At 41.2% G+C, this 118,226-nt stretch overlaps 5 protein-coding genes across 5 annotated transcripts; 2 read left to right on the top strand and 3 right to left on the bottom strand.

Annotated features, from left to right (window-relative positions):
- The first annotated feature begins 4,165 nt into the window (after window positions 1-4,165).
- LOC118369794 (early growth response protein 2b-like) lies at window positions 4,166-7,099 on the top strand. The gene is made up of 2 exons (XM_035754496.2): window positions 4,166-4,507; window positions 4,892-7,099. Exons 1-2 carry the CDS (start codon window positions 4,330-4,332, stop codon window positions 5,875-5,877), a joined length of 1,164 nt encoding a protein of 387 aa, XP_035610389.1. The 5' UTR covers window positions 4,166-4,329; the 3' UTR covers window positions 5,878-7,099.
- Window positions 7,100-7,231: 132 nt separating this feature from the next.
- On the bottom strand, window positions 7,232-8,643 carry LOC118369795 (2-aminoethanethiol dioxygenase-like). The gene has a single exon (XM_035754498.2). It carries the CDS (start codon window positions 8,324-8,326, stop codon window positions 7,577-7,579), a length of 750 nt encoding a protein of 249 aa, XP_035610391.1. The 5' UTR covers window positions 8,327-8,643; the 3' UTR covers window positions 7,232-7,576.
- Window positions 8,644-24,314: 15,671 nt separating this feature from the next.
- LOC118369793 (protein ZNF365-like) lies at window positions 24,315-34,686 on the bottom strand. The gene is made up of 5 exons (XM_035754495.2): window positions 34,201-34,686; window positions 28,237-29,024; window positions 27,813-27,984; window positions 27,283-27,326; window positions 24,315-26,952 (listed from the first exon to the last, which is right to left on the bottom strand). Exons 2-5 carry the CDS (start codon window positions 29,010-29,012, stop codon window positions 26,796-26,798), a joined length of 1,149 nt encoding a protein of 382 aa, XP_035610388.1. The 5' UTR covers window positions 29,013-29,024; window positions 34,201-34,686; the 3' UTR covers window positions 24,315-26,795.
- A 403-nt stretch (window positions 34,687-35,089) lies between these two features.
- Window positions 35,090-42,085, top strand: rtkn2 (rhotekin 2). Its single transcript, XM_035754494.2, has 12 exons — window positions 35,090-35,260; window positions 37,377-37,570; window positions 37,669-37,727; window positions 37,902-37,955; window positions 38,154-38,271; window positions 38,595-38,795; window positions 39,009-39,103; window positions 39,224-39,330; window positions 39,532-39,663; window positions 39,770-39,935; window positions 40,053-40,160; window positions 40,493-42,085. Exons 1-12 carry the CDS (start codon window positions 35,126-35,128, stop codon window positions 41,059-41,061), a joined length of 1,938 nt encoding a protein of 645 aa, XP_035610387.1. The 5' UTR covers window positions 35,090-35,125; the 3' UTR covers window positions 41,062-42,085.
- A 1,764-nt stretch (window positions 42,086-43,849) lies between these two features.
- Window positions 43,850-106,619, bottom strand: LOC118369791 (AT-rich interactive domain-containing protein 5B-like). The gene is made up of 10 exons (XM_035754492.2): window positions 106,551-106,619; window positions 105,985-106,239; window positions 99,221-99,455; window positions 87,519-87,749; window positions 65,754-65,884; window positions 65,103-65,454; window positions 62,661-62,713; window positions 61,728-61,825; window positions 48,556-48,769; window positions 43,850-48,132 (listed from the first exon to the last, which is right to left on the bottom strand). Exons 1-10 carry the CDS (start codon window positions 106,569-106,571, stop codon window positions 46,195-46,197), a joined length of 3,528 nt encoding a protein of 1,175 aa, XP_035610385.2. The 5' UTR covers window positions 106,572-106,619; the 3' UTR covers window positions 43,850-46,194.
- Between the last annotated feature and the right edge of the window lie 11,607 nt (window positions 106,620-118,226).

Genomic DNA, 118,226 nt, shown 5'->3' with positions numbered 1-118,226 from the left:
TCCTGGAGTTTCATCGTCATGAGAGCAGCTGTCACCCAGGCCACGCCCCAGGCATGGGGTTTGAGTGACCCAAACACCTCAGATTCCTCCGATCAAAGAGAGCTTTTCTATTCCAATCTGCTGGGTCTCACAAATCCACTTCATTATCATAACAATTTTAACTGTGAGGGTGGAAGCAAAGTGAAGTGGGAACAATCCTATTGTTTCTTTTTCCATCAGTCGCTCAGAAAAAGAAACATTATATGACCCACTCCATTGGAGGAGTAAGAATCTAGCGGGTAACTGTGGTTGCTCAGATGTTAGGGGACTGCCACCGCAGAAGCATTTGTCTCTATCTGAGGCCCTGCTATCACTGCCTCTGGGCCTGAACGAGGAGACATACCAGTATCTTTGTTATATTACAGGTAAGCAATCCAGGGGCTGTTTCATGTGTGTGTGTGTGTGTGTGTGTGTGTGTGTGTGTGTGTTTTCTTTGTCCCCTGCAGTTTTCTTGAACATGCAGAAATCTTAGGGCCCGTTTCCCCAAACACAGCATACTTTTAAGTCTAAGACTAGGCTCATTCTGTGTCCGGGAAACCGGACCAAAGTTACAGTGTTGTTGTTTTAAGCTTGTAAAAAATATGTAGAATAGATCACTTTCTAAATACACATGTTAACAATATATACCCAATATGTTAACTGTTAGGTATGAAATGATTAAAACCTTTACAATATATACCCAATATGTTAACTGTTAGGTATGAAATGATTTAAACCTTTACAATATATACCCAATATGTTAACTGTTAGGTATGAAATGATTTAAACCTTTACAATATATACCCAATATGTTAACTGTTAGGTATGAAATGATTGAAACCTTTACAATATATACCCAATATGTTAACTGTTAGGTATGAAATGATTGAAACCTTTACAATATATACCCAATATGTTAACTGTTAGGTATGAAATGAAGGTAGTGTAATCAATGTATTTTTGGAAATAGAAGAGTAGGATCCATTACAAATACAACTCACTCTTGATGAAGTACAGTATGTCACTGTATACACACACACTACTTCTAAGGAGTGCCACTGTGTATTGGTAGGCTGCTACTAGGCTATCATTTGGACATTGTATCTTATTGCTGCTCAAAATACTAGACAAGCAAGCAGGCCTCAATTTCACAATAGAGGGTTTTGAAAGTAAGCACAAAAGAAAGTGATGTACAATAGTGTACTATTAATTATTGATGCTGTAGTGTAAAGTCCTTCTAAAAACTGTTTTTTTGTGATTTCAAAGATGTCGAAGATTCAAGTCAGGGGTGATTTAAACACATCTAGACATACGTTCATTCGATTTGCGATACGTGCATTTATGAATGGATATTCTCTGGTCAGTTTTTAATGTATAAGATAGCTTAATTGCAAACCTCAAACATGATATATTTGTATTAACTATTGTATGTATTAACTATTTGACAAAAAAAAACACAACACAATAACAAAGCAAATTCTCCTATATCAGCCTAGTGATAGAAAACAAAGATCCATATTAACAAAAACCACACATGACACTTGATTAATCGTCATGCGGGGCTCTCCAGACCCCTAGGTGACACTGAGACATAGGCAACACAAAATGCCCCCTCCTCTAAATCCCGCTCAATGTGGCGGAGCGTGGGCGAGGGGTGCAAGGAGGGCACCATTCCCCACAGAGGCACGCTGTGCAGCCTATCGGCCGGACACTGGACCTGGAAAAAACCCATCTGCCTGAGGAAGGCGGCGTTCACACAATACACTAACATTTTTGGAACTGTGGGCGTTAAAAAGAGTACTTAAAAAGGGATCCCTTTTCCCCCCAACAAGGGGAGAGGGGATTGGGAGGGAACACCGTTCCTAAACTTCTCACTAGTCATTCCTCTCTCTCTCTCTTCTCTCTTTCTTCTCTCTATCTTCTATCTCCTCTCTCTCTTCTCTCCTCTATATCTGCTCTCTCTCTCCTTTCTTCTCTTTCTCTCTCTTCTCTATTTATTCTCTCTCTTCTCTCCTCTCTCTGTTCTCTCTATTCTGTCTCTCCTTTCACTCTCCTCTCTCTCTTCTCTCTTTCTTCTGTCTCTCTTCTCTCTCTCCTCTCTCTCTCTTCTCTCTCTCCTATTATCTCTCCTCTATCTTCTATCTCCTCTCTCTCTTCCATCTCATCTCTCTCTCTCTCTTCTGCCTCTCCTCTCTCTTCTCTGCCTCTCCTCTCTCTTGTCTGTCTCTTCTCTTCTCTCTCATCTCTCCCTTCTCTTTTTCTCTCTTTCTCTGTCTCTCCTCTCTTCTCTCCCCCTCTCCCCTCTCTCTTTCTCTTCTCTTCTCTCTCTCTTCTCTCTCCTCTCTCTCTCTTCTCTCCTCTCTCTTCTCTCCTCTCTCCTCATCTTATTTAAGTAGGTCTATCATGTTCAATTCCACTTTCTCTCCTCTCTCTCCTCCCTCTTGTCTGTCTCTTCTCTCTTTTCTCTCCTCTCTCTTTATCTCCTCTCTTTCTTCTCTCTTTCTCTCTTCTCTGTCTCTCCTCTCTTCTCTCGTCTGCTCTCCCACCCCCCCCTCTCTCTCTCTCTCTCTCCTCTCTCCTCTCTTTTCTCTCTCTTCTCTCCTCTCTCTTCTCTCTTCTCGTCTTATTTAAGTAGGTCTATCATGTTCATTTGGACAAGTGTTAAAGTTGTTGCTGGTGTTATAGACAACATAAAAAAGCCTATGGACATTTTTTTTGTGTTTCCTACATTGTCATATTGGGTATAGAAAATGACATACATTAGCCTACAGTGGCATATGTGGAAAGTTTCAGTCTTTTAAGGATTCCTACCTTTGGAAACAAATATGCCAACAACTCCTAGGGAGTATGATGTCATTAGGAACATGTCAGACACATTTTGCATATTTAGACCAAAGATCATCTCCATTATCAGGAGACAGTGTCCCCTGTGACAGAATAGCAATTAGCTCTACTTGCGTGAGGAGCAGTCTCATTACCTGAGTGTCATAGTGGACATGCAGGGCTTGAGACAGTGTTTAAAGGGCTTCCCCTTGCTTTATCACTATCTACCACAGCCCTTGGATCAACAACCCTGTCACATGTAAGCCTACAGACATCAGCCAGGTGTCATTTACACCAACGGAGGGCAGCTTGCTGAGAAGAGAGGAAGGGGTTGCTGTCCCAAGATGATCCCTTCAATATAGTGGGGTCTTGAGTAGGTGGAGAGATATGTCATACATATTTTCAGTCTATACATGTGGGCAACCCATAACTCACGATTCACAAATGATTAATAGCTCATCTTATGAACTTCCTTTACACAGGCTACAAACAGGCCAACTCTAAATGGCCAACTCTAAATGGACAACTCTAAATGGACAACTCATGGCACTACATATATAGTGCACAAATAATTTCTACACAGTTATGCTACATAAAGGGTGCTATAGGCTAAGGAATATTCCTTCTAAAGCATCCTGAAGCACATGCCTAATTTAGGGTTTATGAAGGATTCATAAATGTGCTGTTTACCTATACAGATTTTTCAACAAAAAAAAAAATATGTACGTAGATATAGCACTTCGATCAATTCAAGTTTCCATTTTTGCAAAATGTTAACCCAGACTATAAAAGGATATAGAAAGACAAAATTAATACACTTAATTTAACCAACTGATCCAACTTTCCTAATGAACGCTCCACTCTAAAGCACAGTGCGAGAAGTCGTCTTCTCGTATGCTTCTGTGTGGGCTTCTTCCTTGGCACGACCCGATATTTCATGAAGACCAATTTAGCGGATGTTTTCCATATAAGTAAAAAGAGGGTGTCGTCTATTAAACCGGATAAATCCATTTTTGGTGAAGTGTTACCGGAATTCCTGCAGGCTTTTGGCAGCATGCCGATTATTATATTGATAATAAAATAGGCCATACATGTGTTAATATTTACTCAACTTAAACAGGCTAACAACAACGATGCAAAAATAAAAGTAATTTTGGTTATGTATTTTTTAAATTCATTGACAAGTGTTCATTGATGTCGTCATCAAGCCTGAGACCCAACCCTAGCCCAACCTTTTCCTTTTTTAACCACCAAGTCCTTGTATGGTCAGTGACGCTCCGGGACATTCAGAGACTCCCTTTAAATGCATATTACAATATTGCATCCCCATAATATAACGAGATGAGATGATATTTCCCATGCGTAGGGAACACTATATGATATGGCAGAGAATACTGCATTGGAGAGTTTTTACCATGACAGCTGAAGGTTATATATTGTGTGCGTAAAGGCGCGTAAAGGCTTGAAGCGCACCGTCTTGTCAAAAAAATGACAGCTAAAACTATTGACAAAGTTTGGGTACCCACCAGTAGTTTTATACAAGATATTCAAGAGGTAATCTATTCAATGGAAGAGGAAATATCCGCATCATTGCCAGAGACGGGAACTGGGTTAAAAGTTGAGTCATATTGGAAACAGCACGGCCAATTGGGTGAAACCAAGGGGGGTAAGAATTAATTTCATATATTCTTGTTAAATATTAATTTCTATTTAGCTGTTATGGCCAAAAGAAGCCATATGTCCTCATCAACTTTACAAACATTTGAGGATTAAAATGCATTATTAGTCATATTTGAGATTATCCTAAATTGACGATAATCCATATTATTGGTCAATATTAATCAAGTAGATGGTCTGCTATGGTAAGTCAATGTATTTGTTCTTCATCGTTATGTGACTTGAAACCTCCTACATACCCATTACAAAACCACAAAGTGGTGCGCAACCGCGCGAAAAACAAAACGCGTTAAAGTAAAAACCCTTGCGTAAAAGCAATAATCAACGTTTTTTTGGAGACATAACTAACATTTATTTTTTCTTTGCTTCGCAGGTGATTGTTTTAGTGAAGAAAGGGGCACCCTCGAGTTTATTTACCACGGCAACTTTACGCAGCCACCGCGCACTCAGGCTGTGGCATACACCGGGAAGGTCTCGATCAATTCTAGAGGTGTAGAATACTGGAATCCCGGGGGTGCCATTAACGTAGCTAGTGCTGACATAAGGGTGGCAGCTTCGTCCCCGGTGTCTACCTCGCCCTCGCCTGAACCACCAAACCTTTACGCAGGAACTGTGAGCTGCACCATGGCGCAGAGTCAACACGATATAAACCACATGTATGCTACGCCGTCTTACTCTTGTACCGGGGAAATGTACCAGGATCAATCAACCTACCTGGCAACGCCGACCTGCCCCATGTCTTATCCACAGCCGTCGTACTCATCCTATACATCACCAAAGTCGACAGTGGACAGCGCACTCTTAAACATCATGCCTGACTACAGCGGGTTCTTCCAGCCAAACTGCCAACGAGACATCCAGGCATTTCCTGACAGGAAAGCGTTACCATATTCACTGGACTCTCTGAGGGTTCCACCACCTCTGACACCTCTGAACACAATAAGGAATTTTACGCTTGGGGGACCTGCGATAGAGGGCTCTTGTCCACCAAACCCCTACAACACTTCGAACTTACCCCTGAGGCCAATATTGAGACCGAGAAAGTATCCAAACCTCCCAAGCAAAACGCCTGTCCATGAGCGACCATACCCTTGCCCAGCAGAGAGCTGCGATAGGAGGTTCTCGCGGTCGGACGAGCTGAGCAGACACGTTAGGATCCACACAGGGCACAAACCCTTCCAGTGTCGGATCTGCATGCGCAGTTTCAGTCGCAGCGACCACCTCACTACGCACATCCGGACACACACTGGAGAAAAACCCTTCTCCTGCGACCACTGTGGAAGAAAGTTTGCCAGGAGTGATGAAAGAAGGAGACACACGAAAATCCACTTAAGACAGAAAGAGAAAAAGTCATCATAATGACCCAGGCAGAATGGTTTTAAACATTAAGATAAATTATGTTTCCCTGCAGCACCAATTCATTAAATAATATCCAAATCAAACATTCACACTGAATTTAGCAGACTAGGGTTAATTAAGGTTGACTAATGCATTTGGATATATGGTGCTGAAAGAATAACAACATAAACGGACAGAGCTATCACATTTATATTAGGTATAGAATACATTTTTTCATAGCTTAACTGTAAATGTGCACAAACACAAGTGCTCAGTATAGAACGTTTTTCAATAGAGTAGGTGGGGAAATAGTCAGGTATGCTGAATAGCAAGCAAGGAGCAAGACTCAGCTAAAACACTGAGTGGTATATCAGCCAGCAAGTAGCCTCACTTTTGCCAGTGTTGAGAGACTTCCCACAATAGATGAGACCATGATGGGTATTCCTGCATTATAGCTGGGAAAGGAGTGCTATGACCAATATCACAGAGCTGAGTGGTCTGGCCAGGGGCATGTAGTTCCTGTATATTATCCTCACATCCAGTTTTGAGAGTGGGGGGTTAGAGTCCCATTTGTGTAAAAACTGGAAGCGCTGTACTGTCAAGAGAGACAATTAAGAACTGAATTGCTCAAGTTTAAAAAAATGTTTTATCTCCTGTTACTTGTTGGATGAAGATGAAAGTAAAATCTGTGTAAGATCATTACAGAAAGTAACTAAGGAGAAATACGTTTATTTGACATGTTTTTACACACTGAGCATTGTTCTTTAACTGACTTGATGCTTCTTGCAATAAATGTAGAATATGTTGTCGTTGGTGACATAGATAACTGCTTGTTTGTGTGTTTGTTCATTGTTTCACTAATGTATTCTTAAAACTCATCCAAATTAAATAACTGGACAAAGGACATGGTTTATTATTTAAACAACAATGAAATCCACTTTGTGTTGTAGAATGTTTTTTCTTTTTTGGTCTTATTTTGGTCATTTGAAAGTAGACTATAGGCTACTTACTGTATAGGTCAAGGTTTATGCTGTAAAAACTCCAATAGTACAGTGAGCAACTAGTCACATTGTCCTTCTGAGGTAATACCCAGTATGTCCACAAGAGGCCCCTAGGTCACAAGCAATGAATTCAATAGTGCTCTCCTAAAAGCACAGCACATTGAGCCAAGCTCCCAAGATGAAGCAAGCAAGGTTATTATGGGATTTAAGTTTAATTAGGGAAGCTCAATTAATGAAGCAATTTATAAAATGGTCATTCAGTAATCCATGTCCCATGGGATTAACTCAAATAATGGAGTTTGACCCAATCAAAACATGCTGAGCAAATCATGGATTTCGACATTTTAAAGTGCTTTAACACCACCAATTAGCCATTTAGTTTTAATACACCTTTATGTTTTTATTTTGAGTAATGTGTATGGTTTCAGTTCATTTCAAGACATGAAATGCTTATCAAAAATTCAGATACATTAAGAGCTGATGTGCAAAGATCACAATTTATCAACTGCTTAAGTACTTTCATTACAGGCTAAATGCATAGTCCAATTTAGGATAAGTGCTTTTAGTTCACAAGACATGTTTTCCCATTACACAGCACTGTGACACATCCCATTCCATAATTGTAGGAATCATGATCGTCATACATTTACATATTGTTTTGACATGTTCCTGAGAATCAATTGTTCACAAATCAATTCAGCGTTCATAGCTTGTGCGCTTCAGATCTTCACTTCAGGGCCGGGGTATGGTTCACCACCACACCAGAATTCAGAAGGTTGGGATACTTCCATCAGCCAAACTTCTTTTTGACCGTCAGCCTTTTTGTCCTCAGAATCCGGGACAGACTGCAGAACTTTATAATAATGACAGTCTCTCCCGTCGTCTGGATCATATGGAGGTGCCAAAATATCGAGGAAAGCGGTGGGCCCATCGACTGCATCGATTTGGTGAAGGTTGTTTCGGTCAGGGGTCAAGATACACGGCCCGCTTTCTTCTGTAAACTCCCCGACCGACCCGAGTATCGACCTCCTCAGCGCACCTCTCTGAAAAGGTAGCAGTGGAGGGCTGAATTGCGTGTCACTGGCCACGCTAGTTGATTTGTCCAACCTGTCAAAACAGGTGATCCTGACCTTGCCATACATAACTTTCAACATTCCGTACATTCCCGGGTGGTCGTGCAAGGGGATGGAAGCACCGCTTTTTAGCAGAAACACCCCCATGCTGAATTCGTCTGTCTCGCATATGTGCATGTATGTGACCGGGGGGTTGTGTGGCAAAGGCGTAGAAGCGCTGTCAACTTTCCTTGGAGCGATCTTCAGATCCGCAGCTCTGATTTCGGTCATGAGGCTTTGGAGTTTACATTGATTACCCAAAAACGCTTTATCACCAAATGAAGATGGGTTTCTAAAAGTTACAAGCGCCTGTCTAGCAATTTTCTGTACGATGGAGGTCATGTTGTCTCGAAGCATGATCGCTAACTAGCCCGTGAAGCGCTGTCCTGTAATTCTACACAAGTCTCGCGCTTGCTAGCTTTAGCAGCAGGCTAGGGCTCCAAGCACAGCTGCCGATGATTCTGCCTGCCTCTCTCTCCTTGATAATGATTGATTAAACCCAGTGAAATATATATTCCAACTTCACATTCAAATAAAACATAAATAAAGCAGAAGATCTAATACAATTTTAAGTGAGGGGTACACTGCCTGGCACAACCGCAAATGTATCTCCCATCACACCATTCATGGATATCTTTCACACACGTCCGCAAAGAAAACGCTTCGTACGTAACGCGGGGCATCATGGGAAATGTGATTTAATAATGAACTGTATTTATCAATTCAATTCAATTCAATTCAAGGGCTTTATTGGCATGGGAAACATGTGTTAACATTGCCAAAGCAAGTGAGGTAGACAACATACAAAGTGAATATATAAAGTGAAAAACAACAAAAATTAACAGTAAACGTTACACATACAACAGTTTCAAAACAGTAAAGACATTACAAATGTCATATTATATATATATATATATATATATACACAACGTACAAATAATTAAAGGACACAAGATAAAATAAATAAGCATAAATATGGGTTGTATTTACAATGGTGTTTGTTCTTCACTGGTTGCCCTTTTCTCGTGGCAACAGGTCAGAAATCTTGCTGCTGTGATGGCACACTGTGGAATTTCACCCAGTAGGTATGGGAGTTTTTCAAAATTGGATATGTTTTCGAATTCTTTGTGGATCTGTGTGATCTGGGGAAATATGTCTCTCTAATATGGTCATACATTGGGCAGGAGGTTAGGAAGTGCAGCTCAGTTTCCACCTCATTTTGTGGGCAGTGAGCACATAGCCTGTCTTCTCTTGAGAGCCATGTCTGCCTACGGCGGCCTTTCTCAATAGCAAGGCTATGCTCACTGAGTCTGTACATAGTCAAAGCTTTCCTTAATTTTGGGTCAGTCACAGTGGTCAGGTATTCTGCCGCTGTGTACTCTCTGTGTAGGGCCAAATAGCATTCTAGTTTGCTCTGTTTTTTTGTTAATTCTTTCCAATGTGTTAAGTAATTATCTTTTTGTTTTCTCATGATTTGGTTGGGTCTAATTGTGCTGTTGTCCTGGGGCTCTGTAGGGTGTGTTTGTGTTTGTGAACAGAGCCCCAGGACCAGTTTGCTTAGGGGACTCTTCTCCAGGTTCATCTCTCTGTTTGTGATGGCTTTGTTATGGAAGGTTTGTGAATCGCTTCCTTTTAGGTGGTTGTAGAATTTAATGGCTCTTTTCTGGATTTTGATAATTAGTGGGTATCGGCCTAATTCTGCTCTGCATGCATTATTTGGTGTTTTACGTTGTACACGGAGGATGTTTTTGCAGAATTCTGCGTGCAGAGTCTCAATTTGGTGTTTGTCCCATTTTGTGAAGTCTTGGTTGGTGAGCGGACCCCAGACCTCACAACCATAAAGGGCAATGGGCTCTATGACTGATTCAAGTATTTTTAGCCAAATCCTAATTGGTATGTTGAAATTTATGTTTCTTTTGATGGCATAGAATGCCCTTCTTGCCTTGTCTCTCAGATCGTTCACAGCTTTGTGGAAGTTACCTGTGGCGCTGATGTTTAGGCCAAGGTATGTATAGTTTTTGTGTGCTCTAGGGCAACAGTGTCGAGATGGAATTTGTATTTGTGGTCCTGGTGACTCGACCTTTTTGGAACACCATTATTTTGGTCTTACTGAGATTTACTGTCAGGGCCCAGGTCTGACAGAATCTGTGCATAAGGTCTAGGTGCTGCTGTAGGCCCTCCTTGGTTGGTGACAGAAGCACCAGATCATCAGCAAACAGCAGACATTTGACTTCGGATTCTAGCAGGGGAGGCCGGGTGCTGCAGACTTTTCTAGTGCCCGCGCCAGTTCGTTGATATATATGTTGAAGAGGGTGGGGCTTAAGCTGCATCCCTGTCTAACCCACGACCCTGTGTGAAGAAATGTGTGTGTTTTTTGCCAATTTTAACCGCACACTTGTTGTTTGTGTACATGGATTTTATAATGTCATATGTTTTACCCCCAACACCACTTTCCATCAGTTTGTATAGCAGACCCTCATGCCAAATTGAGTCGAAGGCTTTTTGAAATCAACAAAGCATGAGAAGACTTTGCCTTTGTTTTGGTTTGTTTGGTTGTCAATTAAGGTGTGCAGGGTGAATACATGGTCTGTTGTACGGTAATTTGGTAAAAAGCCAATTTGACATTTGCTCAGTACATTGTTTTCATTGAGGAAATGTACGAGTCTGCTGTTAATAATAATGCAGAGGATTTTCCCAAGGTTACTGTTGACACATATTCCACGGTAGTTATTGGGGTCAAATTTGTCTCCACTTTTGTGGATTGGGGTGATCAGTCCTTGGTTCCAAATATTGGGGAAGATGCCAGAGCTAAGTATGATGTTAAAGAGTTTTAGTATAGCCAGTTGGAATTTGTTGTCTGTATATTTGATCATTTCATTGAGGATACCATCGACACCACAGGCCTTTTTGGGTTGGAGGGTTTTTATTTTGTCCTGTAACTCATTCAATGTAATTGGAGAATCCAGTGGGTTCTGGTAGTCTTTAATAGTTGATTCTAAGATCTGTAGTTGATCATGTATATGTTTTTGCTCTTTGTTCTTTGTTATAGAACCAAAAGATTGGAGAAGTGGTTTACCCAGACATCTCCATTTTGGATAGATAATTCTTCGTGTTGTTGTTTGTTTAGTGTTTTCCAATTTTCCCAGAAGTGGTTAGAGTCTATGGATTCTTCAATTGCATTGAGCTGATTTCTGACATGCTGTTCCTTCTTTTTCCGTAGTGTGTTTCTGTATTGTTTTAGTGATTATCTCCCCTAAAACACATCATTATTAGATAAAAAAATAATGCATATGAAATGTGTATGCTATTTTTTATGATACTCTTTTCAATTACACGTCTTAAATAATACACATTTGTGAGAGATAATACTATTACTTAATTATGTACTACAATAACCAAAATACCATTCCTCACCTCATTAAAGGGGAACAGCTGTGAGGTTGTTGACCTTTCTACATGAGTTGACTGATTCTGGACCATACAGAGAGCAGCAGTGCCAGCAGTTTAGTATGAGTATGCCTACCATATAAGACTAAACTAATTTATTATTCTATCAATGGAAAAAGCTGAGCAGCATTAGACATTGAAAGAATGGTAGAATTTCCTCTGGAAAATAAGAGAGTCTATTAATCTCACCCAGCAGCAAGCCCAATGTAGGTTACAAAAACCAAATAGCCTTTTAACAATTTGGCCACCCAAATGTATTTTATGAATCATGTGTGACCTGTCATGGAAGCTATTTTGCATGTTATCTAAAAAGAGTGACAGATGGTGGCACATTTGGTAATCGTTCCTCATCGGGTTGTTTTTTGTTCTTTTCCCTCCAGAATTCTCAATATTCAGAGCACGCACACACATGCACCCATGACAGTCAACATTAAAATCTAAAAATAGGATACACTCATGTGTAGGAAATGTAACAAACGCCCACGTCCATTCCCTTGTTCCTCTTCTTCTTGGCTCCCAGATCCGCATATTGCAGCAACAGATCATTTTATGCATAGCCTAACCACATTATAAATGGGTTTTGCACTCTTGATTGAATAGGTTGATACCCTATTTGGGGTTCGTGTGAGGTATCAACTCGATGGAAGCAGGTGGAAACTCTGGAGAGCTAAATTTAAAGCAAAGCTTAGCAAGAAGCATAGCTAAAGCAAGAGGACTCTGTCATGCCTCCTTGCTTCCATTGTGGTGTTTCTGTCCAAACAAAACAAGCACGATTTATATCTGCAAGAAGCTGTTTATTTGTGGACTTGTTTTGCCAGCAAACCCCATACGCCACTTGTATATTTATCACTGTGTCTTAGAAATTCTGCGAGACCAGCAGTAGCATCTTTGAAAACAACATCAAGGTTGTGGAGGACTCCACTTGGCTTGATTTGTTGTGAAACAGCAGTATGGTAATAGGGAATTGTTGCAGTTAAATTACATAGGGCTATTTGGGGTTTAATCTTAAACAGATATCCACTGTGCTTTGGCAAGACAAGTCTATTTCCCCAAAAATTCCTCACATCGAATGCTACACTTGGGCAATAAACAGGATTTATGTTTTCCAGAATCACTCTCAAGGTCATGATGGATATAATGTGCTTAGAGCTGTTGGGTCTCTCAAACCCGAGTCAATGTGTGCGCTCCCGACACTCCACTGGGTATTTGCAGGAAGCAGGGCTGTTGGACAGTCTCCACACATGCTATCTTATCCCTAAGGATGAATAAGGAGTGGCTAACTGCTAACTGACACAGTCTTATAAACAACTTCTACTTCTACCCCAATCTTTGTTAGTGAACAGTTGGTCCCAACTAGAGCAAAAAAAAAAGATTTAACCTTTATTTTTGCCTATGCAAGTCAGTTAAGAACAAATTCTTATTTTACAATGACGGCCTACGCCGGCCAAACTCTTCCCTAACCCAGACGACGCTGGGCCAATTGTGCGCCACCCTATGGAACTCCCGATCATGGCCGGTTGTGAAACAGCCTGGGATCGAACCAGGGTCTGTAGTGACGCCTCTAGCACTGAGATGTAGTGCCTTAGACCGCTGCGACAATCGGGAGCCACTTGTCACGACTTCCGCCGAAGTCGGTCCCTCTCCTTGTTCGGGCGGCGTTTGGCGGTCGACGTCACAGGCCTTCTAGCCATCGCCTATCCACTTTTCATTTTCCATTTGTTTTGTCTTTGTTTTACATACCTGGTTTCAAATCTCATATTACATGTTCATTATTTAACCCTCTGTTTTCCCCATGGTTTTTGTGCGTGATTGTTTTATGTATGTTCGGTCCGTTATTGTGGGCTCGGTATTACGACACGTTATTGGAATATTTGAGTAAAGTTACTTGTGTTACTTATCTCTGCTGTCCTGCGCCTGACTCCTCTGCACCAGCTACACCCAGACCATTACAGAATCACACACCCAAAAAATGGAGACAGCAGGAGAAGCGTCCAGCAGCATGTGACTATGTTGCACCGTCTTAGCACCGCCATGGATCGCATGCTGCAGACGATGGACCGATGAGAGAGGAGGAGTTCTTCCAGCATCTCCACCGGCACCACTACAACAGGCACCACTGTTCACCCCTCCTTCACCCGGTCCCAGTGGGATTCGGCTCACGCTCTCGAGGGAGTATGATGGGACGGCTGCCGGATGCCAGGGGTTCCTACTCCAGCTGGAACTCTACTTGGTGACTGTCCACCCGGCTCCTTCGGGGACGTGAGAGCGTGTCCGCCCTCGTCTCCTGTCTCTCAGGGAAAGCCCTGGAGTGGGCCAACGCCGTATGGGGAGAAGGAGAAGTGGACCATTATGCAGAGTTCACCCAAAAGTAGTTTTCGACCACCCGTCTGAGGGTAGAGCGGCGGGTGAAAGTCTGCTCCACCTTAGGCAGGGGACGAGGAGCGCACAGGAGTTCGCCTTGGACTTCTGGACCCTGGCCGCCAGCGCGGGATGGAACGACAGGGCCCTGATTGATCACTACCGATGCAGTCTGCAGGAGCCGATGCAGCCACAGGAGTCGCTGGTGCGCGATGAGACAAGGACATCCCTACCGACCAAGCCCTCCCTAACCCGGAAGACGCTAGGCCAATTGTGCGTCGCCCCATGGACCTCCCGGTCCCGGCCGGTTAATACAGAGCCTGGGCGCGAACCCAGAGTCTCTGATGGCACAGCTGGCGCTGCAGTACAGCGCCCTGAGCCACTGCGCCACCCGGGAGGCCCATTTGCCCATAGTTTAGGGATCCCCATTGTTCCTGTGGATATGCCCTTCCCTGTGCATGCCCTAGAATAGTCGACCATTAGGGTCAGGGCTAATTAGGGAGGCCACCGCTCCACTGGGCATGGTTACGCAGGGAGAGAATCCGTCTTTTCCTTATTGATTCTCCTGCGTTTCCCGTGGTGCTGGACCTACCCTGGTTGGCAAGTCATAACTCCACTATTTCGTGGCAACAGAGGGCTCTCAAGGGGTGGTGTTTAGGGGTTTCTGTGCGCATCCCCTCTGAATATGCCGATTTGGCTCTCGCCTTCTGTAAGAAGAGGGCGACTCAATTACCACCCCATCGACGGGGGGATTGTGCGATAAATCTCCTGATAGACGCAGCACTTCCCAGGAGTCACGTGTATCCCCTGTCACAGGAGGAGACGGCGGCTATGGAAACCTATGTCTCCGAATCCCTGGGGCAGGGGTACATTCGGCCCTCCACTTCACCTGCCTCCTCAAGTTTATTTTTTGTGAAGAAGAAGGATGGAGGTCTGCGCCCGTGTATTGACTATCGAGGTATCAACCAAATCACTGTGAGGTACAGCTACCCGCTGCCTCTCATAGCCAGTGCGATAGAGTCAATGCACGGGGCGCGCTTCTTCACAAAATTGGATGTCAGGAGCGCTTACAACCTGGTGCGTATCCGGGAGAGGGACGAGTGGAAGACGGCATTTAGTACCACCTCAGGGCACTATGAGTACATCATCATGCCGTACGGGTTGATGAATGCTCCATCAGTCTTCCAGGCCTTTGTAGACAAGATTTTCCGGGACCTGCACGAGCAGGGTGTAGTGGTGTATATCGACGCATTTTGATATACTCCGCTACATGCGCCGAGCATGTGTCCCTGGTGCGCAGGGTGCTTGGTCGACTGTTGGAGCATGACCTGTACATCAAGGCTGAGAAATGTCTGTTCTTACAACAGTGTCTACTTCCTAGGGTACCGGATTTCCACTTCAGGGGTGGAAATTGAGAGTGACCGCATTTCAGCCGTGTGTAATTGGCCAACTCCCACCACGGTAAAGGAAGTACAGCGGTTTCTAGGGTTTGCCAACTACTACCCGGTACGACTGCAGTGGTCAGCTGAGGTGGACTGGGCTTTTGGTCACCTGAGGGCTCTGTTTACCTCTGCTCCTGTGTTGGCTCATCCGGATCCCTCTTTGGTGTTCATAGTGGAGGTGGACGAGTCCGAGGCTGGGATAGGAGCCGTGCTCTCTCAGCGATCAGGTACGCCACCAAAGCTCCCGGCGGAGCGAAACTATGATGTGGGTGACCGGGAGCTGTTGGCTGTTGTCAAGGCTCTGAAGGCGTGGAGACAGTGGCTTGAGGGGGTTAAACACCCTTTTCTCATCTGGACTGACCACCGCATTCTGGAGTACATCCGGGCGGCGAGGAGACTGAACCCTCGTTAGGCAAGGTGGGCCATGTTCTTTACCCGTTTTGTTTTCACCCTGTCCTACAGACCAGGTTCCCAGAACGCTAAGGCAGACGCACTGTCACGGATGTATGACACAGAGGAGCGGTCCATAGATCACACTCCCATACTTCCGGCCTCTTGTCTGGTGGCACCGGTGGTGTGGGAGCTGGATGTGGACATCGATCGGGCGTTACGTACAGAGCCCACTCCCCTCCAGTGTCCAGCTGGGCGTCTGTATGTTCCGTCTGCTGTCCGCGACCGTTTGATCTATTGGGCCCACACGTCATCCTCCTCTGGTCATCCTGGCATCGGTCGGACAGTCCTCTGCCTTAGTGGGAAGTACTGGTGGTCCATCTTGGCCAAGGACGTGAGGATTTATGTTTACTCCTGCTCAGTGTGCGCCCAGTGCAAGGCCCCTAGGAACCTGCCCAGAGGGAAGTTACAGCCCTTACCCATTCCACAACGGCCGTGGTCACACCTATCGGTGGACTTCCTCACGGATCTTCCTCCCTCACAGGGTAACATCACGATCCTGGCCGTTGTGGATCGGTTCTCTAAGTCCTGCCGTCTCCTTCCTTTGCCCGGTCTCCCTACTGCCCTACAGACTGCGGAGGCCCTGTTTACACACATCTTCCGGCACTACGGGGTGCCTGAGGCTATAGTGTCTGATTGAGGTCCCCAGTTCACGTCAAGGGTCTGGAGGGCATTCATGGAACATCTGGGGGTCTCGGTCAGCCTTACCTCGGGTTTTCACCCCGAGAGTAACAGGCAGGTGGAAAGAGTAAACCAGGATGTGGGTATATTTCTGCGGTCTTATTGCCAGGACCGGCCGGGGGAGTGGGCGGCGTTCATCCCCTGGGCAGAGATGGCCCAAAACTCGCTCCACCACTCCTCCACTAACCTCTCCCCCTTCCAGTACATACTGGGGTATCAGACGGTTCTGGCACCTTGGCATCAGTGCCAGATCGAGGCTCCTGCGGTGCACCTGCAATGGGCCGTGAGGCATCGAAACCTGCCCCTCCGCCTGCCCTGCCGGGCCCGCGGTTTGTGGGGCCATGCAAAGTCCTGAGTAGACTGAACGAGGTTTGCTTCAAGTTACAGCTCCCCCCGATTACCGTATTAACCCCTCGTTCCATGTGTTTCTCCTCAGGCTGGTGGTGGCTGGTCCACTCCAGGAGTCTGAGGTGCATGAGATTCTTCCGCCCCCTCTGGACATCGAGGGGGCCCCGGCGTATGCTGTTCGAGCCATACTGGACTTGAGGCGTCGGGCGAGGGGCCTTCAGTACCTTGTGGAGTGGGAAGGGTACAGTCCGGAGGAGAGATGCTGGGTGCCGGTGGAGGACCTTTTGGACCCTTTGTTGCTGCGGGAGTTCCACCGTCTCCATCCGGATTGCCCTGCGCCTCGTCCTCAGGGTCGTCCCCGAAGTCGGTGTCGACGCGCTGCTGGAGCCGCGAGTCAAGGGGGGGGGGGGGTACTGTCATGACTTCCGCCGAAGTCGGTCCCTCTCCTTGTTCGGGCGGCGTTCGGCGGTCGATGTCACCGGCCTTCTAGCCATCGCCGATCCACTTTTCATTTCCATTTGTTTTGTCTTTGTTTTACACACCTGGTTTCAATTCCCCAATTACATGTTCATTATTTAACCCTCCGTTTTCCCCATGGTTTTTGTGCGTGATTGTTTTATGTATGTTCGGTCCGTTATTGTGGGCTTGGTACGACAACATGTTATTGGAATATTTGAGTACAGCTACAACAAGACCACTACACCACTATAAGGTAGAGGGCTTGAGAGGACCGATCAGTTATTATTACACTGACATGGTATTATTACACTGACATTGTATTTTTACACTGACATGGTATTATTACACTGATACTCGGGGCAACATCAGTTGACAACATTGGTTTTCTGTCTCCTTCTGTTACCACACTTTATATGGAACATATCAATTTGTAGATGCAATGCCTCCGGAAAGTATTCAGACCCCTTGACTTTTTACACATTTTGTTATGTTATAGCCTTATTCTAATATTTATTAAATAAACAAAACATCTGAGCAATCTTTACACAATACCCCATAATGAAAAAGGGAAAACACGTTTTTGGAAAAAACAAGAATACCTTATTTCCATAAGTATTCAGACCCTTTGCAATGAGACTCAAAATTGATCTCAGGTGCATCCTGTTTCCATTGAATATCCTTGAGATGTTTCTACAACTTGATTGGAGTCCACCTGGGGTAAATTCAATTGATTGGACATGATTTGGAAAGGCACACACCTGTCTATATAAGGTCCCACAGATGACAGTGCATGTCAGAGCAAAAACCAAGCCATGAGGTCGATGGAATTGTCCGTAGAGCTCCGAAACAGGATTGTGTCGGGGCCCAGATCTGGGGAAGGGTACCAAAAAATGCTGCAGCATTGAAGATCCCTAAGAACACAGTGGCCTCCATCATTCTTAAATGGAAGACGTTAGGAACCACCAAGACTCTTCCTAGAGCTGGCCGCCCAGCAAAACTGAGCAATCGGGGGAGAAGGGCCTTGGTCAGGGAGGTGACCAAGAACCCCATGGTCACTGACAGGTCTCTAGATTCCTCTGCGGAGATGGGAAAACCTTCCAGAAGGACAATCATCTCTACAGGACTCCACCAATCCGGCCCTTATGGTAGAGTGGCCAGACAGAACCCACTCCTCAGTAAAAGGCACATAACAGCCCGCTTGGAGTTTGCCAAAAGGCACCTAAAGACTCTCAGACCATGAGAAACAATATTATCTGGTCTGATGAAACCAAGATTGAACTCTTTGGCCTGAATGCCAAGCATCACGTCTGGAGGAAACCTGCCACCATCCCTATGGTGAAGCATTGTGGTGGCAGCATCATGCTGTGGGGATGTTTTTCAGCGGCAGGGACTGGGAGACTAGTCAGGATCGAGGCAAAGATGAATGGAGCAAAGTACAGAGAGATCCTTGATGAAAACCTGCTCCAGAGCGCTCAGGACCTGAGACTGGGGCGAAGGTTCACCTTCCAAAAGGACAACAACCCTAAGCACACAGCCAAGATAACACAGGAGTGGCTTTGGGACAAGTCTTTGAATGTCCTTGACTGGCCCAGCTAGAGCCCAGACTTGAAACCGATCAAACATCTCTGGAGAGACCTGAAAATAGCTGTGCAGAGAAGAATGGGATTAACTCCCCAAATACAGATGTGCCAAGTTTATAGAGTCATACCCAAAAAGACTATACTGTAATCGCTGCCAAAGGTGCTTCAACAAAGTACTGAGTAAAGGGTCTGAATACTTATGGAAACGTGATATTTCATTTTAGATTTTTTTTCTAAATTAGTAAAACATTTCTAAAAACCTGTTTTTGTTTGTCATTATGGGGTATTGTGTGTACTATAGATTGATGAGGGAAAAAACTATTTAATACATTTTAGAATACGGCTGTAATGTAAAAAAATCTGGAAAAAGTCAAGGTGTCTGAATACTTTCAGAAGGCACTGTAAATCAGATAAAAACAACAACTCATTGACGACAAAGTATTCTAGGGTGAAGGGGGGCAAAATCTAGCATGCACTACATTCTGTCAACAGAGAAACATTTGAAAAACGCTATTGACTGCAAAAAAAAGTCATATTTGTCATCACTGATTGTTTTTCTGACCTTGTTTCATGCTTAAGAATCCAGCCCACTGGTTTCATAAAGCCCCTTAATGTGTTTACACAGCTTCCAATGAAAACAAAGGTTCTGGCCTGAGCCTTAGATCCAAGCTGGCCTTTCAGGGAGAAAAGGAGGAAGAGGGATAGAGAGAGGGAGGCAGAGAGAAGATTGAGCTTAAGATTTGGTTTGCAAGTGCAGGGCCTCCTGGCTCCAATCCACTAACAGCTCATTCTCTCTGCTTGTTTCCTCTCGACATAGGGTCCCTGCACTGTGACCAAGGGACTCCGAGGACTTGGGGTCTGTTACTAATGGGTCTTGTTTCCCATTTGAGAGGTTTATTATCTCTGGCAGAGGAATAATCAAACATTCTCGCTGGCCAGGCCCACTGACTTCATATGCTCGATTTCATATTGTCCATTTGAGTTTGTGTTACAGGGTGAAAAGTTATGATTAAGCAGACATTTAGACTTAACCAAGGTGGCTTTATGAATCCAAGGTGACATGTAAATAAAATGATAAATACAGAGCCAACGAGATACTGATATACACTATACACTATATTACCAAAAGTGTGTAGACACCTGCTCATATACCATGTCATTAAAAAATCATAGGAGTTCATATGAAGTTGGTCCCCTTTGCCTCTGGATTAACTCCCCAAATACTGGAACCAAGGGGCCTAGCCCGTACTATGACAGGTATTCCATTTTCATGTACCACCATGTTCTATTTTATAATAATCAATCCACTAAGCATTGGCTTTCATCTCTGTTCAATTTATACTGAACAAAAATATAAAAGCAACATGCAACAATTTCACATATTTATTAGGCCTCGCTCGCAGTTGGAACGCTCGCAGGCGTTCCAATTCATCCCAAAGGTGTTCGATGAGGTTGAGGTCAGGGATCTGTGCAGGGCAGTCAAGTTCTTCTACACCGATCTCAGCAAACTATTTATGTTTTGACCTCACTTTGTGCACAGTGACATTTTTATGCTGGAACGGGAAAGGGCTTTCCCAAACTGTTGTCACAAAGTTGGAATAGAATGTAATTGTATGCTGTAGCGTTAAGATTTCCCTTCACTGGAACGAAGGGGCCTAGCCCGTACTATGATAAACAGCCCCAGACCATTATTCCTCCTCCACCAAACTGCCTGATGCACTATGCATCAGGCAGCATACTCCTGGCATCCACCAAACCCAGATTTGACCGTCATACTGCCAGATGGTGAAGCGTGATTCATCACTCCAGAGAATGCGTTTCCACTGCTCCAGAATCCTCCCGCCGATGTTTGGCATTGCACATGGTGATCTTAGGCTTGTGTGATCTTAGGCTTGGCCATGTAAACCCGATTCATGAAGCTCCCGACAAACAGTTATTGTACTGACGTTGCTTCCAGAGGCAGTTTGGTAGTCGGTAGCGAGTGTTGCAACCGAGGACTGACGATTTTTACACGCTAGGGGCTTCAGCACTCGGTGGTTCAGTTCTGTGAGCTTGTGTGGCCTACCACTTCACGGCTGAACCGTTGCTGCTCCTAGACGTTTCAACTTCACAATAACAGCACTTACAGTTGACCAGGGCAGCTCTAGCAGGGCAGAAATTTGACGAACTGACTTGTTGGAAAGGTGGCATCCTATGACAGACAGTGACACGTTGAAAGTCATTGAGCTCTTCAGTAAGGCCATTCAACTGCCAATGTTTGTCTATGGAGATTGTATGGCTGTGTGCTTGATTTTATACACCTGTCAGCAACGGGTGTGGCTGAAATAGCCAAATCCACTTATTTGAAGGGGTGACCACATACTTTTGTATATATAATGTATGTTTAGAATGTCACTTCCAAATGGACTACATGAGTTTCAGTGCACACAACTCAAGTCCCTGTTAAATGTATGAAGCAGAGTTGAGATGATAATGTCAACGGCTGGCATATGGTAAAGGTCCAGTGAATAATGGTTGCACCACACAATCAACTTACCGTTGCCAAGAAATGTGTAGAAACACAACCTATTTACATCCCATTTCTGTCAATCAACATGATTTGTCATCAGGAATGGTATTATTAGTTACAGTTAGCCAATGTGTTGGTACATAATTTGTGTGTGTCATCTGTGCGTGTGTGAAGGGAGAAGACAGGATTAAAAATAAGTGTTTGATGAGTAATCAGCTAAATGTACCTCATCCGAGCCACACATGACTCTTGGATAGAATGCTGAACATGGTCAGTTCCTTTTTCACATTGGAAAGCAGCAGCGGTATCACTAATACTCCTCAAAATAACAAGTTATGTAAATTGTCTGACAGGTATTCCATTTTCATGTACCACCATGTTCTATTTTCTAATAATCAATCCACTAAGCATTGGCTTTCATTTCTGTTCAATTTATACTGAACAAAAATATAAAAGCAACATGCCACAATTTCAAATATTTATTAGGCCCTAATCTACGGATTTCACATGACTGCAAATACAGATGTGCATCTGTTGGTCACAAATACCTTAAAAAACAAATGGGCGTTAACAGTATCTCTGTGCTTTCAAATTGCCATCGATAAAATTGAATTGTGTTTGTTTTCCGTAGCTTATCCCTGCCCATACCATAACCCCACCATGGGGCACTCTGTTCACAATGTTGACATCAGCAAACCGCTCGCCCACACGACGCCATACAAGTGGTCTGCGGTTGTGAGGCCGGTTGGATGTACTGCCAAAGTCTCTAAAACAACATTGGAGGCAGCTTATGGTAGAGGTTAACATTAAATTAACAGCTCTGGTGGACATTCCTGCAGTCAGCATGCCAATTTCACACTCCCTCAAAACTTGAGACATCTGTGGCATTGTGTAGTGTGACAAAACTGCACCTTTTAGAGCCTTATATTGTCCCTGGCACAAGGTGCACCTGTGTAATGATCATGCTATTTAATCAGCTTCTTGATATGCCACACCTGTCAGGTGAATGGATTATCTTGGCAAGGAGAAATTATCACTAACAGGGACTTAAAGACATTTGTGCATAACATTTTAGAGAAATAAGCTTTTTGTGTGTATGAAGAATTTTGTGGATCTTTTATTTCAGCTCATGAAACATGGGACCAACACTTGTCCAGTGTAGTTTGAAAGGTCAACCTGATTCATAGAGGTTGACATCAGCAAAGAATCCACTGCATCCATGATGCAACAATTAACAAAATGTCAACATCGTTTTAAAGATGACAACACAAAATGTAAGTATTGCTCATCTCTACCATATCAGTGTTGTGTATTGTGTTGAGAACAAGCCAGTTATGAGCTGTCATTTTCCAAACACTAGTTTTCGATGAGAGATAGTGTGTAAGTCTAGGAGGATCATATCATTCATTCATTCTGCACCAGGCCTACAGCCATCCCCACAGATTTTAAAGATCTCACCCTGACCTGTGAACTTCCTGCCTGGACAATTGCAAAGTTTTTTTCTTTCTCTTTTCTATGATCCATCCACAACACTTTCATTCATTATGAGATTTTGAACTTGTCAACCTTTTCATGGGAACTGAGAGAAAGGAGAAGGGACTGTCTCACCAATTGCCCCCAAAGGGACAAAGCAGCCCCTCATAAGAATCTCATTCAAAATGCAGTTTTGTGAATGGATCAACAATTATAGGGCATTCAAAGGTTCGTTTGGAAACAGTGTAGAGTAGACAGACATGAATCAAATAGAAAAAGTCTACAAAGGACTTGCCTACCATGAATCCTGTCTTATTATGTTCTCGCAATGTTGACAGTATTGCAATTACAATGTAGCAACTACAGAGCATACTATATGATTTTATGGGCAAAACTCTCTTACTCAAAGTTCTGTCACTCAAAGAAGGGGGATGGATATATATTTTTATGTAACATTTTGGATATTTAATTTCAAGTTTTCACAATCTACCAAAAATCTTTGTTATACTCGTACCCATACCCTACTAAGAATCTTCGCTAGTCAGGTACATTATTATAACTGTAGCAGGGGAGACACTCAGTGGGCACCAGTGAGTATTGCATGTTTATGTGGCACTTCCAAAAACAGGCATTTGTGTGTGTTACAGGCCAAGGCTTCCCAAACTCGGTCCTGGGTCTCCCAAACTCGGTCCTGGGTCTCCCAAACTCGGTCCTTGGTCTCCCAAACTTGTTCCTGGGTCACCCAAACTATTTGTTTGCCCTATACACAGCTGATTCAAATAATCAAATCTCAATGATGAGTTTGAATCAGCTGTGTAGTGTAGGGAAAAAAACTAAACACACCCAGGGGGGTCTCCAGGACCAGGTTTGGGAAATGCTGTTATAGGATATGCTTTTATATATTCCCAAATAATATGTCCTGATAACTTGACATCAACTTCTAAAAATCATGACTTCCCAATGCCTCTTAATTGCACCCTATTGTGGTCATTTAACAATTAAAACAGCTCATACATTCATTTTTGTATTTTATGTGACAGCTAATTACACACACACACACACACACACACACACACACACACACACACACACACACACACACACACACACACACACACACACACACACACACACACACACACCTTGGTGTGCATGGATGACCAAAGCTCCAACCACTACACACAGAATATGAAAGGGCACTGGACAAAGGTCTGACGTCAAATGAACAGTATTTTGTGACGCACTGCGCATGTGAAATGAGAGCGACCTATTAATTCTCAACAAGACTAGCCTGTTCTCTCCATCTGCAACCTTTAAACTACTCACAGATTTGCATGCCGGATGAAAGATTTCAATTTCCACTCTATACACTTCTGTGAATGATCATGCTTAAGTGCTTTATTGATGTAGAGTAATATGGTGTTTCAAGTACAGTAGTAGCTTAATATCCCAACATAAATACTGCTTTTGAATCTCTAAATGTCACAAAAGATGACTGAAAAGACAGAAATAAATCCACACTACAAAAACTACAGAACATATGGTTGTTCTCCTTATGTACACAGGAAATCAATCATTTTCACATCTGAAAACAACAGTTTGAGGAATTTGTTCTTTAATCTTCATGTCACACATCAAACCATCAAGTTTAAACAAAAGTAGTACAATTGTTCACAGTATTGGATTTTGCAGTGTTAGACTACAGTGTTTCAAGTGAAGGCACAAAACAAAATAATATTCTTGCAAATAAACCCACCTACCTACAAACATAAACCAGGGAGACTAGACTTGAAATATAACAGTAGCACATAATTAAACTAACTTTATCTCTGGTCATATTCAATACCTGAATCCTCCTCTCTCTTTCTGCTTGTCCAGTGCTAGCAACAATCTCCTTAGGAGACCCATAAGCCCCAAAGTGCTCTTTACTCAATTGGGCAACTCTGTTGCCATTAAAATACATCTCGTTCTGCTACAAAAGATAAACATAAATATATAAAGATAAAATATAAGGAGCATGCTCTCACAATAGACAATAGTTATGCGCCTAATGCAAATTACTATCAAAAAAGAATGTCTGCTAAATGATGGAAATGTAGCCAAATTGTATCTATGATCCTATGCTATCCATTCATGTTTTTGGTATCTTTATATCTGAGAATTAACCATTGATATCAGGCCACACCCGGCCATGATTATAGACACCTGTGTGTCCTTTGACACTATATAAACTAGTCACCCAGCAGTGTTTGTCATTATACCCTGATGAAGACAGCTTGTCTGTCCAAACGTTGGTTATTAGGTTATTATTGCATCCGAGTTCCTAGAGTGTCCTTTAATTTAAGTGTTCTACTCTGCTAGCCAGCATCTCGCCTAAATAGGTGTGCGTTTCTTTCACCTCTAAATGACATAAATGTAACTATAAAGCTATGTCAATTCAGGAGGTCCATTTTGAAAATAAAACTTTTTTTCTGAATTTAGACTTCAACCGTGGTCTATACAGCAGCACCATGTAAATAACAGTAACTATAAAAAGATTGGCTATATTCATGCATTTGCTACATTGCCTTCATTTCCCCATAAAACTACATTTCCCTTTGAGACATCCAGTAGCTGTATACAAAATATCAACACCATTAACAAAACATACAGTTACAACAAATACCAAAGAGATGTTTTATTTGGATTTCTTTCTAATATATTCTCATGGCTTGATGGAGTACAATGACTTGTAAACATAGATACTACATCACAGCCAATTAGGATGCATGATTTCATAAAACAGGATTTCATTCAAATGTACCCTAACATTTTACTTGACATCCAGTGTCATAACACGATCATAACCATGTCATAACACTGGCATGACATATTTAGACCTGTTGTAACATACAGTGCATTCGGAAAGTATTCAGACCCCTCGACTTTTCCCCAAAAAGTTTACGTTACAGCCTTATTCTAAAATTGATTAAATGTTTTCCTCATCTATCAACACACAATACCCCAGAATAAGGCTGTAGGGTAACAAAATGTGGAAAAAGTCAAGGGGTCTGAATAGTTTCTGAATACACTGTATATTGCGTTATTTATAGCTAGTTATGACACCTACATAAGTGCCAAAACCCACCACATAAGGCAAAACATTCCATTACACCCTAGCATACATGTCAACAGTATATATGTGTGTGTGTGTGTTTTTTAATTGACCATATCAAAATTATCATTGTAATTGCGCACACATTGATGTCAGACATGCACCTACAACAATGCTCTGTTGATGATGACTGGGATGGATGCAGGAACTGATTTCAGGAGCAGGACAAGACACCCACGTTTTGACTGATGACTGATATAAGGTCATGTACATGATTGGCCTATCTGGCTTATAGGAGTCTGATGGTCATAATGCTTTTTGACAGTGTCATAAAGTGTGTTTTCTTAGTCCAAGTAAAGTGACACAGGATGCTCATAATGCTTCATGAAATTGTCAAAGTGTATTTGATGAAAAAACATGACTGTAAAGAATTTATAACAACAAAGGATTTACGAAACAAACTTTCAAACTAAAGGAAACTTCTTGGCAGGTTGAAACTAATTTGAATAACGCTATATGTCACAACAGGTGTAAATATATGGGCCATGACAGTATAATGACCACATTATGACATGTTATGTCAGCTGTTATGACATTATGACTGTGTTATGACACTGGGTGTCAAGTAAAGTGATACCAAATTTATATTTTGCTTCATTCATCGAGTTTCCATGTATTTTTTACAAGAGAAAGGATGACCCTTCACACCCCAATTTCAATGTTTAAAAAAAAATATTGTGTATTTATTAATTTGTCTATTTTTTCCCCCTCTCTACATTTTTGGTAAGGGTCCATAAGTAAGCAATGCACTGTTAGCCTACACCTGTTGTTTACGAAGCATGTGACAAAATAAGATTTGAGAATGGAGCAAAAACCAGCGTACACATGGCCATAAAGACTTTGATACAACCCTGCTCAGTATTAGCTATACATTGAGTAAATACATATCATATATACATTAATTTCTCTACCCTGGTCAGGTTACTTAGTCCTCAAATCCAACTGATCTGCTGCCCTGGGTCCAGACTTCATCTCTGTGATCAGGTCTGAAGTAGCTAGAGTGACCCACTTTCCGCCCTAATAGGGAGGGGTGCGTTCTACCTTCCTGGGGACAGGACTGTGACAGCTGACAACCCGCTGACCTAGAATCAGAGGACAGCCCAACAAACGTCAGACACGAAACCAATGCTTCAACAAACAGCAGGCAAAGATGACAGACTCAGGATTAGTGGAGAAGATAAAACGTCTCACGTGTAGAATCATTACTAATGAATGAGGCTGACAAAATCTCATTGGCGACAAGGGATCCCTAATGCATCATTTATATGTAACCATGTACTAACCTTTGAAACTGGAAATGTAGGATTATAATCAAAGTGAGACACTAAGCCATGGCCAAAATCACATGGGCCTGGTATGGAAAGTGTAGATCATGTATATCAACAGTAAAAAGATCTAGTACACAAACTTGCCTGCTTTTGGGGATTCTATGAGGTCTGTTTTCAGCTGTCTGGTGCTGCAAGGGAGATGAAAAGATGTCAGGTATTTCTACTGTTGACACTCAAGCTCAAAAGCTGATATTATCCCGTTCTGAAATGTTTTGTAAATTATCATGTTTCCCTTCTTTTTTTTCATTTTTTTTAGATCAGTAGGGAGGGAGGAAGAAAACACATTTGAATAGGCTGTCTGTATATTCTGTTTATTGTGACAGCACCATTTCAAATTCCTGTATAGGCAAATGTATTTGGCAAATAAAGGTGATTCTGATTCTTCTCAATTCCCAAACGGAATCTGGGATGCCAATTAGGATCAACAGTTCTCACAAGGGTTCAAATGTGTAACAATTATGATATCTTCTACTCTCTCCCTGACTGTCTTTCCATGGCCATTCATGACAAGTGTAAAACCAAAAATGTAATAACAGCTACCACAGAAAAGATATCTGCCATTGTAAGCATATTGCCATCAGTAGTAAAGAAAAAGGCGTGATATTGTACAGTACCATGTAATCTGCGTAGTTTGGTGGACTGGGGGAGCTCTGGTAGTATTCCAGTAGCCTCTCAGCCAGGGCGATGCGTTTGAGCAGGTTCTCAATGAAACATTGGATCCGAACTTTACCACATATCTCATGCTGGGTGGCAGCCTTAAGGAAATTCTGAATGGTGATGACTTCTCTAAATTAAAAAAACCCAGATACAAATTGAAAACATGAAGGGAGCAATGAAGAGAGCAGCGTGTAACATACTAACGAATGTTGCTACTGTAATGATTACAGTCTTACTCCACTTGAAACAGCATCAATATAAGGAGTTACCAGATTAGTGTATTGGTAACTGTTGTCCGCCATTTGACCTCATGGTTAAGATTGTGACTAAAAATACAGTAAGGAAAGGTTTAGGTTAAGATTGAGTTACTGGCTCACTCACTGTTCTTGCCTCTCCAGCTCGTACTCTGACTCCTTCAGCTGCTCCTTCAGCGTGGCAATCACCATCACTGCCACGTCCGCCTGCCGGCTCAGCGCCCGCTCCTTCTCCTGTACCTCCTGCCTCCCCTGCGCCAGGTGCTGGGAGAGGGCACACTCACACAGCAGCTCTGTGTCCGTCTTGGCAAGCTCCGTGGTAACCCTGTGCAGCCTCCTCTGCATGGTGCTGTCCACCACCCGTAGGACCTTGGCCAGCCTGCGCCGGAGCGACATCTCCTCGGTACAGACATTCCGCTCTGGAAACACTACCTCAAGCTTGCTGCCTGGGTCTGGAGGTTCGTCAAATGGAAAGGGGGAAGGGATATGATCTGTCCCAGGGCTGGACATGTGGATTTTGAGACCATCTTTACTGGCCTCTTCCTCCTCCTCCTCCTCTTCATTCTCAGTCTTTATCTCCTCAGCTGCCTGCGTCCCCACATGGGGCATACGACACCTCTCTATGCAGATAGTGACCTCTCGTGTGTCACTCAGGGAGCGTCGGTGCAGGGCTCTCTCTGGGTGGGAATGCACCCTGCGGGTCGGAAGGCTCAGCTCGTGCATGGTGTGGTAGTAACTGTGGCTGTATTCCAGGTGGGCTCTCAAGGAGGCCAGACTACGGAACCTCTTATGCTCCCCACACCGAGGGCACCTGAATGGGAGCTGGGGGTCAGCAGATGCCCCACGAGCCTGTCCATTCTCAGTGAAGAGAGAGGTCCTCCTGGCACATACCTTCTGATGCATTTCACCTACGACCTGGAAGCCAAACACATAATGGCTGATATGACTTTGATATAAGTCATCCACATACAGCAGACTTATGATAAGGCGAACACCTCATGCTTCCAGCACTCAGCTATATTACTGCAAAGGATTAATACTCATATTATAGTAGGCTATGCTATCAAATCAATCCTACATTTGTTTGAATCAAAACCATTGACTATGTTTGTTCCAATCAATGTCACCTAACAGACAAATACCGTCGCAAAATAAAAAGGCCTGCAGATCCCCATCAATAACCAGCCAACAATAGATGACAGTGACAGTAATATGGTTTGCTGTTACCTGGTCTGAGCATTTCATGTTATTCTGTATGTAAATCCGAGACACTCCATTTAGTATATGTTCCGATTTGTATGTATTCATTTGTGGATATCCATCACCAATTTCGTATATGTTACAAATTACAATTCGTATTATGTTACGAATTTGCAAAACGTATGGTATGTCACAAATTCTAGCGAGGTGACTAGTTGGCTAACGTTAGCTAGCTGGCTAACTTTACCTAGTCTAGGAGTTTGAAATCGGGGTTAAGTTTAGGAGTTAGGTTAAAAGGTTAAGGGAAGGGTTATGGTTAGGGTTAGGAGAAGAGTTAGCTAACATGCTAAATAATTGCAAAGTAGATAAAAAAGTAGTTAGTAGTTGAAAAGTTTAAATGTTAAAGTTGTCCTTGATGAGAGTTGAACTCGCAACCATTGGGTTGCTAGACGTTAGCTATATATACACCCACAAATCCACCCTACTTTTGTTTTTGTCTTACTCACCGGGAACATGCCCGATGTTCTACGCTGGTGCCAATAAAATAATTGAACAAACAGTAGCCTAAGTTAAGAATTTTGCTGAATAGAAAGAGTGTCAGAATCAGTCTCAACGTCAACAGTGAAGAGGCGACTCCGGGATGCTGGCCTTCTAGGCAGAGTTGCAAAGAAAAAGCCATATCTCAGACTGGCCAATAAAAAGAAAAGTTTAAGATGGGCAAAAGAACAGACACTGGACAGAGGAACTCTGCCTAGAAGGCCAGCATCCCGGAGTCGACTCTTCACTGTTGACGTTGAGACTGGTGTTTTGCGGGCACTATTTAATGAAGCTGCCAATTGAGGACTTGTGAGGCGTCTGTTTCTCAAACTAGACACACTAATGTACTTGTCCTCTTTCTCAGTTGTGCACCGGGGCCCTCCCACTCTTTCTATTCAGCTTAGAGACAGTTTGCACTGTTCTATGAAGGGAGTAGTACACAGCATTGTACAAGATCTTCAGTTTCTTGGCAATGTCTCACATGGAATAGCCTTCATTTCTCAGAACAAGAGTAGACTGACGAGTTTCAGAAGAAAGCACGTTGTTTCTGGCCATTTTGAGCCTGTAATCAAACCCACAAATGCTGATGCTCCAGATTCTCAACTAGTCTAGAGAAGGCCAGTTTTATTTCTTCTTTAATCAGAATAACAGTTTCAACTGTGCTAACATAACTGCAAAAGGGTTTTCTAATGATCAATTAGCCTCTTAAAAATGATAAACTTGGATTATCTAACACAATATGCCATTGGAACACAGGAGTGATGGTTGCTGATAATGGGCAACTGTACGCCTATGTAGATATTCCATAAAACCTTTTTTTTTTTAATCTGCTGTTTCCAGCTACAATAGTCATTTACAACATTAACAATGTCTACACTGTATTTCTGATCAATTTGATGTTAATTTATGGGCCAATTGTTTTGCTTTTCTTTCAAAAACAAGGACATTTCTAAAGTGACCTCAAACTTTTGAACGGTACTGTAAGTATTCAGACCCTTTCCTATGAGACTTGAAATTGAGATCAGGTGCATCCTGTTTCCAAGGTTCATCATCCTTGAGATCTTGTTACAACTTGATTGGAGTCCACCTGTGGTAAATTCAATTGATTGGACATGATTTGGAAAGGCACAAATCTGTCTATATAAAAGGTCTAACAGTTGACAGGGCATGTCAAAGCAAAAACCAAACCATGAGGTTGAAGGAATTGTCCATAGAGCTCAGAGACAGCACTGTGTCGAGGCACAGATCTGGGGAAGTGTACCAAAACTTTCTCCAGCATTGAAGGTAGTGAAGAACACAGTGGCCTCCATCAATCTTAAATGGACGGAGTTTCAAACCACCAATGCTGGCCGCCCAGACAAACTGAGCAATTGGGGGAGAAGGGCCTTGGTCAGGGAGGTGACCAAGAACCTGGCCATTACTGAGAGAGCTCCAGAGTTCCTCTGTGGAGATGGGAGAACCCTCCAGAAGGACAACTATCTGCAGCACTCCACCAATCAGGCATTTGTGGTAGAGTGGCCAGACAGAAGCAACTCCCTCAGTAAAAAGGCACATGACAGCCAAAGGCACCTAAAGGACACTCAGACCATGAGAAGCAAGATTCTCTGGTCTGATTAAACCAAGATTGAACTCTTTGGCTTGAATGCCAAGCGTCACTTCTGGAGGAAACCTGGCACCATCCCTACGGTGAAGCGTGGTGGTAGCATCATGCTGTGGGGAGGTTTTTTAGCGGAAGGGATTGGGAGACTAGTCAGGATTGAGTGAAAGATGAATGGAGCAAAGTATAGCGATCCTTGATGAAAACCTGCTCCAGAGCGCTCAGGACCTCAGACTGGGGTGAAGGTTCACCTTCCAACAGGACAACGCAGGAGTGGCTTCGGGAAAAGTCTATGAATGTCCTTGAGTGGCCCAGCCAGAGCCTGGACTTGAACCCAATATAACGTCTCTGGTGTGATCTGAAAATAGCTGTGCAGCGACGCTCCCCATCCAACCTGACTGAGCTGGAGAGGAGTTGCAGAGAAGAATGGGAGAAACTCCCCAGATACAGGTGTGCCAATCTTGTAAAGTCATACCCAAGAAGACTCAAGGCTTTAGTTGCTGCCAAAGGTGCTTCAACAAAATACTGAGTAAAGGGTCTGTATACTTATGTAAATGTAATATTTCCATTAAAAAAACATTGTAAAACCTGTTTTTGCTTTGTCATTATGGGGTATTGTGTGTAGATTGGTTAGGGAAAAAAATAACAATTGAATCAATGTTAGAATAAGGCTGTAACAAAATTTTGAAAGTGAAGTATGAATATTTTCAGAATGCACTTTAATGTTATTATTTTCTACATTGCAGAATAATAGTGAAGACAAACCATGAAGTAACACATACGGAATAATGTAACCAAAAAGGTGTTAAATAAATCAAAATATATTTGAGATTCTTCAAAGTAGCCTCCCTTTGCCTTGACAGCTTTGCATACTCTTGGCATTCTCTCAACCAGCTTCATGAGGTAGTCACCTGAAATGCATTTCAATTAACAGGTGTGCCTTGTTAAGTTAATTTGTGGAATTTCTTTCCTTCTTTATGCGTTTGAGAGCCATATTTGGCTAAAAACGAAGTATATACTATGGCAAGAACAGCTTATATTAAGCAAAGAGAAATGACAGTCCATCATTACTTTAAGCAATGAAGGTCAGTCAATATGGAACATTAAGAACTTTGAACGTTTCTTCAAGTGCAGTCTCATCAAGCACTATGACGAAACTGGCTCTCATGAGGATAAGTGCCGAGGATAAGTTCATTAGAGTTAGCGGCATCAGAAATTGCAGCCCAAATAAATGCTTCAGAGTTCAAGTAGCAGACACATCAACTGTTCAAAGACTGTGTGAATCAGGCCTTCATCATCAAATTGTTGCAAAGAAACCACTAAAGGACACCAATAAGAAGAGACTTGCCTGGCCCAAGAATCACGAGCAATGGACATGAGACCAGTGGAAATCTGTCCTTTGGTTTCTTATTTTAGATTTTCCCACCATGAAGCTCGGAGGAGGGGCTGTGATGGTACTTTGCTGGTGTGATTTGATTAGAATTCAAGGCACAGCACGTCTACCACAGCATCTGGTTTGCTATAATTATTATAACTTTTTAACCCCCTTTTTCTCCCTAATTTTGTGGTATCCAATTACTGGTAGTTTCTGCCTTGTTGCTACAACTCTCGCACGGACTTGGGAGAGGCGAAAGTCGAGAGCCATGCGACCTCCGAAACACAACCCAACCAAGCCGCACTGCTTCTTAACACAGCGCGCCTCATGGGCCTCCCAGTCACGGCTGGCTTCGACAGAGCCTGGGCTCGAACCAAGAGTCTCTGGTGGCACAGTGCCTTAGACCACTGCGCCACTAGGGAGGTCCCTATCATTTGTTTTTCAACAGGACAATGACACAAAAACACACCACCAGGCTGTGTAAGGGATATTTGACCAAGGAGAGTGAAGTGCTGATGAAGTGCTGCATCAGATGACCTAGCCTCCACAATCACCCAACCTCAACCCAATGGAGATGGTTTGTGATGAGTTGGAGCGCAGTGTGAACTCCGTCAAGACTGTTGGAAAAACATTCCAGATGAAGCTGGATGTGTGCAAAGCTGTCAAGGCAAAAGGGTGGCAACTTTGAAGAATCTCAAATAAAAAATTATATTTTTATTTGTTTAACCCTTTTTTGGTTACTACATGATTTCATGTGTTTCATAGTTTTGACATCCTCACTATTATTCTACAATGTAGAAAATAGTCAAAAATAAAGAAAAAACCTTGAATGAGTAGGTGTGTCCAACATTTTGACTGGTACAGTATATGTGTATTTTAATGACATTCTGCGATTGTTGTCCATGGGCACCTCGGTCTCGGCCGCTTATCTCCGCTTTGTAAGGTGTGCCCCCACTATTAATTTGTAGGGACATGTACCAGACCACCTTACTTTCACCCCTGGTCTTATGTTAATATACCAAACTTATCATACTAATTTGAATTACCTGGATGTACGTTTACTATGTTACGTCTAGTTTATGAGATCAGGCTGGGTTGACAGCAGACTCAAGCACATGCAATTCAAGTATTTAGCTAAGCAATGATACATAACGGTATTCAATATTAACTGTGTACAACAGATTATGTCGTACATGTAACGGGTAATGTTTTATGTAGGCTAGTTATTAGCATCTCTTCCTACCCCATACATGGCTCACCAGGACTAGCTAGCTAGCCAGGCGGCTGCTATCGATACATAGCGCCATATGGTGTTTAATAAATGTACAACATTATATATTTCAAGCTGTGTATACATGTAATCTCGCGTGCATATAGTTTACCTGTATTTGAATAACAGTTTCATGACAAAAAAATAAGAAAAAAAGCTAGAATTCCCCCTGCACACAAATGTCCTGCGAACGCTTCGGAAAATGTTAATCAGTGAGAGTAGTGAGCACAGCCTCCCCAACCTCCTTTATAGTAGACGCGTCTGTGAAGCTGCGGAGGGAATAAATACTAGCTAGTGACGATCAGCAACAAATGATCAATGGAATGTTGCTAGTAAATGTCGCGTTTAATGGCTACTGAAACAGAACAGCAGCGTTGCACATGATGGCATATTGGTAGCCTAGTGGTTAGAGCGTTGGAGTAGCAACCGGAAGGTTGCGAGTTCAAACCCCCGAGCTGACAAGGTACAAATCTGTCGTTCTGCCCCTGAACAGGCAGTTAACCCACTGTTCTCAGGCCGTCATTGAAAATAAGAATATGTTCTTAACTGACTTGCCTGGTTAAATAAAGGTAAAAAAAATAAAATAAAAATAAAAAATATATATATATATATATGACCACGCAAAAATACGTTTTTGTTGAATGGAATAAATAGTCGTGTAACTGTACAAATTGCCAACTAAATTAATAAATAACAAATGGTAAATTATTAACTGTCAGGCCATTGAATTATTATTGTTGCTTGCATCCCATAATGTGCAGCTCAGACAATTCGGCGTGACCACTCTCTGAGACAGACGGGGTATACAATCAGACCATATCTTGGTAAAATGCATGAATCAATGTCATGTTTAACTTATTACTTAGAGATAAAACACATACAGATAATTTCAAACGCACACCACTGCTGTGGTTATCAGACATCCTCGAATCGAATTTGAAATTCAAATTTGAAAATGGTAGAATCCAGTTTTGTTTGGCAGCGGAACGCGTCATCACTGAATTGATAGGAAAAGCACTGGGGGCTTGTCTGGACGAATGGCGAATATGGACTATCAGCGGGACGTTCAAAATTTCAGGAGAAATGCAAGTGCTCGGTCCTCGTGTTCCTCTCTCGCAATGGAGATAAAAAGAAAGAAGATAAGTGAGAGCGCTGTATTCTTGCAATCAGAGGTAATGTGCCAGTTTGTTGTCAACCGATTAGCTAACTACTAGGCTAGCAAACTGAAGTTTTTCTGTAACTGATACCTGTCTAACGAACGCGTCAGCTAGCTAACAACTAACGCATCCAGCTGAGTTTACGATTTATTCTACATAGCGTTACAGTAGTTATAATTTGCGCTCTAGCTAGCTAACGTAAATGCAGAAATATTAATGGTTTGCTAACTGTTCCAACGCTTTCTTTTATGATCATTGATTTTTGTAAAACACTAGCCTCAATTCAATCTATGTGATACGTTACTACATCCACTCTGGCCCTGTCCAGAAACAACCCAGCCTCGCTGTAGCCAAGTTACATGGCTACATAGCCTCTGTCTAGGCACTTATACTGACACTTATGGAGATGTATATTTCCTTCTGATCGTGGCTATTTCTGAATTTAGCTAGCAGCAGTGGTATAAAGTACTTAAGTAAAAATACTACTTAAGTGTTTTTTTGTTATCTGTATTTAACTATTTTTATTTTTGAGAACTTTTACTTTTATTTCACTACATTCCTAAAGAAAATAATGTACTTTTTACTCCATATATTTCCCTGACAGGCAAAAGTATTCATTACATTTTGAATGCTTAGCAGGACAGGGAAATTGTCCAATTCACACTTACCAAGAGAACATCCCTGGTCATTAATACTGCCTCTGATCTGGTGGATTCACTAAACACATCATTCATTTGTAAATGATGTCTGAGTGTGCCCCTGTCCATCAGTAAATTAAAAAAGGAAATGGTGCTGTCTGGTTTGCTTAATATAAGGAATTTGAAATGATTTATACTTTTGATACTTAAGTACATTTATCAATTACATTTACTTTTGATACTTAAGTATATTTAAAACCAAATAGTTTTAGACTTTTACTTGATTCATTTTCTATTAACGTATCTGTACTTTTACTCAAGAATGACAATTGGGTACTTTTTCCACCACTGGCTAGCAGATTGTATCAGGCTATGTAATGTGATACTCCATTAGCGGTTACAGGATAGGTACTGTTTGGCAAAGCACATAGACAAGATGGTTATATTTCAAATCTCCTCTCATTGATTGAGACAGATGTACACTTTGTTGGATAACTTCACGGAAGAAAAAAAATATGTATTTTATAACTGAGCATTTTCAAAATGTAAAACGAACCACCTGCAACTGGATACGGACATTTTAGAATGTGCATGTATTTGCCGAATGGGAACGAATATGGCATCGTTGCCCAGATAAGGTTGGTCGAAAAATCTCTGCTATGCCAAATAGCACCTGTCCTGTGACGGCTAATGGAGCGTCACATTATCCCGTTACAATATGCTAGCTGCGTAGATTGGACCCGTTTCTCTCCTACATAACTACTTTTCAGTGGTCACAAAGAACACTCCTGCTTTGCATGTTTATCGAAACGTTAATTTTGTTTGCTCTATTAACAAACGAATGTTCTTGCAGGCAAAATGCTTGAAAATGTCTACATCTGAATGACACTCATGAAATTAAAGAGGACATGAATTTGTTGTACATAAAACAGATTTCTAAGAAACTAACAGGTGACAAAATAGAGAAAGAGATCCAGGCTCAATAATCAGAAAACTGTACTATTTGTAGCCTATACTTTCTTTAGCCTCTTATACCATCAGATGTCTGTGGTGTAAATAAATGATTTTGTTTTTTAATAAAAGTCATCCCTATGTTAATGGTTTATTTGTTGGCTTTCCTCTTGTGTTCTAGCAAAGACCACCCAACATGTCATGCACATCAAACCCTGTCAATCTTTTGTCGGCCCAACCATACATTTGTGTCATGTTTTGAGTTTCTTTATTTCAGAGGGATTAAATGAGTTTCAAATGAGTGTTTTCTAAACATTTAACATTCTTCACATTTAGTCTTTGATCTATTGACTTGCCTTCCAGTATCCCTCGTTTATCAAGATCTGTGTCCTTACCCAGAACCCATCAATGTCTCCTGTCTGTGACATGTCACATCCTTTAGCTAGAGGATATCACCAAACTCCTTAGTTACCTGTCTCCTGTGAATCCACACTATTGTAATTCACTCTTTATATTATTATGGTGTTATCCCCTTCCTACAGGACTCTAACATGCAGGAGAAGATAGACTTTGAGATCCGCATGCGGGACGGGACCTACAAGCTCCTGGTGGCCAGCACCAATAGAGAGCAGATCCTGAATGCCTCCAAGAACCTCCTGACCTGCAACACTCGGATCAAGGCCTACATGACAGAAATGCACAAGGAGAACCATGATATGAGTGTCGCATCTCAGAGGTAAAGATAGGCCTCCTATTGTCTGGTTATGTGTGTTTGTTTGTGGAGTCATGCTCCGTAAGTGAAGTTGAATTTCTAATGTGTTTTGTGTGCCATAGACTATCAGATCGAGTTTCAGATGATCGTGTGGCCTGCAGAGGAAGAGTGGCCTTGTCTGGTAAGATCCTTCTCTTTATTTGTCAGAAGGGAACAATGACTGTCCTGTATCATGTTTGATATTCATGAAGATCATTAGATATTTGAGCCGAGCCACTTGTCTTAGCACCATTGTTGGAAAGTATACTGGGATTCTTCCATTTACTGACAGGTTTGTCTCTGTCCTCCACTGTAGGGCTGCGCATACCGTTGATGTGGAAAGACTCTGACCACTTTAATAACAAAGGGAGTGAGTAGATTGTCATTTATTGTTTTCAGTGAAGGAAAAGGAAAGCAACATAGGAGAAACCGATTCTCTGGAAATTCATTTAATTTAGACTGAACCTAATCACTAAAGCAATTATCATATTCAAGCCATGTCCTTGCCAATATTCAAAATATGTATTCTGAGTGTGGATGTAGTTATGGTTGTGAATCCTGGTTTTAGGCACGCGGCAGGTTGCCATCTTCTGCCTGATGAGAATTGGATCTGAAGTTTTTGACACTGAGATGATGGTTGTGGACAGATCGATGACTGATGTTTGTTTTGAGGGTGTAACAGTTTTGTAAGTATTCACCACAAATACAAACTCATATTGTTGAAATGGGATACCTTGGTTCTGTCTGCAGGACCCTATCGTCTTCTCTCCAGTTTCTTGTTAAAGATGCACTCCGGGATCCAAATTTGTAACATATTGGATTCGTAACATATCAAACTAATTACAAAGCTCGTATGATATCATACAAAATGGATGACGTACTACACAAAAAACAGGGACCACTTTTGGCGTGTGAGCACCACTTTCAAAACTACTGGCTGAAATTATACAAAAGTTTGAGAATGCATCTTTAAGTGTTCTGAATCGGACATTTCCCTCCTGATTGACAGTAACGGTGTTGGGCCTGCCTTCGAGCTGAAAGTGGAGCTGTATAGCTGTGCCATAGAGGAGGAGACCATCCTGGTCAACACCCCAAAGAAACTGGCTAAGAAGTTACGCAGCTCTTTTGGCAGGGCATCTGGGAGGAAACTCTGCCCCCTGCTTGAAGCTGGAGACCCTGACGCTTTCCTGCAGTCCAACCCAATACCGCTGTATGTGAGATGTAGTTAAGGCCTAGAGTTTTCCCTGGTCAGGTCTCATGTGCAGGAACAACGTTGGGTGCTGATTATATGTAATGGGTAGGGCCCAGATTTACTGCACTGTAGTCACCCCTTTTGGTTTGGCAGTTGTTGCCTTTTGCCTAGTAAGTCATCTGGTTAGTCTTGTATGTTAAATCACTTTGGGTCTCTGTCTGTCCTTCCTAGGGGGGCAAGGTACAGCCTGCTGGCGTACACCTCTCTGGGCTTGGCCTGGGCCGATGGGGCCTTCCAGTCCCATTCTCTCATTGTCCTCCAGGATGGTAAGAGCAACACTTCATTGGACATTCTTATATACTGCATTGCGTTAAAGATTCATTTCATTGCATGTTTTTGGTTTCAGAATTGGTCACAATATGCCTTGTTTGAACTCTTCTCTTTAGCTGAGTTGTCCTCCTGGCTGCCCCTCTATGGGAACCTCTGCTGTCGTCTAGTTGCCCAGCCCGTCTGTATGACCCAGGACATGATGAATGGCTATCTGATTCAGCAGGTGAGCTAACTGTTATTAACTCTCTGACTGCTCCCTGACAAACTATAGAGTACCATATCTGGCCCTGCCAGTCAAGCCCTGATAAGTAGAGCTAAAACCTTCTTTAGTCATATAACATACCCTTCTATGGTGTAGAAAAGTAAACCAATGTCTTACCGTATCTCCCTACATATTACCCATAATAATTGTCTTCTATTCCAGCAAAGTGTGGAGGGGCTGTCCCGGTACTGCAGCCTGTACTGTGTGCTCAGGGCTGGGAGGCTGTTCTGCTACTACACCCCTGAGGAGATTACTGCCAAGGTGGATCCCAGCCTCATCATACCCACCAACAAGGTAGACATTGCCATGGTAACCGACCAAAATCATTGTGATAGAACAGCACATAACTGTTAGTTTTCAGTTTTTCATCCCTGGGCTTTCCTGCTGTTTCTCTGTCCAGGACACTAGGATCCGTGTGGTGGATAAGGGCCCTCAGAAGAGGTCCAACAGTCTGACCATCACCAACCCAGTGGTGGGGGGGGCTCTGACCAACATCTTCACAACTGACAGCAGGGAGGAGCTGGAGGACTGGATGGAAGCATTCTGGCAGCACTTCTATGACCAGAGTGAGTGTTTGGAAGAGTTAGCAAAAACCTTAATCTCATGCTCTTTCTTTCACAGATTTAATCCAAATTGTATTTCGCCACCCAACGCTGTGATCTGATTTATCTTCTCTCTCCCAGGTCAGTGGCAGCACTGCTGTAGTGAGCTGATGAAGATTGAGGTTACGTCACCAAAGAAACCCCCACTCTTCCTCACCAAACAGGCTGACTCTGTCTACAATGACCTGAGTAAGTCCAGTGCCCTAAACCTTTGACTACATATTGTCTTAGATTTTTCTGATATGCAGTTTTGGGTGAGAAAATACAACTTATTTTTCAAATGAGCCCTGCAATACACACAAATTAAATAGAAAATGCAATCAATCAAATAATAACGAAATCAAATTAATACAATCCATCACATAATCAAATAATCAGTCAGATCATGTGAACTCCTCTCAAGAGGTCACTAAGTTTCTGTAGAACTGCCTTACTGAAAGCAGTGTTGGGACCTTTTCGCTGTCAGACACTATTTATATACTATATGATTCATTTAGTAAATTTTCCATCTTGTTCTAAAGGTATAAATTCTCCTGGAAAGTTTGAGAGTATCACCGACATCATCCACAGCAAAATTGAGGAAACAGGGGGCCACTTCCTCATTGGTGAGGAGGAGGCAAGGGAGCCTCCTAAATGGTCTGCTCTGTTTGACGGGTCCATCCCCATAGTGGTGCAGAAGAGTGTTTTGTCTCCGGGCAAAGAGAGTCCCCGTCCCAGCCCAACTCCCAGCTCTGTCTCCAACGACAACAAGAAAAGGCGTGCCCCGCCCCCACCTGCTGACAAGCAGCCTTTCAGCCTCCCACCAGCCAGACCCCCTCCTCCATATCAGGAAAAGGAGAACGTTGGGGTGCGAACCAAGACAGGGCGACCTTCGCTGGACGCCAAGTTCTCCGCCATCATCCAGCAGCTGCAGAGGAACCCTGGTGGCCTGTCCAGAAAGAACGCCCCCTTGGGCCAGATAGAGCCTCTCCAGCAGGACTTGGAGTACCCCCAGACTCCTGATGTCCCCCCCAGGCCTGCGCCCGTCCCTGCTCCACGCAACAAACTGAGGAAGTCCTTTAGGGAGAAGATGAACCCTAAAGCCTGGTGACTGACTGAACCTCACCTGGGACTAAAGCCTGAAGCCAGGGTCACCAGTGGCCCAAATATGCCTTTTAACTTTTACTAATAGGACCTATTTGGGTGTTTTTAGGGACATTTCTTAATGACTAAGCAACCTTCCTTTAATGAAATGGTCTTATTCCAATGTGTGTCCAATAACTCACTGTAGGAATATTATCATGTATAGACTGCAAATACACTTCTGAATGTGGGACCTTTGGGATAAATAATGTTCTCTTGGTTCTTTTGGCATGGTGTACCTAACCACTATGATATACTATGATAATAGTCCTTAATGCATTGGCCTTTCTAACCAGAATATATCACTGAATCGATATATATTGAACACTTTATCAGCGACACAGCGAATAGTGGATCTAATGTAAGCATTGCATGAAATGATCTTATAGGCCAGTAGAGGAGAAAATAATTTCAGTTTTGCGCTGCACTCGATATAAGCAGTGGCCTGAAGATTGAAATGGAACAATTGACTTTCTAGCGGACCAAACTAATGCACAGTACACTGTGGCCTGAGCCAGTTATCACTTTGTTTTCTATTCTTTTTAAAAACATTTTTTAAATATGTAGAGCGACAATGGGTTTTAAGGAACTGTTTTGGAATTGTAGATGTATCATTATTGTTCCAAATAATTAGCCATTTATTTAGCCGTTAGCACTTGTTTAGTAGTTAGGCTAGCATTTGCTAAAATACACAGGATTTCAAAGCTCCATGCCGTTTGTCATTTTTTAACACTTTTAATGCGTATTCGTTAACAATATTCAGTGAACTGTCTAAAGTTAATGGTTGTACTAGTTATTTCTGATTTGTTATTGTTAAATGTGTATTGTTGATGGTCTGTGCAGCCCTAACGTATTCGATTATCTTGTTTCCCTCTCGTATACTGTAAGATATCTAACGGTCTTTGATGTTGTGGATTAAAACCCATTTCTACTACTTAAAAAAAAAAAAAAATTTTTAAAAACATCAATAAAAATCAATTTAGCATGTTCAATTTGGTTTAAATAATGCAAAAACAAATTGTTGGCACATATCCCACGTTTACTTCTCCATGTAAAAAAGCTAACGTTTGCGTTCCTTGCTCAGACTATGAGAACATATTAAAGTTGGTGGTTCCTTTTAACATGAGACTTCAATATTCCAAGGTAAGAGGTTTTAGGTTGTAGTTAATACAGTATTTATAGGACTATTTCTCTCTACCATTTGTATTTCATATACCTTTGACTATTGGATGTTTTTATAGGCACTATAGTATTGCCAGTGTAACAGTATAGCTTCCGTCCCTCTTCTCGCCCCTACCTGGGCTCGAACCAGGAACACATCGACAATAGCCACACTCGAAGCAGCATTACCCATCGCTCCACAAAAGCCGCGGCCTTTGCAGAGCAAGGTGAACAGCTACTCCAAGTCTCAGAGCGAGTGATGTTTGAAATGCTATTAGCGCACACCCCGCTAACTAGCTAGCCATTTCACAGCGGTTACACCAGCCATTAGGCTGATAGGCTTGAAGTCATAAACAGCGCTGTGCTTGCGAAGAGAACGCACAAGTGCTGTTTGAATGAATGCTTGGTGTTTATGGTTAGGTACAGTCGTTCAACGTTTGTGCTTTTTTTCGCAAATGCGCTTTTGTTAAATCATCCCCCAGCGTTGCATCGATTATATGCAACGCAGGACACGCTAGATAAACTAGTAATATCATCAACCATCTTTAGTTATAACTAGTGATTATGATTGATTGTTTTTTTGTAAGATAGGTTTAATGCTAGCTAGCAACTTACCTTGGCTTCTACTGCATTCGTGGAACAGGCAGGCTCCTCGTAGAGTGCAATGAGAGGCAGGTGGTTAGAGCGTTGGACTAGTTAATTGTAAGGTTGCAAGATTGGATCCCCCGAGCTGATAAGGTGAAAATCTGTCGTTCTGCCCCTGAACAAGGCAGTTAACCCACCGTTTCTAGGCCTTCATTGAAAAAAAGAATGTGTTCTTAACTGACTTGGCTAGTTAAATAAAGTTATTTTAAAAATCGGCGCCCAAAAATACCGATTTCCGATTGTTATGAAAACTTGAAATCGGCCCCAATTAATCGGCCATTCCGATTAATCGGTTGACCTCTAGTAAAAACTAGTAACCAAAATATCCTCCATCATAGTGCAGTTGTACCAGGAGATGGCGGTAACACCGTAAGCAGGCTAAGCACATCCACATACTGCAGCAAATGCTGTATAATCAGTTGTGGGTAACGTGACTCAAATCACTTTTAGAAAGGGCAGACTCACTGACGTAACATTGCATATAACTATCTGCTATAAATGACCACTGCTGTCCTTTTTAATGTGAATAATACTGCTTGTCCTAGATAACAGCATTTGAAGATAACACCCAATATCAGCTAATACCATTCTAATATAAGGACACTTCATCACTCCCTAATCAGACCTAGGTACGGTCTGTACTTTTATAAATATCTAAAATATCTCTCAACTGAAAACGTATTACCAGTCTGCATACAGCCACTATTAATGGAAACACAAAACCTTTGAATTTTTAGGAACCTTCTGTTCCAGACATATTGTCAGCAAATTGCATTAAGATGTTATGAGTATGACCCAACACTGGTAAAATGCCTTGGAATAGATTTGTAGTTGGGTCTACATGACATTTCAGTATTTCACAATGAATCTTCTTAGGAAATAAGTTCCATTTCCCAATCCCACCCATCTGTGGTGTAGTACCACCACAATTAAGGGGAGAAAGACATTCGTAGATAGTAAAATATTTTAATTAAATATACAGAGGATCATATAATACAAAATGTTTTTCTTGTTTGCCAGCTGAATCATTGGTAAACAGATGGCACATAGTATCAAAAACACTTTAAAGAAAAACAACATGGAAACAATGTGGAAAACAAGAACACAAAACAAGCAAATAAAAAATGTCCTAACTTTAGTGTTCAGATCTAAATGTAAGGTGACCTGTGACATCTAGATTGTGTAACCAGCTATATGCATTTATACTATTTACAGATTATAACATATTACACATGATAACAGACAGTCAAAAGTATTTACATTATTAAAAAGTCAGACATAGAAAGATGCCAGAGAATGGATTTGAACGTTAAGGAACTTAAGCGTCAGTTACTGACGCTGCTGAGGCAAACATGACATTAAGAGCATGTAATTGTGAATGAATGTTTATCTTAAAGGAAAAAAATTCCACCCAAAAACTATATTTTGCTGTTTCATTAGTCCATTATTGATATAGTATGTAAATATAGTCCCAAAATGTTTTGCATTTCAGCAATCAAGTTTTCAAGATGTATAACATTAAAAATACAAAAATACGCAGCATCATATGATGCGAAATAGATCGTAACGGCTGTATTTCTGTATCTTGAAAGTTGTATATCTTGAAAACCTGATTGCTGACATGCAAAACATGTTGGGACTATATCAACAATGGACTAATGAAACAAATACCAAAATATACTTTTTAGGTGGAGTTTTCCTATAAGTGTCTGCTCAATCTCAGTCGATTGGCTTTAAAACAAATTTAAACAGCAAATGTGTTACCTATATTTCACATGTTCCAAATACCCATTAAAAGCAGTTATGATGGTTGTTAACCCAGACCAGGTGCTATTATTCCTCGGGCGCGACACACTGCCTTTTGATCACTATGTCTGGCAGTGGCACATAAATCTATTATAGTAGCCATTCTCTACACCAGTGCTTAACTATCCCTGTGCTAAATGGTAACTATGGTACTATACAATTACAGTCCAATGAGTTTGCACTGCAATGTGATGATAGAATGGAACCTTATAACTGTAATAATAATAGATTTATTTTATATAGCGCTTTCCATTATACAGATAATCTCAAATACGCTTAAAAACAAAAAACTAAAGTACATGCAGTTCTTGGGCTGGACAATGGTCTTCAACTGAGGCTGGCACGTCCAGGCCACATCCAACTCTGGTGGGCTGCACAAACTAGGCCAAGCCTACAACAGTCTCCTGAAAGTCAGTCATGATAGAAAACTAGTGCTGCAACCCCTAATCGAAGATTAAGAAAGGCACAGATATTCACAAAGCAATAATCTACAAGACACATTTGTATTTATCATGCATTATGCTGTTGAATGAAGGAGGCGCAGTAAACAGCCTTAGACCAGTGATGTTTCAGAGCTATGTCAAGATAAGAGCTGTCAGATGTCACAGTAGGCAGCATCAGTGACTCATGTTAAGCGCAGTATAAATACCTTCTGTTCAATATATTAATGTATCTGGGTCACTTTCCCACCTCTCAAGGGTCAACAAAACATTTTGAGAGAATGTTCCTGACAAACGATACGACTTGCCTTAAAAACAACTGATGATAAACGTCAAATGTGGATTCTTCACAGCTTGGGTGTTCTGATGAAAATGAGCTGTTATCTACATACAATACCTCAGCACCTTGTGGTTTTGTACAGCACCTTGTTTTAACACAGTCATTTCTAAGACGTGTAGTGGTCTAATACATGAACACAAACAGGCCACAGCACCACACTAGAGAGCTGTAAACAGATCCAGAACATTGATTGAAGGTGGAGTAGCCGAATGCTTAACAGTTGCATGAACTTTTCCGATGGTAAATCTTGTGAAAATAGTTTATTTTAGATAGTCCCCTCATGTTTTTAAGTGTTTCAACCTGATAAAAATCCCCAGAACACATTTGGAGGATGAAGTTGACGCATTGCAGTGATTTGGAATCCAATCCTTTGGAGTCCCAGCAAATATGATTATCCCCCTGACATGCATGCCAATGGCTTTTCTCTGTCTCCCTCCACACTCAAAGATAATAAGAACCTGACTGTTGAGTGAGAGAAACAACCTGGTTGGTGAACACAAACACTACATAGAGTGCAAATTTATCCAAAGTAACTAAGTGGTGATACAGTGCAAAAAAACACAAAAATACACAAAAATGGAACTGTGTGCCTGACTAAAGAGTTAATCCACCATCTACAGTTAATCAGTGTTGTCATGCTTACTGAAGAATAGAACACTAGATCCACTGTACCAGGGTGAGACGGTTAAGCTCCACGTGGGTCCATCTGTTAGAGTCTGGTGCTGGGGTGCATGGAGGACAGCTGTGGGTGGGTGAGGGTGGACAGGGGGTACAGGTGGTGCAGGAGGTCCCCGTACAGGGCCGCCCCCCCAGGGTGCCTGTAGAAGTGGTGGGGGCTGGGCTGGGAGGCCATCAACTGCCTCTGTAGCATCATGGAGTGGAAGGCTAGCGGAGGGACCAGAGGGGACACGGCTGTCTGGCTCTTCAGGTACTGGAGGTTGTGATGGAGGGCGTCCTGCATCCCGGGGTACATCCCTGGGTAGAAGGGCGCGTGGGGAGGGTAGGTGTGGCCCTCGGGAATGTGGCTGTGGAGGTGGAAGTGGACGGCGTGCGCCGGTTCGGCTGGTTTGAGCTCCTCTCCCTGTGGGTCACCTCGGCGGACAGAGCCGGCGGGGTGCATGGGGGTCACCACTCGCACCTTGCGGTCTGGCACCCCCTCATTCTCTAGTTCCCCCAGGCTTCTCTTACTGGGCCTCGAGGCACCAACAGCCTCAGCGTGGCTTTTAGGGTTGAAGAAGGGCTGAAGGGGTTCCAGGTGTTTGGTGCTAGATATAGTCATCGGAGGGACTCTGCACGCTTTGGGGTGACAGTCTAAACTCTGGTGCATCATGGGATACGGGAGGCCACAGAAAGAGGGCTTTGTGAAAGACATCCTTTGAGAGACAGGCTTGGAAATACTGAAATCTCGAGGTTCCTCTTCCATTGGTCTATCCCCATGTGTTTGTGTCCTCTCAGAGAAGTGGGTAGCTCTGTAAGTCAAATATTCTCTGTCAGAATTGTTTGAGGTGAATACCTCGCTGCTCTGGCGTTCCCTGATAAAATGTCCATGTTTGTCTCTGTTGGGATAACTGTCCATTCGCTCTTGACTCAGACAGTTCTCTGTCTGCCGGTAGAGGTTGTGTAAGTGAGGGGAGGAGTAGCAGTCACCTGCGTAGCCTGGTGGTGCCTGACTGGGCTGCTGCTGCATCCGTGTCTCCCCTGCGTTCTCCTCTCCATCCTGGGTCTCAGTCCTGTGGAGGTAGGGGTGCCAGGGGGGGTGGAGCTGGGGCTGGAAGTGGCTCACTCTGCAAGTGAAGGGCTCAGACAAATCCCCCAGAGGACTCCTCTCTTGATGGGGTTTGATGCTCTGGGCGTGCTGGATGACAGAAGGCCTGAAGACAGGAGCCATCTCTGGGCTATCCGGCAGGAAGTCCTGCCTCAGTTTCACCACCTCTTCAACACAACTGTCGCTCACATCACCCACGCTGGCTGACGGAGTGGGAGGAGGAAGAGGAAGAGGAGGGGAACTGAATGAGTAATGATTTGTCTCACAGACTTGGGAGAGGAGCTTCTTCTTGGCTAGTGGGGACATGACCCCCAGGTTGTCCTTTGAGTACGCTGTTGGCATGGGCATGTGACACTGATTAATCTCTTTGTTTTTACTGGGGGAGTCCTGTTTGTCTGTGATTAGCTCTGTGGAGTACTGCTGCAGTGGGGGTGGGCTCTGCTTACACATGGGCAGCACCTTCCCCACCCTCCCACCATGTCCATAACTGAGACTGTCTGTGTCTTTAGTTACTGGAATGTCAGGATTGCTTGGGTCAGGTAGACTGCTATACCCAGGCTTACTGTTGTTGTCCCAGTGGTATGGATATGGGGTCTTAGACAGGGTTCCATCAGCTTGGTCCCTTTGCTCAGGGTTGAGTTTGTCTGACTGTGGCTGTTGGGGATGTCTCCACTCGGACAGTGGAGACAGTTCACTGTGGAGGACAGGTGTAGCTCTGTGGCAGTCTGTGTTGGGGGGATTCAGTCGCGAAGGTTCCTCCTCGCTCACTGTCTCCTCTTTCTTCAGGGTGAGTTGTAACTCCTCCTCTTCAGGCTCTTCTCTGGGCAGAGGATCCTGCTTCATGGATGCTGGCTCCTGGTTGTCCCCTTTCTTCTCAGATACCTTAGTGGGAAAACACATGCCATACTGTTATTCTTTTTTGTGTGTACTTTTTACTCCTTTTTCCCCTGAATTTCGTGATATCCAATTGGTACAGTCTTGTCCCATCGCTGCAACTCCCATACGGACTATTGAGAGGCGAATGCCGAGAGCCATGCTTACTCTGAAACACGATCTTGACACACTGCTCGCTTAACCCGTGTGTCACAGCCTGGGATCGATACCGGGGCTGTAGTGACAACTCAAGAATTGCAATGCAGTGCCTTAGACAACTGCACAACTCGGGAGGCCTCCATACTGTTATTCGATACATAGACATGATGCGTGTGTGATGTTAGCAAATGTTATCTTTTCTAAGAAAGAGTGTGTGTGAACCTGTGTTTGTGAGAGCCTGAGACAGACGGACAGAAAACTAGTGAGACTGACCTGTGAGAGCTCCTGGCTTTTTGCAGTGTCCCCTCTCTCCCTCTTCTTCCTGGCCCCCTGCCTCTGGTGTAGTCCACCTTTAGGTCGTTTTGCTGTGACCCCTTTGTGTTTGGCACCCCCCTCTTGGGCTCCATGCTCCTGTTTTTTGGGTTTTGCTGAGGGGAGGGGTTTGTCTTCCTCTCCTTTGGTGTGCCTTTCGTAAGGTAGGAGGAGCCTGGAAAGAGAGTGGAAGAGACTGAGTTAACCTAAATCTGACACAAAGTTAATATGGATTTATCACCTCTTACCCTGCCCATGTAGCTGCAACGTAACATGTGTAAAAATCAACAAGTCTTTAAAGATTCATGTTCTTTTATTATATATGATTTATTTTTACCCCCTTTTTCTCCCCAATTTTGTGATTATGATCTTGTCTCATCGATGCAACTCCCCAACGGGCTCGGGAGAGGCAAAGGTCGAGTCATGTGTGCTCCGAAACATGACCCGCCAAACCGCGCTTCTTAACACCCGCTCGCTTAACCAGGAAGCCAGCCGCACCAATGTGTTGGAGGAAACACCGTTCAACTGACCACCGAAGTCAGCCTGCAGGCGCCCAGCCCACCAGAAGGAGTCGCTAAAGCGCAATGAGCCAAGTAAAGCCCCCCGGGCCAAACCCTCTCCTAACGACACTGGACCAATTGTGCGCCACCCTATGGAACTCCCGGCCACAGCCAGTAACGACTTCCAGGCTGTAGTGACGCCACAACACTGTGTTGCAGTGCCTTAGACCGCTGCGCCACCCAGGAGGCTAAAGATGAATGTTTAAATGCAAACCACCATGGGTCTGGGAATAAGAAAATAAATCAATTTATAAGATAACTCCCCCACACAGTAATGAAAAGCTCCAACTTATATTGGAAGAGGACATTCGCTCTAGGAAGTTATATTAAGATTAAATGGATACTTCGAGATTTTGTCAATGAGGCCCTTTATCTACTTCCCCAGAGTCAGATGAACTCGTGGATACCATTTTTATGTCTCTGTGTCCAGTATGAAGGGAGTTGCTAACTAGTGTTAGCATAATGCTAACAGTTATTACTTCCAGTTATTGCACTAACGCTAGTTAGCATTGGCTTGCGAAACTACCTCAAACTTAATACTGGACACAGAGACATAAAAATGCTATCCATGAGTTCATCTGACTGGAGAAATAGATAAAGGGCCTCATTGACAAAATCCCGAAGTATCCCTTTACCTACCAGAGATGCTAGGCCTACAACTGTGGCGTAGACAAAGACACAACTTTAACTTCAACCTTCATTTTGACACTTGACTGACCAGAGTACACAGTGGTGGTGGATGTGAGTCAGTTAGCATAGACGAGAGAGCATGCTGCAACACAGAGCTGGTATGTGCTGAGAGAGCTGGGGAGCCAACTAACACCTGGCACTGAGCCAGCAGATGAGGCAAGGCAGAGGCCCCCAGTCAGGGCTTGTTAATCTTTACATCACATTACCGTGGAAACGGTTAACACACTACAGCTGCTAGACTAGAGTAACTAAAGAACCATCCATTCTGACTGAGCTGTGCTGTTGATGAGACTAATTACAGGGTGGATTGTGACATGAAGGGGGCTATTATTACCAAGATCTTATCAAATGTGTGAAACAAAATATGGACCAACATAAATACTGAGAAAAACATGTTGAATAATACTGTACAGGTGGAACACCACAAAACAGAGTATCAAATATTGAAAAGAGGTAGTAGCAACCAGTGATGGAATGTTAAATATTATTTGGAAAGCCTCGCCCATAACTTTAAGGCCAGCTATTATAATAACAATCCAAATGCTATTTGGAAATAACTTCTCAAACCTTCTCAAGGCATAGAATTATTCTCATGTGTGCACATAAAGTTGTTGCTCAATTTCCTCTTTAAGGGACATTGTGGTAGAACAAACCAGGAATCATGCATGAGTGGTTTGCTTCTTCTTCACAAAGAGAAATGCCTTTAAGAGTTGAAGTGGCTCAGTGGGAATTTTGTTATTTTTTCTACAAACCAAACTGCTGGCAGCAGAGGCAGTAAAACTACATTTCATACAGCTGGCACCAGGCCCCAGGCCAAGAAAGGAAATATACAATTAAATGTGACTTATTTGAAAGAGGGAGAGGGAGGAGAGAAGAAAGACAGATGTTAATGTAGTGAAACAATTATTCACCATAACCACTGCACCGTTGAGAAATAATGTGGTGAACTCGACGTGACTAACTATATAAATAGGGTGAGGAAAATAGTGAGTAATTTCATATACACACTGTCGAGCTGCTCTCACGTTTCCAATCTGTGAGGATACCATCTGCTGTAAGATTGAATACCATGCCATGCTAAGTTTGGCACCTAGCAATACCAATTATAAATCAGTATCTATCGGCAGACATGGATGAGAATTACATAATCCGGCATTTTTGTGTTGGGAGATGAAGACCCATTGTCTTATATCTGGGTAAGAACATGACTGCTTTTCCCTATATCACTTCTCAAGAATGCCATTGAGAGGTGAAGGTACCGTCCATACTGGTGTGGTTATCACACCTCGGTTGAACATTCTCCTAAAATCCATGGTACATCACACAAAGTGTTAAACTTAATATTCCAGACACAGTATCTTCTCATTTAAATTTTATTGGGAAATTAACTAAAAATAACAATGTTCTTTGGGCACGACAGGATGCTTGATTCTTTTCTGCTTCTCTGTTGCTGAACAGTTAACTATGAAGAGTCACACTATAAATAGCACCTGCACTGTAAAAGACTCAATGAGAGAATAAGTACAGGGAGAGCATATAATATTCTCCTGATCACGTAATACAGTAATGGTAATACAATATGACTTATGTAATTTCCTGAAAGCAGGGTGCCTGGGACAGTCTACAATCGAGAGGCCATGAAAGGAATTCAGTCCGCTATGAAGGCTCTTTGGACAGTAATAGGTTACATTTATGTAAATATAGGGATTTCTCTTATATAAATCCTTGGTGGAGTTCAAAACAGAAAATGTGTCTCCGAGGAACACTTCTAGTAATGAATATGACACACAATATCAAAATCAAATGCAAGGTATCTTCTTGCACACTAGAGGGCAGAAAGAGCACAACATGACAGACATGGAAAAGTCAATGAGGGAATAACTCAATGAGGGAACAAGAGCTTACATTTTGGCGAGGTCAATAAATACTTAACTTCCGGTTGTGGCTATTGAGCCTTTCTTTACATGAGCAGCCATTTTCCATGATGTTCATAGTACATTCCAGTATGCAACCTAACCAGTAATAAAAAATACAAAAGTTAAATAGGCAAGAGGCAGACAGGTCTTTCTCTTTCATATTGGAATGTAATTAGGCTACAACTACATTTCTTAATATAATGTAGGCCTATTATTGTAAGATTCTTTGGAAATCAATACAATTGTAATTCAGTGACAAATTCAATTAAAGATGTGCGTCCCATTAAAATAATGGATTTACATGCCAAACAAGCAACTGAGCAATAACATTATGTTTTTACTAACAACAAGCTGGTCTTTCATCTGAGTTAAAGGGGGATTGGTTTGTGGAATCCAGGAAAGGCCAAGTCACCAAAGTGGTGGAAAACCCCTGCAGACTATTCCATTAAGTACTTTTCCTGGTGATGAAATTAATTTGAGCTGGCGCTCTGTTTATTTCAGAGGCTTTCTTAAAGGCCCAGAGCAGCCAAAAACATGATTTTATATATGTGTTTTACATATACAGAACAGTCAAAAGTTTGGACACGCCTACTCATTCAAGGGTTTTTCGTTATTTTTTTTACTATTTTCTACAATGTAGAATAACAGTGAAGTCATCAAAACTATGAAATAACACACACAGAATCAAGTAGTAACCAAAAAAGCGTTAATTTCTTGGTGACAGGGGGCAGTATTTTCACGTCAGGATGAAATGCATGCCCAAATTCAACTGCATGCTACTCATCCCCAGAAGATAACATGTGCATACAATTAGTATATTTGGATAGAAAACACTCTGAAGTTTCTTAAACTGTTTGAATCCTGTCTGTGAGTATAACAGAACTTATTTAGCAGGCAAAACCCAGAGGACAAACCATTCAGATTTTTTGTTGTTGTTGAGGTCACTCTCTTTTCAAGGAGTTTTCATTGGGAATCCAGATTTCTAAGGAACCTTCTTGCAGTTCCATTCACTTCCACTGGATGTCAACAGTCTTTAGAAATTCCTTTGTGTAATGAAGAAGTACGGCCATCTTGAACGAGGGTCACTTGAAGTGTACTGTTAGATAGAGGCACGTGACCAGAAAGCTAGCTACAGTTTGTTTTCTTCCTGTATTGAACACAGATCATCCCGTCTTCAATTTTATCGATTATTTACGTTAAAAACTACCTAAAGTTGTATTACAAAAGTAGTTTGAAATGTTTTGGCAAAGTTTACAGGTAACATTTGAGATATTTTGTAGTCACGTTGCGCAAGTTGGAACCAGTGTTTTTCAGAAATTGCAGCCCAAATAGAGTTCAAGTAACATACACATCTCAACATCAACTGTTCAGAGGAGACTGCGTGAATCAGGCCATCATGGTCGTATTGCTGCAACAAAAAAAAACACCACTATTAAAGGACACCAATAAGAAGAAGACACTTACTTGGCCAAGAAACACAAGCAATGAACATTAGACTAGTGGAAATCTGTCCTTTGGTCTGATGAGTCCAAATAGAGATTTTTGGTTCCAACCACTGAGTTTTGGTAAAACGCAGAGTAGGTGAACGGATGATCTCTGCATGTGTAGTTCCTACCGTGAAGCATGGAGGAGGAGGTGTATTGTTGTTGGGGTGCTTTGCTGGTGACACTGTCTGTGATGTATTTAGAATTCAAGGTACACTTAACCAGCATGGCTACTACAGCATTCTGCAGTGATACGCCATCCCATTTGGTTTGCACATAGTAGGACTATCATTTGTTTTACAACAGGACAATGACCCAACACAACTCCAGGCTGTGTAAGGGCTATTTGACCAAGAAGGAGAGTGATGGAGTGCTGTATAAGATGACCTGGCCTCCACAATCACCCGACATCAACACAATTGAAATGGTTTGGGATGAGTTGGACCGCAGAGTGATGGAAAAGCAGCCAACAAGGGTTCAGCATTGTGGGAACTCCTTCAAGACGGTTGGAAAAGCATTCCAGGTGAAGCTGGTTGAGAGAATGCCAAGAGTGTGCAAAGCTGTCGTCAAGGCAAAGGTGGCTACTTTGAAGAATCTAAAATCGAAACTATATTTTAATTGGTTTTGCACTGTTTTGGTTACTACATGATTCCATATGTGTTATTTCATAGTTTTGATGTATTTACTATTATTCTATTCTTGTGTCCAAGCATAGTTTGGGGTCTCTTAGAAATGTCCATGTTTTTGACAGAAAAGCAAAAAGAATTGTCTACTAAATTAACAACATTGATCGGAAATACAGTGTAGGCATTGTTAATGTTGTAAATGACTATTGTATCTGGAAACGGCTGATCTTTAATGGAATATCTACATAGGCATACAGAGGCCCATTATCAGCAACCATCACATCACGTTGTGTTAGCTAATCCAAGTTTATCATTTTAAATGGCTAATTGATCATTAGAAAACCCTTTTGCAATTATGTTAGCAAAGCTGAAACGGTTGTCCTGATTAAAGAAGCAATAAAACTGTCCTTCTTTAGACTAGTTGAGTATCTGGAGCATCAGCATTTGTGGGTTCGATTACAGGCTCAAAATGGCCAGAAACAAACTACTTTCTTCTGAAACTCATCAGTCTACTCTTGTTCTGAGCAATGAAGGATATTCCATGCAAGATATTGCCAAAAAACTGAAGATCTCATAAAACGCTGTGTACTACTCCCTTCACAGAACAGTGCAAACTGCCTCTAACCAGAACAGCAAGAGGAGTGGGAGGCCCCAGTGCACAACTGCGCAAGAGGACACGTACATTAGAGTATCTAGTTTGAGAAACAGACGCCTCACAAGTCCTCAACTGCAAGCTTCATTAAATAGTACCTGCAAAACACCAGTCTCAACATCAACAGTGAATAGGCGACTCCGGGATGCTAGCCTTCTAGGCAGAGTTCCTCTGTCCAGTGTCTGTGATCTTTTGCCCATCTTAATCTTTTCTTTTTATTGGCCAGTCTGAGATATGGCTTTTTCTTTGGAACTCTTCCTAGAAGGCCAGCATCCTGGAGTCGCCTCTTCACTGTTGACGTTGAGACGGGTGTTTTGCAGGTACTATTTAATGAAGCTGCCAGTTGAGGACTGGCCATTTTGAGTCTGTAATCAAATCAAATCGAACCCACAAATGCTGATGTTCCAGATACTCAACTAGTCTAAAGAAGGCCAGTTTTATTGCTTCTTTAATCAGAACAACAGTTTCAGCTGTGCTAACATAATTGAAAAGGGTCTTCTAATGATCAATCAGCCTTTTAAAAGGTCATTTACAACATTAACAATGTCTAGACTGTATTTCTGATCAATTTTATGTAATTTTAATGGACAAAAAAATGTATTTTCTTTCAAAAACAAGGACATTTCTAAGTGGCCCCAAACTTGTGAGAATTCAAAACATTAAGAACACTCTTTCCATGACATAGTCTAACCAGGTGAAAGCTATGATCCCTTATTGATGTCACTTGTTAAATCCACTTCAGTCAGTGTAGATGAATGGGAGAAGACAGGTTAAAGAAGGATCTTTAAGCCTTGAGACAATTGAGACATGGATTGTGTATGTGTGACATTCAGAGGGTGAATGGGCAAGACAAAATATTTAAGTGCCTTTGAACAGGGTATGGTAGTAAGTGCCAGGCGCACCGGTTGATGTCAAGAACTGCAAACGTTGCTGAGTTTTTCATTATCAATATTTTCCCGTGTGTATCAAGAATGGTCCACCATCCAAAAAACATCAAGCCAACTTGACAAAACTGTGAAATAAACTGGGTGATTCGAGCCCTGAATGCTGATGGGCTGATAGCCGTGGTATATCAAACTTATAACAAGGGTATGACAAAACATTTCTGGTTACTGCTCTAATTACATTGGTAACCAGTTTATAATAGCAATATGGCACCTCGGGGGTTTGTGGTATATGGCCAATATACCACGGCTAAGGGCTGTATCCAGGCATTCCGTGTTGTGTTGTGCAGTAGAATAGCCTTTAGCCGTGGTATATTGGCCATATACCACACCACCTCATGCCTTATTGCTTAATTATACCATGGCATTATTAAATACTCCTTTCTGATTGGCTTGAAGGGCATTCTAGAGTGTGCATTATTTCAATATAATGCACGATAGATTTCAATGGCTATAGTTCATTTTTACAAGTTTTGTTTGCGCTGCTTTTGAAAGCAAAAGTCGAATTGAAAACAGTATTGCGTTCGCTGAATTTGATTTTCATAACAGTTTGGTTAGCTAAACTAGTCTGTTTGGATACCACGGCAACTACTGTAGCTACACTACATAGCCAAAAGTATGTGAACACCTGCTCGTCGAACATCTCATTCCAAAATCATGGGCATTAATATGGAGTGGGCCCCCCCTTCGCTGTCAAAACAGCCTCCACTCTTCTGGGAAGGCTTTCAACTAGATGTTGGAACATTGCTGCAGGGACTTGCTACCATTCAGTCACAAGAGCATTAGTGAGGGGTTGGGCGATTAGGTCTGGCTCGCAGTCGGCGTTCCAATTCATCCCAAAGGTGTTCGATGGGGTTGAGGTCAGGGTTCTGTGCTTCAGAACTCAGTGGTCCTGTTCTGTGAGCTTATGTGGCCTACCACTGTTGTTTTCCTAGACGTTTCCACTTCACAAAAACAGCACTTACAGTTGACTGGGGCAGCTCGAGCAGGGAAGACATTTGATGAACTGACTTGTTGGAAAGGTGGCACGTTGATAGTCACTGAGCTCTTCATTCTACTGCCAATGTTTTCCTATGGCGATTGCATGGCGGTGTGGTCAATTTTATAAACCGATCAGCAACAGGTGTGGCTGAAATAGCCGAATCCACTAATTTGAAGAAGTGTTCCCATACTTCACCTGGAATGCTTTTCCAACAATCTTGAAGGAGTTCCCACATATACTGAGCACATGTTAACTGCTTTTCCATCACTCTGCGGTCCAACTCATCCCAAACCATCTCAATTGGGTTGAGGTTTGGTGATTGTGGAGGCTAGGGCATCTGATGCAGCACTCCATCACTCTCCTTCTTGGTCAAATAGCCCTTAGACAGCCTGGAGGTGTGTTGGGTCATTGCCCTGTTGAAAACAAATTATAGATCCACTAAGCGTAAACCAAATGGGATGGAGTATCAGTGCAGAATGCTATAGTTGCCATGCTGGTTAAGTGTACCTTGAATTCTAAATAAATCACAGACAGTGTCACCAGCAAAGCACCCCCACACCATCACACCTCCCCCTCCATGCTTCACTGTGGGAACTACCCATGCGGAGATCATTCGTTCACTTACTCTGCATCTCACAAAGACACAGCGGTTAGGACCAAAAATCTCAAATTTGGACCCCTCAGACCAAAGGACAGATTTCCACCAGTCTAATGTCCAAGCAAGCAATGTTTCTTGGCCCAAGCAAGTCTCTTCTTCTTATTGGTACCCTTTAGTAGTGATTTTTGTTGTTGCAGCAAAATCGACCATGAAGGCCTGATTCACCATGTCTCCTCTGAACAGTTGATGTTAGATGTCTGTTACTTGAACTCTGTGAAGCATTTATTTGGGCTGCAATTTCTGATGCTGCTAACTCTAATGAACTTATCCTCTGCGGCAGAGGTAACTCTGGGTATTCCTTTCCTGTGGCAGTCCTCATGAGACCCAGTTTCATCATAGCGCTTGATGGTTTTTGAGACTGTACTTGAAGAAAAGTTCTTGAAATGTTCCTGATTGACTTACCTTCATGTCTTAAAGTAATGATGGACTGTCATTTCTCTTTGCTTATTTGAACTGTTCTTGCCATTATATGTTCTTGGTCTTTTACCAAATAGGGCTATCTTCTATATACCATCCCTACCTTGTCACAACTGATTGGCCTTGACACAACTGATTGGCTCAAACGCATTAAAAAGGAAAGAAATTCCACAAATGAACTTTTAACAAGGCACACCTGTTATTTTAAATGCATTTCAGGTGACTACCTCATGAAGCTGGTTGAGAGAATGCCAAGAGTGTGCAAAGCTGTCATTGAGGCAAAGGGTGGCTACTTTGAAGAATCTCAAATATAAAACACTTTTTTTGGTTACTACATGATTCCATATGTGTTGTTTCATAGTTTTGATGTGTTCAATTTAATTCTACAATGTAGAACAATGTAAAAAATGAAATAAAAAAAAACCTGGAATGAGTAAGTGTGTCCAAACGTTTGACTGGTACTGTAGGTTAGAATAATACCCAAACAAATTGTGAAAAATATGATAATGCCCTTTTAGTGAAAGAGCTATTTAAAAAGACCGCCACAGTTCAACCTGTTTTGGTCAGACGGAGTTTTGGCCTGCCTTGTGACATCACCAGGCGGTAAATTAGTTAATAGATCAATAAGAAAGAGAGTTTCAAACCTCTCTGACAACAGTAAGTTTTCAGTTTCCCCCTCCCCACTCACTCCCAGACAATCCTAGCTAAATAGTTGTTTGAGAAATTGCTCTTTTCTAAGACACTATTTTTGTTTCTTTTTGAAAATGTTAATTAAAAAACCATCACAGTAAGTAAGGTACTTAATTGTTACCAATACATGATTTTGAGATTTTTTAAAAACCGCCTGCATTTGACCTTCAATTCGTTAAAGGAATCATATCTTGAGAGCTGATGGACAGGCCCATAGGCTGCCGAACAATTTATAGGAAATAATGATTTGTATTACAACCTCAGGAAGAGAAGGAGAAGCAAAATCTAATCTAATCTAATCTAATCCATATTCATCATCACCATGTGTTATGATTAGGCTGCTTCAAAGAACTGGCAAAACAATAACTCCTGTCTGTACAAATGCAAATATCAATCTTCAGAGCCAAATCAGAGAGGGATAAACGGTCATTGTTCCCTCAGCTCGGGAAAGATTTGGATCCAAAGCCTCTCTTTTGTCACTTCAAGTGATCCTGATTCACGCCGTTAAACAGGGCAGTGAAGGAATACTAAACTAGGGCCTTTTGTCCGGTCTAGAAATACCAGATCTAAAAGTGACCTTTACCATTCACCTAAGGCTAAACCACATTAAACTGTACACAGCAAACCTTAATCATGACAGGTGCTGAGCAATGGACTGGTAAGTGTTTGGATTAACTGCTAGATACTGTATCATGTCTGCAGTTCACTATGTAGAATATTATGTTCTTTGATCCAATCTCAACATTAGGACCAGATTTATAATATGGTGAAAAGTCTGTTCATCATTAAGTCCTATATCAAGAAATATCTAATTAACTGTTCCTAAGCCAAAGGCAAGAATGCAACAACAACAAATCCTCTGACTTGTTATCAGTATTTCTGAATGGTGCAAGTATGGCACCATTTGCAAGCCCCTAATTGCAAAAAGCACTAGGTTTAAAAGCCTAGAATATTTCATGTGGGTAAGTTATTTCTTTATTATGGCAGGTGGATGAGGGAGAGCAATCAAACATCATTCATCTGAGTGCTATCACAGCTGTAATCTGTCCCGTAGGTTTTTCCTATAGCTAGAAATTTAATCAGGCTGTTACAGCAATGTGTCTTTTTAAACTCTTGTGGTAAGATTCGTAACTAAATAATATGAACACCATGGCATAGCCAAAGAGACCAGTGTGTTGCATAGAGGAACTAGATGCAACGCTGAGCAAGGGCTGTATTTAGGATTGAGTCTACTTTAACATGATCCACGGGGTGGCGACTGGCCAAGTTTTTCCAATTTGTTATGAGCCTATACACTAAGGGATATATTTTCAATCTGAGGTGCAGCTTGAGTGAGTGCAGAGGCACACCAATACCACGAGGAATTCATACAAGAATCAATAATATCGTCTGCAATGTATCCAAAAGAAACAAACCCTGCATCCAACCAAATAAATATTTACAATCTAGTGTGCACATCTGGTATTCATCAGTTAATAACTGAAATTAGCTGCTATATTAAAAAAGAATGAGTGGAATTCCTTGTTCTTTGTTATACTCAGTACAACCTCTGAGAAAATTATTCTCAATTGCCTCCACTGTTGCCATGGATATTTCCCCCCTGCAATTACATAAAAATGCCTATGCACGGCAGGCATTAATTCTGCATTAACACAGGAGCTATTAGAGTAACAACATGTACGGTATAAATGTACTGTTTCTGTAGCAGCAGCAGCAGCTCACATAGAAAGTGAGAGCTTAAATAACTAACGGCAGCTAAAAGGCATTGACCTGTATAATCAAAGAATTAGCATGAAGTGACATGCAGGGAGAGAATGCAGCAGTCTATTTCAAGGTTATTGATGCCATCTTTTCATGACCTCATTTTTAATTCAGGGAGCTGAGCTCTGACAGCTAATCTTCGGAAACGGTTTAAATAAATATCATTAAAGCTTTCCCAGCTGGAGCTTTAGACCTTGGGTTGGATGTTAAATATTGATTTTTCCCTTTAAGCTAATGAACAGTAGAATGGCTGCAATGAGCAACTTTCCAAATGACAAGTACCTCCGGTTATCTTGTGTTCTGTTCGTTTTATGTTCTCTACTGCCCGCTGCTCAACACCATAAATACAATCATTATTTCCATCTTTATCATTCAAAATAATGTCTCCAAGGCAACCGTTTCAGATGACTTCCATTGAAGAGGAAAATGGATAATGTGGATCATTTCAAATTAGAGTCAGGGCTTGGGGACATTCAAAGTCCCAAACAAAAGACCAAGATGAGCGCGTTCAGTTAATCTAGTGCAATTACAACCGAAATGTTCCAATACCAAATCAAAAGACGTTGGGAGAAATGCTGCATGCTCTAGTTTAAATCGCTCATTGTGTTTTCAACGCTGAGTAATCATTAAGAGAAATAAAAGATGCCACCAGGGACCAAACATATACTTCACCAAACCCACAAATGGGGTCATTTATCATACACTTCCAAGGGAGAGAGAATAGCTTTGTTTGCTGAGCTAATACAATGAAGTTAATTGCCCTCCTAGCTACTGGAATAGTGAGCCTCAGCTAAAATTCTCATCCCATGGTCTGTCTGAGTTCAACTGAGATTTCCCGCTCTCTTTCTGACAGGGTGATATTCACTGCAGTGGAGATATTATTGGTTTGTATTGATTCAGCACAATTTCCCAGCTTTCTGTGGCTCTATTGAGAAAGCCTAGCAGTAACACCTCACTGGTCCCCTCCAGCCCCCTGTGCTGTGTGCTGTGCTGACACTGTCTATACCAGTCCTCCTAACCATGCAGGGCTGTGAAAGGGCTTTTAATGGCAGAGCAAATACAGTCCCTTCTGGCTGCGCAGGAGGTTTAAAGCTGCAGTGCTATTTGATATCATTCAAATACTGTATTAAATTTTGTATGCACTCGTACATAGAGCATAGATAAACCTACACACATTGACTGAGCAATTCAGCCTGACTTTGTTTGTCATTTGCCTAGGTCTATACACATACTCACCCATATGCATGCGTGATATTGCTCTGCATGCCCCTCTTTTGACAGGTAAATCTGTTCCGTAGCATTGCGGAGGCATAAAAATATCAGCCTGGGGGGGGTTCAGAGATGACTAGCCGTAAGAGGAAAGCTTTATGAAAGAGAGGTTATCTTGTATTAAGCACACAGCGTTTGTTTAACCTTGAGAATGTGTGTGTGCATGCATAATATCCTCCAGTCTCCCCCAGGATCATATCTGTTTGCTGTTTGCTTTGGTTCAGGGACCCTCTCAATAATAAAGGCTGGTTAGAGAGAGATGTGTGACTGGTTTGGTGAATATAGTTGTGCTCTGTGTTAGTATGCATGGAGCAGCAGGGTGAGAGAGTGTCTGTGGGCACGGCTTAGGACATCATGTCGAGATAGGAAGGAAGCCTTACTTCCCTAAGCAAAGTTGACATGCACCTGATACTGAGGCTGAGAGTAGCATTCCTCTTCCTCCACTGCATTAGGAAAATGGGACAGTGCTTCGTTAATAACTCACCTCTCGTAGTGTCTTCGTGTGCATGTGGCGGCACTTGTGCTTCCTGGGTTACCACCCAGCTCATCATATACATTTTTCCACTGTCGGCGAACTGTGATCTGAGAGAGAGAAACAGATTTTTATAACGCTGTATCATATAACATAATAAAATGCTGTAACAACATCGTTATAGATGCTAGTCATTTCCCCGACGTGAGTGGATAACACTAACAAAGTTATTCAGTTTGCTACAGAGACTATAACACTACTCTGTAATGCAAAACCATCTCCATAACATGCTACCAGCTGTAGCTGGCAACAACCGTCTGTACCACAGCAAGGGTAAGAGGGAAAAGTACAGTACAGTGGAATATATGCATCAAGATGCCAGAGTGACGAGTTACACCATTAAATATATACTCAAACCAACCACACAACTTCCTGCTCACAAAGACAGCAGCAGGCATGAAAGACTGATAATCATCCGCAGATAAAAAGGCTTTAAAAGGAAAAACATCCCGATTACATGACTAGTTTCCTGTTTATAGTTTGCGGCTCGTCTCTCTGTATGACTATATGTGGCAAATGAACTAACCGGCATTCGCAATGCGTTTACTTTTCACATCAAAAGACTTAAAAATGTTGGAAACACTTCCCACATTAGTACCGAACAAATGTGGGGTAGGCTGCCAAGTGAAATGTCCCTGCTCTGCTGTCTCGCTGTGTATAATAGTGCACTTTATTTTAGAGCCTGAACATGGGAAAAAATGACAGACTTCACCAATTTCCTTGACATGGGAGAGTAACATGTGTTTTCCACTTAGAGGGGGTTTAAAACACCGGCATCATTTTGCAAAATGTGGGCCTGACCAAGATTTTTGGAGAAAAACACAACTGAGGCAGCCTAAAGAAAATAAAAGTTAAGTATGGAGCAGGACATATGTAAACACTTACCAACTCATATCCTCCGAGTTTCTGAGCAGCTTGAAACATAGTCCAAAGGTTTACTGTTAGAGGGACAACAAACAGGGAGATCAATGGTATTCAGCTAGATCATCACATACAAAGATACTGTCACATAGCTACATAAACTACAGGTAGATACAGCCTGACACCTAGCTAGCTCATGTAACAATTCAGCTGAAGGGGATTTGAATAAAGACCATTATGAGCATCTGGTAATACTTAACATTTTAGCACTCATTAACAATGTTGGCACAAATGCAAATGCAATTTTGCATAGAATTTTACATGCAAAGATCCAATAACTGACGATATCAAATTGATTATAGGTATTGTACAAAATAGTGATTATAATCAAAATACAAAGACAGTATATTTCCCTGCAAACAATTAACCCAGGTTATTGTAAGATTTTCCAAACAATGACATTGGTATCTGCTTTCTGTAACATCATTGTTTAACATTTTTATATGAAGACCTATAAATAAGGAAGGCTCGCCTTGGGAGAAATCCATCAAAATTCAATCTCTGCGTACACAAAGGCTTGCATTTGTCAAAATGGCATTTTCCTATCTCCGCATTTGACAGCATTGATTTTTCCTCCCTGCTCTTCCGTGTCTGTTGTCAATACACAGGGAGAATTACAAAGGAAGCTGGTGGGTTCTATTTGAACTGCAGAGAGTAGCATTGTGTTTTGCAACTGGATAGCAGCTATGGCTTATTAATGGGGCTGTTATGCCTCGGCTGTAATTACCACAACAGCGAGCAGAATTAGGAAGGACAGAAAAAGGAAAGAAAATGGGAGAATAGTTCTTTCTTAGATGACTTGCTCCCTGTTTTTTCTCTAATTCACTCTATTCAACGGGGCATTATCACAACGATAAGGATGACAAAACACAATGTACACTAAAACAGACATTCAAACAGGCAAATTAGAAACAAGGCATAAAGAACCTCTCTAAAGGCAGCCTGAAATAATGCGCATCACCTCCCCCGCCGCCCCACCCAACAACACGCATACCAATTCCCTAACTCCCCACTCTCCAATTTGTGACCAAGGCCATTCAAAGTGTGCAATGTGATGTCAAACTGTACCAACCTTGACACACACTCCCAGCCCCCTCCCTGTCCCATGTTTTCCTCACACTCACTTCCATTGCACATTCAGAATGTGGTACCAACGCTGGGAATAGCTGTTTACCCAACTGAATGGAAGATAATGAAACCTCTTTTTGTCATGTGACCTTTTCTTCTTCTGAAGTCCATTTATCTTACGTCCTGTGCAGCATCCAGGCAAACTGCTAAAGCTAAATAAAAGAAAATAAGCCTCCTTTCTGGTGGAACAGATAAGAAACTTTGAGCCAGAGCTATAGCCTTGCACTGTGTAGAATATGCCGTTCAAATAAAAGGGGATAGATTGAAAGATTCATTTACAGTATTTTGCCTCTATCTACGCTGCGCTGTCTGCCCTACATTGTGCATTTAGACGAAGTGGAATTGGTTGCTCTGTGTGCATTTCAGAGCCAGTGGCTTAGAAAGGAAGATGTAATTGAATGGCTTCTGTTAACAATCACACAAAATGTGTAGGAGGCACATCAAAAGAGGACAGGAATACATGTGTATTCCGTTCAACAATCCAGTGCTTTTAAACAGTCCTTATCTTAATTATAAACCACTCATGAAAGAAAATACCAGAAACACAATTTCCATAATAGGAAAGTTTTGCTTTGATAAATGAGGCTATTGCAGTGGCTGAAAGGAATAATGAAAGCTGATTGCGTCTGAGCATATTTTGAATTAGTTATGTTTTTTTTAAACAGTCATGTTGCCAAGGACGAGTTTAAACTGCATTATTGGGGGCTTTAATGAGAAAAGCATTATGATGTTGCTTGGTTTGTAATTCAGAACATGTACTGTATGTAAAACAGTTGGCATTATGCCTCGATACAAATGATGCTATGCTGCAGACTCAGTAACTACCGTATGCATGCATACTGAGCCACTCTCATATCATCTCAACCACAATGACCTACTTAAGAACTGCATCTTTGGTGTGAAGATGACATCTCTTTCTAAATATATACATGGGGTTATTTGTGAACAGAACTTACATTTATGTAAAACTTGTATATAGATAGTAAAGTACAATACAAATCGCGTCTTTTCATATAGAGTGAATGCACCACAATGACGCATGGCTGTGCCAAGAAATTAATATTGAATGACCATTCTTGTATGGTTCTATATATAAGATATCATCTTCCCTAGCATGTGAAACCTCATTGTTGAAACATCTGAGCGAGATGTCTTGCATGTTCTGACCGTGTGAAGAACCCTTATGAATGCACATATAATGCCTTTGACAGGTGTGTGAAGATCATATATCCTATATTCAAAGCTCATATGAACATAAAATAAATATATTTCACTCACTCTGCTTAAATCCCAGGAAGGGGATCCTCTCAATAGGTGTGTCCCTCTCTTTCATGTACTTGTAAAGGGCTACTTGGAAGGCCTGCTCATCTGCACCACTCTCTTCTGATTGGTTCTCTTCTGGTTCTTCTTTCTCCTCCTCCACCTTCTCCTCCCTCTCCACCTTCTCCTCCCTCTCCACCTTCTCCACCTTCTCCTCCCTCTCCACCTTCTCCTCCCTCTCCACCTTCTCCTCCCTCTCCATCTTCTCCTCCCTCTCCACCTTCTCCTCCACAGATGCCTTTTTACAGATCCTGGGTTTGGTCGTTGTGCCCCTGCTGGTAGGAACTGTTATCTTGCAGTTAGGTTTTACCTGTAGGAAATAAAATAGTGGAAGTTGAAGGGCTTACACTCAACGTGAAGTGTGTGTGTGTAGGGGGGGACACTATTTCATGATTCTGTCAAAATAATTATATCACCCGCTGAAATAAAATTATGTAATTCATACAAATCACGACCTTTAAAAATTGAATTCAATAATTATGAAGTAAACTGAAGTGAATGGCAAAGGTGCATAAAGATGGAGGAATTCAGATATTTGTGGTAAGTACATGGTGGCCGCCATCTTTATGCATGGCTGCAATTGAATCAAATGTTAGGTGAGTGGTATACCTTGGTGGGAGACTTGTTCTCTAGGGTGCTGGGTTCTTGGGGCCCCTGAGGCCCCTGACTGTGGCCCTGGGAGTCCCTTCGCTGGGACACTGACAGCTTCTTCTTCCGTGGCCGACCCTTCAGGTTAGGGGCTGAAAAGTTGGGGACAAAACACATGCTGGTTAGTATCCTAGAGGCAATGTTTCTGGTGAAAGGAAGGCAACCACACACAGAGCCTAGGGAAGGAGGACAAGCAAGCTGATTCTTCTGAATCATCTGTGTAATAAGCACTTCGTAAATAAACATTTCCTTTCTGTCACAGGAGTGTAGCGTTAAAACTATATAAACAACTGAATAACAATTCCCATCCTGTAAAGTTAAATCTATGAGAACCCTAGGTCATGTTGTTGCACAACACATGCACTGATCTAATCATTCTTCCCATTATTAGTTTCCTTGTAACTTGCTGATTTGAGAAATTCAACATTGCTAACGACACATAAACATGTTTGATTGGACTTCTTTGTAAGGCAGATAATTCCACAGTACACATTAATTACACCATAAAGTATTTAAAACCTCCAAAGTATTTGAACGCCCACATTTTACATTGAGCAACAACTGTATTGTAACACCTTGGCAGACTGCCTTCCCTGGTAACAAAAACAATGATAAACTCAAAGGAGAGAGGAGGCACTCGATTCGAGCCAGGTTCAGTCAAGTAGTTCAAAGAGGCATTTCGTGTGCAATTACAATTAAATCATGTCCAAGGTTAGAGGCAGCCAAGGGGAATAATTTTTTGCCAGATCAAATTCTCATCAAGGTTTGAAGGGAAAAAAATTAAGCAAAACAAAGCCCAATGAAATCGAGGAGGAAGTAATCACAAGAGGTGAAAGCTATTGTGACTCAATGACCTTTTACTTCACGCTCTTTCCAAAACAGCCAGGGAAAAAGGCAAGGAAAATTACACCAAGATCTGTAATCAGCTTGGTAACTGCAAGTTTTCAGGCTACTTGGCTTTGCTGTACTGTATTTTTCTCTCTCTTTCTTTCTCTCTCTATAAAGTTGAAGTCTTATAATAACATGAAATCCAATAGTCTGCATAATGGATGACTCATGAATGGTAATACAAACGAGCTGACCTGAGCTCTACCTCACTTAGATTTGTTTTTCACCATGTATCATCAGTTTAAACAAGAGATTTCATATCTAGAATAGGCCTATGTAGGAATAACCCACTGGGCACAGACATCAGTTTAACCTCCAGTTTTGATTTACATTTGGTTGAGTTGTCAACTATTGTGAATTCAATGTGAAATCAACAAATAATATCACCATGTCATTAGATTTGGGTTAAAAGTTGGATGAAAAAAAATAGGAAATGCCTTTACATTGACTACTTTTTGCACGTTGATTCAATGTCATCACATACATTTGGGGGGTTGAAATGACGTGGAAACAATATTGAATCAACCAGTTTTTGCACAGTGGGATGTGACTAAATAATCCTCTTGATGTGGGCCTTTTTTAGAAACCCAATCCGTAAACTCATGACATTGAGCATGTAACTCAGAGCGTATCGCGTAAAACACTTTATGTGCGGTGCACATTTCACAGGTCAAATGCTGCAGATGTGAAGACTGGGAGTCAAAGGTTACATGCCCATTATGATGACTATGGTTGAGATTCACAGATTTCCAGATAGTGCTTTTAGAAGTGTGTTTGATTTACACAGCAGTGTGTCCATGATTGAGGGGGTTGACACTTGATTTAGAAACTGATAATGCAATTCACTCACAATTTATAACGTGTAATTTGGTTATAGTGCAAAATATTTTTCTGGGGCAGAACTAATCATGTGTGTTAACTCCTCTGACTACATCAGATATTTGTCTTTGAGCTGAAGCCATGGGTTTGACATGGATCTGCGGACATCTGTGCTAGTTAAAAAAAAAAGAAAACATCAAAAAGCTCCCCTCAGACTTTCAGGATATCGACTTCAAATGAGCCTCAAGGTCAAGTGGAGAAATGTGCGGAATCCTTTTATTATTCTGGGCCTGGATGCCACTGATCATGTTCCTTGATGGCAGTTAAATAAGGAACCCTCCTCACAATAACACACATGCATTAGGTCTGCTCTGGCCTTTTTTGGGTCACTGACCTGACTTAAGGTTGAATATGAAGGTTGCTGGTTTAAACCCCTTGAGGAATACACAGCTGTTTAAATGGCCAGCTGTAAAAAGTGGCAGAGATTTAGAGTGCAGGTCGAATACATAAGTTACCTTGGATAATAGCTTGCTCTCTTGGCATTGGCAGACATAAAATAACCCCTTGGGGCAAATCCATCATTTCTGTCAATGAACAGCACCCCCGAGGCATGAAAGTCACAAGGAATTCAACAGCGATGCAAGCTGACAACTTGATCTTTTGATGCAGTCCAACGCTCCTCTTAACATCTGACAGTACCTTGTCTAATTTCTCCAATTCAATTAAGGGCTAGAACTTCATTATCATTCTGTGGACGGCACGTTTGCAAAAGCCCTTAGACACCTCCGAATGGTTTCTGAAGTTCCACATAGACAGCGCTGCCACAGGATGTGAAGGACTCGTCAACAGTGGACATTCATCTGACAGATTTCCTGAGATTATGCAGCAATGAACAAAAAGAACACTGTAGAAAAGTGTTGAATAACATTCCATCTAAATACTACCATGATTATGTCTTGATAGCTTGAAATTACAGACTTCATACACATACTGTACGCTCCTGTTTTGAACTACACTATTTAAATCTGAGCTGGCAATGGTAGAGCGATGGTGCAATATAACACTCAAATGCTTCCTCGCTAAAATAGTGCTGCTGCAACAACATCTTGTGAAATGCTGCTGTACTCAGTGAAATAAATCCACAACCACATACAAATGAGTTGCCCTCTTTACTGAAGCAATGCTGACGCAAGTGCCACTTTGACTTTCTTGGTCCAAAATAGCAACTTCTCTTTTTTTATTCCCACATGACTATGAAACTAAATCAGGGGAGGGCCTATATTTCATTGACGTACAAATATGCTTTTGAAAGTCCGACATCTTCCCAACAAAAGGGAGAGATCATTTCACTACAACCCTGTGGCCCAAATGAGGCCAAAGATCATACACAGAGGATGGAGACACAGTAAGAAAGCCTGTTAGTTGCAGAACAACTTAATGTTTTTCCTTCAGGTTGAAAATCCCCCCTGAGCACCAGTGTTGTTTAAAGTGCAGGGTATTATTTGAACAACAAAACAAGGCTAATGTCCACATAAAGTCGATTTATTTTTCAGAGAGGACATTGGTATGTGGTGAGCTAACAAATTTGATCTGTGTTATTAAGTTATGAACACCAGTCAGCGTCTGACTTGTCTGACATGCTAATAATTCTCACTCTGGCATTTGACAGGTGATCTACGCCCCTCGTGTAGCCTCAGGCTTATTTCCATGCCTAGTCATTTAGAGAAAATGGTCAGAACATCAGATGCATCAAAATTGAAAAGATACGTTCTATTTACAAAAGACTAGAAATTGTTACAGATGACACAGTTTTCAAAATAAACAGTATACAGGGTTTATTTATTATAATCTTATAGGAATTTAAGGTTTTTAAAAATGTATTTCACCCTATTCGTAGATGTTGCATGATAGTCGTGTACACTCGAATATTTGTAAGGTTCCCAGAAAAAGTATTTGTTAGTGAAGAGGCCATGTAGAATATAAATGCAACCACAGCAGAATACATAATTTAGTTGCTGAGAGCTATTCTAAATTTAATGAAGAATGTGGTTTGCTTATTCTCAGTGAACACTGGGGACGTTGAAACACAACACATAATGCCAAGCATGCAATCACTCGTTAGTGATTACTGTTCTACCTGTTCACTAAACAGAGAGAGAGAGAGACAGAAAGAGATTAGGATGGAGGAAGCGAGAGCTGGTTGAAAGAGACAGGATTTACATACATATTTTTCCTTTTTCATTTCCATTATTTCCACTTTTAGTGAACACCCATTATTCCTGATTCACCCATTATTCAAGCACATGTACAACTCTACAGCAAACAACCTTTCTTTTTTAAAATAACAGCACATAAAATCCCTACTGGAAGCAAACTTTCTGATTGTGTATGTTTTTCCTGCTGGCTAGCTCCATTGATGTGACATTTTCACAGTCACTGAGTCTGATGTGTTTGAAAGGGGGCTCTAACAGAGGGCAGCTCACTACTCCTGACACAGGTCAGGACACAGTATTACAGGTACTCTAGGATTAAACAGACTTCTAGAAATGAGCTAAATCCCCCAGTGAACAACAGCCTAAGGTGGGACCCACCCAGCCTTAAGGTCTTAACCTAATGTTTACACAAGTAAATATCTCTCTTCCATATACACTGAGTGTACAAAGCATTACGGACACCTGCTCTTTCCATGACAACGATTGACCAGGTGAATCTAGGTGAAAGCTATGATCCCTTATTGATGTCACCTGTTAAATCCACTTCAATTAGTGTAGATGAACAGGAGGAGACATGTTAAAGAAGGATTTTGAAGCCTTGAGACAATTTTATGTGTGCCTTTCAGAGGGTGAATGGGCAAGACATAATATGTAAGTACCTTTGAATGAGGTATGGTAGTAGGTGCCAGGCACATAGGGTTGACTGTGTCAAGAACTACAACTCTGCTGCGGTTTTCAGACTAAACAGTTTCCTGTGTGTATCAAGAATGGTCCACCACCCAATGGACATCCAGCCAACTTGACACAACTGTGGGAAGCATTGTGGTCAACATGGGCCAGAACCTTGTAGAGTCCACGCCCCGACAAATTGGGGGTATTATTAGTATTAGGAAGATGTTCTTAATGTTTTGTACACTCAGTGTATGCAGGTTGCCTTTGATCCTCATTTAGAAATGTCACACAGTGAGGGTAACACAGAGAGGCGAGGAGTAAGGGAGATGGGGGCAGCACTGTGATTTTCTAAAAATGTATTTGATCTTTATTTGATCTTCTCTCATCCTCTGGCATTATGTTTAACATGTTATTCCCCAGACAACCTCCTAATTTCCAACAAATTGTGTATTATGTGGTCCTTTCCATTTTCCTCAAAGACGATTCCTCCAGTACGCTGACTGACAGGGGAGGATGAGTGATCATTATCTCTCTAACAGAACCCGGGCTTTTTTGCATTCCTATAGTCTTTGTAACTCATATAAAGCTTTGCCTTTGGATTTCCTTTCATCTCTGTGGTTTACTTATACTGCAGGAGCTCAGAGATGTGAAATATAGTGTGACAAGTACAGAAGTATGTTAGTAAGTGCACAGTGGGTCATTTAGGTAGTTAAACAACGTGACAGCTTGTTATCCCTTCAGAGCTTAATACTGTATACTGACATGGCTTCCAATTGCCTCTTTATGTAAGCCAACGAGTATCATAATGCTCTTATCATGGAAATTAAAAATACAACAAATCCCTATTTGAATAACAATAAAAGTCAATGCAACAATAGCCATTTTCAAATGCTCAAATTTCAATATGCAACAACTGACAACACCCTCTATCCTTTTGTTTGTCACAAGAATTTGTAAATTAAATTCTGCCACCATCCTGGATAGGTCACATAAATTCAATATGAAATCGATTCTATTTCTGGGACTTGTATAAACCGCAAATATAATTACATGAGAAAATTATTGCTATGCCCAACAAACGTCAACTGTGGAACATTAAAAACCTATTATCAAAGGGAACAATTTGCCAGATATGACGTGGAGGGCAAATCTAGCCATATGTTTATGAAGATGGGGACCAAATGCCAGGTAGTAATTATCAATCATCATCAAAATCCAGTCAAAACAGCAGGTTGCCTGGACCCCAGTCCCCATGGCAACAGGCCCACATCGCAGCATGTATGTTTACAGGAAATGAAATAGTCCCTTTTCAGTTCAGCCTCTTTCTTCCCTACCTCACAGGTGAACGCATTTAACTGCCAGCATTTAACTACATTGTCCTTAAAGGACAAATCCACCCAAAATCAGTAATTCATATTATGAACAGTGTTAAATAACACTAACATGTGAGAACAATATTTTTTGTGAACAAATGTTTCATTTTGGCATTGTACGGTTGGTAGCAATGCGAAAATCTTTGTGGAAATATGTTGCAGCTCAAGTTGACTACACAACCCACAATGCAATGCTATCTCTATGCTCTGGCCATTGAGATCCTATAGGTTCAATAACATTTCACAATAAGGTGTAGAGTGTTCGATTTGCCTGCTGGGGGGACAAGGAGACCCCCAGCTATGCTAAATCCATTGACAACTAGGTGCAGTTCTCAAGGGATTGGCAAATAAATGGTAACTATTTGGTTGTAATGGTAACTATTTGGTTGTAATATCATCACCTCGATCTTGAAGAGCAGTCAGAACTACACATTTCTGATTATTCCATGCAAAACATTTGCGTACATTAAGCTCTATCATCAGAGTTAAACAGCAAGTAACTGCATGCACCAAAGTCAACATGATCATTAAACATCAATTGTTCATGTAATTTCAGATATTTGAGGGTTGATTCACGATATCTCTAAATATTGGCCACCATTAATTGGATATTTGAGTGATAGAAAATAAAAGTGAACTATTAAAGTATGAGTGGTTTAGCTTAATTGCTGCTGACAGACATGATAGGCTACATTTTTTTTCACCTTTATTTAACCAGGTAGGCCAGTTGAGAACAAGTTCTCATTTACAACTGCGACCTGGCCAAGATAAAGCAAAGCAGTACGACAAAAACAATAACACAGAGTTACACATGGGATAAACAAAGTTACAATCAATAACATAATTGAAAATCTGTATACAGTGTGTGCAAATGAAGTAAGGCAATAAATAAAGACGAGTAATTACAATTTAGCAAATTAACACTGGAGTGATAGATGTGCAGATGAGGATGTGCAAGTATAAATACTGGTGTGCAAAAGAGCAGAAAAAAACAAAAACAAATATGGGGATGAGGTAGGTAGTTGGTTGGATGGGCTATTTACAGATGGGCTGTGTATAGCTGCAGCGATCGGTTAGCTGCTCTGACAGCCAATGTTTGAAGTTAGTGAGGGAGATATAAGTCTCCAACGTCAGTGATTGTTGCAATTCGTTCCAGTCATTGGCAACAGAGAAGTGGAAGGAAAGGCGGCCAAAGGAGGTGTTGGCTTTGGGGATGACCAGTGAAATATACCTGCTGGAGCACATGCTACGGGTGGGTATTGCTATGGTGACCAGTGAGCTGAAATAAGGCGGAGCTTTACCTAGCAAAGACTTATAGATGACCTGGAGCCAGTGGGTTTGGCGATAAATATGTAGCGAGGACCAGCCAATGAGGGCATACAGGTCGCAATGGTGGGTAGTATATGGGGCTTTGGTGACAAAATGGATGGTACTGTGATAGACTGCATCCAATTTGCTGTGCAGAGTGTTTGAGGCTATTTTGTAAATGACATCGCCGAAGTCAAGGATCGGCAGGATAGTCCGTTTTACGAGGGTATGTTTGGCAGTATGAGTGAAGGTGGCTTTGTTGTGAAATAGGAAGCCGATTCTAGATTTAACTTCAGATTGGAGATGCTTAACGTGAGTCTGGAAGGAGAGTTTACAGTCTAGCCAGACACCTAGGTATGTATAGTTGTCCCCATATTCTAAGTCAGAACCGTTGTCCAGAGTAGTGATGCTAGGCAGGCGGGTGGGTGCGGGCAGCGATTGGTTGGAGAGCATGCAAATACTTTTACTAGCATTTAAGAGCAGTTGAAGGCCACGGAAGGAGTGTTGTATGGCATTGAAGCTTGTTTGGAGGTTTGTTAACACAGTGTCCAAAGAAGGGCCAGATGTATACAGAATGGTGTCGTCTGCGTAGAGGTGGATCAAAGAATCACCAGCAGCAAGAGCGACATCATTGATATATACAGAGAAAAAGATTTGGCCCGAGAATTGAACCCTGTGGCATCCCCATAGAGACTGCCAGAGGTTCGGACAACAGACCCTCCGATTTGACACACTGAACTCTATCTAAGAAGTAGCTAGTGAACCAGGCGAGGCAGTCATTAGAGAAACCAAGGCTGTTGAGTCTGCCGATAAGAATACAGTGATTGACAGAGTCGAAAGCCCTTTCCAGGTTGATGAAGACGGCTGCACAGTACTGTTTTTTATTGACGGTAGTTATGATATTGTTTAGGACCTTGAGCGTGGCTGAGGTGCACCCGTGACCAGCTCATAAACCAGATTGCATAGCGGAGAAGGTACGGTGGAATTTGAGATGGTCGATGATCTGTTTGTTCACTTGGCTTTCGAAGACTTTAGAAAGGCGGGGCAGGATGGATATAGGTCTGTAACCGTTTGGGTCTAGAGTGTCTCCCCCTTTGAAGAGGGGGATAATTGCGGCCGCTTTCCAATCTTTAGGAATCTCAGACGATACATTGATTGATGGACCACATCACATTGGCTAGCTAGCTAATAACAGATCACGTTAATATGGCTAGATAACAAGCTAACTTTCAGGGGATAAACCAGATGGCTATATTGTTAGATTTGCTTGCCATTTATAGTGGTGATGACAGAAGTCTGACTGACAACTTTGACAATGTCAGGCTCTTTCCAAAAGCATAATCTCTGATAAAGCAAGCTAAATAACACATATTGCTGTCTAGCTAGCTACATGCCAAATGGATACGCTACCCTCAAGTATCTGAAATGACGTGATTTAATTGATGTTTACTGATCATGAAAAGCATGCAGTTACTTTCTGTTTAACTCTGATGATCGAGCTTTTAAATGTGGAATAAACCGACCTGTGTTGTTCTGAGGTGATGATATTAAAACCAAATATAGTTATAACATTTATTTAACAATCCCTTGCCAATGGTTTTGGTGGAGCTGGGTGTCTCCTTGCCTCCCAGCAGCCAAATGGAACACTATGCATCATATAGTGATGTTTTATTGATAACGACATATTAAATTACTAGAGGAGCTATGTCATAAACCAAGGATCGTCAACTAGATTCAGCCGCGGGTCATTTATTTTCTTGAGCGGATGGTTGGGGGGCCGGAAAACATAATTGCAAATCATTTGTAGACTGCAAGTTGACGGCAATCATCCCAAACAGACCAAATATTTTACTAAAACATAATCATTTCCAACCTTCCTTTATTTCCAAATAAAGACCGCCAGTTAGGAAACCCTGTCATAAACCCTCAAAGTTCCAGAATGGGGGGAAATGGAAGCCTTATTTTGTACTCAGGGCACCATTAGGAATGAAACCCTGGTCTCAATTTGGCTATCCTGAATAAATAAAAGTTAATACATTTCTTGGAAAACTGTCCTCTTGTTTACTTTTTGTAGTTTTTGTATATATTTCATTTTATTTTCAATCTCTTTTCCATTTCTAACTTAAATATACCTTCCGGTAACCCGCCTTACTCAATGTGACACAGATACTATATTTCTTAAACCGTATAGCCAGAACCTCCATCAGAAGCTAACCAGCTAATTAGCTACTAGCTATTTAGTCATTGTTAGCCACTGCTAGCGGCCTTTACCTTTTGTTTTAGCCTGGATAATACTTGCCAGCCTGCCAGTATCGTACAGTTTTCTCCACTACAACGCTGGATTCCTGCCGTAAACCCTGGACCATTACTCCTGATCATCACAGCTAGCTAGCTGCCACCGAGTGACCCAGCCCCAAAGCTAACCCTGAGCCAGGCCCACCTCCCGGCCTACTCTGTGATCATTCGGCTATTCAGCCGATGCCTCCCGGTCTCTACCACAACATGGCTAGAATCCACTACTCCACCGGATCCTTGCTGTAAGCTCTGGATCTTTGCATCGGATCATCGCTGCTAGCTAGCTGCTACCGAGTGGTTATAGTGGCTAACGCCCCTGCCCCGAAGCTAGCACCAGTTAGCCGCGAGCCAGGCGCATCTCCCGGCTAGCAAACTCCAATAATTATTTCGCTATCTGGCCCTGACCCTTTGTCGACACGGCGCCCTGCCGTACCACCACAACTGGTCCGCCGATGTAACCCCATCCTGTGCCCTCAACCGGGCTTTGCCGGACATCGGACCAGACGCTTCTACTTACCCCGGCCTGCTAACCTTAAATGCTGTGTCTCCCGCGTGCTAGCTTGGTAAGAACTACCCTACTGCTTCCCTGTTCCATCTATTGCTGTTCACTGGACCCTATGATCACCTGCTGGACTGTTCATTAATCACGGTACTCCATTTTGTTTATTTTTTGTTTATCTGTCGGCCCCAGCCTCAAACTCAGGCCCTGTGTGTAGTTAACCAACCCTCTCTGCCCATTCATCACTATTTTACCTGTTGTTGTTGTCTTAGCTGATTAGGTGTTGTCTTAGCTAGCTCTCCCAATCAACACCTGTGATTGCTTTATGCCTCGCTTTATGTCTCTCTCAAATGTCAATATGTCTTGTACACTGTTGTTTAGGATAGTTATCATTGTTTTAGTTTACTGCGGAGCCCCTAGTCCCACTCAACATGCCTCAGATACATCCTTTGTCCCACCTCCCACACATGTGGTGACCTCACCCAGCATAACTAGCCCGTCCAGAGATGTAACCTCTCTTATCTTCACTCGGTTCCTGGGTTTACCTCCACTGTACCCGCACCCCACCATACACCTGTCTGTACATTATGCCCTGAATCTATTTTACCACGCCCAGAATTCTGCTCCTTTTATTCTCTGTCCCCAATGCACTAGACGACCAGTTTTGATAGCCTTTAGCCGTACCCTCATCCTACTCCTCCTCTGTCCTCGGGTGATGTGGAGGTTAACCCAGGCTCTGCGTGTCCCCAGGCACTCTCATTTGTTGACTTCTGTAACCGAAAAAGCCTTGGTTTCATGCTTGTTAACCTCTCTAGGGTATGTCCAGTGAGATTGCAGAGCGCCAAATTCAAATACAGAAATACTCATTATAAAAATTCAGAAAAGATACAACTATTTTACATAGGTTTAAAGATGAACTTCTTGTGAATCCAACCACAGTGTCAGATTCAAAAATGCTTTATGGCAAAAGCACACCTTACAATTATTTTAGAACATAGCCCAGCATACAAATCATTACAAACAGTAACCAGCCAAGTTGAAGAGATACACAAGTCAGAAATATAGATACAATTAATCACTTACCTTTGATGTCTTCATATGTTTGCACTCAGAAGACAGTCATTTATTCAATAAATGTTCCTTTTGTTCAATAAAATCTCTCTTTATATCCGAAAACCTCAGTTTTGTTCGCGTTTTCTTCAGTAATCCACAGGCTCAAACGCAGTCACAACAGACAGACAAAAAAAATCCAAATTGTATCCGTAAAGTTCATAGAAAGATGCCAAACGATGTTTATATTCAATCCTCGGGTTGTTTTTAGCCTAAATAATTGATAATATTTCAGCCGGACAATAACGTTGTCAATATAAAAGGTAAACAAGAAAGGCACTCTCTCGGTCACGCGCATGAAAAAGCTCTGTGACACAGAAGGGTCCACTCATTCAGACTGCTCTTACTCCCTAATTTTTCAGAATACATGCCTGAAATCATTTCTAAAGACTGTTGACATCTCGTGGAAGGCATAGGAACTGCAATTTGAGTCCTACGTCAATGGATACTGTAATGGCATTGAATAGGAAACTACAACAACAAAAAACATCCTACTTCCTGAATGGATTTTTCTCAGGTTCTCGCCTGCCAAAACAGTTCTGTTATACTCACAGACATTATTCTGACAGTTTTGGAAAGTGTTTTCTATCCAAATCTACTAATTATATGCGTATCCTATCTTCTGGGCCTAACTAGAAGGCAATTTTGGCACGCTTTTCATCCAAAATTCCAAATGCTGCCCCCTACCCTAGAGAATTTAACATCAAAAGCCTCCTCCCTAAGTTTGTTTTAATCACTGCTTTAGCACACTCCGCAAACCCTGATGTCCTTGCCGTGTCTGAATCCTGGCTTAGGAAGGCCACCAAAAATTCTGAGATTTCCATACCCAATTACAACATTTTCCATCAAGATAGAACTGCCAAAGGGGGAGGAGTTGTAATCTACTCCAGAGATAGCCTGCAAAGTTCTGTCATACTATCCAGGTCTATGCCCAAACAGTTTGAGCTTCTAATTTTAAAAATTAATCCCTCCAGAAATAAGTATCTCACTGTTGCCGCCTGTTATAGACACCCCTCAGCTCCCAGCTGTGCCCTGGACACCATATGTGAATTGATTGCCCCTCATCTATCTTCAGAGTTCGTTTTGTTAGGTGACCGAAACTGGGATATGCTTAACACCCCGGCTGTCCTGACCAACTTGCCCTCCAAATACACCTCTGCTGTTTTCAATCAGGATCTCAGCGAACACTTCCTCATTGCCTACATCCACTAAGGGTCTGCGGTCAAATGACCACCCCTCATCACTGTCAAACGCTCCCTAAAACACTTCAGCGAGCAGGCCTTTCTAATCGACCTGGCCCGGGTATCCTGGAAGGATATTGACCTCATCCCGTAAGTCGAGGATGCCTGGTCGTTCTTTAAAAGGATTTTCCTCACCATCTTAAATAAGCATGCCCCTACAAAAAAATGTGGAACTAAGAACAGATATAGCCCTTGGTTGACTCCAGACCTGACTGCCCTCGACCAGCACAAAAACATCCTGTAGCGGACTGCATTAGCATTGAATAGTCCCCGCGATATGCAACTTTTCAGGGAAGTCAGGAACCAATACACGCAGTCAGTCAGGAAAGCAGAGGCTAGCTTTTTAAAACAGAAATGTTCATCCTGTAGCTCTAACTCCAAAAAGTTTTGGGACACTGTAAAGTCCATGGAGAATAAGAGCACCTCCTCCCAGCTGCCCACTGCACTGAGGCTAGATAACACGGTCACCACCGATAAATCCATGATAATCGAGAATTTCAATAAGCATTTCTCTACGTCTGGCTATGCTTTCCTCCTGGCTACCCCAACCCCGGCCAACAGCTCCGCACCCCCGCAGCTACTTCCCCAAGCCTCCCCAGCTTCTCCTTCACCCAAATCCAGATAGCAGATGTTCTGAAAGAGCTGCAAAACCTGGACCCGTACAAATCAGCTGGGCTAGACAATCTGGACCCTCTCTTTCTAAAATTATCCGCCGCCATTGTTGCAACTCCTATTACCAGTCTGTTCAACCTCTCTTTCGTATCGTCCCAGATCCCTAAAGACTGGAATGTGAACGCAGTCATCCCCCTCTTCAAAGGGGGAGGCACTCTAGACCCAAACTGTTATAGACCCGTATCCATCCTGCCCTGCCTTTCTAAAGTCTTCGAAAGCCAAGTTAATAAACAGATCACTGACCATATCGAATCCCACCATACCTTCTCCGCTGTGCAATCCGGTTTCCGAGCTGGTCACGGGTGCACCTCAGCCACGCTCAAGGTACAAAAAGATATCAAAACCTTCATTGATAAAAAACAGTACTGTGCAGCCGTCTTCATCGACCTGGCCAAGGCTTCGACTCTGTCAATCACTGTGTTCTTATCGGCAGACTCAACAGCCTTGGTTCTCAGACAGAGTTCAGTGTGTCAAATCAGAGGGCTTGTTGTCCGGACCGCTGGCATTCTCTATGGGGGTGCCACAGGGTTCTATTCTCGGGCCGACTCTTTTCTCTGTATATATCAATGATGTTGCTCTTGCTGCGGGTGATTCCCTGATCCACCTCTACGCAGACGACACCATTCTGTATACATCTGGCCCTTCTTTGGACACTGTGTTAACTAACCTTCAATGCCATACAACACTCCTTCCGTGGCCTCCAACTCCAACCGTTCGCTGCCCAACCAGCATCACTACTCTGGAAGGTTCTGACTTAGAATATGTGGACAACTACAAATACCTAGGTGTCTGGCTCGACTGTAAACTCTCCTTCCAGACTCATATTAAGCATCTCCAATCCAAAATCAAATCTAGAATCGGCTTCCTATTTCGCAACAAAGCCTCCTTCACTCATGCTGCCAAACATACCCTCGCAAAACGGACTAACATGCCGATCCTTGACTTCGACGATGTCATTTACAAAATAGCCTCAAAAACTCTACTCAGCAAATTGGATGCAGTCTATCACAGTGCCATCCATTTTGTCACCAAAGCCCCATATACTACCCACCATTGCAACCTGTATGCTCTTGTTGGCTGGTCCTCGCTACATATTTATCGCCAAACCCACTGGCTCCAGGTCATCTATAAGTCTTTCCTCGGTAAAGCTCTGCCTTATCTCAGCTCACTGGTCACCATAGCAACACCCACCCATAGCATGCAGGTCGCAATGGTGGTATATCCAGCAGGTATATTTCACTGGTCATCCCCAAAGCCAACACCTCCTTTGGACCCCTTTCCTTCCAGTTCTCTGCTGCCAATGACTGGATCAAATTGCAAAAATCGTTGAAGCTTTAGACTTATACAGTAGTTAGTGAGTTCCCTCACTAACTTTAAACATCAGCTATCTGTGCAGCTAACCGATCGCTGCAGCTGTACATAGCCCATCTGTAAATGGCCCACCCAATCTACCTTCCTCATCCCCATATTGTTTTTATTTACTTTTCTGCTCCTTTGCACACCAGTATTTGTACTTGCACATCACCATCTGCTCATCTATCACTCCAGTGTTAATTTGCTAAATTGTAATTACTTCGCTACTATGGCCTATTTATTGCCTTACCTCCTCACGCCATTTGCACACACTGTATATAGACTTTATTTTTTTCCCTATTATGTTATTAACTGTATGCTTGTTTAATACATGTGTAACTCTGTGTTGTTGTTTGTGTCGCACTGCTTTGCCTTATCTTGGCATGTCTAAAGTCATCTTTAGACATGTTGTACTTTTCTTCAATGTAGTTTTGCAATTGACTAAAAACAGACAACAAGACAATTGCGTTTGAAAAAGGTTACGTTTTTGCTGTGAGCCACTGAGGGAAACCTAGGTTTACAGGTTGTTTTCCCCACAGGCGGCCTGAGCCGTGACTTTCTATCTGATACCGACTGGGAGTGTGAAGTTGGCTGGCTAGCTAGCAAACGTAGCTACACACAATAATACGAAAGTCAATAACAGCATGTGAAGTAGCTAGTTAGCTGTAAAATCACCTAAACAAACTGCACTTTCAATTTAGGAGTTTACAATCTCACCATGTTCAACCTGCAGATTGTGTGCTTCGCATTGGAGTCTGATGTTTGCAACAGCACCATGCAATGCACCCTGGATCGAAGAGGACACATCTGGTTCACCCTCTGTTAAATTACACATATCTCGAGGTAGGAATATCTAAAAAAAAAATATATATATATATATATATATATATATATATGATCAATGGCTCATTCGAGAGAAGACCTCCCACATGATGACATCAGACAGTATTGAAATCTGACCTGTATGATAGATATTTTTGCGATCTAAAAGTAATCTTCCTATTAACTTCCAGTGTACCGACTGTATTTCTGCCTGCATGAACAGCAAGAGCTCAGCAAGAACTCGATACACTCTTAGAAAAAAGAGCTCCAAAAGGGTTACTTCGGCTGTCCCCATAGGAGGACCCTTTTTTGGTTCCAGGTAGAACCTTTTTTTGGTTTCAGGTAGAATCATTTTGGTTCCATGTAGAATCCTTTGTAGAAAGGGATCTTCATGGAACCCAAAAGGGTTCTACCTTGAACTAAAAATTGTTTTTCAAAGGGTTCTCCTAGGGGGGCAGCCGAAGAACCAATTTAGGTTCTAGATAGCACCCTTTTTTCTAAGAGTGTAGAACATCACTCGGAGATGCTCAAAAATTATATACCATTCAAAATGGGTGAACCTTTCCTTTTAAGAGGGCATACACACTTCCTTTATGTCCACTACTATTCCATCTGGTTGGGATACCCTGTAAAACCACACATTTCACTGCACCTATCCAGTGTGTGACAATAAAACATCTTTATTTTATTTAACCACAGAGTTAAAGTTAACAGCCCTCGAAGCTCCTGATACAGCTGAAGACACGTCTGCAATATCTGGATGTTGTTAAATAATGGCCCTAAGGTTTATTATGTTCCCCTGCAAAGACCAATACTCTTTTTTGTTGTCCATGTCTCTGTCCCTCTGTTTCAGCTTTACATATACTACATGTCTTCGTGTAGACCCACTTTCCAAGTCACAAAGGCTCAAAATACCTTCTTAGATGGCAGTGTCTACTGTATGTCATTTTAAAATGTTGTGTGAAAAGAATATTTGTGTCACATCTTACCCAACAACCCTCTGATACCTCACTTTTACCGAATAACCATGGTCTTTCATCCTCCTGGAATAAATATGAAATTCACTTTAAACAAGATCCGCTAATTAACATGATTAGCTAATAAACAAAAGCAATTTGAGCTAAAATTATCAGAAGTGCGTATGAATTTGCCTTGTTTATTATTGCTGTCATTTGCCACTGCAGCTTTATTTGTGCAGTGTTGTGTATGCACCCCTTGGGAAGGGAACATTACTCTTTCATCAGATCAAATGAAGTGAAACGGAGTGATTCCAGGAAGAGCCAATTAAACTGTTCAAAGACGTTTATTATGGTGAGGATTATGAAATCATTTTCATTGGGTGGAGTGTGTTAGAGGGTGTGAATTTGTGTGATTGTGCTGAGCAAACTCATAAAGTAGCAGTGCTTGAGTGTACACTAATACACTCAAAGTACACTCAAGCATTAAATTGCCCCTATACCATTCTCACATGTACAATACCATACATTTAACTTAAACGTACAGTTCAACGAGCATTCTTTAATCCTGCTCTTTTAAAATGATGCATATATAATATTTCCCTCTGCCTTTCATTCTCGCTGTCCACTTTCCTCCTCATGTGATACACTCATGATCTTTGCAGCATGCCATTGGGACTCATTAACAGACATCATTCTCCAAACTCTGCCAGCTTTAAACCACAACCAAGCTGACAAGCAGAGTAAAGAATGATCTGAACTCTGACCTTGAAAAAACCTGACAACATCCCCGTGCTCCATTTAGATCCAGTCACAGTGTGTGATTTGAACACACCAAATGCTCTGTCCCCACCCCACCATACATCTCCTCTGTCCCATTAAGAAAGATACAAGTGTTGCTCTGTTGTCAAAAAGGAGGAAAATATCAAACAAATACATTAATAGTGTCATGTTCTAAAAATATATATCTGAGCAGTTTACATACAGTGGAGTTCAGATTCGTCTTGTGCCTATGAGTTGGCAGTGTCACTAAATGGCTATTGTTTAGAGAGAAGAAAATCCCTTTTAAGGATGAAAGTCAAGCCTAACAACACACAGAGGGGCTGTCCCAAATACGGCATGTCTTTCTGTGAGAGCGAATGTAAAACAGACAAAATGACGTAATGTGGGATTTGCTAAAAACGGGCTAACCTTCAAACGTTTCCAGATTATTGATATTGACAGAGTGAAACAAAAACGAAATGGGTCTGGCTGGGGCTTTTAAAAATCAAAGAATCTGTTTCATATATAACTACCCAGCAGTGGAGGAGCTCAAGACTTATGCTATTCATTACCGGGAAAGGAGAAATCACAGCGACCTATAAATAAATGAATGCATGAATAAACACACCCATACATCAATAAACCATAATGCATTCCAATAGATTACGCTCCAGTTACATTTGATGGGATTGAGTTAACCAAAGAGCTATTGTGACGACTTTGTCATGTAAAATCTTTGAGCATTAAACTGTGGTGGTGATAAATAATAAATGTATACTCATTTCAAATAGGTCAGGGCATGCTTTTCCACTACCTATTGTCTGTTTGTAGGGTAATTTATTCCTCTGAGAGATAGTGAGATGTTTCCCTCGCTGAATAACACAGATGCCTTCCTTCTTCATTGTACCGTGATGAGGAAGTAGTGTTAGTAAGAGTGATGCTATTTACGATACTCATAAACGATGTTCAAAAATACCAACATTCCTCTACCTGCAAATATGATAGGAGCAAAAGACTGCCCACACAACGCACTTAAAGGGGAAGTTCATCCATTTTTGCATGTGGCCTTATTTTCACTCAAACTTCCCATTTAAAATACAAACTTCAAGGGTGTGTAATATCATCCCTCGTGACTCATTGACTCCAGGCCCCAGCATACTACTCCACAACCTCTATACGATGAGTTGTGTAGGAATTAAGCGACTTCAAGAGCCTGTGAAAGTCCTTGTCCAGATAAATCATACCTCTCCAGGCTGTTTAATGTACAGACAAAAGTCCTGTAATAATGTACAGACAAAAGGCCTGTAGTAATGTGCATCTGGGCAGCTTGTTTCTGATTAATTAGGATACAAAACAAGGGATATTATGCTTCGTCACACAGTCATGCTATCAGTGGACTGAAAATGCTTTTAATTCAGTACCAATGTGAGGTTCTTCTTAACATGAAAACATTTTTTTTCACATGCTTAAATCCTTAATCCTTAATGTTTCATGATATGGCATATGGATGATAAAAAATGCATGACCATGGTTAACACAGTTCCGAATTGATGGGAGGTTCAGAAAGATAAGAAAATTACATCTCTATGATTACCCAAATACATTAAAACAGTGGCAGCTATATAGCCTGATTTTAGCTTTGGAAGAAAGGTTTCAGAGCAGGAACTCTTCCAATCTATAGGGGAGCACATGTTAACAGTTTAGCAGGATAAAAATGGGCCTGTCTTAGGCAATCTCCAGCTCTACTGGGATTCAGTGGAGGGGAGTGACACAGGCACACAAAGGAAATCACTCCTTTATCAGTGTGTTTATATTCTGCTCTCATCCTGGCCATGCTACAGTGCTTTTACAGGAACATTTACAAAGTTTACACTCCAGAGCGAGTGCCCTTCAATTCACAATACGATAAAAATAGAATCTCTTTAGGATCTATGCATCTGGGTAGCATTAATATCCAGCAATAAATCTTTCCCCCCCGAGGATTACTAAAAGGATTCAGATGGATTCCAGAAAATGTTCCACTTTAATAAACATGAAACCCCAAAATCTGAGCGGAAACATTTCAAACAGGCAAACAATAACAGTTTTTGCACAAAAACATATAGATTTTATCTCCTTCCCAGACATAGCAGTTTGAATAAAAGACTAAACGAACGAATGAGCCTGTAGTTTCACCTCAAACATAAGTACCTCATCAGCTTTCAAAACACTGTTTATTTAAGCAATGGGTATTATGTTTCTCAGAGGTGGGGGCTGGGAGGGTAAGCAACATTATTACTTTGTCGCAGGAAAATAAGAAGAACTTGTCTCACAATATTCTCAAAGCATGGTTCCACTGTTGCCAGGCATGTAATTATACCAATGTTCAAGACAACATGTTCTCTCACAGCATATTCCAACCACAGAATTACAATTTTAGTATGATTACCACAGAGCAAAGTTAATCTTACTGCCTCTAACTATCTCGCAGAGGAAATGTCTTGGAACGCAAACATTTCTTCAAACCTTTCTTTGTAGACTATGTTATGTAATGACTCATTTTTCTTCCGTCATATCTGTGTGGTTGTACTGAAGAGTATGTTCACAGAAAATATGATAATAATATGCAATAGTCACATTGTCATCATCCTCTCCACAGTTTGGTAGAAATGAGGCTACATGAATATGGAAATAGGAAGTAAGTACATGATACTAAGTGACATCATGTCAAGCTGCCCTGCTATTACACGGGCCTTGAGTAACCAAACCAAAATAAACCCTTAACGTTCTCTAAATGACAGTGGCATTTGGTCCTCTCTAGATAGCAGCATTTTAATTATTAGCAGTGTTCCAGTAGTTCTGCAGTGACACAAATGACATTCTGTCCACACACCGTGAGGTGGCTGTCAATTCACTTGAATAAAAAAAGAACGTCTGTTAAATGGGCAATGCTAGAAAAAGACTTGGCCAATGTTAAAGGTCAGGATTAGCATTGGAAAAGCATAAATACAATCGTTTCCAGTCACTTCTAGCTTTAACAACGCCCCATTATTCACTGCCCCTGGCACTTGACCTAATACAAATCTGGATTAAACATGGGTGAATTTAATGTTTCCTAACACGAATGAAACACATATTAATGTGACGTACTGAAAGAAGTGGTGTTTACGTAATGACACTTCAGTCAGAGAGTGAAAAAGACTTGTGCCTGAATGCGGTGTGACACTTACATGTGCTGGCACAATGAGCCAACAGTATGAGCAGCAGGAGAATGTGAGCTTGCTATTCATTCATACCAGATTTTCCTACGCATAAAAAAGTTTCCCCTCACCTCCTCATTTTTCTTTTAAAATTAATTTACCACACAGACAATCTCTCCAAATTGTTTTACCTGTTCCACAATTACGGTGAGTTAAGCTATAATTCAAAAGGACCAAAGAGTTAAGCTATAAAAAAAATGGGTTAAAGCCAGCCGTTTTTATCTCAATATCAAATCAATTATGTACCTTACTGTGATTGTTTTGAATCAAAATGGTGAAAAAGAAACAAAAGCAGCTTTTTAGCAAAGATCAATTTCTCAAGCACAGCACGCACTGTGCCCGGGCCCACCACAGGAGTCACTAGTGTGCAACGAGACAAGGATATCCCTTCCGGCCAAACCCTCCCTAACCCGGATGACGCTAGGCCACTTGTGCGTCACCCCATGGACCTCCCGGTCACGGCCGGCTGCGACAGAGCCTAGGCTCGAACCCAGAGTCTCTGGTGGCACAGCTAGCACTGCGATGCAGTGCCTTAGACCACTGCGCCACCCTGACTTACCACTATGTTTAGCTAACTGTGCAAAGTTTCTACCCATAGCTGGTAATGTTTACTTTGCAAGCTAACAGTACATCGGAAAATGCGCCCTTATGCTGCTTGACAGGCAGAACCCACAAAGGATAGGAAATTAACCTAAATCACTCACACTTGACAGGTATAGTTCACTTTGAATTTATATTACACAAATATCAAATTAATGGTGGCCAATATTGAGAGATGATAGAGCTAAATGTGCGCAATTGTTTTTCCTAGAATAATCAGAACTGTGTAGTTCCGACTATTCTCTTCAAGAGCTGATGATATTACAACCAAATAGTTCACTTTTCTTATATCCTTAAAAATGGCACGCAGTTGTCAATGGTTTTAGTGAAGCTGGGGTTCTCCTTGCAGGCAAATCAAACGCTACGCGCCATATTGTGACATGTTATTTATAATGAACTATAAATCATTTACCGCCTGATGATGTCACTAGGGAGGCCAAAACTCCATCCCACCAAAACAGGCTGAAATTTCAGTAGGTCTTTTCAAACCGCTCTCACACTAAAAGGTAATTATTATAATTTTCACAATTTCACAGGCTTATTCCAATCTCATACTGTGGAAATATATATATAACATAGGAAAATCACTGGGCTGCGCTGGGCCTTTAAACAAAGACTATCTTAAGGACAGATGATACTCATCAGTATGGTGTGTTTTGCAGTGTTGGGGTCAGTTCCATTTCAATTCAGTCCGTTTTGGAAGTGAACTGAATCATCTCAGGTCCACATAGGGAATTTCAATTCAAGGTCACATAGAGACTTTCAATTCAATCCATCCCTCGAAGTGACTTGAATCAAAGTGGAAGTGACCTCAACCCTGTGCGGTGTTCAGTCGGCGCAAAATTGGAGAAAACCTTTTAAAGCGGAACAGGTGCTTCCTGCACCCTAGCATTTTGGGACTTACCGAACTCGTCGCAGACACTCTCGTTCTGCAGCAGGGTGGGGTGTTCGAAGGTGTCCCTGCAGTAGAGGATGCGTGTTGTGCTGTGTAGGGAGGCGATGCCGCCCAGAGCCAGCACAGTGTGGTTCGTCAGCAGGGCCGACGGCTGCTCTCTGAGCCGGGCCAGGACAGAGCGGTAACGGCAGTACTGGGGATAGCTCAGCACCAGAACCTTCCTGCCGTCATCTTCCTGGCCTGGAGCAAAACAATATTTCAAACAAACATTCAGCCCTAGTTCCAAACAAATATAGTTTAAACCCACCCCCACCCCCTGATAATGACACATTTCACTTGAATACGGGAATGAGTACGACTTGATAATAGCAGAGGCAAATGTCAAGACAACTAAAATATCTTCACATCTAGATATGCTGGTGTTTATAAGCAACTTATAAGTAAATTCAAGCAGCAGTTTTCCCAGGATTTCTCACTTTAGGAAAACAAGCATGTAAGAAATGCCCCTTAACACCTCTTGGGGCTAGGGGGCAGAATTTTCACTTTTGGATAAATAACGTGCCTAATTTCATTTTTTTTCCCTCTCTCTGTTCCCTGAGTTGTCCTTGCCCAGAGATATTTCTTAGGAACCTGTTTTCAGTTCCTACCGCTTCCACTGGATGTCACCAGTCTTTGGAATTTGGTTGAGGTTATTCATTTGTGCAATGAAGAAGTAGGCCAACTAGAAACTGGGTACATTTTTGTGAGTTGCGCAAGACGTGAAAAGTGGCGCTGGTTTGTTTTCATTCCTGTATTGAACACAGATTGCCCCGTCTACAATTTGATCGATTATTAACGTTTAAAAATACCCAAAGTTGTATTACAAAAGTAGTTTGAAATATTTTGGCAAAGTTTATAGGCAACTTTTGAAATATTCTGTAGTGACGTTGCGTTTTTTGTAAGCTGTTTTTTTTCTGGGACAAACGTGCTTTATAAATGGACATTTTGGATATATATGGACAGAATTAATCGAACAAAAGGACCAATTGTGATGTTTAAGAAGCTCGTCAAAGGTAATGCATGTTTTATATTTTATTTCAGCGTTTTGTGTAGCGCCTGCAGGGTTGAAATAAGCTAACCCCTTTGTTTACTTCTGGTGCTATCATCAGATAATAGCTTCTTATATGCTATCGTCACTACACTACACTGCAGTACACAGATCCTATAGCCTCATATTTATTTTACCTTTATTTAACTAGGCAAGTCAGTTAAGAACAAATTCTTATTTTCAATGACGGCCTAGGAACAGTGGGTTAACTGCCTTGTTCAGGGGCAGAATGACAGATTTTTCCTTGTCAGCTCGGAGATATGATCGTGCAACGTTTAAGTTACAGGTCCAATGCTCTAACCGCTAGGCTACCTGCCATCCCAATCTATAAGCATATCATGCAATTGTGTGACAGGAAAAACTATATATTTTATAGTGGTGAAATATACTAGTATTGAGCCCAAACAAGTACTATTAGCCTTGAAAGAATAATATATACCCCTTTGTCCATCTAAGCATAAAAATCCACCATGTATGCAACCTTCGTACAGAAGAGTAAGGTTGAGTTGGTCAAATTGGTAGACCAGTACAATGGAAACCTTACACACATAGAAATTAAACACTAATTGACCATCCTCTCTCTCCCTACTCCTCTCTTTCACTCTGCATACAGTATAAGTATAGACTGAATATGTTGAATAATCCCTGGATGGCATTTCTTCGCACATATCCAGCCAGAGGTGTAATCCATAATGAGGTTTTGAATGTAGGCATTCTATAGTAGCACCTACTCAAACATTCCACAATATAACAATGAGACTTTTAAAATGAAGTACCTGAACTAGGTTCTGGGCGATATGGAGAATAATTCATCATAGGTATCAATATTATTGACTGTTGATGATAATCATTTATATGAAATATGATCTGAATATAAAATTTGCATTTCTATTGAACAAGGATTGGTGGCACACCTTGCTCCAATTTGGTGTCCACAGCCCAGCCCTATTAGATACCATAGTCCAATACAAGTACCTTTCACAGACAACAGAGCCAGATAACTACACATTAATAATACTTCAAAAGGCAGGCAATGAAAGCCCCCATCCTCAAACACACACAGCACAGATGTGTGTTTCTGTGGTCGTATGCAATTACTGCTTGGTGGCACATGGTTTGTTTCCAAATGTCAAGGATTCTATTTGAACTAGCCAACTATGGAACCTGGCAATCTCCTGAGGGCCCTCCCAGCATTCTTTTGATTATATTCAATTTGGTGAAGAAGCCATGGGGGATTTACTGTATAGTAGGACTAAGTGTGTGTGTGTGTGTTGGTTCTTCTAACATTGTGGGGACCTAAAATTCCCAAAAGTCCCCACAAAGATAGTAAAACAAGAGTAATTCTCCCTCGTGGGGACATTTCCCATGTCCCCACCAGGACAGAGGCTATTGTAAGCTTAGGGGTTAGGTTTAGGGTTAGGGTTAGGAGTTATGTTTATGGTTTGGGTTAAGGTTAGGGTAAGGGTTATGTTTAGGGGAAAATAGGATTTTGAAAGGAAATTCATTTTAGGTACCGACGAAGATAGAAGAAGAAAACGTGTGGTGTGTGCAAGAGAGTGTGTGTGTGTAATGCAATGTAATGGTATATAATGTAATATAATGGTATATAATGTAATGGTAAATAATGGAATGGTATATAATGGAATGGAATGGTATGTACAACCTTAATGTCCCTTTGTTCATCAAATCTGATCTTTTCAAATAAAGGATCTTTACATACAAATTTGAATTGGCTGGAGCCTTAGCTCTGTTACTAGAGAGTTGAAAGACGGAGAGAAAGAACATTATGCCAGTTTCTCTTTCTCTCTCTTTACTAAAGCAGCTGGTTTTGACAAGCAGCCTTTAGTGTAGGACCTAGAGGCCCTTCTGTGATGATTAAACTACCATGTAACGTGTGTGTGTATATATGTATGTATATATATATATATATATTTATGCATCGTCAAGTAATCTCAAAGCTAATATACACAACAGGGTCTGTATCATCAGCATAAACACAATGTGACAGGATGTCATCATAACCATTCAAGACGGTTCATTACTATTCATAACCGAGGACATATAAGAGTGTATTACAAAATATGCTATTCAACCGTAATTATACAGCAGATGGATTATAGTGCCTGCATAAGCAAGTACAGAACTCCAATTCCAAGACAACTCAAGGTCAAGGTCGGTGATTCTGGGATATAGGCCTACTATTTATAATACTGCTGCTTCCTGCATCACCATTACTCTGAACAACCATAGGCAATGAGAGCTTTTTTGCTTTCCACTTCTCCGGTCAATGCTAGCAACCCTTTCAAACCTACTTCTGGGTTTCCTTCAACAGAGACTACATGATGCAGAATAAAGGAACATCTATTTTCCAACACAGACTCCAAGAAAATGTTTTACTCTAGGTAACAGCCCAATGTATTAACGAAATTGGTGTTGTATGGCTTACATTTCAAACAAGCTTAAAATCTTTACACCAGGGGGAAAAACTATTTCAAACACCGTGAGTGAAAATGCTGAAAAACATTATTCTCATACTATCTTTCAGTCACTAAGTCCTAAATCACTCACTCGGCTGAAATTTGCTGTTGTCAACATTTCCACATCATCTAACCAGACAAGGAATTTACTGGAGCCTAGTCTTATGAGCCAATAGCGACACATTGATATCTGTTCTTACAGTAGGTACCGCACGGATATCAAAACTAAATGTAAAGCTTATCAAAGTACAGGGAATAAACTAGGGAAACTGGACAAGGAGACTATTTTGTATTCTCTCCCCATCCACTGCCTTTTTTTGCTGTTCAGCTCTGTATTGATTTCAGAGGTTGCCCTGTTTCCATTTACCCAAGACTCCTTTCATAATGTATAACACCTCTCTGATTCATCCGCCTCTCTTTCCTGCAGCATCTACGGTTTTCATATAAAGGACGTGACACAGAGAGCTATATGCAGGCTGGCTCTCAAGCTGTTTGTCTTTATTGAACCAAAAAAGCATGGCATCTGCCAGTAATAAATATTGGACGGAATGCAAAAAGACAATCATATTTCAGTAACGACTAGCTTCTCCTCCCTAGGGAGATTTTCTTTTATCCCTTCATATTCATGACGCATAATGTAGCCACCATGATTCAATGGGCTCCAATCAAGTATTGACTCGCCTCTTCACAACAACCCATAATATCAGTTGCATCAAAACATTTCCTGGTTTAGATCAGCCTTAAGATAACTATTAGTCGCTGTTATATTCACAAGGCATATCTGTAAAGCCTTCAAAGGGAATGGTATTCTCACAAAAGGGCACAAACGCCCAGAGGAAATGTTCTATTAAAACTGTATGAAGGAAGGACAGCAGAGGGCTGCTCTCTCTGCAAGTTGGTTCCTGTTCTTAATTATCTAATGGCACTAAAGTGCCTCTTTCTGTTCTATTTTTTTGTGGGGATTGGGGGGAGGGGAGGGAGGGGAGGGTGTCCTGAAACAAAAAAGAAACGTTTATATAATTTTCACCTCAATTTATTCAAGTGTGCTGCGCAAGAATTTAGGCCAGCTATATGCGTACAGAAAAAAAACGCAGCACAATTGCTCTGAACACTTCTTAATTTGGTTCCAGATGTTCTCACAGTTTGCATTGAAACATTGCAATAAACAACATTTTCAAAAACATACCCCCATTTCAAATGGTTTAGAAAAAAACAAGAGCACTTTCCCTGAGTTGATTTATGTGATTCTATTACATTAAACATTCCTTCCCCTAAGCGGGCTCTGCTCCCTAGCAACAAGCGCTAGCAGCTCTAATGTCATTGGCATGGGGCCAGTGTAAGCTGTCTGTGTTATTGATTGCTAGATTGAAAAGTTTGCATTTAATAGGCTCTGTAATACATGATAAAATTATTCAGAGCTCCTTGTGCCAAATTGGTTCCTTTGACTATCAAAGACTATGGCGGTTACAAACAAGGCAGCATCCCAATGTTCCAGAGGTCTTTTAAGCCTGAACCAAATTATAGCTTCAACCCTGCATCACCACAATCATACTCTAAACATGAGACCCATAATTGTATATACCAGCGAGGTATTACTGGTAGGAACAAGAAAGTCGACTTAGACAAGCAGAAACAGAGATTTTACAGAACTGACAGTCAATAGCTATTGTCTGTGGTAAACAGGCCTCAACATTGCACCTTGTTCTTTGTTTTATTCATCCAGAGAGATTAATGGCTCTGTTTGCCTTTCCCAATCTAGATACTGCACTGTTGCGCTACTCCTTATTCACAAATTATTAACAGTGGCCAGGCTGTTACATAGAAAACCTTGCCCAAAGGAGATTTTCAGTGTAAATGACTAGTTCTGAGGATGAAAAGAAGGTCAGGGGAAATCTGAGGCATTTAATTCCACTATTTCTATGTCTAAATCTAAAGGCCTTTTCTCCCATAAGATAATATACAATCTCTTCTGATGGACCGACCTTTCCATTTGTCACGCGGCGTTGTTCGACACAAACTCCATTGAGCAGCTGTGATCTTGGATCATAAAGATTATGACTGAGTTCCTGGCCTGTACATTCTCTGTGCATTCTGGAATAAAATGGATGTGATGTTTCCTTTAAATGTACCTTTAATGGGACACAGAGTTCCCACTTTAGTCGAGGTTTACATGGGAAGGGTAGAAAACTATTCATCTAAAGATTGGGAATTGGGTCAGAGGGAATTACATGTCATTCCTGACGAAACTTGCTGTGTATATTTCCTCAAAGCCCCCCATTGTAAATCATGGCAGACCACTGAGGGGCTACAGACATAGAAAGGAACATGATTTAATATGTTTCAGTTAAGGACAGAAAGGAAAGGGGAGAAAACAACAGGCTATTCAGGACATGCATGTTTCCCATTCTAAGGACTATAATGAGAGAGGACTGGGTGGGGGCTGTCACTCAACAGAGCCCATTGTGAATTCCTGTCATTATGTAAGAACCTCTCATGTCAGCAGATCTGTACAGGGAAGCTTAAAATAAACAGTAAATAGGCTAAGCCAACTGGACCTATTTAAATAATTACATCCAGTACAATGAACAATTTACATGGATTAATGTAAGAACAACTACTGGAACATTTATTTCTACTAACGGAATAATGACATTAGCGCCATATTGATGAAACAGGTTTTTTTGTACCCCAAAAACCTTGAAGCGTTACATTTTAAAATATCCTATTAGCCCGTCTGTTCATATTGATGTGTAACACAACGCACAAATAAAACTGACAAACTTCCTCAAAAGATCCACTATCTATGCCTCAAAGAAACTGTTAACTTTTTAATGAGTTTTCACAAACATGACTGGGGGAAATGGTGGAGAGTAACAGAGCTGCTGAATAATACGGATTTACCAAGTGGCCAATACACAAAGGACGGAAATGAAATAACTGCCAGGACAACAGGACGGAAAACAGTTTATGAACTAGCCCTGTGCCTTTCTTTGTTCTCACGGGGAGAAGTATCATACTTTTTAAGAAACAAACAAAAAAAATCTCAAACTGTCCAAAAGTACTTCCCGAATTGGGTGATATTTTCCTCATGCAATGTAAGACTTGTATGCGAAAACTAACCGTGCAATTTAAAATATGCACATTATTCAAGACGATGTACGAATACTGCAACTTGTGATTTATGTTGAAACTTTTTTTAAACAATGTCAGTGGAAAGGCAATCATTTAACCTGAGTTTGACAGCCCTAATAACCCCCACTGACAACAATTACATTGTTCCTATGCAGTGAATATGAATGGTAAAGCTGTTTTTGCAGTATGGGTTGCCCGCAGTGCAGATCTGATTGAATTCCAGGCTGTAACTGTAATGTGCACAAAAAGACTGCAACTGGAGCAGCTTGAAATGCATTCATAACACAGATGGACTAATATATGTTCTCATGAAATATTCAAGGACATTATGGTGGGATGATTGGCTGGCAATAAAAACTAAAGGGTAAGGCATACTGACTCAACAAGCCTTGGCAACCTATCTAATAAAAGCCACATTGTTTATTCGCAAGCAAAATGAATGCCCCCAGGTTGAAATTAATAATGTCACTATGATGGCTTTAAGAGAAGGGTATGTGTGTGGGTGGGTGTCTGAGTATTTGGGTCTGTCTGTGCGTCCATGTTGATGTCTATTTTTATAGTTTTTTTTCTGTTCAACTTTAACAAAACTAATCCAATCAAGGCAACCAGATTAGGGAATATTTTAATAGAATAATGCTCCCTCTATGTCACTAGCATAGCGTGTGAGTGTTATACTAGCTGTTTGGGATGCCTTTTATGTTCTAGGAGAGGTCACATCAATAACAAGTCTGTTGTTTCAGAGCCAGTTAATGGACAGACAAAACCCTTCACTTCCTCTGTGAGGTCACCCCTGGGATCCAAACTCATTGTTTAACAATCCACCAGCAAAGCCTCTCACCCCCTGGAGCACACAGGCAAAAAAACAGCTGGAAATTACACAAATATTATCTGACATTTTGAAAGGACTAAATTACTAAACCGTTTTTGCCATCGGAATCCAAATTTGATTACAAAGCACATGCCTGCTAGGACGTGTTTTTCTGGCCCATTCAAATTCCAGGCATGCTCAAACGCTCCCCACATCTAATAGATTTTTCCACCCCGCCACACAATTTACTGCTTACACGTTTAGAATTTTTTGGCTTCCGGCCAAACTTCAGTCAAGGGAATTAATGATATGAGCAGATCAGTGAGGGAAAAACAGCTTGTGATTCTCTCTCCAACAGGTCTGAAAATAATGAAGAGAACATGCCCATAAACCAAAACCCATTGCTATCAGAGTCACACAATCAATAGAACACTCCATTGAATTACTTCAAAAGCTTTGGATAGTTCCAAGAATTAGTTTGAGGAAATTGCATATGACAAAGGGAGCGTACGGCAGCTATCGGATTAATACACAGTTGAATTAAGAATATGCTTTACAACAAGACATTCTTTCATTTCAAATCCATGCCTTTGTCTATCGGATCACAAAATATTTTTCATGGTCGGTTTTCGACCATAGTATAATAGAAAAGCAACATCAACTACAATCATATGTATATTGCCAGGATAACTCAACCCAGTGAAAGAAATCTGTTTTCTATTCTCTTTATCATTCTGTGGGTCTGTGTCAGCATAAATAATTTGGTGAACTCTGAAAGATGCTGCGAAGGTTATAATCCATCGACTGCGTCAATTTAAAATATTCCACTGAAACATTTTCTGAAGATTGCCAGTGGCTGCATCTGGACAGACATAAATAATGTATACTGCGTTATGCACTGGATTCATTATATTTCTATGGGGCACCTGTGAAACATACCATATTCATTCTAGTAGGAATGTATATGTTGGCACAGTGTTGTTAACTAGAAAGCAGCATGATTTAATTTGCTTCCTGTAAATCATTTCATCATCGACCTCCAGCTAGGTGAGAAGTAAGAGAGGGGGGTAGAGAGAGTCAAAAATGTGACCTTGCACAATCCCTGTCATCATGTCACAGCACAAATCTTGCTGGGGGAAGGAGCGGCAGTTGTGAATGATGAATCATGACTAATGATCCACACATGTTCTCTCTTTCTTCTTGCTCTCTATCTCTCTCTCTCGAAAGCAAGTCTAAAAAGCAGTAGAGATGTTCTATGTGCTATATTCCTATGCTTCCCGTTCTTAAGATTTGCTTTTGCGTCTTTTACTTTCGGTTTTGTACACCAGCTTCAAACAGCTGAAAATGCTATATTTTTGTTTATGGAAAATATATTTCACAGCAGTTGAGATGGTACTATGGTGCTCTACACCTACACTTTACTTGCTTTATTTGTCACAGAAACTGAAATTAGGCGAACTATTCTAATTTTTTCAACCAGGAAATGGTAGGAACATACAATAGATGGCTTGATGCAGATATTGATGCCACAGTTATATACTGTATGTAAAAAGCTCTAATGTAAAAAGACAACATCTAAAGCCATATGTCTTTTGCCAGATGTCCTTTACGGTAGAGAGCCCATATCACATTATTCTTGTAACAACACATTGAGGTTGCTCCTATGTCTATCTTCCATAGAAAATAGGTCTTGATCAGATAGAACACAGGTGGTCCGTTCAACACCAGATTATATTCTTACAATCTCTGTATTCCTCACTGTATTACACAACATCTCTCCGTTTCCTGTCCAGTCCACTGGAATAGAACAACAAATTTTGACCGGCCAAAAATTGGGACAGTTCTATTAGGGACGGATGAAATGAATGTAAACTTTCCCTGCTAAAGCGGCATGGTGGAATTGGTTTATTTACAGCTGCAGGTCCAGATAAGTGTAATATTGCTCAGCACTCTAGAATGTGGAGAGCCTTGAAAACAGTTCATTCTTCCTCAAGATGGCACTTGAATTATAACAGCAATCTCAACTCGCTTCACACTGTTAAAAATCACTGGTCGATGCGGCGCTATAGCTAGCAGGCAAGGCAAGGGCACTCTTTCTCTAATTAATGACAGTGGAGACCTCTGTTTCCCTATCCTCTGTGAACAGAGCATGTAGCTTAGTTACTATAATATCACATCATATAATTCACATAAAGAACAATAGCACTGTGATCCTGCTATTCATGACACATTTGTAGAGAGCATTTTTTATGCTTTCCATGCACTGTACTTCTCATTGGCTGTCTGCCAGGAAACATTAGGAAACACTCACATAAAAAAATGCCTCCCTTAATAACAATAGCACACTGTACTACCCTTTAATGCACAATTGATTTATATGTAACCTCTGGCAGTATCCTGTTTTTTTAATGAATAAATGGCTCAGATATTCAAGATCCAGAGAGGACATCCTCGTGTTTATAACAACAATTAGCTAACAGATCATTAATGTTATGAGTAGAACTGAGAAGGCAGGAAAGCTCTTCCCGACAATAAGAAACTCATTGGGTTATAAATGATCGTTTCCCAAAAAATGTGAATAATGATTCAGAAGCTCTAACAAAACCTACAAGGAAAGCGGCAGGACACTCAATGAACACTTGCAATATCTCTTTAATTCATATTCAATTTCAATCAGTTCATCACAGCTATATTGCTATCCAAACCAAAGCTCATTGGAATAGCGTGTCCTTGTTGAATGATCCCTCTCTTATCGTTAGAGAGACAACGGCAAGCTGGCAGGGGTGGGAACACATGCCACAGGGCTAGGGCTGCTGGTGCCCTGCCAGGGGAGTTCTGCTGACAAGGCACATTCAGCAGGCAGCCAGGGAGATACTCCACTGGAGGGACAAGTGCATTTACACACAGCCTGATGGAGTCATTAACGGCCACATCACTCATTAGCATCATACAGCCACAGAGAATATTAGAAGGTGACGAGACTGACTGACATCAAATAAATCTATACAGCTGTTTTTATCCCTCCGTTATTTCCTGTTATGACTAATACACAATCACTACACACACACACATATACATAGAGAAGCACTGACACACATGCATACACGCGCACACACTGACACACACTCACGCACACACACTATTGATTCCTCATGTCGTAGAACGACAAAGCGGCCATTATTGATTCTCCAATCCACTTTCTCTTTAGAATCTAACAATATAGAGTGTATTCAAGGGCAATATAACACTCAAAGGCAAAACCAAGCAAGCTCTCCAGCTACTAAAGGATTTATGAATCGTCCACAACCCCCAAACAATAACAACTATCAATAACACATTCTGAAGGGGCCTTTTCTCTATTTTGTTGCTTGTTTCAGTCATTCTCTCGTCAAATGTTTTTTTGGTAATGGAAAAATTATTTATTGCAAAACATTACAGCAGTATCTCTAGAAAGTGCCAAGAGGTGATGATGTTGGGCCCAATCCCAAATTGATACAACTATGTGTGACTACACCTTATATCTTGTATTGATGTCAATGGGCGATTTTTGCAAAAAAGTTGACGTTATCTGTAGTCAGTATTCTGTTAACTACGAATAAAAAGAGAAACCCAAATAGAAAAATATGAAATTGGCGTTAGAGATGCTGTATGTGTCAATGTTGCTGCTTCACTATCATCTGAAGGGGGGGAAACATAGTTATTCAAAGGGAATATTAAGTCCTTCACATTTCTTTTGTTAAATAAACCCTTTTTTTATATCAGCAAGGCTTAGCATGACTCATCAGCCTCCTTCATATCTTGTGATTCATGTTATTTTCACTGCAGCAGTGAAATACCACAATGCAGCTATCAAATACCTCAACGACATTAATGGTACAAATTAAGGATGCCAGAGGTTTGAGGCAATTATACAGGAATGTACATGCAATTATAACAGTAACATGAGCAAAAATAAATGCATAATGAAAAATGTTTGATTGGTCATAAATGTGTTAGTGCATTCATGTGCTTCTAACAGTGATGTGTAATCCAAACTGGTAACTATTTTATACAAAGCCTTCATCTATAAGAAGCTTATAAGTATTAACAAATAGGTAAAATTCCATGTATAACTGAAATGTTATGGTCAGAATTCTAGTACTTATTCTGACTACTCATAGACAGACAAACAAAATAGCTTGAGAGACAGGAAAGCAGTTGCCCTCACCCAATTGAGCCCTCTCCCTTTGGATGTCTCTGAAGTTGAGGCCGCTGGTGAAGGTGCTCTCCCTGTATCTGTGGAGGGCATCTCTGCGCCCATTGGCACCCAGCTCCCTCAGGACAGAGGGCTTCAGAGGCGCTGCCCGCAGTCCGTGGGACCATCCCGAAAACTCTGGGACTGTCCACTTCACCAGGTCTTCCAACCGAACAATCACCTTCTCTGACACAGCAATGACCTCGTGCTATAAGACAGACAAGAGAAGGAGGGCAGGGAGTGTGAGGTCAGGAGGGAAAACAATTACAGGGATATGTCAATTCATAACACCATCTTAAGACTATTATACGAGTTACTATTAGAGATGGGGTCATACAGGATCTTAATTTGAGCCAGGAACCAGGAGCCAGGAAAATAATCTTGCAGCAACAGGAATGTGAATTATCATTGTATTATAATTGACTTTTTTGTAAGTATTGATACATTTTTAAATAGGGAAAATCAAGTCTGAAATGTAAAAGTGGAAATTACAAAGCCTTTTGAAACCTCTAATACACTACAAGTTGTACATCTCCTGTGATCAAATTAAGATCCTACATCTGCAGCTTGCCATGGTAACCAGGGTGAACTTTTCTAAGCAACCTTTTGTTCAAATGTAATACTCTAGAGAGTCTACAACCCTTGAACAAGTTGTGTTCCTGGTTCTTTCAACCCTTTGAGGCAAACTAAAATAACTTTTTTTGATCTATCCCTTTTGAGGAATTGCAACTCCAATGGAAAAATTGTGGCATAGAAATGTTGAAATGTGGTTCCATTTTTAGGAGTAATGGGCTTGTTATCCGGCCGGAGTGGTAGGAGATTGTTATTAAGCTGCAGAATCTGGAGGACAGATGTGTCCATCTGGAGAAACACGCTTTTTAACGTTTACCTTGCAACAGTCTACACCTCTCCCCTGAAGCAACCTTTAAAGGGATAGTTCAGGATTTTGGCAAGGAAGCCCTTTGTCTACTTATCCAGAGTCAGATGATCTTTTGGATACAATTTTTAAGTATCCATGTCCAGTATGAAGGAAGTTAGAGGCAGTTTCGCGAGCCAATCATAACTAGCGGTAGCGTAATGACTGGAAGTCTACTGTATTTCCCAAAGATTTTCTGTCATTGCACTAATGATTGTTAGAAATTGCGCTAACGCTAGTTAGCAACTTCATTCAAACTACACGCAGAGAAATAACAATGGTATCCACAAGTTAATCTGACTCAGATAAAGGGCCTCATTGCCAAAATCCCGAACTATCCCTTTAAGCATTCACACGCACACACACACACATACAGTGACTTTATTACGTTTCATACAGAGTAAATTTGCACAATGCCAGTTCCACACCGCTAGCAAAACTGAGTTAATCAAAAACAAAGCTGTAAATAAGAAAATCTGCGATGGTTAGCTTCTTATATCTGTGTCTTCTTAGTAAACGCAAACATAAACATGGTTATATAAACTCCTATAATGTGCTGTCAAGTGGTGGTTGAAACTGTTTGCTGGCATCATGACTGTCTTCTTTTTAAAAGGAAGACATTTAAATAACATTGAACTCCATTTAAGTACCAATCAACAGCAGACAGTAGAAATTGTTAAGCAGTGATGCCTGCAGCCAAAAACATCCTCTGGAATTATTCTTGTGCTTTGATACAGTTGACTAAGTAAACATACTAAACTGGTAACTCATAGGAGTATACATTATATTTAATACTACGTTACTCAGAAGATTTCACAATGGATTTTCGAAAGTTAACATCTTAGGTCTTGAATGAGTGTCTTCATAACATACCGTATAGCAACGGTTCCCAAACCTTTCTGGCCCGCGACCATATTTTGATATTTTAAAAAGTCTGCAACCCAACCATGTAAAAATAAGTTATGTAATCAACTGCCAATATTTAATTGGGCCATGACAGTCTATTACAAATCAGTCTGACAGTATTTTTGACAGGATTTCAACATGAAGACGATATCGTTTGAAGTGACTGAAATACATCAGAAAGGTATTGGGAAGTTCAGAAGATCATCAGGCAAAAATGTATGATCTGTGTAGAAGTCTGATGGTCTGATTTAGTGCCTGGTCTTGTCCACTCGGTTCTAACGGCTTGTGGGCATACTAGAGGGGGAAAGTATGTACATACGTGAGAGTCTTATCTTTCAGTGAAGGGGTCATAATATTTTGTAGCTTAAACCATTCAAAAGATAGAGCCACATTTGTAGGAAGAAAACAGAAACAGCTCTGTTTATTACAACCACATCTAGCAGCTACCGTTCTATGAACCAAGCGCAAAATGTATCTTGAAACTCCACTTTCAAATCAGACGACCCCTAGTTTAGGAAACCCTGCTGTATAGTTTCCTCACAGAAAGAAACATTTAAACTGCATGTTTCCCAAACATCATTCAATTGTATGTGACGTGTGGGTGTCAAACTATCCTGTTTTGTGATGTGTTTTACTTGAATGCAACAGGTGATTGTCATTCAACAGCTGTCATGACATTATATTATGAGTTCAAAAACACAACACCCATTTAAATGCAGTGAAACACCCACACTGAGTTACCATAAAGAGTTAAGGTACTGATAGTGGAAGGAAGTGGAAGATAAAACCACCAAGCTGCATATAGGTCAGAGGTCTCTGTAGGCTACCAATGGGAAGATGTGACACTTCAAATAAAACAATTCACAAGAGAGGTTGTTGCTATATAATTTTTGTAGACTGCAAATAAAGGTTGATATTGTGACTTGGCTTACAACAATCTCAGTGGTTTATGGAGCAATAATATTACAATGTGATTTATTACAGGTTCATGATAGTACAGCAAATAGTACAGCAGATATGACCCCTTTTTTTACTTTTACAACAAATAATGCATGAGGGCTTATATAACATGTATGGAATGTCAACTTTGTAATAGAAAGGTGTGCTTTTATGACTTAAGATTCAACAATTGTGCTATGATTTCATGATCTCTAAATGTCCATAAAATCCATATTATTCCATATCATTCTGTGAAAAGAGCACCACAGTACTTGAACAGTAAGGGACATTCCTAAATGTCACCATTGTAGGGCAAAGCGGTACATTTGTTGGACAGGCCTTTCAGTTAAGAGTCAGTCTCACAGTCAGCCCCTGTCATGCTGCGAAGGTTTCAGTCTGGTGGCTCAGGGGGTCAACCCAGGAATTCCTTGGGCCAAAAGGAGATTAGTAATTGAGTAATGGACATGGTGACATGAACAATGCTCTTTGGTGCACTAGGCTGAGAGAGTGAAACGCAATATGAGTTCATTATCTTTTCTCCTCAACACTGACCTTGATACAGTGACAAAAACGAAACTCAACCACGTCAAAAAATGAGCACAGGAGAGGCTAGGGTCTGATGTATTCTACTGAAACTATTTTAAAATAGAACTTGGTTAAATAGTTGTTATATGTTGTCACAATATATATGCCTGCAAGATATTGGCGTTCTGATTTCTGCCATAAACTATAAGCAGCTACTATGTTGTTTTGTACAGTGTGCAATTTCAAAAATACTTTAAACACACACAGAACTGAATACTATTTGACTTATTTTGACTGTGGGGTGTATAACCACAGACTAAATCATATTAGGCTGAAGCAGTGCTATGAGCATTCACTAAAGAATAAAAATATGCTAAGTACATTCTCTGGAAACAGCTCATCTGTGGTTTCAGTCCTCTAAGGTTATAATGATCCACTATAGCTTGGGGCTTTAGAGTCATGCATTATGGGAAATATGTTTGATGTTAAAGTGGTTTGTCAATGACAAGGTGTAAACCAACCCAAAGAGCACCAATTCTTCATGTGTTGAGGGAAAAAACACTGTATATCATTACATATATCACAGAATAGCGGCATATAAGAACACATTTATGTGTATGGAAATAACATAAACCAAAATTATGTGTTTTTTTTACTTTGAAGGGCATGACATTCAGTTTAAATTACATTTTAAATTATCTCCAGTATTGCCCTAAAAACATGACAATAATTTACATGTATTTTCAAAACGCAAAAGGAATTCACTTGAGGGCAACGTTTCTGACTTAATGGCTTGTTCTGCAGTGGGGGTATAGTTTTCACCCACCCAAGCCTAAATTACTGACATTGTTGGGTGAATAGGGTGATTTGGTATCATGCTTACTGACTATTGAGCTATTGGTTGTATATATGGACTACCAGATAACATAACTGAACAAAAACATTCCTATGGCTAGAATTACTTTTGCAAACATACACCCTCCAGGAAAATCAGAGTAGAAAATAAACAACATATAATCTGATTTCCCTATTTACAGGTCCCCAGCACTCAAACACCACAAGCATGGATTTTTGCCATAAACCAAAGCTGATTCTGGACAGATGCCACCATTTATTTCTACTGCAATCAATACAACTGCTGCAGTCACTGCTCTCATACCTCACTGCTTTGTCATTTACAGGAATAGAGTGGCAAACAACAAGTGACATCACAGATAATAACAAATTATTAGTGTATGAACAGAAAATACCAGACTACTTGCCAATTGTCTATTGCCACGATGGGTATCTTAAGCAGGACACCAATCAGGCCCAAGCAATTAGCTGTAGCAGCATTGAAATGGTTGTAGCAGTAAGTGTTATCTAAAAAAGCTCTCTTGAAACATGAGCCAAAAAAAGACAGCGTATTGAGCCAACATGTACCGGAGGGGGGCGTTGAGGGTAAGACTTAATACTGTGTCACTGCTTTGCAAGAAGCGGTTCTCAGACCACAGAATGCAGAGACGCAAATAGAGGTTGTATCATAATGGGTGCGCCACATAACACAATGCCTTTATACATAGCATGCGGTCAGTCTTTATGGTGGAGTAGAAGGGTTGTCAGCGAAAGCAAAATGAGCACAGTAGGACATGGGTTTCTCTTGTCCCTGCCTACACTGGGAGGGGCAAAGAGCATACAAATACCCAGGCCTGAGGGGAAATGACATAATATGGTGAGCATTGAACTCAAGAAGGGATATCCAGAGAGATTTATAACCTCCTTTTATCCCACTGAGAAAATGACTTGTTATTGTATTCATGACATGAACACATTTGTGCAGTAGATAAGTAGTCTTACACGTACCCATTAGTCAGAGGCTATAACTACCACGTATATCTTACAAACTGAAAGCTGTCTCGGGCTAAGCAGATTTGCATATTAGGGCAGTCATAAAATAAAGATCATTAACTGACTGGTAATAACTGTAGACAGTTACTTGTTTGAGTGAAATTCCAATGTAATCTTTATAGGGCAATTTGCTGAGAACATCAAGTTTAAAACACATTTAAGGGGGTCGTTGGCATCAACATCACACTTTTAGATGTCATCGTATGTTGTGTCATACTCTACTTCAGCTCTGCTCTAGGCTATTGCTATAACTATCCATTTCCAACTGCCAACACTCTAGAGTCACTCTGTCCTTTGATCTTGGAAGGAGTCAAATAATATTGTCCAGATATCCAATCATGTGTGATGTTACCACTTTGCAATGCAAATCAGGCTTCTCAAGGGGTGGGGCTGACTTGTCCCTTATTGCACAAGTGTGTTTCTTAATGATGGACTGTGCATGCACTCAAAGTATTTACAAAGTCATTACATTGTGTTAAAGGCTAATGCAAAGTAAGGTTTTGGATGATTCTAGTTGAGTGAAGAAAATAAAAGGTTTCAATTACATGTATTCATAGCAGTGTCCACTATAAGGAAATATGATAGCTACTGTATTACACAAGAGGACCATCAGCAGGGGAAAAGTCCGTTTCTATGTTTGCATTGCTAATCAAATACAAACTAGGCTTTGTCCTTCCTAAATGACAAATGCAACCGCTGGCATATTTCATATGACCTCAAAATCAAGTAAGAGCATCGTGAAATGTGTTTCGGTAGAATTGCCTATTTGAGTAGGCTACAGTAGCATATAGCAAATGTTTGATTGTTTTATATACCCCACAATAAATGAATGTACAAAACCAAGATGTGTCGCTCTATGCGGTGTGATACAGGCGTCATATTTAGCCACTTAACAAAATACCTCAGTTAAACATATTGCCAATGGCAACATATCAGACTACAGTAAATGTTGTTTTATAACGCTTTGTCATTTCGACCTGTCCTAATCTCTGGATAAAATGGCAGAACGTTTGAGCTGACAACAATATCATATTGTTAGGAATGCGAATGATTTCATGGAAATTATGCAAATTGAGAACAAGTCAGACATGCTAGCACTCGTCTTCAATAGGTTGTGTGCGCTTATTCAGCAGCCATTCATATGATATGATGAAAGATTATATTTATGGTGTTGTTGAATCGAGGCGTTTTGATCTCATATGCTTTACCATTTCGCAATTTCAGTCAATAGCACTGTTTGACACGCATCATGAAGAAATAAAATGACACAGCCTAGGCGCTGGACTTGTAGGGGGATTTTTCTTCCCCTAATACAATTAACCTTATACAGCACACGAGCGTTATTACGCACAGCTGGATACGATTGAATTGCACATTCAGCAGTTACCACAATGAGGAACAAATAGGCTAAGCAGTCAATAACACTGTAATAGACATACACATTATGCAGTTTGCGATGGATCAATGTGGGTATCACATAATGCATGCACGTTATACAACGAATGACCAAAGAATGCAGAAAATGCCACATCGATGTATCAACAGAATGTTTGAAGGTTATTACCTCTCCATGACTAACTGTCCTTCCCAAGAGAGTATCTTCGGGTAAGAAATAAAGTTTTGAGCTTGATAAAAGTTGCTTAGTAGTTCTTTCCTCCCACAACAGCTGTAGCTCCGCTATGCAAATTGGATCCCCGGGTTTACATCTTACGAAGAAAAAGTCTCCGAGGGACAGAATCCTTGGTTTACCGTCCCGGTGAAATTTAAAAGCCTTGTAGAATATATATGGTCCGTGTAAACCGCAAGACGAGCCTACCCACTGTGGAGAAAATAGCAATAAGCAACTTAATGAATGAGTTATTCATATTCGAAAATGTGGAAACATTGAATGGGACGACATGCTCAATGACTATGGCTTGACAAATCATTAAATTACGCACAAAATACCACCTGCATCTGATTTTAGGACTGATTTAGAACCATGTAACTATATATTTACTTATTCTAATATGATGTAAAAACAGCAAAAACACCAAAGAATTGTAAATGAGCTGCAAACACAAAGGTGTGTCCTCAAATTGATAATATCATGCGAAAATAGAATATGTTGGTGTATGATTATAATGTTACCTTGAGTGAGTTAGGCTCCATCTCGACGTTCTGAATTGATTAAACTCAACACGCTCTCCAAACTTGTTGGCTTGAATGGATTGCCGAAGGTCCTGTAAGAACCCTGTATTTATTTTAAGTTTAAAAGCTCTTTGTGGATAATATTAAACACTTACAAAAATATTTAGTTGCTCCGCAATTACCAAATGCATGGCTTTTGTTGCTGTGCATACATTAAGCTAATAAGAATCAACATTAGATATTATTGTGCCCATAAATCGTCCCTTTTCAATCAGGAAAACCACATATGTCCATTAATATCATTTGAATTCGATAAAAATAACTACGAGATTAACACTGCATCCGTCTGATAATTTCTCAATCGTGTATTTAAGTTATGTGCAATGGAAAAAGATTGTGTTACCTTATAATTTTTAAGAAATCTATTTGAATGTCTATCTCTTCCAGGACCTGTGTAAAGATCGTTTGTATGAAAGAACATTTCTCACAGTAATGATACAAGGGCGCTCGCTCTGGATTCCTCAAAGAAACACTCTGAACTAGTTAAAAAAGCTATCAAACGTTTTCTCAAAGGTAGTCTAATGTGGGAACAAAGTCGTTCGGTTGTGCTCTCGAACGAAGTAGCCTATAAATAATAAGTGACAAGTGTTCAAAGACAAATTTGGCCGAGTTGGTCAATCCTAGCGTCACGAGTGCCTACGGACATTTATGAAGCATGCCATTATACTGAAATAACAAGCATAGCCTCTCTTATTAGGTTACAGGCTGTGCATAGACTATAGGCTAATCTCAATTGTGCTGAGGACCGATATGCAATAATCGATTAGGAGGACTATTATTATTTGAAATGTGAGACTTGTAAAACATGCCTGATATTTTTCTACGGTTTTAAAATCAGTTGAACCTTTAAACCGAGAACTGTGTAGGGGAGAGACCGGGGGTAATAATTTTGGGATTCATGTCTTACACTAAGTTTCAAACAAATGTAGCTAAAGGCACTCATACTAGAACCGTTTGTTAATTAACACGATTGTCAATGGTGATTTGACTTAAGATCATGAGAAGTGGTTATTGCTGATTGAATGGGTCATTCATTCATCGACTCCAGCTGCCAACTGTTTTTTCATTCGTTATCCACCCTTGCCGCCCCCCTCGCCGGGAATAAGATCAGAGCAACAGCGACATATGACAACCGCTATTTTTAAACGCAGCTTTATGCAGTAAACTCTTTGAAATTATGGAGGCAGGGCGTATTGATCCCATTCCAGTTATCAGCATTACTTTGTCCTCAGAAATTGACTGATTTGGGGAAAGTGACGTAAAGCTTTTAGTCAGTGAGTGGATAAAAAAGACACCAACAGATAAAATGACTGACATTATACAGTATGCAGTCCTACTTGTACTGTTGTTGACTCACAATTACATTGTTCCGGTGACACAAAATTCATTTTTTTAAGTGTTGCTGTTAATTAGACAATAATAAACGTGTTTATGACTACTTTTGATTTCAATGAAAGTTTGCAACTTCTCTGGGAAGACATAATGTGAGTTTTTTGCAGTATGTTTTTACTACAGTGTAGGTTTAGATTGAATCATGCCCTCAGTCTCACTATTCACTATTATCTTTCCTGAATCTCCAAGCCATTTAAATGACAAAATCAATGGACCTTTATTAACGACAGAGGACATAATGAAGTTCCTGGTCAATCAATGAGACTACTTTGCCCCTTATCTAGTAATTGAATGTGCCTGTTGTCAATAGAGATGACTCAACAGTGATCACCACAGTGTAAGACAAATTCCCAGTTTGATTTGCTTTGTAATGAAATTAGTCATAAATGTAAATCTTTAATCACAGTAGTTATGAATAATGACTTGAGAGGCAAGATACATTGAAGGGTACAATGCTGCCTTATAACACTTTTACTAATAGGATACATTCCAATCCTATTGTATTCACACTGCCCAGGGGTGGCATAGTGTTTAAGACAATCCCCGAGCCGACTAGGTGTAAAATCTTTCGATGTGCCCTTGAGCAAGGCACATAACCCTAATTGCTCCTGTAAGTCGCCCTGGATAAGAACATCTGCTAAATGACTATAATGTAAATGTTTTTTAAAATTGTAACATAACACTAATGGTTATAGAGACTAATTGAATTGTGGAATCACCATTAGAGACATTGACTTTTGGACATGTCTACCATGCTGGCAGAACATATGATAGCAATCATACTGTATACACAGTGCATTCAGAAAGTATTCAGGTCCCTTGACCTTTTCCACATTTTGTTACAATACAGCCTTATTCTAAAATGGATTTTTAAAAAAAATACTCATCAATCAACACACAATACCCCATAATGACAAAGCGAAAACAGGTTCTTAGACATTTTTGCAAATGTATTAAATGCTAAACATAAGTATTCAGACCCTTTGCTTATGAGACTCGAAATTGAGCTCAGGTGCATCCTGTTTCAATTGATCATCCTTGAGATGTTTCTACAACTTTATTGAAGTCCACCTGTGGTATATTTAATTGATTGGACATGATTTGTAAAGGCACACACCTGTCTATATAAGGTCCCACAGTTGACAGTGAATGTCAGAGCAAAATCCAAGTCATGAGGTCGAAAGAATTGTCTGTAGAGACAGGATTGTGTCGAGGCACAGATTTGGGAAAGGGTACCAAAAACAAACTGTAGCATTGAAGGTCCCCAATAACACAGTGGTCTCCATTGTATTTCCATGCTTTTAGCGTCATACCCAAGAAGGCTTCGAAGCTGTAATCGCATCCACAGTACTGAGTAAAGGGTCTGAATACTTATGTAAATGTGATATTTCCACTTTTTTGTGCAACATTTCTAAAACTCTGTTTTTGCTTTGTCATTATGGGGTATTGTGTGTAGATTGATGAGGATTTTTTAAATGAATTTTAGAATATGGCTGTAAAATAACAAAATGTGGAAAAAGTCAAGGGGCCTGAATACTTTCTGAGTGCACTGTATTTTCTAGAATAGAGTATGGGAGCTACCGAACCTCACAGTACCTTCTTCAGCATGTTTCACTACAATAAGATGGCACCGTACATACATGGTTTACAGAGTGGTTTATAAAGACGCATGATTTGATAGCCTACTTTATAACACATTTGGGAAGTTATTGTATGGTCTTTGTAGTGCCTATGTATTTTAGATTCAACAACTCTTTCATTCAAGGACCCTACAGAATCGGAACATAACTTTAAATCACTTATGTCAATAACGGCGAATATGCTACTGCTACTGCATCTGTATCTGTGCTGGGTGTTGGAATAAGCTGACATTTGCATTCATGAATTATGAATGTGCGAGGTAGTTTAGGGCCATGCCCATGACACTAAATTGTTTGTCATTGACAGCTAGTAGCTGTTATTATACCAATAATAAGCATCACATAAATCACATACAGTACATTTACATCAATCTCGATAGTGATAGTACTGTGTTTACATGCATTGTGATGAATGTCAAATTATAGCATTTGACAGGTCTCCTCTGTGAGAATAGGTTTATATTGGAGTTTGGTTTATAAGTATCTCCCTCTCCACACAGCCTCATTTATAAATGCACTGCTGATTAGATATCCCTTTACAATGGGCGCCTGTTTTAGTTTAGGACTATCATTAAAAATCCATCAGGCAAATTTGTTCCTCCACACACGTTCCAGCTGTAACCATAGACTTGGCTTTGTGCTTGCATAATTAAATGACAATGGCATGGGTCAGTAAGATGCATTCAGAACAGGTAACAGGAGACCTGAATAGCGTTGCAGGCTAAGTTTAGCACATAAGAGCTTCATTATGAGGTGGTCTAGCATTTCTTACTTGATCATATAAGACCTGTGCATACAGTCTCACATTCCCCATCCTTTGCTTTGGGGGCAGCATGATGAATTGGATTGATATAGCTAGCATTTTCCAAGTGCTAAACATGTTTTGCACTGGGGTAAGGGGGGTGGTCTCATCTATAGAAATATAATTAGTTATATTTCTATGGTCTCATCCACCACCAAAGTACATTGCTACATCTGTGTGTTATCCATTTTTACCAAGTCCTTCAACATACAAACACAAACCCACTCACAATCAAGTTTAATTATGTTTTGCCATTTTAGATTGTGTTTAGGTTGTGCTCCTTGTACAGGTGTTTAACCTTGGTTGACATTACATCAGTACACAGATTCAAACAACTTAATCTACCATTTCCTACCCTAAATAATACGATTATACATTACTTCTGCTTGCATTTCCTTTTCTTAATCATATAAATCCATTTCACTATATTTCTCTGTTAAATCCACCCTTGGAAGTCAACATGGACACGCTCCAGCCACATTTTCACCAACATGTGACCTTGGATCTATAATGTTCTATCTGTGCAAAGCATAGTCCTGAGATATTGAGAATCCAAGTTCTCACATCTCAGAACTGTTTTGTAGTGAATACTTTTTTTCATAACCCATTAAGGTACTCACTTTTTAATGGTACCTAAAGTACAGAGTATCCAAATCCTGAGACATTTGTAAATCCGTTTTTTTAGAGGGTGCAGTAGCAGATTGACATTTCAGAGCCATAAGGTTCTATCTGGGTTCAACCAAAAGGTTCTATGTATAATGATCATCAGATGAATTACTGTCATCACTGAACAACGATGTGACAACATCATTTACTTTAAGATTTCTGCCGGTGTTGTTTTTTGCTTGCATGTCATTATTGCTGGCTAGGTTAGCCTAGACCATACGTAAGAGGGAGATGGTGTAACGCTCGTCCTCTTCTTCTGACAGAGAGATCGGACCAATGTTCAGCGTGGTAAGTGTTCATAACGATACTTTATTTACATGAACACTAAACTACAAAATAACAATGTGAATAACCGAAACAAACGAAACAGTCCCGTGTGGAAACAAACACTGACGGAAAATAATCACCCACAACTCAAAAGTGAAACCAGGCTACCTAAGTATGGTTCTCAATCAGGGACAACGATTGACAGCTGCCTCTGATTGAGAACCATACCAGGCCAAACACAGAAATCCCAAATCATAGAAAAAGGAACATGGACAACCCACCCAACTCACGCCCTGACCATACTAAAACAAAGATATAACAAAATAACTAAGGTCAGAACGTGACAGATGGCAAAGACATGTGTTCTGATTGGTCCGTCTGTATTTGTTCAGGATTGTAATTGGATTGCAGATATAACTTTTTTTCTTTTTTTTTTACTTAAAATATACTTTTAAAAAAAGAATCTAACTTCACAGACATACGAATATCTATTATATGTGACTAACTCTTTCGACACAAATATCAGATAGAACCTTATAGTCCTAACATCTCAAACAGGTCCCCATTAGGATCCGTAGTCAATGTTGTACGTCTAAATTCATCTTACTTATCATCATTTATAACATAAACATTGGATGAAATTATTCTCAAATGTGGTCTGAATGGCTGCCATTATAATGAATTCATTGATTGCAAAATGCAGTTTAATATTCACAGCCCTTATTACAGCTGAATTGTTTGATAATGTCAAGTGAGTCATTTTATTAAGCGTCACAGGAATGTAATCATGCATCACAAAACACATATTCTAGTGAATATAAGTGTTAACATCACTGCAGATGTATTGCAGCGATATAATATGCAAATTACATCAGGAATGAAAGCACTGCGTAAATCTGAATTTGCTAACTACCTACAGAATACTACCCAACCATACACACTATCTCTCCATCTGAAATTGGGATTAGCGGAATAATGAATAATGTATTATGCAAATATCTGGTGTTTAACTCTAGAAGAGGAGAATGATTGAAGAAGGTTGTTGCCTTGATTTACAGCTGCTGGTAAATTGATAATTTACAAGACCCTGATGACTCAAAGACTTCTACTGTGAAAACATAATTAAAAGGAACCATCAAAGTTGACTTCTGAATGCTGCCTTAGTTGTATATATTTAGCATTTTTATTACTCTCTGGCAGCTAATATAATACAGTATACTGTGTATAGATCGTCAGTAGTAGTAGAACCAAAGTCCTGGTGAACTGGGAGGTTGTGGGATTTGAATTGGACTTTAAATGGGGTCACTGGTGGCGAGATTCAATGTATTTTCATTTCTACACTGAGTGTACAAAACATTAAGAACACATGCTCTTTCCATGACATAGACTGGCCAGGTGAATCTAGGTGAACCCTTTTTGAACCCTTTATGATCCCTTTTTGATGTCACTTGTTAAATCCACTTCAATCAGTGTAGATGAAGGGGAGGAGACAGGTTAAAGGAGGATTTTTTAATCCTTGAGACAATTGAGACATGGATTGTGTATGTGTGCCATTCAGAGGGTGAATGTGCAAGACAAAATATTTGAGTGCCTTTGAATGGGGTATGGTAGTAGGTGCCAGGCACACTGGTTTGTGTCAAGAACTGCAACGCTGTTGGGTTTTTCAGGCTTAGCAATTTCCCATGTGTATCAAGAATGGTCCACCACCCAAAGGACATCCAGCAAACTATATGTGGGTGATGTGAAATGGCTAGCTAGTTAGCGGTGGTGCGCGCTAATAGTGTTTCAGTCGGTGACATCACTCGCTCTGAGACCTAGAAGTAGTTGTTCCCCTTGCTCTGCAAGGGCCGTGGCTTTTGTGGCGCGATGGGTAACGATGCTTTGTGAGTGACTGTGGTTGATGTGTGCAGAGGGTCCCTGGTTCTTGCCCAGGTTGGGGCGAGGAGAGGGACGGAAGATATACTGTGGGTAGCATTGGAGTCAACATGGGCCTTGTAGAGGAGTCCATGCCCTGACAAATTAATGCTGTTCTATGGACAAAAATATTAGGAGGGTGTTCTTAATGTTTTGTACACTCAGTGTATATTATACAGTATGCTCAATAAAGTACAAGTGATAAAAATGAGTGGCCTCCTCAACTTCAATAGTCATGTCACAGGAAGTCTTTATGCAGAATCAATGAAGGTTTTTGTAATATGTTTAATCAAGGTGGTACATTTCATAGGGAGTGACAGTGATGAGGAAACAAATTATGAATTATAGCTATAGTCCAAATGCAGAGGAAATGTGAAAACAGTGTTCAGAACAAAGCACATAAGCAAACCACTCAGCATTAATAATTTATCCATTTTATATGGCAATTTAGAACTCACTTGAAGTTGCTATGGTGACAGGGTATTTTGAGACAGCTAATGACCTATGCAAAAACCATTCACTGTAAACTTCACTCAAGCTAAATTAGATGGTAGTACTGCTGTCTAATTGGTTGAGAAGAACATAATCCCTGCTAAGCTTCGGTTTTTCAACAGAGGGCAAATTTAGATCGTTAATATCAATGTTAAACATCTGTGAGCTGTTTACTGTGAGGGAACATGAGCCAAGTAGCAACGCTGAGCCTTGTTTTGATTTCTAATGCTGACATTATAAGAGTTGTCAAATTCATAATGATTCAACAAGGAGTAAAGGAAAAATGTACATGGAACGAAATACATGGAACACTATTCTTTACAGCAAATCCCCTCTCTGTCTCTTTATTTCAGATCCCACATTTGAAAAGCTTTGAGGAATAGCTTTGAGACAAATTATATTTGTCCAATAACTCTGGAGCCAATGCAGCTGTAGGGCTCGACGAATGAGTCATGTGTTAACCATTTATGTCCAACTTCTCCCATGCAAATGCTTGACATGTGTTACTTTATACAGTTTAAACAGAGCCCTGTGACTAGGCAGAAGATCAAGGCCAGTGCAATCAAACCATTAATGCCACCTGCTCACCCTTGAACCTGCTGTTTAAAGAAAGGCAATATAGAAGCAGCCTATTATCTTTACGATGTTCATTTCGGGACATCTATCATGAACCTAGTTCATATAGAGCTCGACAAATGGATAGATGGTTCACTGTAAGGATCATCATTATGACAGGGTCATGTGATCCTTTGTAGCTCAGTTGGTAGAGCATGGTATTTGTAATGCCAGGGTAGTGGGGTTCAATTTCCAGGACCACCCATACATAAAATGTATGTATGCATGACTATAATTTGCTTTGGATAAAAGTGTCTGCTAAATGGCATTTATTATTATTTGTTGTTATCATTTTCAAACGTGTGCTCTAATCTAGATGTCCTTCCCTGAGAAACAGATGTTGTTCATAAATATGTCCTCAGAGAGCTTATTGCTGGCACAACAAATTCGCATCAAACCAACTGGCAAATGTGTTGTGGAGTGCTTTGCTGACTATTACATGACAATCAATAGAATTTAAATGAAATACCTCCCATTTAACAACCACTCAATATCTACATGTTTCAAGCAGACAGACCGTCATAGTCCCTGTGCCCAAGAACACCAAGGTAAACTGCCTAAATGACTCTCACCCTGTAGCACTCACATCTGTAGCCATGAAATGCTTTGAAAGGCTGGTCATGGCTCACATCAACAACATCATCTCAGACACCCTTGACCCATTCCAATTCGCATACCGTCCCAACAGATCCACAATGACTCAATCACTATTGCACTCCACACTGCCCTTTATCACCTGGACAAGAGGAACACCTATGTGAGAATACTGTTCATTGACTACAGCTCAGCGGTCAACACCATAGAACCCACCAAGCTCATCACTAAGCTAAGGTCCCTGGGACTGAACACCTCCCTCTGCAATTGGATACTGGACTTCCTAAGGGGGCGCCCCCAGGTGGTGAGGGTAGGCAATAACACATCCACCAGCGTGGTGCCAGGACAACAACCTCTCCCTCAACGTCAGCAAGACCAAGGAGCTGATCGTGGATTACAGGAAATGGAAGGCCGAGGACGGCCCATTCACATCGAGGGAGCGGTAGTAGAATGTGTCAAGAGCATCAAGTTCCTCTGTGTCCACATCAATAAGGATCTATCATGATCCACACTCATCAACACAGTCGTGAAGAAGGCAACACCATGCCTCTTCCCCTTCAGGAGGCTAAAAAGATTTGGCATGATCTTTGAAAAGTTCCACAGCTGCACCATTGAGAACATCTTGACTGGCTGCATCACCACTTGGTATGGCAACTGTTTGGCATCGGACCGCAAAGCGCTACAGAGGGTAGTGCGTACAGCCCAGTACATCACTGGGGCCGAGCTCCCTGCCATCTAGGACCTCTATACCAGGACATGTCAGAGGATTTCTCTAACAATGATCAAAGACTCCAGCACCCAAGTCATAGACTGTTCGCTCTTCTACAGCATGGCAAGCAGTATTGATGCACCAAGTCTGGAACCAACAGAACCCTTAACAACTTCTACCCTCAAGTCATAAGACTGTTAAATAGTCTGTTAAATAGTTAATAAAATAGCTACCCAGACTTTCTGCAATGACCCTTTTTGTGAAAACGTCTTAACTCATCACATACGCAGCTGCTACTGTTTTTGATCTATCCTGTTGCCAAGTCACTTTATTCCTAGTTATATGAACAGTACCAGTCAAAAGTTTGGGAACACCTACTTATTCAAAGGTTTTTCTTTATTTGTAATATTTTCGACATTGTGGAATAATAGTGAAGACATCAAAACTATCAAATAATACCTTTGCCTTGATGACAGATTTGGACACTCTTGGCATTCTCTCAACCAGCGTCACCTGAAATGTTTTCTACCCCTACCTTCTGTATACCACATCTACCTTGTCACAACACAACTGATTGGCTCAAACGCATTAAGAAGGAAAGAAATTCCACAAATGAACTTTTAACAAGGCACACCTGCTAATGCATTACAGGTGACCTCATGAAGCTGGTTGAGAGAATGCCAAGAGTGTGCAAAGTTTTCATCAAGGCAAAGGGTGGCTACTTTAAAGAATCTCAAATATTAAATATATTTAGATTTGTTTAACACTTTTTTGGTTACTATATGATTCCATGTGTGTTATTTCATAGTTTTGCTGTCTTCACTATTATTCTACAATGTAGAAAATAATAAAAATAAAGAACTCCTTGAATGAGTGTATCCAAACTTTTGACTAGTGTTGTACATATCTACCTCAATTACCTATGTATGTCAATTACCTCTGTACATCTCTATTTTCTGTCTCTCTGCATTGTTGGGAAGGGCCCGTAAAGTAAGCATAAAATGTTTCTTGATTTGACCTTGCAGGCCCCTTTCCTAAAAGTCAAGGAAATCACTGCCAGCTGTTTGATCACAGAACAGAAATGTATGCCTACCGAGTGGCGCAGCAGTCTAAGGCACTGCATTGCAGCGCTTGAGGCGTCACTACAGACCTGGGTTTGATCCCAGCTGACCGGGAGACCCATAAGGCGGTGTACAATTGGCCCAATGTTGTCCGCTTTACGGTAGGGTTTGGCCAGACGGGATTTCCTTGTCCCATCGCGCACTAGCGACTCCTGTGGTGGGCCGGGGCGCATGCTCGCTAACTTCAGTCGCCAGTTGTATGGTGTTTCCTCTGACACACTGGTGCGGCTGGCTTCCGGGTTAAGAGAGCGGTGTGTCAAGAAGCAGTGCGGCTTGGCAAGGCCATGTTTCGGAGGACTCATGGCTCTCGACCTTCGCCTCTCCTGAGTCCGTAGGAGAGTTGCAGCGATGGGACAAGACTGTAACTACCAATTGGAGAGAAAAAGATTACATAAAATAAAAATGAAGAGAATTGTATGCATTTTTTCTATTAATAATTATGTAGTTACATTCTCCAATCATAATCGGATATGCTATTGAGAATTTGTCATCAGAACTCTCCCTGTAATACACCAAAATATAATCATTTAACAGTTACACAGTTATAACATCAATACAAAACATCTGTGCAGATTGATACATTCTACTGTAATTCAAACCTCAACAAGTATATTTTTCTGAACTTACCCTGGCCAATTCCCCAGAGTTCTAAAACCACACAGTATCCCACAAGACCTCAATAAGGTGGAATCTCCTAGTATTTTTTCCTTAAGGAAGAAGCCCTTGCACACAAAACAAGTTAGGTGGATGCCATTTGCTCCTTTATGCAAGATCATTCAGTTTTTTTCCCTGACACAGCAAATGACAATCTTCATTAGTGTCATTATTATTACTAAATGAAGCACAGAAGCCTTGTTATTGCAGGCGGGAATGTGGCAGCTGGGAAACCTATCTCTGTTTACATATCAGTGGTTTTGTTTCTTTGCTCCGCTCACGATCTCTCCCAAGGAATTATCTGGACCATTCCAATGGAAAGTACATACCAGTGCTAAGTAGCTACCAGACAGGGAATGGGATATCACTTTAGACTAAAGCTAGATGGGGATTTTGTTCACTAAACTGTAACATACAGTACATTTCACAATCCAAAAAGAATCTTGCTGAGATCCTCTATGCAAAACAAATTGGAGCTTTAATATTTATTTTCATTTACAAAGCATTTTACATTTATTCTCAACCCTGTTGTGAATATTAGCAGATGGGTAGTTTGAATGCTCCCATCCTCGTGGTGTTGCAATTATCATTGTAATGTCATATTATGGAAGTTCAAGTAGACAGACAATTTGGAACAAAGACAGGAAAAGTCTGTCCTGTTTCCAAGGTCACTACCCTTCCTACTGTTTCCTCTTTCACTGGCAGGGAATTGATTTGAATTAGAATCATCTCTGCAGCCAAATAGGCAAA

Source organism: Oncorhynchus keta, chromosome 36 (genome assembly GCF_023373465.1).
Source record: "Oncorhynchus keta strain PuntledgeMale-10-30-2019 chromosome 36, Oket_V2, whole genome shotgun sequence".
In the NCBI taxonomy this organism is placed as follows: Eukaryota; Metazoa; Chordata; class Actinopteri; order Salmoniformes; family Salmonidae; genus Oncorhynchus; species Oncorhynchus keta.
Note: the sequence above shows the minus strand (reverse complement) of the source record. Positions and strands in the feature narration are given on the sequence as shown.

Excerpts from the sequence above, each read along its gene's own strand:
- LOC118369793 (XM_035754495.2), bottom strand. The coding sequence starts at position 29,012 with ATGCATCAGAAGGTATGTGCCAGGAGGACCTCTCTCTTCACTGAGAAT. Across the intron at positions 27,985-28,236 it reads GAGCTGGAGAGGCAAGAACA|AGAAGTCATCACCATTCAGA; the intron begins GTGAGTGAGCCA and ends TTTTTAATTTAG. Across the intron at positions 26,953-27,282 it reads CATAGAATCCCCAAAAGCAG|GTCAGCGGGTTGTCAGCTGT; the intron begins GCAAGTTTGTGT and ends CTCTGATTCTAG.
- LOC118369794 (XM_035754496.2), top strand. The coding sequence starts at position 4,330 with ATGACAGCTAAAACTATTGACAAAGTTTGGGTACCCACCAGTAGTTTT. Across the intron at positions 4,508-4,891 it reads ATTGGGTGAAACCAAGGGGG|GTGATTGTTTTAGTGAAGAA; the intron begins GTAAGAATTAAT and ends TTTGCTTCGCAG.
- rtkn2 (XM_035754494.2), top strand. The coding sequence starts at position 35,126 with ATGGCGAATATGGACTATCAGCGGGACGTTCAAAATTTCAGGAGAAAT. Across the intron at positions 38,796-39,008 it reads CAGTCCAACCCAATACCGCT|GGGGGCAAGGTACAGCCTGC; the intron begins GTATGTGAGATG and ends TGTCCTTCCTAG. Across the intron at positions 39,104-39,223 it reads TCTCATTGTCCTCCAGGATG|CTGAGTTGTCCTCCTGGCTG; the intron begins GTAAGAGCAACA and ends TCTTCTCTTTAG.
- LOC118369791 (XM_035754492.2), bottom strand. The coding sequence starts at position 106,571 with ATGGAGCCTAACTCACTCAAG. Across the intron at positions 99,456-105,984 it reads GGACAGTTAGTCATGGAGAG|CACGAGGTCATTGCTGTGTC; the intron begins GTAATAACCTTC and ends TCTGTCTTATAG. Across the intron at positions 65,885-87,518 it reads GAGTGTCTGCGACGAGTTCG|CCCCTAACCTGAAGGGTCGG; the intron begins GTAAGTCCCAAA and ends CCAACTTTTCAG.
- LOC118369795 (XM_035754498.2), bottom strand. The coding sequence starts at position 8,326 with ATGCTTCGAGACAACATGACCTCCATCGTACAGAAAATTGCTAGACAG.